Raw genomic sequence first — 143,293 nt, 5'->3', positions numbered from 1 at the left:
ATATTAACATAGTCAAATTAATTGGGGAAAATTTATATATCATTCACTTAGTTGTATTCAGTTACAACATCTTGCAAGTTGACATGTATAACAATCTGCACTTGTACATTCAAAGCTTCTGTAATACATTTTTCCCCTCATCGTTCACTATACTGAAGAAAAAGACAACTTGAAAAGCTTCAAGTCTTTTTTTTAGAATTGCATATCTAAAGCCTTTCTTTCTCAATTTTCAATACCTGAGCATTGAAAACAAAAGGAAGCAGAATATCTGAAGTGAATTTAGTTTAAGCATTCAAAATAAAGCAAGGTACACTTCTAGTCCAGAAAAAAAGAAACGATACCACACCTGAAATTGAATGTGTCCTTTATATGCTTAACTACACTTGCTATTTAAAGTCTCCCCTTAGTCAAGCCCCCTTTAGTATAACCTGTAAATTTAACACCAAGAATAAAAAATGGTTTCCATAAAAAATTCAAGTCCAAAAATAAGTTCTACAAAAAGAAAAATGTAGTTAATACAAATTGCAACCCTTTCTCACCCAAGATTTCTGTCGCAGTTGCTCTCTATTGCACTATAATGGCATCCACTCCAAATACCACGGTAACCAAATCACTCAAACCCCCTTGAATGCCCAGTTTCAGAAAATGACCTCTTTTCAATCAATCTCATACTCTGCAGAACAAAAAAAAAAGAAATTAGTAATATTAAACAATCTTGCTAACCTGAGTTTATATAACATGATAGGCAACCAACATGGAACATTAATGTGTGTAACAGAAAACATGGCAAAGAATTGAAAAACACACTTTCAAAACTAACACCAATAATTGAAGAACTACAACCAACATGGAACATTAATGTGTGTAACAGAAAACATGGCAAAGAATTGAAAAACACACTTTCAAAACTAACACCAATAATTGAAGAACTATAGTACCATTGCCTTCAAATCCAATCCTTATAGTTTTTCTGCAAAATGAACAATAAGTCCCTTTCAATCAAAGATCACTCATAGAAACTGCTTGAGCTTAACCATCATAACTTTGTTTCTAATTTACTTTCATAATAGAAATGAATCTCTGCCCCCCCCCCCCCTTTCAATCAAAGATCACTCATATAAGTCATTCATGTTAAACTCATTCATGTTAAGTCTTTGTACCCTCTAGCATAAATCTTCATAAAGGTCCTCTGCATAGTTAAAAACTCTATTGTTAACGTGGAGAACAAATGACTTATATATCTTTTCAAATATTAACATAGTCAAATTAATTGGGGAAAATTTATATATCATTCACTTAGTTGTATTCAGTTACAACATCTTGCAAGTTGACATGTATAACAACCTGCACTTGTACATTCAAAGCTTCTGTAATACATTTTTTCCCCTCATCGTTCACTATACTGAAGAAAAAGACAACTTGAAAAGCTTCAAGTCTTTTTTTTAGAATTGCATATCTAAAGCCTTTCTTTCTCAGTTTTCAATACCTGAGCATTGAAAACAAAAGGAAGCAGAATATCTGAAGTGAATTTAGTTTAAGCATTCAAAATAAAGCAAGGTACACTTCTAGTCCAGAAAAAAAGAAACGATACCACACCTGAAATTGAATGTGTCCTTTATATGCTTAACTACACTTGCTATTTAAAGTCTCCCCTTAGTCAAGCCCCCTTTAGTATAACCTGTAAATTTAACACCAAGAATAAAAAATGGTTTCCATAAAAAATTCAAGTCCAAAAATAAGTTCTACAAAAAGAAAAATGTAGTTAATACAAATTGCAACCCTTTCTCACCCAAGATTTCTGTCGCAGTTGCTCTCTATTGCACTATAATGGCATCCACTCCAAATACCACGGTAACCAAATCACTCAAACCCCCTTGAATGCCCAGTTTCAGAAAATGACCTCTTTTCAATCAATCTCATACTCTGCAGAACAAAAAAAAAGAAATTAGTAATATTAAACAATCTTGCTAACCTGAGTTTATATAACATGATAGGCAACCAACATGGAACATTAATGTGTGTAACAGAAAACATGGCAAAGAATTGAAAAACACACTTTCAAAACTAACACCAATAATTGAAGAACTACAACCAACATGGAACATTAATGTGTGTAACAGAAAACATGGCAAAGAATTGAAAAACACACTTTCAAAACTAACACCAATAATTGAAGAACTATAGTACCATTGCCTTCAAATCCAATCCTTATAGTTTTTCTGCAAAATGAACAATAAGTCCCTTTCAATCAAAGATCACTCATAGAAACTGCTTGAGCTTAACCATCATAACTTTGTTTCTAATTTACTTTCATAATAGAAATGAATCTCTGCCCCCCCCCCCTTTCAATCAAAGATCACTCATATAAGTCATTCATGTTAAACTCATTCATGTTAAGTCTTTGTACCCTCTAGCATAAATCTTCATAAAGGTCCTCTGCATAGTTAAAAACTCTATTGTTAACGTGGAGAACAAATGACTTATATATCTTTTCAAATATTAACATAGTCAAATTAATTGGGGAAAATTTATATATCATTCACTTAGTTGTATTCAGTTACAACATCTTGCAAGTTGACATGTATAACAACCTGCACTTGTACATTCAAAGCTTCTGTAATACATTTTTCCCCTCATCGTTCACTATACTGAAGAAAAAGACAACTTGAAAAGCTTCAAGTCTTTTTTTTAGAATTGCATATCTAAAGCCTTTCTTTCTCAGTTTTCAATACCTGAGCATTGAAAACAAAAGGAAGCAGAATATCTGAAGTGAATTTAGTTTAAGCATTCAAAATAAAGCAAGGTACACTTCTAGTCCAGAAAAAAAGAAACGATACCACACCTGAAATTGAATGTGTCCTTTATATGCTTAACTACACTTGCTATTTAAAGTCTCCCCTTAGTCAAGCCCCCTTTAGTATAACCTGTAAATTTAACACCAAGAATAAAAAATGGTTTCCATAAAAAATAAGTTCTACAAAAAGAAAAATGTAGTTAATACAAATTGCAACCCTTTCTCACCCAAGATTTCTGTCGCAGTTGCTCTCTATTGCACTATAATGGCATCCACTCCAAATACCACGGTAACCAAATCACTCAAACCCCCTTGAATGCCTAGTTTCAGAAAATGACCTCTTTTCAATCAATCTCATACTCTGCAGAACAAAAACAAAGAAATTAGTAATATTAAACAATCTTGCTAACCTGAGTTTATATAACATGATAGGCAACCAACATGGAACATTAATGTGTGTAACAGAAAACATGGCAAAGAATTGAAAAACACACTTTCAAAACTAACACCAATAATTGAAGAACTACAACCAACATGGAACATTAATGTGTGTAACAGAAAACATGGCAAAGAATTGAAAAACACACTTTCAAAACTAACACCAATAATTGAAGAACTATAGTACCATTGCCTTCAAATCCAATCCTTATAGTTTTTCTGCAAAATGAACAATAAGTCCCTTTCAATCAAAGATCACTCATAGAAACTGCTTGAGCTTAACCATCATAACTTTGTTTCTAATTTACTTTCATAATAGAAATGAATCTCTGCCCCCCCCCCCCCGGTGTCTCCAAGACCTCTTTCATCATAAAAACTCAGCAAAACCAACAAAAGAGCTCATTGGAGTTGATGGTCAAAGTTAGATCTTCAAATGTCAAACATGCAGTTGAATTAATATCAGGCAAGTTAAACTAATTATGATTGCAGATAATAATACTATAAAACTGACAGAAGTAATTTAAGTTGGCATCTCTAATAAAACCAAAGTGAATGCGGCGCATGCAGTATTTGGCATAAAATAAGCAAAAACGCAGAATTAAGACTATGGGGCGCATTTGTTCTCTAATGCAGTATTTGGCATGCCAATGTATTGATATTAATTAGAAGGCTATATTAGAAAAAAAAGATATAGATAGATATAAACTCATTGCACCCGTGCATGCATGTTCTCTTATTCTCCTCAATCCTCTTGCTTGTCTGCATGACTTCCACCAATCATTCAGCGCTGCTCCTAATACCCATATACTGACCTGCAAAATTTCAAAAGAAACTCCATTTAGTTACAATTTAATGCCACAATTTAATGTTACGAAGTTTATTGGCTAATTTTATCAACATGAGCAGTTACACCTTCAAAAAGTGAACATTAGCTAAGTTCATGAGAAGGGGGACACCAGTATTAGGAGGCAGTGAGATTGAATGAGAGACCAGAATGCATGAGGAAGTGACACATCAAAAAATGGTTCTCACAACCCTTGCTCTTTTAAGAAGATGAAAATGACATAAAAAAGGAACATTAGCTTTGATGGCCTTAACCTCTTTCTCTCTTCTTCTGAAGGAAAATTACAGTAATTAAAATAACCATGAAATTATCCCTCTAATTTTATTTCCCTCTATTTATAGCTAATCCCCTCCTAGTACTAACTAAATACTGTAATAATCCCTAACTAACCTAGCAGTAGCTAAGTAATTTACTCTTATGTTACATCCTAACATGTGACTTACAACTGCTTGAGCAGCAAGCATTTATCCTTATCACACCAGTATGCATATAACATCATGTAATTCCTTTTTGTTTAACATCACAAAGGACCATTAATAGATATATATTGGTCAGTTTTAGCAAATAATCTTCTAGAACCATAAGCTTGGATTTTGGTACCATAATTAAAGTTTAAAACAAAATAATGGTCCTTTCCAATTTATGACACCCATTAGAGTTTCCAAAAGCATTTCCTATGTGCTGCTCAAATGACCTTCAGAAAGTAATCAAAATGGCATGATCAAAACTACATAGAAAACTCAAATTGTGACATTTGAGCAGCAAATGAGTTGCTCAGAAAAAGAACAATAAAAGCACCAAATTGCATTAGCAACTATCTATAGGAAAGAAAGCAGATTTCTCGACCCATGTATGAGCTCACCTGGGGTATAATGCGTCTATAAACAGTAGCTGGACTCTATGACCTGTCAACACCAAAGATGAGCTTGTTAACTCAGGTTTCAACAGGATCAGCCAATAATTAGTAGAAAAACCAAAATATAAAAATCCAGATGCCATAAAACAATGAAAATTGGAACATAAGACATGAACAACATTGTATGGATAAACTCATATCAGGAAAAAGAGCCAGATGTGAAAATATAGGGTACAAAATATAGGAAATTGAGCACAAAACAGTGGATATGGGAATTAGAACAAAAAACAATACAACGTCACTGTCTCATATTTAAGATATTCTATTGCCATCAATACATGCAGCTTGGTAGCCAATGACTTGTGCAAATACCTTGAAATTTAAAGCATCTGCACCCATTAACAATTCATATCAGAAACAGAACAAAAGTTCCAAAAATCAATCAGCTGAAAGTAACGTATAGTTCTTCATGATCTGAAAGAACCTCATGTTTCTCCAGCCTAAAAAAACACCAATAAAGAACCGATTCTTCTAAAGAAGTCCCAAATGTCCAATATGACATTTATCCGAACACAAAATTGTAACAAAATCAGCAAAAAAAAAATGGTTTCTACAAAGAGGGAGGGATGAAAAGGAGAAATCAAATGAAGAAAATTAGAAAACCCTAGAAAAGATAGGAGGGAGGAGAGGGAAGAGGGGATTACTTGCGAAGAGCAGTGACCATCTTGTTCGTGGCCTGGAAATGGTGCCGAAGGGGACGGTGGCGGTGCGAATCGCAGACCTTGGAGATAAAGTACTCCTCCGCCTTCGAAACGCTGGTGGGAGAGGAAGCTGAAGGGGACGGGGCGGTGCGGATCGCAGGTTCTGGTTCGGCAGAGAAGGTGAGTCTTAGCGTGGGGAAGCTAGGCGAGGGAGGAGGTCGTGGAGGAGATGAGACCTAGAAAGCAAGTTGGGAGAGACCGGAGGGTGAATAGAGCTAGTTGAAGAAGAAATTTTGATAATAATTCATAGGAGTATGTGAATAAGCTGGATAAAGTGGTTGGGCAGATTAGAGAGCCACAAAATTTTAATTTTGAAATTCACATGTTCATGGGAGCTGTGCAGAGCCTTCCTTGGGACACGAAATCTGCAGAAGGGAAGTGGGAGTGAAGAAATTTGATTGGCCATTGATGGAAGAGATGAATTTGAATAGGGAAAAAATAATTATGAAGGCTTGCATGCTTCTGTGGTATGGTATGTGTGAAGCATTTAAAAAAGGAATTGGAAAATGCACTCTTTTGGGATGCTTCCTGTCCAAGTGATAAATGAGAAATTGTCACAGTCAGCAAAGCATGCAACGTGATTGGTGAATGAGTGCCACATGAAAGCTGACTGGAAAATAAGAAGAAATGAGAGAATGACACATAATCAAGGAAAGGAGGGAAGAAAGGAGAGAGATCCACGTAGGAAATCCACTAACCTTAAGAATGCACCAAAGAGCCGAATGCATGAGAAGCTGACAACTCAGCATTGGGTTCTCATAACCCTTGCTGTTTTAATATATATATTGATATTGATATTGATGATTGATATTGATTGATTTAGATACCATGCTATATATAGTTAGTTCAACCAACTCTTTCATAAATTTATCAATGGACAACAACTGGACAAGCATTGTGGCTCAGCTATATATGTCCAGGATTTGCTCACTTTGCTTGAAGGTATAAAAAAAACTGCATCATGAGTTACAAAAATTAGGCTGTGTGTTAATTTGCATTGAAGTTTGAAAGCACCCCAAGACTTGCTGAATACAGCTATTAACTTGTGACTAACTAATCCTTTAAGACTCGAGACCGTAGTTTCAAATCCCAGCAATGGAAATGTATATGGTAGATACTTCTATTTGACAACATTGCAAATGTTTTTTTTTTTCCATCACAATTTTTTTTTAATTTTTTTTATACATTGAAAACAAGATAAGAACAAAAGGAGTAATCATATAATCTCTCAACAAGCCAATTAGTAGCTGGATTACACTCTCTGGCCCAGTGAATGGAGACCTCCCAAGCACGCCGCGGTATTACCTTTATCTCTCAGAGATTAACCTCAAAACAACCAGAGTTTAATGTCAATCTTTCATTTACACATGCTCTTCTAAATTGATAACTCAATTATTATTTACAAGAACTTCAAAGTCTATATGCAAATTCATGAGAAATTCTTCATGTTCAAACAATATACAAGCTGTGGGAAGAACATTAACCACAAACATTTCAATACTTGATGTTGATTGCTACATATGCAAAGGATGATCTGAGCTAACTAAACTCATGATTATCAACCTCCTTAATGCCTCCATTTTCTGCACCAGATATACTGCTTGAATAATCTTCTCTGTTTCCGCTGATGTCATCTCATCTTCATCAACACCCATGCCCTCTTCTTCTTCAACATCAATGATCAATCTAAATATTAACAGAGATTGAGCGGACACAATGCATGGTTTGTCTTGCATTTTGGTACAAGGGTGGATGAGTACCTGTAACTTTAAGAATTGATTACATCCCACATCACCTCCGTTTAAGAATTAATTATAAATTTGGTACCTTGTAATTTTGTTTTACTTAATCAAATGCTCATCATAAAGGCATAGCACATATTGCTCCAAATAAGGATAAGTCTTATGTTATCAACATGTCAATTAAGCTTTGGCATAGATCGAGATGTCTTTAACATCATTTTCCATTTTGAGAAAATTGAATAAGATGTTGATTTACATGTCTAAATGTGCACAATCTTAATTTTCATGAGGCTGGGTTTGTGAGTTGAGGGTGGAAGCTTTATGAGAAGCCTCTATTAATAAGTAGTTAAAAGCTTAGTTTTCTGTTAATTACCAAGGTATATAGTTCAATTTATAAGCTCACAGTTCATTTCTTAATCTAATAAAAAGAACAGTAGTGATCTAATATGACATGACTAGGATAATGCTTATGTATTTTAGTGTTAGGAGGCAAGTTTAGAAATTAATAATAACTAGACTTAGACCCGCGCAATGCGCGGTCGGTGCGTAATATTATTTTCTTAAAAAATTCTTAGTTTTATGTCATGACAGAAGATTTTAAAAGCAGAGAACCTGAATGACAGTAAGTAGAATGAGAGTAGTTCATAGTGAGGCATTATGTTGCATAGTGACACCTCATAATATGACTGAGTTGAGAAAATTTGGAGTTGGAGTAAAAAAATGACTTAAGTTTTATTTACACTTTAAAATAAGTGGAGATGGAGTGGAAAGATGTGAGATATAAAGAAATGAAAGAGAAAATAAAAGTTGTGATGAAAATGGAAACTGAAACTGAGGGGACTCGGACGATGGCATGGGGGAAACATAGATTGTGATTGAGCTTCAATCGATGAATGTTGGGTTTAGAGGAGCTGAAAGGTGTGTGAAATGTGCATTTGGGAAAAAAAAATGAAAAGATCAGTAACGTATGAGTGATAATAGCTGATGGTAAGACATGGTAAAAGGAAGGATAACAATATATTGTGACACGTAGGATTAAAATCTGAATTGACAACTTTTGGTAATAAAAGTAATGCTTAGTTGGCAGCGTCACATTCCGCGCTTATGAATCTATATATTATAATAGATTTAACGTACATGATGGTGTTAAGAGGTTATGGTCCAACAAGATGTTAGGAATTGATTAACTTTAGTTTCATTGAAATATCATAAAATTTTCCCACCTTGATAATTTTGAGATAGCATATAAAATAAGAGTTTTCTAAATAATGCTAAGTTTCGATTAGGAAATTTCATCTCAAGTCATGTGTTAATATTATGGTAGAAAATTTTACCTCATAATTACTGGCAAAACTTAGTATGTTAGATACTTCTATCTTCACCACTGGAAATGTAATTTATACATATCTTTTTTCAAATTTGGGTGTTTAATGTCAATCTTTCATCCACGCTTGGTCTTCTCAATTGGTAAATCACTTGCATAAGATATCAACCACAATTGATGAGTAAGATTCTCCATAATATGATTCAACCACGTCCACAACATCACTTGCGAAAGTATTGTTACACCATTGATTGAATGCTTGTAAGATCACATGAAATTGACACTAATTAAGAAGCCACTCTCATATGCAAAATGCAAGCAGTACAAGTGACCCTGAAATTTTGATGTGGGGTTGGTTGCACATTAGTCCCACATCGAAGAGGTTAGAATAAGTACTGAGCTTGAGAGGTGTTAAAAAGATAGTGTTAAGGACGCACGTTGCGTCTCCCTAATATAGTTAAAAGCTTTTATTTTTGGTTCATTATTGAGATTATTAAGATTCAGGTACTATTATGAAAATTAATTTGTCACGGTACTGAGTAGTTAATACAGGATTATAAGAGTTGAGAAAATAAAAAATTATTTTTGGACTTTACCTTGAAGATAGGTAAATTGTACTCGTTTTAATTGTTTGTACTCGTTATTATTATTAGCTCTATATAAGTGTAGATTAATCAATTTTAATATGTATATGGCACACAATTAAGCTACTAAGGCATGGCTGAAAATGAACATAACTAAGCAACCATGACACTTTGAAGAGTTCTTCGTAACATTAACATGTCAACATCACATCGATTAATACTCTGCTTTACTAGTTGTACATCGATTTTTGATTTAACATGTCCCACATGATTAATTCACCATTTACTTTTGCCAGTTTTTGATGGTTTCTTTAAAATTTTCTCACTTTGCTGTTTTTACCTTTTGGTGAAGGGGTAAAATTAAACAGAGACTTGTTAAACTTTTGAAACTGATATAAAGAATTAGAATGAAATGAGATAATACGACATGGAAAATGACCAAATTATGTGTGATAAGAAACAATCTTTAAAACTCCTTTGATTTCACACCAATGGGTAGTAGTTCATATATTTCATAGTAGAGTGGAGTGTGGACACAAGTATCCAGCAAAACTCTGCATCATAAGTTACAAGAACAGATGAATCTCGGATAAGGCTGCGGGTTAATGTGGAATAATTGAAATATGAAAGCACCACAAGAATTGTTAAAATACAAGGTTGAAGAAGTGGAAGGTGGTGCTACCCAACTCAACATTTTGTATTGCAGAATGCATAGTGTATATGCAACCATATATGAGTCCCACATAGTAGAGGCTATATAAAACAATGGACATGATAGGCTATAAATAAGGAATGTGTGAATTGCTGTTTCTTTGCGATAGCAAAGTCCATTAGCTCAAATTTTACATTTGACTTTTATTTGAAGTTTAATCCTTTGGTTATCCATAAATTGTGTTGCGGTAATTATATACCCCCTAATTTGTGAATGATCAGAGATTTAACATCAAATTGGTAAAGTCATGAAGGAGACCTGTGTTCGTGTGGACCGCTTCTAACAAAGTTTAAGGTTTTCACTCTATGAATAAAATTTAAATTATTTATACTTATTTATATATTAGCGAAATCGCTCTCTAGTAATTGTGTCTGAAGATAGCCTTCTAGTGCATATAAAACATGCAAAGAGTAAATTTACACTGTGAGTGATCCATCTCGTCTTCATTTTGAGTAAATTAGAGAAATAGGCAAATTAAATAGCTATTAATTTGAGTGGAGACCACAGTTTCAATTCCTAGCAATGAATATTTCTAAGGTATAATTTTATTTGTGAACATTGTAGATGCTTTTTTTTCTCCTCTTTTAACATTATCTTTTTTATATTGGGTTGCTTAATGTTACATACTTACATTAAACATTCTTCATTAACAAATTCATAAGAAAATCTTCATGTTCAAACAATATACAAAGTGTGGGAAGGACATAACATAACCATAAACATTTCAATACTTGATGTTGATTGTTGATAAATGCTACATGCAAGAGGATGATATGCTGAGCTAATTAAGCTGACAGTGATATTTAACTTACATAAAAATGTCTTCAATTTCCATAATATAATTGACCATGCAAAAATTAAATCTAACATTCTAAAACATGAAATTAAGCATTCTGCAAGTATTCCTCTAATTATACAATGCTGGATCCATTAGGCAATAATTTTGAAGCAGTGACAGGTGCTGTGGTATATGCTAACGTAGAAAATGGCTGGTTGTAGATCCCACATCGTACAAATTAGATGAAATGCTGGAAATGCTACAAATATAAGCGGTGTGGGCCTTTTAATTGCAAGTTTAAGGGGTGTGTGGAAGAAATAGAAAATATTCTGGTGAAGAGTAGTGAAGCAACAAAAGAAGAATCGATGGAGACTTTGAATTCCCATGAGTTGAGCTGCAACAACCATCACCTGCATAATATGCTGCCAGAGAATAATATAAGACCATTTTAACAGCAGGATCCGATCCAAAGCACCTATTGCGAAGAAACACATGAAGGAAGTGAGTGATTTCTGAAATCCTGGGTCCGATCCAAAGCACCTATTTTGCATAACAGTGTAAAACACAAAATTCATGCATAATAAATCTCCTTTGGTGAGGGTGTTATAATATTACTGTTAGGGTGTGTTTGGCTGATCAAAAGAGGGGAGGGGGGAAGGAATTTTAGCACTTTTTATATTTGGTTCATAAGAGAGTAGGGGTGAGAAATAACTCTTTTTTATTTTGTTTATGAGAGGAGGGGAGGAGTTTTATAATTATATTACTTTTATACATTTTATGTGTCTACTTGTTTAAAAAAAATTATGTATATAGCCTAACATAATAACATTCATATTATAAATTTGAAACTATTATAAAGTCTGTTGACCGCAAATTGGAGAAGTGGCATTACACAGATTTCATTTTAACATGGCCTAACGATGACATGCTATTGCCAGTAGAGGCTCCAAGATCATTTTGATTTTACAAATGTGAAGTGATAAAATTTATCAACAAATAATCATGATGCAGAAGTTAATTAATTTGAATGGTAGACTGTTTTGAATACGAATTACTAAGAAGAAGAGGAAAATGCATTTTAAATTTAGATTTTAATAATGTGTAGGGATATTTTATCCAATAATTTATTCTCCTTCTGATTTCTCCCATTTTTAAAGGAACGCAAATTTAAGTTAGGAGGGGGTTTCGCTCCCCTCCCCTCTCATTCCTAAAATCATGATAAGTTATAAAAAAAACTTCTCCCCTCCGTTCCCCTCCGACCAAAAAATATATTAATACTGATTGATTTATATCACCCTTTTCACACTTCATATTCTTTGATGTAGGAGCTTTTTAAGATAATTTTAGTATTTTAGTAATTTTACTTATTTGTAATTAAGATCTTTTAGGATCTTAATTATTTTTTGTTAGGAACTTATTTATTTTCAATTAGGATCTTTTATTTTCAATTAGGATCTTTTAGGATATTATTTATTTTACTATTAGGATATTTTCTTTTCTTATTTAAGCACTTGTAAGGCATAGCCTATTGGAGTTTTGATTGATAATAAAATTTAAGAGTTTTCTCTTCTACTCTGGTGGATTCCAGTGTATTTTCTAGGGTTTTAGCGCTTGCTAATTTCCTTTCTGGTGGATTCCAGAAACCTTTTCCTTATGATTTGCGCTTGCAATCCTAGTACGACTTCCGCTGCATCATTCTTTTACATTTCATACTCACTTTTCTTTTCTTTTCATATCTCTATTTTCTTATTACATCGTCCTTTTAGATTTTTCATTTTTTTCTACCTCTTCAAAAGTGTAGTCTAGGGTGGATAAGTTTCAACAAAATATTTTCTCATACATAGTTGTGGCTTAAGGTAGAGAGTAAATTTACAATATGTGATGCATCTCTTACGATCTTTTTTTATTAATTTTGAGTAAATGAAAAGAAAATAACTATTAACTTGTGACTTATTAATACTTTAAGACTAATAATTTTGTTTTATTTTAGGGACCAAAATTACCCAGAAGTGATAAGTGAGAGACCAAAAACGCAATTAAGCATTTCTTTATATCTTAATATTTACAGTGACTGTGGATATATATAGTCCGTTGTTTTTCTTGCATTTTGGTATGTAGAAGGGTAGATCAAGATGAGTTCAAGCATACTTATCTTATTCCGCATATATAAAATATCATATTCATCTCTTGGTACAAGTTTTTAAACATAAGCAACTCTGAAATTGTAGAAGTGAACCTTATGTATGTGACACGAATTCATAAAGTGTAAACAACAGACATTAATCATGAATCCATCAAAGAGATTAGTAGCAAAAGAAAGTCCTAATATCATTAATCACTCATCATGAGGTCTGAGGATATGTTGTGGTCAGCATATGCTATAAAATCAAAGTGTGTGGAACAATGCAACATGCTTACCTGGACGGGATCTATGGGTGATCAAGAAGGCCCATGGTCTACGGTGCTACCCTAAGGTCTACCCAAATGGTGGAGCCTACGTCATAATTTGAGGTAGTGTGGGCCTGCGTTTGCGCGGCCCACTCCAATATAGTTCAAAATTTTACTCCGCTGCCATCACCCCCCATGGGGGCTTCTCCCCCTTGGGTGGCTCCTCTCCTCCATTAGGGAGGCTTTTCTCATGCTTTTCTAGGTGTTTCTATCATAGTAGGTGGTTTTCTACCCAAATGCTTTCCTAGGTATTTCTACTACAGTAGGTGGTTTTCTACCCAAATAAGTGGGTTTTTTTGGTGTGTTTGCATTTCCCCTTTCTTCTTCCTACTTCCCACCGCCGCCGCATCGGCTTCCCTCTCTACCTTTGGCCATCGTACATCTTCTTATGTCTGGTTCCCCTTCCCTTGACCTCCACTTTCCTTTGTTCACGCTGCTGCCCCAGCCTCCACTTCACAGTGTGTTGAGATGCAGATCTGGCACGCGGCGGCCTTCTCCTCGCTGTCGTGACCACCGCTACCACCCGGGCTTGAGACCCCCTTGCTTCAACGTTTCTTCTTGGCTAGGTTCTGGAAGCTTTGACGCGCCGTCGTGCCACCATCGTCGTCGTGCCTCAACTGTCTGCTCTCCACATCGGCCACCGCCATCCCCAGTTGCACTGTTGGTAGATCTGCAACTTCATTTTTCTATGGTGCCAGTTCTCTCTTGACTCATTGGTATTGTTGGTACTGCTGTTGAAGCTATGTTTGCTTCGTTAAAGCCTTTGCAACTCCGGCAGAGTCGGTTGATTTGCTAATTTACTACCAAAAGAAAGTTGAGCTGTTGTACTGGTGTTCTTAGGATTTTAATTTAGGGCATGTATGATTTTTTCTTAGTTTGTATGGTTGCTTAGATCTACATGTGAGCATGCTTTAAGCCTAAGTTCTCATATGATTATGCATTGCAGAATCACTTCTTGGATGTTTAGTCCCACTGATGTAAGTATCATTGGGCAATTTCTGAATGTTAATTTGCACTGTTGACAAAAAAAAAACATTGCATTCAATTTCGCAGTCTATATTAAAAGAAACTCTAACTAAAAAATCGCTTCTGGTCTTGAAGTAGTTACAAAATTATACATTAATTAAGCTTTCATAACATCCAAAGTTGCATGAAATTTACAGTTTTGATATACTAGTTATGCTTGAGTCCCACATCGTAAAAGCTAATATGGAACATTGGACAAGTGTGGCAATGATTAGAAAATGAATATAATTAATCATCCTTATTTATATATTTGCCAAATCTCCCACATCAACATTAAATTGAAGTAAAAATGTGAAAAATGTGTAGGCCTAAAGCGAGTGGTGTTGTAAAACTCCAAATGTTTTGACCAACCCTTAAACCCCAATGTTTTGACCAACCCTTAAACCCTAATTGATATTACGCTTGATCTTATTCTTTACCATATTATTCCTGGCGCCAGCATAACTCACTGTGAGGAGTGTTCCCTAACCCTTTGTATTAATATTTGGTTTTAGTCCCTTTGACTGATTAGGTCAACCGTCGGAGCTCCTACAAGTGGACTTTGTCGGAACTGCTTGCTGGAGCTTCGACACCTGCCACGTCATGAATCTGCGTGGCTTTCTTTTTCATATTGCTCCAAATATGGAAGTTTGAAAGAAGCACAAGACTTGTTACAACACAAGCATGAAGCAGTTGAATTGGGTTGGATATTGTGCTGCAAAAATGCAGTGGTCCGGAACAAGAGACCATGAGATTTTAATATGGTTGGTTGCACATTAGTCCCACTTTGGAGAGTACACAATTAGTTGTGAGCAGGAGAGCTTTTAAATTGACATGGATTGGCGCACCCAGCCATGGATAAGTCTTATGTTATCAACATGTCAATTTAAGCTTTTGCATGTTTGGAGATGCTTTTCACTTCATTTTCCATTTTGAGAAAATTGAATAAGATGTTGAATAACATGTTTAAATGTGCTCAATCTTAATTTTCATGAGGTTGGGTTTGTGAGTTGAGTGTGGAAGCTTCATGAGAAGCCTCCAATAAGTAGTTAAAAGTTTAATTTTCGGTTAATTACCAAGATATATAGTTGAATTTCTAAGCTCACGGTTCATTTCTTAATCTAACTAAAAGAACAGTAGAGATCTTTTTTTTTTGGTTACAAGAGGAAAATTAACGACTAAGAAAAACTAACTAATAGCATCCAAGTAAATTGAAGCTGAAACAAAGGATGGAGGCCTCTTCCAGACTTGAACCGGCGATCCAAGTCTAGCTGCTTCTCTTGCCAGATTATCTGCTGTATTGTTCTTCTCCCTCGCAACATGAGACAAAGTGATGCTATGGAAATTGCTCATTAAGTTGCATACCCTGTCAAGTGCATCACGGTCCCAGTAAGTGCTAGTATCAGTCCTGGATTGTAATACCGCAACTAAGTTTGCACAATCAGAAGAACAAATAACATTCATTTGGGCCAGCTGTTCCTGATCACCATCGCGCATCCCATTCGGCCAACATGCGGATTCCAGCTTCCATCCATATACATGTGAGCAACTGGTGGTGCTGCTTAATGAATTCCCAATATAAGGAGCTTGCTGTTGTGAACTAGGAAATAGAGTACAGCGCGAATGATTACTAGGATAATGACTAGGATAATGCTTATATTTATTATTTAATGTTAGGAGGGGGTGTTTATTTTTTTATAAGTAAATGTTAGTGATTAGTTGTTAATAAATTAGAAAATCCCTTCAAATTTCCCTTCCAGAATTCGAACCCTGGACCTTCCCCTCTCCAACCTTTATGTCTCCTATCTCTTACCACTTGAGCTAACCCTCAGGGATAGAAGAATTCAGCGGCATTACAATTAGGAGGCGGTGTTTGAATTCTTTAGCAAGTTTAGAAAGTATTAATATTTTAACATACATGGTGTTAAGTGGTTACGGTCCAAGTCCAACAAGATGTTAGGTTAAGACTTAAGAAGGTTACGGTCCAACAAGATGTTAGGAATTGTTTAACTTAGTGTCATAAAAATTTCATAAAATTTAGCTAGTAAAATTTCCCCACCTTGATATTTTTTAGATTGCATATAAAATAAGAGTTTTCTAAATAATGCTATGTTTCGATTTCGAAATTTCATCTCAAGCCACATGTTAATACCAGGCATGGTAGAATGACTTAACCTCATAATTAATTACTGGCAAAACTTAATTAGTATGGTAGATACTTCTATCTGTGACCACTGGAAATGTAATTTATACAAATCTTTTACAAACTTTGGTGTGTAATGTCAATCTTTCATCCACGCTTGGTCTTCTCAATTGGTAAATCACTTACAAAAGTTATCAACCACAATTGAGTAAAATTCTCCATAATAATAATATGATTTACATATATACCGTGTTCCATTCAATTATTCCGACAATATACAAGATAAGTGAAAGGACTAACAACAACCATTTCAATACTTTGAAAAGGCCCTCCCCATCCAGCTATCAACCTGTCCACATCGGTTAATATTACCTTTTACTTCACAGTTTGATGGTTTCTTTTTCTTTTCTCACTTTGTTGATCCCACATCGTAGAAGTTTGATGAAACGCTGGACATGCTAGGCTATAAAACTAAAGTGTACCCTTTACTCTCACCACGTTCAAAATTGAGTCTCTACTTTTATTATCCAATGTTTTGATCCGTAGATATAGTAATATATGGTCCACGGATCACATTATGGTAAACTTATGAAATGGATATCAGGAATCTAAGTTTCCCACCCAAGATTTTGACAATTTCCCATTAGTCACATACTCACATCACATACATGTTATATACTTCAAGCATATCCAAATAATCTTGTCCATTAGCTATACCATTACATAGAACCAAACTGATTTTTTTATATCAATCATAACTAAACACATCAATGATTACTATTATTAACATAACTAAATGACAGATTTATTATGAAATGTGCTGCATGAAAATCACAAGGTGGCTTGTACGTGTCAATTTTTAATTGGTCCTACTTTAGTTCACCGGATCGTAGTATGATAATATGAGTGAGTGACTTGTTATGTAGAAAGTTATGTGATGTGGGCTTGCAATTCCCAATTCTGTTTTTTTTAACCTATTGGGATTAAAAGTCCCATAAGATAGTGTTAATGGGGATTTCAAACCCGATATGTGTTATTGGTTGTATGAGGAAAAATGAACAAATTTTATCCGGTGTTGAACTTTGTGATTGCAAGTTCAGGGGCGTGAGGAAGAAGTTCAAAAGATTCTGGTGAAGAGTGAAGGAACGAAAACTTTGAATTCCCTTGAGTTGAGCTACAACAGCCATCACCTGCATAATAGGCTGCCAGAGAATAATCTATGACCATTTTAGCAGCATCTGATCCAAAACACGGGATGAAAGTCATTTCTCAAATCCTGGAACTCTGTAGCAGCAAGTGTTTGAAGATCAGTCCTGTTCAGTCACAAAATGAGCTATATTAAAATGAAAATTTTGATGAGATGAAGATCGGAGTTAAGGGTTTGGCATGCAAGATGATGATAGTCCATTCTATTGGTTGCAAGAATGAGGCACCAATTGTAGAGGATTCCCATCATTCCATACAGCAGTAAAGGAATTCCTCTGTTTGGTGGTGGCACTGTTGGATTGAATGAAAAAATGTCTCAAGTTGAGGATTTGAGCATAGAATCTCAAGATTGCAAGAGAAAGGAAATAATATTCCTTTCTTTTAATAATAATTAACTTATATTAATATTTCTTTGTGGTCAGGTACATTACTATCGTATCTCGAGCCAGATTAGTCATGTGAGACCATTTTTCCCCGTAGAGACTAGTGGTTAAAGGACAAAAAACTTATATTAATATCTAAAACAAGTCTTGTCTCAAATACCAACCTATTTTATGAAGTCTTCCCACTTTTTTTTAAACATAATCCATTAATAAAATTAAGTGGTCAAATTGGCAATTACATTAGGATTAACCGTTTATGCTACCTTTAAAAAAAAAAACAGTTTATGTTAAGTCTTCCAACTTAGAATAAAAAGATCTTCTATATTCAAAGTTTATGCGTATATATACATATTTTCTCACCAAATTTCAACCTCTATAATAATATGTTAATTAAAATAATCTTTTAAATAGGTAAGTAGTTTGTCAAAAGAAAATTCAACTCACACATTATATATAAGAAAGGAATATAAGGGTTGGGTGAGATGAGGGGTGAAGGTCCCTGGTTCGAAGCCGGAGAAGAGATTAATTTACTAACAATTCTAACAACTAACATTTGCCTATAAAAAAAATTTTCAATTACACATAATCACACTTAATTATTTAAGGAGATTAATTTCTATATATGCAACAAAAACTAAATCAATCAATCGAATATTCCAACAAAAAGTATACACATTTTCACATGCACACAATTTATTTTCAATCTTTTCTGCATTCGTTTTAACAACACAGTCATCAGTCAGATAACAGAACAATATAACTGACAGGAGATAAAAACATTAGTTTCTTTCACAGAGTCTGCAAGGTGAGACAATCAAGAATGAATTTAGATCACCTACTGTTCAATGGAGAAACACTGGAGGATCCTAGAGCAATCAAAGAAGCTGTGTTTCTTCATTTCCAAACTTTCTCTTCAGTCTTGCGAGAGCAATCGTGCCCCAGGACCGTACGACTTTAACATGGGATTTTTCAAGGAATTCTGGAGCATGGTTAAGGAAGATATCCTCAAAGTCTTTGAAGACTTTCACTCTAATGGGAGATTAGTGAGGGGGCTGAATGCGGCCTTTATAACACTGATACCGAAATCCCAAAATCCAAGTTCCATATCTGAATTTCTATAAGTCGCATTGGGAGCATCTACAAACTTATAGCAAAAGTGTTAGCCAATCGATTGCAAAATATGATGCCATTCATTCTAACACCGAACCAGTTTGCGTTTACTCAAGGCTGTCAAATTTCAGATTGCATTTTGATAGCAAATGAGTTAGTGGACTCAATGAAGAAGAGGAGAGACGGTGGACTTCTTCTCAAACTCGATTTTGCCAAAGCCTACGACAATATTGAGTGGGATTTTTTTGTTAGACTTGATGAAGGAAATGGATTTTGGAGCAAAGTGGATTTGGTGGATGCATGCTTGCATTTCTTCAGCGTCTTTGGCAGTACTTGTTAATGGCTCTCCCACTGAATTCTTCAAAATTGAAAAAGGCCTCCGCCAAGGTGATCCATTGTCACCTTTACTCTTCAATATATGTGTCAATGGACTATCTTGTATGTTAAACCAACTTTTGGAAGGAGAACACCCTGTGGGATTCAAAATAGACGAGGGGTTAATCATCAATCACCTACAATTCTCTGATGATACACTCCTCATCTGTGAAAAGGATGCAAGCCAATTGGAAAGACTTTGAGGAGTTTTGGAAATCTTTCTTGCAATTTCAGGTCTAAAGGTAAATTATTCAAAATCTCTTCTAATGGAGTGTAACACCGAGGCTTCTGAATTGAGTTAATTGGTTACCTTACTTGATGTTGATGTAGGCACTTTACCCATACAATACCTTGGGGCTCCCTTTGGGGGAAATCCGCGACGGAAAGAATTTTGGTCACCGATCATTGAAAGGATGTGAATGAAACTGAATTCGTGGGAATCCAAATTCCTTTCTTTAAGTGGTCGGCTGGTTCTTTTCAGAGCAGTGTTGCGAGCCATACCTGTTTACATGATGTCTATTTTCTTAGCGCCAGTTGGTGTGGTGGGAGAACTAGACAAATTGATGAGACGTTTTCTGTGGGCAAATTCAGAAACAGGGAGGAAAATACATTGGATAGCCTGGGAACAGGTTTGCAAGAATTCATCTTTAGGAGGCCTTGGTTTGGGCTTTCTAAGTTGGAGAAACAAAGCTCTACTTATCAAGTGGCAATGGAAGTTTGGGATTGAAAGGCATGCCCTGTGGAGTAAAGTTTTATGCTCCAAATATGGTTTATGCTGGCAGCTATTCCAAGATCGCATAGCTACGAAATCAAACCTGATGGTGCGTGGGATTGCTATTGAAAATGGAGGAATGTGTAGTCTTTGCGGCCAGAATGTAGAAACCTCCATTCATTTCATGCTCTTCTGCAAGATTCCTTGGCTCATATTTAGCGAGGTGATTCGCTGTGAAGGACTACTCTGGTGCTGCCCAAGGAACATCCAGGAACTCATGATTGAATGGCCAGAGCTACGATCAAAATCAGACCGCTTGTTATGGGAGCTTACCCCCTTCTCCATATTCTGGTCTATTTGGTTAGAGAGAAACCAGATACTTTTTAACAACCATACTGTGTCCTTTTGATTCAATCTGGAATCTCCATCTGTCGCGAATTTCTCTTTGGATTTGAAGCCGGTGGAAAGAATGTCCTTACACCGTCTATGATTTTGCCCATTTCTTTGAGGAAATTCTAGATAATCACTCCTGTCCGAGTCTTCGAATCGTTGAGTGGATAGCGCCTGATGTGGGAGTCCTGAAATTCAATGTCGACGGATCCTCAAGAGGCAATCCTTTCTTAAGTGGTGCTGGAGGGCTGGTTCGTAATCACCACAAGGAGTACGTGGGGCTCTTTTCTGAAGTTTTGGGCATTAGTGGGCATACGAAGCAGAGGTTATTGCCATCCTCAAGGCCCTTTAATTTAGTAAACAACACTCACACTATCTCATATGGTGATTGAAAGCGACTCGTCCCTCGCGGTTGGATGGATCAATAACAGGGCCAACAGACCATGGAAACTCAGAAACGAGTTGAACTCCATTGATTTATTAATTGCTGAAGTTGGTTGCATTGACATTGTCCATATCTACAGAGAGGCTAATCATCTTGCTGACTATTTAGCCAAAGCAGGGTGTGAGAGGCCTTCCCCTCTTTAGACTTTCTTTGGCTTGGGCTCTGCTTGATTTTATTTCTTTTAGCTCTAATGCTTTTATGTTATGTAGCTTCCTTTCTCTTCTGTACTTTAGTTGCTCTAGCTTGTTTCTATGTTGAGCACCTTGAGAAGGTTGGTCTAAAAGATTCTTATATCTATATATTCATTCTCTTTTCGAAAAAAAAACTAGCAAAGTAAATTTCACAACATTTTTTGTTAGAATATAATATAAAACCATTCATTTGGCCTTACCTCAATAGCTTACGCTTTTGAGATAAGTAGTTATTTGACATGGTATCAGAGCCTCTATGACTTAGCAGTCTAGGGTTCGATCATTTCTCCCCTTACTTTATATTAAAAAGTGGAATTTAAGCACATGGTAGGTGGGCCTGTGCATCTATCCACGCCTCAAGCCCAAAGAGCTATTGCGTGAGAGGGCGTGTTAGAATATAATATAAAACCATTTATTTGACCCTTACTCATAATAGCTTAAGTTTTTGGGATAAGTTGTTACTTGACACAAATCATTTTTAAAAAATGAGATAGGAGCAAAAGAGGATGAGAAAGTGAAGTTTAGTTTTTTTTTTTTTCCCATTTATAGTGGCCCATGGGCTTGCCGGCCAACTCCTAGCCGCCCTTTGGCGGGGTGGGACAAGATTTACTTCTTTAGTCCACTCTTTTCAGCAGGCCAACCCTACCTACCCCGTTTGTGACAGACTATGAATGGACTGGGTTGGGGCGGGTCAACCCATATGACCACACGCCTAGGTGCAAACCATCATTACTTTGGTTTAAAAAAACACTATCACTGTTGTAAGCTAGTGTATTATTTAATATGTATTAAGTATTTACATACTTATTTAATTTTCTATATTCAATTAAGCAAGTTGAGTTTGCAGGATGGAGCCCAGTAGCCTTCCTGCTGTTTGGTCATGACCTCCATCTGGTATATATATTCAAGATTAATTTCGATGTTGCGGTGCCACATTCTAGAGATGGTGGCTTTGGTTTTATTGCTCGTGATTGCCATGGAAAGGTGCTTGCGGCAGCATATTAGAGCTATGGACCTGTGCTCTCACGGTCTCACCTCTGGTAGCTGAGGCGCTTTGCTTGCGGTGGTCGCTTGGTTTAATTTGGCTAGGGACCTTGCTTTCGCCGGGTTGTGTTCGAGACGGACTATCTTATTTTGTTCGAAGCTGGAAGCGTGAGGGTGGATGCTCTATTTTGGATTCTCTAGTAGTGGACTGTCATTCTTTGCTTTCATATATATTTAATTTTTTTTTCGCCGATCAGAAAACTGTGTGGCTCATGGTTTAGCTAAGTTATCTTTTTGTTTGAGTGAGTCTGTATGGATTAAGAAGGTTCCCCAACAACTTATTAACTTTATCTAATCTGATGTAGTGATCTTTAGGCCGCTTGTTTCTTTTTAATTGAATCAACCATTTCAAAAATAAAAAAAATTGCAGGATGGGTTCGTGGTTTGTCTGATGGAGGATGGCTATGTCATGTTTTGGCTTTTGTCTTTTGTTCTGTTTTTGGTTTTAAAATTTCAATGTACCAAAAATTCAGCAAGTTGAACCAATAATTCAATTATTGAACTAAAACACATGTGGTATAATACTTTGGCTAACTTTTTTTTTGAAAATAACTTTAATAACATTGATCGGATCCATCCTTACTTAAGCATATACCAGTAATTAAAAATTACTATATTTTTTTTTTTTGAAAAGAACTACTATATCTTTAAGAAAATTGAAGTAGGGTGTTCACTAGATTGGATCTTGCCAATGTGCTAGATGATTTAAATTAAATTAAATTAATCATTTTGGATATTGGTTTGATTAATTTGTTCACATCATTTTAAATTCAAACTAAATCCGTTTTTTTTAACTCAACTAAATCCGTTTTTTAAAAAAGTGTTTGTGTTGAATTTATCTTATTTTTCTTTTATTAAAATAACCTGATCCCGTGATTAATTTTATTTCATGTTCAATATATGCTTTAGAATTTTATATACTTCTAAAATTTAATATGTTTGTCTCTAATTTATTTTTCTCTCTTTAGTTATAATTAATTTAGTCCCTGAGAATAAAATAAAATAATCAATTTTATAACTAAAAGCTACCTGAATAAAGTAGTGTGAGTGTGTGACCATGAGTGGTAGGGATGCTCGTAGCATGACTGAAACATAGTAGATCTATTGTCTTGGATAATTTTATTGATTAAATAAATTTTATACCTAAAAGCTACCTGTTTATACAAGAATATTTGCCAAATAATTAAGGTTGTTGTGACGATCAATGGTGGGGATGATTAAAATAAAGTAGATCAATTTGGCTTGGATATTTTTATTATTAATTAAACATGTGCGTGTAAGCCAATAATAATAGAGATTTAACACTTAATATAAATTCCATTGTAGGTGGAGAATATGTTATACTTATATATACTCCAAAGGAGCTAACACAACAATCGAACAAAACATTCGAAAACCCAATTCCCAATTTTCAATCAATTAATAAATTATGGGGATGGGTGGTGAGCTAAGTGAAATGAAGGATTTTGAAGGGTGAAAGATTAGGGGTACAAACCCTGGTGAATAAATAAATTTATTAACAATTAACAACTATACGAGGATGTCAAGCTAGCTGAAGCCATGACTTTTAGATGGGCTATGCGTCTAGCTCTTGATTTGGGATTCAAGGAGGTTATTTTTGAGACGGATAATTTGTCTGTTATTAAAGCTTGGTCTAGTTTTTCTTCTCAGTTGTCGTACTTAGCTTCTATTGTGTCAGATAGTGTTGTTTTATCGTCTAGTTTTAATTCATGTAGTTTGAGTCATGTCTGTCGCAGTGGTAATATGGTTGCTGGGTTTATGGCAAAATTTACCTTATCTAGTCAATGTTTTGTTTGGATATCGAATGCTCCTCCGAGTATCGAAAGGATCATATCCAATGATGTACTTTCTGCTTCTATTTGATTAATAAAATTTGGTTTATGTAAAAAAAAACCTAATATATATTTGCTTATAAAAAAATCAATTAAAAAATTAAAAATAAATTTATGAATTCCAATCTTAATATAACCTACTGTGTATCCAATGGCTATCTACGGAGAGGCGGTGGTAGCTAGGGGCCACAGCCCAAAATTTTTGAAATTTTCATTGACTATAGGTATTTTTATATAGATTTTTTGTGGTCATAGTCCGCCCTCTCCACCCCAAAAAAAGATTTGTTTTTGTTGTTATTATACTTAGTTCAGCTTTAGGTCTTAAGGAATATTTTAAATCATTTAATAATGAGAAAATTTGTAAGCTCTTGTTGATAAATTTTTTGCAGATGATTTTTCCGAGCTGGAAAATAGGAATTTTCCGTTTCAAATAAGACATTATCATTTTATCATTCAGATGTTTCCCGAGATCCTAAATTAGAATTTTTTTTAGTTTATCCGAGTTTTACCAGAAGTTAGTTGAAACTGGAAAACAACAATATTTCCACTTATTGATAAATTGATACGTCTTGTTTTGACACTCCCGATTCTTCAAAGCGATCTTTTTCTGCAATGAAAGTTGTTAAGACTCGGCTTCGCAACAAAATTAAAGATCATTTTCTCATAAATGTATTAGTTGTATATATCGAGAAAAATATTGCTGAAAAAATCTACATTGATACAATAAATTTTTTTTTTTACAGTGAGGGGCGAAGCCCCATGTAATAATTTTTTACTATGAAAGAATGAAAAATTGTATTTAAATAAATTTTTATTATTTAAAGTTTATATAATATTCAGTGATAATTTTTATAATCTTATATTTAGGCCCCCTAACAAGAAAATCCTGGATACGTCCCTATCTCCTTATCCATGTATGGATAATTTAATTGGATCTAAACCATAACTTAAAACACCAATAGAATTAGGATAAATTGCATACCTAATGAAGACACATCTTTCTAATTATTTTTTATTCACAGAAGCACGCACACAATTGTATGCAACAGAACAAGGCCTTCCACTTGATCTCTCATGTCTTATAAGTTGACCCTTCGATGGAGCATTGAGCAAATAAAGAAGATAAGGAGAGATTCTACCCTCCTATCAATATAAGCTCAAATTTATAATAAAATTCTCACATTTTCTACTTCGGTGGAAGCATAGACAGATCGATACTCATAAATCTGATCCTTCTTGGAAAGCAAAAGGCTACCTGTTTATAAAGGAATATTTGCCAAATAATTAAGGTTGTTGTGACCATGAATGGAGGGGATGATTGAATTGAAATAAAGTAGATCAATTGGCTTGACTATTTATTATTATTTAAACACGTGCTTGTAATACCCGCACGCCAATGGTTGATGTTTTTTCCACTACAAATAGTCAAATACTGTTTGGTGGAAGCATAGATTCATAAATCTTATCCTCCCCGCAAAGCTTTTCTGTTTGTCATTTTGATCCATTGTGGCAAATATGGTCTCTTTAATGCCATGCCTTTTCGTTCTCAGCTTCATTCTGATAATTACTCACACATATTGTACCAATGATCGCAAGGTAATATTTACATCTTCAGTTATTGTTACTTAGACTGTACAATGTACAAATTTTATGGCTAATTCTTGTGTAATACACTTGTTTATATTCCTTACTCAGTTTTATCGTTTTTCAATAAGCGATAATTTGTGCACCATCATTTAATTTTCTAGTAGACAGATACACATAGACCCCTGTAATTTGTAGAATTTTTTTTTTCATAAATAAACTTTGTAATATATCGACATTAAAAACCGCCATTAATTTTAGATGTACGAGTGTTTGCCAAAAAAATAGCGGTCTACGAATTATATTGATTTTCAATCTAATCAAAAGAAGATCTATGTTTCAGTTTCTTTTCAAAATCTGGTTCTTACGTTAAAAATACTTTTTTAAAAATTAATTTGAGCACGTAAATGACATATTATGAATAAAATATACTAAATGTTAGTAGTAAAAATATAGTTCAGAAATTGACGAGTTTTTAACATACTACTACACCAGAGAATTGGACATACGATGTTGCTCAAAATTTACTCTCATGAATTTAATCATTGATAATTTCTTAATGCAGACTTACATTGTGTATATGGGTGATCATCCTAAGGGCATGGACCCTGCATCTTCACCTTCTCTTCACATGGCCATGGCTCAAAAAGTTCTTGGCAGGTTGTGCATTACTGTGTCTTTTGTCTATTTCTTCCATGTTTCATTTATATCCTGATATGATTTTCATTTTTTTTTTGAGGGAAAGATTATCATTTGTTAATTGTGAGTCATGTGAGAAAAAGATTCCAGCTGCACTATAGCAATGCATTTCAATATTTGGCTACTTTATATATATAGCATTAGTGGAATTATACAGCCAGACACATTCTTTTGTTCCTTCCAAGAATTATAGTATTGTAAAATTGACCTTCTAAATGTGCATCCATCCAGCAATTCTGAACCAGGAGCTATACTTCACAGCTACAAGAGCTTTAATGGATTCGTCATGAAGTTAACAGAAGAGGAGAAAGAAAGAATGGCAGGTATATAATGCTCACATGTTTTGAGTTGAAATTCAATTTTGAATCAGATGAGTAATAAAGATTGAATTCAAGACCATTTGCTTATATATAAAAACTATGAAGTCATAACCGATTATTCCAAAAATTTAAACGATTGAATGAAGACACATGAATTATTTTATATTACACTTTATTTGTTTCTTAATATTTGAGGTTGTTTAAAATAACGTATGAGGGTCACTTAACCTCACCCTAATGAACCAATAAAATTATTTATAAATAAATTAATAAATAAAATATGAAATTTCTAATCCACTTATTTTAAATGTGATTTGTCCGTCAATAACTATGAGTTATTTAACCCAAACTTTATCTAGGTCATTTAGAGTTAATATTTATCCCACGTGACATACAATAATTGGATGATCATGTAAAACTTCTTTACACCGACAGTTCACATCAATTAAACTCTATTTTTATTTCTATCAAAATACTACCTAACTTCCTAATAAATATTTATGCTTATGTCTCTTCCATTTTCAAATCACCTTAAGTTAAATGTAAAATTTGTAAAATATAATTAATGCTTTATTGAAATTGTAAAAATATCTATAAACTAGATATCATACCTGTGCGATGCACGAGCTTACTTAAAATATTGTTTAACATTATATAAAAATTATTATAGTTAAATAATTAGAATTAAAATATTTTTCACTATAAATATAAAAAAATTAATGTAAAAAAATTTATGTGAAGACATTTTAATAAATATTATTATAGTTCATTTTGTATAAAAAATTATTATTACTCAAATTTAATTATTAGCATAAAATAATTTTAAAAATTAATATATTTATTTATTTAATAATATGAAAAATTTTAAGTTAATTTGAAATATTTAAATTACTAAAAAACTGTTAAGTAGTAAGTGTTTAATGTCTTGAAATAAGTTTTAATATCATTTTTTATATTTTTTTACTTGGAAAAACCATTTGATGTGACATGTCAAGACCAAGAAGAATAAATTAATTTTAACTTTTTGAATTATAATAAGTAATAACTTAAATAACCTTTTTACAAAATAAAAACCCAAAATATTATCTTGTGAATTTAATTTTTTTCAACTTATTTGGTTTGGGAGTATTTTCTCACCGCCATAGCCATGAGACTAATTCCTTGAGGCTCTATGATCACATTAAGTGGATAGACCAGGCCTCTCACAGCAAACATTTATTCAACTTTGATCATTATTATTTTCTCTATTATGGTTCCTTGAGTAATTTTATTAATATATCATAGATAAAAAAACATATTTTTTATTCAATAATGCACATATATGTTATAGTTAATATTAAATACCTTGTAGCAGCATTTTTCAATTTTAAAATAATTTTAATTTTTAATATTTGTAAATTGCAAAACTTAAATAATTTTAAATAAATATTTAATATTTGTCAAATGCAAATAAATATTTATTTTATTATAGTTTAATGTATTTAATGTAAAACTCAAGTCTCCTTCACATTTTTTTTTGGTACATCGGAAAGATAAATTGCACTCGCCAGGAATCGATTCCTGGACCTCCCCCTATCTAACCCATATGTCCCCAGCTCTTACAACTTGAGCTATTCTACGGGGACCAAGTCTCCTTTACATATAAACTCAAATGCACATATTTGTTTTTAAATGTATTTTTTGATTGTAAGATCTTTATAAATTATAATTTCTTATAAATATAAGAAATATATTAAATAGAAGAAGAGTCACTATTTCCTTCACTATTGTCTTATAAATTTGTTTTTTAATTAGTTAATGGCTTTAAACATTGCAATTTTATGAAGTTTTTAGAGTTGTGGTATGCCACACGATTTCAGATTATAATCTCATTATTTTCTAATAACTGATACTTAAATTTTTTTTAGTCGATTACATCTCCATGGATATGCATGTAGTATAATTTTTTGCGAGTTCATTTCATTGACCTTTCATTAAAAGAAAAATGAAAATACATCAGAAAACACAAATACATTCTAGGAGTACATTATTCATTGTATGTTGATTATACATATTCATATATTTATTTATTTAACCATTATTGAAGACTTTTCATTTCTGTCAGTTTCTTAATCCTTACTCCCTCATATGCCAACTTACTAATGTGGATTATTATGCTTATAAAAAAAACTAATGTAGATTATTATTTTAATTCAATCTTTGTATTTAATACAATGATGAAGTCTCTTGTACATATACACATTTAATGCTTAAAAAAACACAAGTGTGCTTTACATATATACTAGATATTATACCCGTGCGTTGCACGGGTTTATTTATAATATTTTTTAATATTATATGAAAACTACTACAGAGTAATTATATAAATATAATAGAAAAAATTTAGACTTTAGACATCTAAATAGAGTGTATCATAGTTTGTTTGATGCATTAAATTGCTTGTATTATAGTTCTCTTTAAGTAAAAAATTGTATTACTGAAATTTAACAAAATTTTTGGGCGAGTTTGATTTTAATCCCTCTAAGGAAAAATTACGTTTAGTGGCATTCATTCTTACAATCACTGGCAGTTTTTGACTGTCACTAAACGTCATTTAGACATTTATCCTCAGAAGGACTAAAATGAAACTCGCTTACAAACTCAGGGATTAATTTGACCTTTACCCTAAAAATATTTGAAAAGAAAAATATTATTAATAACTTAAGAAAACTTGAGGAAATATTTTTACTACTATATAATAGACCAAAAACACATTTGAAAGTATTTTTTCAAATAATACACACATAATTAATTTTATCTAGACTATTATTGTTTTCGCCCACAACAAATTATAATTATTTTAGACTATTAATGAATTTAAATAATTAATATTTTCTACATATAAATATATTTATTAATTTTTCCCTCAATTTATGATTGATAGTTAATATTCTAACTATTTTTAAAAAATTCTTTAATAAATTATTCTTTTGTATAAGAAACTGAAAAGTTGACAATTCATACTTAATAAAGTTAATAACATAAAATATTCATCAATAATTTATAAATATCATTATTCAGACAAATCACAAGTAAATTTAAAATTATTTTTTAAAATAACACGCAACTACATTATAGTTAATTTAAACAACATACAAAATTTTTCATATTCTAAAGTAAATTTTAAAATACATATTTACAAAAAGCATTCAACCATTAACTAATTTCCATATCTAACATGTTTATTTTACTTAAAAGATATTAGTTTGTTGCTATTTTTGTATCTTTTATTTTTTTCAACTTTATGTTGATAATTAATTGAAATGAAAATAAAAATAAAAATTTAATTAATCTTGCCAGTAATGTATAACTCAAGTCAAATATTCTGTTATATATATATATATATATATATATATATATAAAGTCGAGATATTAATCATTTCGACAAAGGAATAATTACAACGACCGAAAACGAAGATCGCAAACAAAAACTTCAAACACAAACAACGACCGATGTATATAAAACTTATTAACATGATATCTAAATTTAGTATTTAATTTTTATTTATACATAAAAAGCAGTAATAAGATTTATTGGTTAATTTTTAAAATTCATCAACTTATGAATAATAATTAAAATTAAAATAATAATTTTAATTTTAGCATATAATAATTTGAATTTTTTAGAATTAGTTATAAATGTAAAATTTATTTTTACTATATATTTTTATTAATGTAAAGGTAGTCAACTTAAATTATTATTATTATTAAAAATTTGTCCTCAAGTTATAATTAATAATTAAAATTTAATCATTATCAAAAATTATTTTATAATATGGGAAATTGAGAATTTTAATAATTATTAATTAATATAATGAATAATAAATTAAATGTAGTTTGTTTTATTTTTATATTTAATTATTAAATGTATTTAATACAAAGGTAAAGTAATCAATGCAAAAGTTCAAGTGTGATTTATTTATTTATTTATATATAGATAGATAGATAGATAGATAGATAGATAGATAGATAGATAGATAGATAGATAGATAGATAGATAGATATATAGAAGATAGATAAATATAAAAGTATTTTATATAAATTATTTATTATTAATTTTAATTTTTAATATTTGTCAAATGCAAAGCTCAAGTCAATTTTAAGTTTATGGATGTTGTTATTTAATATAAGTAGTTGAATATTTTTTTATTATATAATTTTTTTTTCAGTTTTTAATATATTTAATATTTTTTTTATTTTTTAATATATTTAATATAAATGTATAGGAGCTTTATGATTTAATGCATTTAATACATGCAAAACCTCAAGTCTCCTTTACATATATATATATAAATATATATATATAGATAGATAGGAAACCAATTAAAATAATGACTGATATGTAGAAATAAAGAGAGAATTTCTACCCACATCGTGTTAACTCAATTAGTAGTTCATTATAGGCTTAATTGCACATTTGGTCCCCCACTTTTATATTTCCCATGATTTTAGTCCCTTACAAAATTTAATTGCATTTTTAGATCCCAATTTTGTTCTCCGTTAGCAAATTTAATATTATGTCCAATTTCTAACAGAAAATGCTGACGTGGCATTTGTAAATAATATGTTAAAGAATGAAAACGAGAGGATGATCAGATGCTATTACTCCTCCTAAGCTATATAGAGCTGGTTTCTTCCTTCTTGCATGGTCAATAAGGTATATGCCAAGAATTGTTCCCGTGGCATTCATGTCGGCAACTATGAGATATAAAGGAGAAGAAGAAGGGAGAGAGAAAGATAAAGGTTTAATTAAACAAAAGAATTTAATTAAAATAAAAAGATTTTTTTAATTAAAATATTATTTACAAATGCCACGTCAGCATTTTCTGTTAGAAATTGAACGGAAGACTAAATTTGCTAACGGAGAACAAAGTTGGGGTCCTAAAATGCAATTAAATTTTGTTAGGGACTAAAATCGTGGGAAATGTAAAAGTGGGAGACCAAATGTGCAATTAAGCCATCATTATATGTTCATTGAAGAAATGGTTTTCCACTCAATTACTTCGTTATTGCAACAGAAATTGACGATGTTATCTCCGTTATACCAAATAGCAAGTACATTCTTCACACAACAAAATCTTGGGACTTCATAGGATTTCCCCAGCAAGTTACAAGAGCAAGTATGGAGAGTGACATAATAGTTGGAGTAGTTGACACTGGAATTTGGCCGGAATCAAAGAGCTTTAGTGACGAAGGATTTGGCCCCCCTCCTAAAAAATGGAAGGGATCCTGCCATAACTTTACCTGCAACAAGTAATCTATCATCTTTCTCATATATATATATTATGCAAGTGTTTCTTGATACCGTAAGAATAGTCCTTATAAATGCTAAAACAATTCTCCTACTGAATTAGTTTTTGGAGTAGAATTAAGCCTAATTCGAATTTTTAAGATAATATCATACTCTGTCCTCCAACATGCAGATGTTCAGTTATGCAAACTTTTGGCCCATGTGCTAGCTCAGCTAACCCGATATTTAAAGAAAATGGATTTTTTTCACCATATATGTGTGCAGCAAACTAATTGGAGCAAAATACTTCAACATCGAAAGTTTATATTTTAAAAATGACATCAAATCTCCTAGAGATACAAATGGCCACGGGTCACATTGCACCTCCACCGTTGCCGGAAACCTAGTCACTACAAGCCTGCTCGGCTACGCCTCTGGGACAGCCCGCGGAGGAGTGCCGTCAGCGCGCGTCGCGATGTACAAAGTATGCTGGGAAAGCGGTTGTCGCCAGGCAGACATCCTTGCTGCTTTGGATGCAGCAATTGATGATGGTGTTGATGTGCTCTCTCTTTCACTCGGAGATACTGGAACTGCACCTGACTATTTTGAAAATGGACTTAACATTGGAAGCTTCCATGCAATTCAAAGAGGCATATTTGTTGCAAATGCTGCCGGTAATTCTGGCCCTTTTCTATACTCTATGACAAATTTTCCACCATGGATGCTTTCAGTAGCTGCTAGCACTTTTGACAGAAAGTTTGTTACCAAGGTGCAGTTGGGCAATGGTGTTGTTTATGAGGTACTACCATTTTGTGCCTAAATGCTAGCTAGCGGTAACATTTTATAGTATATGTTATTTACAATATGTTTTTTATATGCTAAAATTAATTTAAACTATTGGCTTAATTGCAACTTTGGTTCCTGACATTTACAAAAGCCACGATTTTGGTCCCTCACCTAATTTAATTACAAAAATCGTCCCTCACCTAACACTTCGTGAACAACGTTGGTCCAACCGTCAATTTTTTAACGGAAGAAGCTTACGTGGCGTCTGAAAGCTTATGTGGAAGTGCCACTGGCGTCAGAATCGATTTTTCCTCTCCTCTCGGCTGTTTTTTTTATCTCATAGTGAAGCTTTGCTGTTGGGAGGCCTAGTTGTTGGAACGCTGGGATTGAGGTTGTGTCCTATTCCTCTGAGTTTTTTTGTTGTTTTTTCCTCTGAGATGTAGAGGCATGTGCCTCCCTCTCTCCGGTGGCACTTCCACCTAAGTTTTCAAACACCACATAAGCTTCTTCCGTTAAAAAATTGACGGTGGGACCAACTTTGTTCACAGAGTGTTAGGTGAGGGATGATTTTTGTAATTAAATTAGGTGAGGGACCAAAATCGTGGCTTTTATAAATGTCAGGGACCAAAGATGCAATTAAGCCTAAACTATTTTACTTTCTAAACAGAAAGTTGTAAACTATATAATAAAAATATGTACTAAATGTTGTGTATGACACTCTGCCATATCATGTACAGGGCTCTACAATCAACACATTTGATCTCAAAAAGAAAAAGTTTCCACTGATTTTTGCTGGGGATATACCCAACATTGCTGGTGGATTTAATAGTTCGAAATCCAGGTATCATCAGCAACATGTAAATTCTTATGATTTTTCTTTGTTGAAAATATTTGATTTCAGTTTTATATATGATAGGTACTAGAGGTTTTAGGAAGAAGAAACTGAATTACTGATATATTGATAGGGAATTTCTGATGAGAACACCAGAAATTCTTAGGAAATACAGAAGTAATGGAAGCAAAATACAGAAAGCAATAAAGCTAGGAACAATTCGAGAGTGTTCCATTCTCTCCCAATTCTAACAGAAATGATGCCTACCTTTCTCTCTCCCCCCTCAGGTGTTTATACACACCTTCTGGCCTGATCCTCTGCAAAGAGGATCTGCCAGCTCATCAATTAGTTATTTTCCCTCGTGTGTGGTAGTGGAATCGATGGCTATTCCCACTTTGCCCCTGCGTGTGTACACCTTAGAGTAGTCTTTCTTTAGCTTGTGGATTAAGTCCCTATCATCACTTCCCCCTTTGAAAAACACCTTGTCCTCAAGGTGGAAGGTTGGGAATTGCTGCTGGAATTGATGCAGGGATTCCCAAGAATTCTCAAACTCAGTGAGATTCCTCCATTGGACTAGTAGCTCTATCTCCCCAGTTGAACTGACCCTGGAATCTAGTACAGTAGCTGGCTCCACTTGGAGTTCCCATGCTTCAGATAGTCCCTGAGGTAATGGTTGGACTGGAACTGAAGGAGTTAGAGATTTCTTCAGTAAGGATATATGGAATACAGGGTGCACTAAGCATCCTGCTGGAAGTTGTAACTTATAGGCCACTGCACTGATCTTCTCAATAATCTTGAAGGGACCATAAAACCTTGGACTGAGTTTTTGGTTGGTCCTTTTGGCTAGGGATTGAAGTTTGTAAGGTTGGATCTTAAGGTAAACAACATCTCCCACATTAAATTGAATGTCCCTTCTGTGCTTATTGGCTTGTTGCTTCATCTGATTTTGAGCTTGAGCCAAATTAGCTTTTAGTTCTTCTAGCATAAGGTTTCTTTCAGCAGTTAGCCTAGAAACCTCTTCTACTGCTGTTTGTGTCACATCTCCCCTGATGATTGCTGGAGGGTCTTGGCCATATAGAGCTTTGTAAGAGGTAGATCTGAGGGATGCATGGTAGTTAGTGTTGTACCAGTATTCTGCCCATGCTAACCACTTGGGCCATAGCTTGGGTTTGGTCCCTGTTAAGCATCTCATATAGGTCTCCACACATCTGTTTACCACCTCAGTTTGACCATCTGTCTGAGGGTGGTAAGCTGTACTATATTTCAGCTTAGTGCCAGCTAACTTGAATAGTTCTGACCAGAAGGAACTCATAAATACACTGTCCCTGTCAGAAACAATGGTCTTAGGAAAACCATGTAACCTGACTACTTCTTGAATGAAAGTTTCAGCTACAGTTTTTGCAGAATAGGGGTGAGATAGTGCTATAAAATGAGCAAATTTGGTGAGCCTATCCACCACTACTAGTATAGTATCTTTCCCCATAGTCCTGGGTAGCCCTCCTATGAAATCCATACTGATATCAGTCCAAATTTGAGAAGGAATGGGCAAAGGTTGAAGGAAACTAGCAGGGCTCAAGGCCTGATACTTGTTCCTCTGGCACACTTCACAACTTTGGACATAATGTTGGATATCTGTCCTCATGTTTTCCCAGTAAAAGAGGGAGGAAATCCTCTTCATAGTTCTGAAGTGACCAGCATGTCCTCCCACTGCAGAGTTATGGAATTCCTCCAATATTCTGGGAATCCTAGGTGATGATTTAGGTATTACTACCCTGCCCTTGAAGTAGAGCAACCCCTTTCTGAACTCAAATTCCTGATTAGAGTTTGGATCAGTCATGAGAGCTTTGATCATTCGACCATACTTGGCATCCTGAATCAATTCTTCATCTAATCCCTTCCACTCTTGGCATTGAGCTACAGAGATAGCAGAGAAATTAAACTTCCTTGAGAGAGCATCTGCAGCTTTATTCTCAATTCCAGGCTTGTATTTAATTGTGAAATTGTATCCCATTAGCTTAGTAATCCATTTCTGCTGATCTTCACCTATAATTCTCTGTTCAGTCAAGTATTTGAGGCTCTTTTGATCTGTTTGGATCACAAAACTTCTTCCTTGCAAGTAGGGTCTCCACTTTTGGACAGCTAGTACAATAGCCATGAGTTCCCTTTCATAGACAGACTTGTTTTGGTTTCTGTCTGACAGAACCTTGCTCATGTAAGCCACGGGTCTTCCTTCCTGCATAAGGACAGCCCCGATCCCTTTGCCAGAAGCATCAGCCTCAACCACAAATTGCTTGTCAAAGTTGGGAGCCACTAGAACTGGTAGGGTAGTCATAGCAATCTTCAATTTCTCAAATGCTTCTGTGGCTGTTTGATCCCAACAGAAGTTGTCCTTCCTCAATAGTTGAGTTAAAGGAAAAGCTATTTTGCTGTATCCCTTGACAAACTTTCTGTAGTAACCAGTCAATCCTAAGAAACCCCTCAAGCTCTTCAAATCCTTGGGGATAGGCCAGTCTATCATGTCATGAATCTTGCTAGGGTCAGCAGCCACTCCTTGTCCAGATATGATATGTCCTAAGTATCCCAATTGCTTCTTCCCAAGTGAACACTTCTTCTGATTGGCCACCAACTGGTTTTCCTTGAGAGTGTGCAGAACTTGTCTCAAGTGCTCCTTATGAGTCTCATCATCCTGGCTGTAAATAAGGATGTCATCAAAGAAGACGAGGGCAAATTTTCTGAGATAAGGCTTGAGAACTTGATTCATTAAGGCTTGGAATGTGGATGGAGCATTGGTGAGCGCGGGTATTTACCATACAAAGCTCCCTTTAGATCAGGAGCTCTGATACCAATGATAGGTACCAGAGGTTTTAGGAAGAAGAAACTGAATTACTGATATATTGATAGGGAATTTCTGATGAGAACACCAGAAATTCTTAGGAAATACAGAAGTAATGGAAGCAAAATACAGAAAGCAATAAAGCTAGGAACAATTCGAGAGTGTTCCCTTCTCTCCCAATTCTAACAGAAATGATGCCTACCTTTCTCTCTCCCCCCCTCAGGTGTTTATACACACCTTCTGGCCTGATCCTCTGCAAAGAGGATCTGCCAGCTCATCAATTAGTTATTTTCCCCCGTGTGTGGTAGTGGAATCGATGGCTGTTCCCACTTTGCCCCTGCGTGTGTACACCTTAGAGTAGTCTTTCTTTAGCTTGTGGATTAAGTCCCTATCAATATATTTTTGTTGTTCAGGATTTGCTCAGAGAACTCTGTGGATAAAAGTGCAGTGAAGGGGAAGATCGTTGTGTGTGAGGAAATTGAGGAACCAAAGACAATTGGGTTTTTCTCTGGTGCGGCTGGTGTTATATTTGGTGGTGTTTCCCCAAAAGATCTTCCAACCAGTTTTGCCCTGCCTGCAACGTTCCTTAGTCGAGGGAACATTAGAAATGTACTATTGTACATGGAAGCAACAAGGTATAGATACAAAACTTTTATTTTTGTTTGAGTTAAAAGTAAATTTTGTTCTGATTAAATATCAGAAGCTAAGTTAAGTTATACACAAATAAGGAAAAACTTAAGTTCAAACTCTATTGCCACTTCCACCTTGAGATGAAAGAAAGGAATGAAAAATCACTAAATCAGAGAGAAATGAAAAATGAGAGATATGATAAGTGAAGTGATGAGAAAAAAAAAAAAGAGATAAGAAGAATGAGTTCATTAATTTTAATCTATAGTAATAGAATTTTCAACCTTTTTCATGAATCATTAATTCATTATACCAATTACCAGTAATCCAACAGCCACAATATTGAAGAGTGATGAAGTCAACAATACATTATCCCCTTATGTGGCTGCGTTCTCATCAAGAGGTCCAAATCCAATCACACCAAACATTCTCAAGGTAACTTCAAAGAGATAATCCATACATATTTGTTGTCTTCTTAAAAATGTCAAATATTGCTCATTGCAATTAATTATTTCTTGATGTGGCATATATGCAGCCTGATATAGCAGCACCAGGGGTGACAGTGTTAGCTGCATGGTCTCCACTTAACCCCATTTCAGAAGTTGAAGGTGACAAAAGAAAAGTGCCATACAATGCAATCTCCGGCACTTCAATGGCTTGTCCTCATGCTGCTGCCGCAGCCGCATATGTCAAATCATTTCACCCCAATTGGTCTCCTGCCATGATCAAGTCTGCATTAATGACCACCGGTAATTCACGACTCAGTCTACTGCTTCCCTGCTATTTATCATAATATCTTTTCATAATTAGAATAGTGAATTTTGAAATATGATTATTATTATGACCATTTATGTTGCAAATAACAGCTACTCCAATGAGTTCTGCTCTTAATCCTGAAGCTGAATTCGCGTATGGCGCGGGGCAAATTAATCCTGTTAAGGCAGTAAATCCTGGTTTAGTATATGATATTACTGAACAAGATTATGTCCAGTTCCTATGCGGAGAGGGGTATACAGATACTTTGCTACAAAATCTTACTCAACACAAGCGTAGTTGCTTTGGAAATCCTCAAAAGAGAGCTGCATATAACTTGAACCTCCCATCATTTGCCGTTTATCATGGTGATGTTGGGGTTTTCCCTCGCGTTTTTCGCAGAACAGTTACAAATGTTGGCTCAGCAAATTCTACTTATAAAGCGACGGTTATAACTCCATCCTTGTTGGAAATTCAAGTGAAACCTGATGTTCTGTCCTTCACATCTATAGGCCAGAAAAAATCATTCTCGGTTGTGGTTGAAGGGTTCCTCACTGTAAATGTAATCTCTGCTACTTTGGTTTGGGATGATGGAAATTTTCAAGTTAGAAGCCCAATTGTGGTGTACAAATAGGGGTGACAAAAATACCCTGACCTGCAGGTACCCGTGGGTAAATACCTGCACAGGTAATAGGATCTGCGAGTCCGGGTACCGGCGGTAGACTAAAGTTTCAGTGACCTCCATGTGTGTGACTCAAGAAAAAAAAATATAGCAATTAAGGGAAGCATGCTAATGTTGTTAGCTTAGTTTGTAATAAGAGGCATGAACCAGTAAGCTTGGATGTTTCTACATCATGCTATTTTATGGTTTATTTGCAGGTGGATAAATGATATTCATCTTCATTTTTGTTGAAGTTGATCATTACATGAAAATTGGAGAAATTGTTCAATTAATGTCATTGGAATAAATGGTATCATAAGAAATTATATACTTCTGATGTTTCATTTCTTGATTGGTGTTGTTGATTTGAATTTTTTTTTCTCTTATATCATCTAACATCAAAAAAGTTTGCGAAGAATTTAACATACATGCAATTCAACTTCCCTTCTTGTGTGTTTAATTAGTGACCATTTCAAGACGAACCTCTCAAAGAAATTACCTGAAGCATGAAATGAAGATTGTTTCTCATTTAACACTTAGCTTAGTTTCCTTTCTCCTCTACAAGTCTTTTGTGAATTCACCTTCCTCTTTTTGTTTTTTCATGTCTCCCTTCTCTTCCTCCCCCCTTTGTAAGCTATTTGTGCCATTGAGGCATTGACGATAAGCTCTGCAGATTTCTTTAATGCGACTCGCGACCTACTGTACATGTTGCTCACTTGAGGGAGTCACCTCTTGGTTCCTCACTCCGTCTTTGCCTTCACAGCTAGTCGCTAGAACCTTATTCTTTGCACAGGCATGCCACTGATCATCTCTCCTAAAACTCTTCAAATACCTACGATGTCGGCACCTCGCCATTGTACTCTGATGCATGGGTACGCCCCTTTGGGCCGCGTACCCGTACCGGGTACGTACCCGGTACGAATACGCTACGGGTACGCGTACGGTACGTACCCGTTTCACAAAAAAAAAATGTTTCCAGGCCAAAACGACGTCGTTTTGGCCATTAAAAAAAAAAAAGAAAAGAAAACCTAAAACGCGTGAAAACGCAGAAAAAGAAACAGAACCGCAGAGAACTGAGAAGAGGTTCAAGGGTTCACGAACCAGAGAAGGAAACCAGCGCCGCCCGTCCTCTCCAGCGTGCGCCGCCTCTCCACCGCCGGCCACCACCGCAGGTACCCGCGCTCCTCCACATCATTTTTATGTTGCTTTTTTCCTTTCATTTGTTCTTCCTCTGCTTTGTTGAATTTGGTTGAATGGTTGATGCCATGGTCAATTTTGATTCTGTATATTGCTTGCATAGTGGTTGAAGCTTGTCTATTTTTTGGTGGGTCTTGCATACAAGCATTTTTCTGTTTAGAAAGTTCCATTTTGTGCAAGTTTTTAAAGCTTGATTGGATAAATTGGATTCCCTTGTTCTTTGTTAGGTTGATAATTTGATAAATGTCTTTATATTTAAATATTATGTATAAAAAAATATACATATATCTAACGTACCCGTACCCCTATTTTTTCAAAAATCGCGTACCGCGTACCTAATACCGTACCCGTACCCGTGCAACACAACATTGTAGCCACCAAAAGAAGAAGGTTGGGTTGGTGTTGGTTGGTCTCTTTGAAGAAGAAAATGAAAAAGAAGAAAAGCTAGTGAGTGTGTAGGGCTAATTGGTCGTAGGTCTCGTCAGAGAACCCTAAAATTGTTATTTCATTTCACATTAGTTTGAGTTTTGCCAACGTTTAAGTTTGACGTTAATGTAACATTACACTTAGTGTGACAGTGTCGTTCGTTTAAAGAGTTTGAGTGGGCTTAGCCAACGCTAATGAGCGTGGGCTAGAAGGTTAACAAAAAATCTTATTATTGGCACTTTGTGTTGAAGTGGGGCGGGCGCTAATATTTTACGTTAGGGGACATATCAGTTGGATACGAAAGGTCCATTATCAATTGATGGAGGTTGCAATTTATCTAAAAAAAAATATTGAATATTAATTCCATGTAGTGTAAAAATGTGAAATAAGATTGATGGAAATAAGACAAGTCATTCATATGGGCTTAGGTAGCGTTTGACCCAGCTTTTTTACAGCTTTTAAGTTACTTTTAAGTTTAAGCTCAAAATAAGAGCTTTAAAAAAAAGGCAGAAGTTGTTTGTCAGTTTTCATTTTTTAATAGCTTAAAAGCTACTTTCAAGTTAAAAGTTGTTTGGTAAAATATTTTTAAAAGTTTCAAATTTATTTTAAACTTATAAATTGATATATATATATATATATATATATATATATATATATATATATATATATTGTGCATTGGTATGTTTCTCTTTCTTTTTTTTTCCTCTCCTCATTGCTTTCCAATCTACCAAAGAATCCACTTAAACAATGAAACAATTTTCAAAAAAAAAAAACAGAAAACAACCCCAATCACAATGAAACTTTAAATTGTTCATGGTACGTGACGAATCTCAAAAAACTTTTGATCTAAGAATCTTTCAAATCAAAAACTAATATGAAACACGTACCATCAAAAAATTTCCTAGAACTAGGCAAACACCTACCACCAACACGAAAAATCAAAAACAAAGAAAAACAACCCCACTCACAAGAAAAACAAGGATGAACACAGCCCGTACACAGCAGAAAATAAAGAAAGCAACGATGAGAGGAAAAAAAAGAAATAAGAGAAACATATCAGAGGAAGGTGTTGCAACTTGCAACCGAGAATAAGGGTTACTCTCAACAGCTTATTAGAAAAAAGCTCAATTTTTTAACTTTTTCCTTAAAAGTTACTTTTTTATATTTCTTTGTAAAAAAATAAGTAACTTAATTTTTAAGATCTTATTAAAAATTGTGTTTGGCCCAACTTTTGCTTAAAAGTAACTTCAAAGTTAAAAAGAAGCTGGGTCAAACACTACCTTAGTCTAGACTACACTAAATTTAACCCAGACAATGCTAAATTAATAAATGAGGGCAAAACTTTTTAAAAATCTATTTAGTTAAAAATATCAAGGTCATTCAAAAAGCATAAAGCTTAACAAATTGATCTATTTTAATAAGTATAATTAATATAAATTCATTTTGTTAGTGTTTATAATAAGCCAAATTGATTAGGGGGACTACAAATGGTGCTTCAACTCATTACAAAAGAAAGTAAGTAGAAATAATGTGATTATCTTTAATACAAAATTATGTTTCTTATTCATGAGTTAAGGACTTCCTCCTTAACTTTACGAGGATATTTTTCTTAATTTAACTTATAAGCAGATAGAATAATGTTTTGAGTTCTAATTATAGTTAATCACCTAATAATACTAACGGGTGAAGTGGAGGCTTAATAAGATTTAGCGTCTGGTTCTCATGTTGTGTTATATAAGCTCATTCTCTAACCTAACTTATTTCCACATGTTATAATTAGAAATGGATATGATATGCTATAAAAAAGAAATGTGCGGCATTTATGTTACATAATGATAATGGATCCATTAGCTCGAACTTAACATTTTACTCTATTTGAAGTTAAGTAATTCCTCTTCCTCAACAAATTGTGTTGTGGTAATCAAATACCCCTAATTTATTGATGAGGAGGGACTTTTAACATCAAATTGGTAAAGTCATGTTGGACCTGTGTTCGTGCGGTCTGCTTCTAACAAAGTTTAAGGGTTTGACTCTATGAATAGAATTTGAATTAATTAAGCATATTTATATGAGAAAAAGAATGATGCACCGATGGTGTAAAGTTTTTTTACACCGTTAACCAATCAGATTTTAAGGATGTGTCACGTCAATTAATGAAATTAAATAAAAAGAGAGATTTTCTCACATCCTTGTAATCTGATTTGTTGATGATGTAAAAAAACTTTACACCGTCAGTGCATAGAAATTAAACTCTATTTATATATTTGCAAAATCCCTTTCTTTAGTAATTGTGTCTAAAGATAAAATAGATAGACTTATAGTTAGGGTTGGCTACGGGCATGTTGGTGCGGGTTTGACCATTTCCACACCTGAACCCGAGCTTAACACCTAAACTCAAACCTAATATAGGTGCAAAAGTTGAATCCAAACCCTTGAGTTTTTGGTTACCCAACCCCTAAACCCGTTGTGAGCACCGAACCCGAAAAAGAGCAAAAAATTGACCCGGAAACAACATAAACATAAGGTGATTAAACCTCATCATCTTTCCAATACAAAGGAAACAATATAGTTCATAAACATAAGCTGATAAACAACATAATTCATAGATTTTTTACGTTAAAGAAAATCTTATTTAGTAACTTTAATATATATATATAATGGTTGGTAATTACACGCATAACACTTCGAGTTTGAGTTTGAGTGCGGGTTTAATCAATTCCATACCCGAACGGAAACAGGTTTTAAAATTCGGGTGTAACCCAAACCCAAATAAATCGAGTTTCAACCGATATTTCGGGTCGGGTTCGGATCGGGCCCACGGGTGTGGGTTTTCTTGCATTTCTACTTATAGTGGAGCATTTAAAAATATGCAGAGTAAATTTACAGTATGTGATACATCTCTTATTCATTTTGAGTAAATTAGTGAAATAGTTATTAATTTGAGTGGAGACCACAGTTTCAATTAGAATATTTCTAAGGTCGTGAACATTGCAGATGTTTTTTTCTCCAATTGCCATAATATAATTTATCATGCAAAAATTAAATCTAACATTTAAACAAATGAAATTAAGCATTCTGCAAACATTCTTCAATTATACAATGATGGATTCATTAGGCAATAATTTTGAAGCAGTGAAAAGTGCTGTATAGTGTGTACACTACACAACACTATGTGTCCCAAAATGCATTGTTACTTCAGGGGGAGTGAGGGAAGAAGTAGAAAATATTCTGGTGAAGAGTGAAGTAACAAAAGAAGAATCAGTGGAAATTTGGAATTCCCTGGAGTTGAGCTGCAACACCCATCACCTGCATAATAGGCTGCCAGAGAATAATCTAAGATCCTTTTAACAGCATCTGATCCCAGGCACCATTGTGAAGAAACACAGGAAGGAAGTGATTTCTGAAATCCTGGACTTCTGTAGCAACAAGTGCTCAAAGATCAGTCATGTACTCATGTTCAGTCACAAAATGAGCCATATAAAAATGAAAATTTTGATGAGATGAAGATCAGGCTTAAGGGTTTGGAATGCAAGATGAGAATCCACTCTATTGGTTGCAAGAATGAGACACTAATTTTAGAGGATTCCAATCATTCCATGCAGCGGGGAATTCCTCCGTTTGGTGGTGGCCCTGTTGGATTGGATTGAATAAAAGAATCTCAAGTTGAGGATTTGAGCATCAATACTCATAATATGTTTGGTGGTGGCCCTGTAAAATCTCGCTACGTGGATTTAGTTCCGGGCAGGGTAGGAAGCTGTGTGATTTTTCTCAACAACTCCAGAAAATGGGTGAAGAAGTTAGTTGAAGTGAGTTGTGATCGTAGTTTCTTAAGTCCTGATTATGATTTGTCTTTTCATAGTTGAAAAGTCCCACACCGGTTGGATTTTTTGTTTCCGGGTATATTGAAACCACCACACTGCAATTTCATGAGAAATTCTTTATGTCAAAACAATATACAAGGTGTGGGAAGGTATATACAAAGGATGATGCTGAGCTAATTAAACTTCACATAAAAGTGTATTGTATTTGATTGGCTCAAGGATTGTGTTGTATTGAGTGCACATGAAAATGTTTCCAATTGCCAATCATATGACCATGCAAAAAATAAATTAATATTTTGGAAAAATGAATTGATGTATATAGAGTGAGCTTGTTCATATATCACTGTATTCTGCAAATATTATCCTATTATTCTAATTACACACTGATGAGACCAATAGGCCAAAAAAAGGGGTCTAATACTCTAATACATGCAACAAAGTATGAAGGAAAACAGGTAAAAGAATATTAAATAAAAAACAAACCATGTTTCATAGAAAGCTATCATAACTTGCAGATTGTGACAGAAGATGAAGCCCATGTTTTGGTGGGGATTCTATAGGCCATGTTTTGGTGGGGATTCTGTAGGCCATGTTATGATAATGAAACTGTTATGTAGCACAAACTATAAAGATAAGGATAGAAACTATCTCCATAGAACAAGCTATTGTTCAACTGCTATGCTAGAATTCTCTGTATGAGAGGGCCTCCATTTTTTATGAAAGATATTATTTCTTTCAACCACCTGTGCGCCCTTCAACTTCTTATCCTGGGCACTTAGTTTCTCATCTATTAGTTCCAGCAACTCTTGCAAACCAACTCCCATAACGGCAGACGTTTTCACATGTGGAGCCGGCGGTCCCATGGAGCTATATTTTTCCACAACATTGTCCTTAGAGGATTCATTTTGAGGGTCAGCTGCAGATGAAGGTGAACAAAAATCATCTTCATTAACCAAAGTGTCCTCATACAACCAACCGTCAGAATAGTCTTCTTTTTCTTCCACGGCCTCCAAATCACCCAATGAGCGCTCACAAACATATTCGGGTTCTTCAGTGCCTTCATTTTCTGCTGTAATCATAGAAGTCTCATCATCCTCTCCACTGAAGCTGCTAGCTTCATCAGCCTCTTCATCTTCATCAACACCCATGCCCTCTTCTTCAATATCAATCTAAATAATAACCGAGATTGAGTGGATATATACAGAAACTTGTTTTTCCTTGCATTTTGGTAGAAGACAGATGAGTTGTATACTTGTCTTACCTTATTCCAAACTTCAATCATATTCTGAAGCTTCTCTTCTGACACCCCTATTTGTTGAAGAACTTGAAACACTGTTGAGCGATGCTCATCAAGATTGGGAGCACTTGAATCCACCACATGCTTCAGGGAAAGATAGATTCATCATTGAGTCGTCTTTCTCTTATTTCACATAAAGGATCAAGTACATTTTTGAAGTTTTTAACACAAGCAACCATGAAATGGCGAAATGAACCTAATATGCACATTATTTCATACAGTATAATCTTCTGCTATGTGTGATGAAGAGAAACCAGATGTAACATGGCCGATACTCTATGTATTAGGCATTAATCATCCATACATCAAGGATACTAGTAGCAAAACCTAATATCATTAATCTCTCACACGTCAAGGATATTTGAAGCAAAAGAAAGCCTTGATATGGATATTTCAATGGCAATGATAACCTTTATATCACCCTTTACTTTAACAGTTTGATAATTTCTTTTGCTTTTCTCTCCTTGTTTTTTTCTTTTCAAAAGGGGTAAAAGAAGGGATTAGTGAACTTTTGGAACTGGTCTAAGAATTAGAATGTACTGAGATGCTTCCACCAACTTAAAAAATTCAAAAGTTTTGATGGCATATCATACCACAAGCAGGTCAGCTTCCACGACTTCTTCTAAAGTTGCATGAAATGCTTCCACCAACTTAAAAGTTAGAAGAGAAATAGAACAATTAGGTCATTGTTAAACAAGAGTTTTGATGAATAACATTGACAAGAATCAATAAATAAATAGACATGGCAATTCGCTAATGTCTTCAACATACCTGTACAGGCAAATCAGATATAAATCCCACTGTGTCGCTTAAAAGCACTTTCCTCCTATAAATAAAATAAAGAAAAGTGAAGCATACATATAACATACTCAATGCCATCAACCAATAAACAGAACAGAGTACTGCAACAGCGATTTGAATAAACTGAAGTTACTGGTCAGTGGTCACATTACCCTGAAGGAAGAACAGCACTTCTTACTCTAGGATCAACTGTTGCAAACAGTCTGCAATGGATTATTAGAAGCAATATAAATATATTAGAATTTGAGAATGTAAATGCATAAAGGTAAACTGTAAAGGACACTTTACCGAGAATCACTATACAGATCGCTGTCTGATAGCTCGCTAACTAATGTAGATTTTCCCTGATAAAAATATGAAGAAAGGGATTAGTAATGAGTCTAATTACAATATGTAGTGAACCAATATATACTTAGAAAACTTACAGCATTTGTATATCCAACAACTGCTACGGTGGCTAAGCCTTGTCCAAGTGAACCTCCATGCCGCTTCCGACCAGCACGTTGCAAAGCCCGAGTACGGCGGACCTCCTCAATTTGTGTCAATAGATAATTTCTCCTATCTAAGATTCTGAGAGTGGTTCACAGTTTAGTGATCAATTATGTGTGAAAATAAATAATCATAAAAAGTGCTGTGATTGCCCAACAATGAGCAGTTCATATTCATAGTCTGGACAGGTTAATTTCAAATAAGGCCGTGTTCTGGTGTGTTGAAGTTTGAAAGCACCACAAAATAAATGCTTGAGTTAATATATCTTATGACACTCAATCAGGACCACTGTTCCGTGGAAAGCTATATAGCCTAAAACACAATTTTTCTTCACATTCCCACCTTGCACAAATACTATTGCATCAAGCCTAATTACAGTGAATATTTGCATTGCTTGATGCAGTGAGGAAGTAAAAAACCAGCTTTTAAAGTAACACAAGTTTATATGGAAATCATAAGATATATGCCAGGAAAAGCATGAATATCACTTGAGAAGAAATGTATGTATCTTAAAGATTTAGAATCAAAGTTATACCTTCGCCGCTGAAGCTGAAGTTCAGTTTCTCCAGCACCACTCATAAAACCTTGGCCCCCACTTCCTCTCCTGAAAGTGACAAGTATAGAGGTAAGATGTTGTTACTCTAATTAAAAAATCTACTACTACAATAGATCAGACATGCCGGTTCACAGAACCATTCATGTGAGCAAGCATATTTTCTTAATAGAAAGAGAGTGTGAAGAGAAGTATAACAGTTACATTCAGTTTCAACCATGTTTGTAATTCATTATAACCATGTAAGCTGAAAATCGATAGGTATGACAGGTAACATTTGGTGATCCAAATGCGAGCAAAAAGGTCATAGATTCCCACGCTTAGTTTATATTAAAGAAGAGTTTAGCCGTACAAATTGGACATGGAGTATGCAAAATCATGTTTTGTTTCACTTAAATACTATGTTCGTGCCTGGTTATTCTTGTCAGCTGACCCACTGAAGGAATCACAAACAGATTCACAGAATTTTAGGTAGTGTCAGTAATTAACATCATAATTGTCATATATGTCCAAAATTTTGTCTGAGACCAAATCTCCCAGAATGTAATTTAAACCAATCAGCAATTAACAAGATTTCATGTAAAAAAATATCTGTCCAATTTAAAAATGGTATATAACACCAGGAAATTAGGTCATAAACCCACCCTCGGGCACTAACAACTTCAGTTTCTCCATGAGCACCAAATGTTAGGCGACCATCCAGGCCACGAACACGAACAAGCCTGGTTTTCTTGAATGATAGAGCTGCAAGTTCAGCCTACACAGATGGAAAAGCTTACTGGCAGTTACAATGCAACATGAGACTCACTTCTAGAGACAACTGCATCAACCATCAAACAGCTTAACTAGGCGACGTAATATACCTGTAGTTTTGCTTCCTTCGTGAATGCATGAGCATTGAAAATCTCTATTATAAGACCCACGCGATCCAGCACAGGTTTATCCCAAGCCCTCTGTGAAAAACACAGCATTCGAAAAACATCAATTTGCCATTCCAAAAAAAGAAGGGAGAAAATTAACACAAGCAGAACTTGCCTCCAGGTTTCGTTGCTGAACCCCTGACAATATAGTATTGACAAAAACAGCATCCACACCATCCTGTTACAATTGTTACACACTTAACACAATCAAAATCTAAAGCCCAAACTGCTACTAACTGCATGTTTGGAAGTCTTCTATTCTAGCATATTTGAATCAACTCCTCTTACATCAGAATCAATTCTGAAACCCGGAAGCTACTCACACAAGCTTCTCCTCAAAATCAATTCTAGAAGGCTTTCCAAACATTATTCTGAAGTCAAAATCAATTATGCAGAGAAGCTTGTGAGTAGCTTCTGCTTACTAGAATTGTTTCTGAGGGATTATCCAAACATGCTATAAACTGACAAAATTGATTGAAAACAAATGCTAATCCCCAGACAATATAGTATTGACAAAAACAGCATCCACACCACCCTGTTACAATTGTTACAAACTTAACACAATCAAAATCCAAAGTCTAAACTGCTACTAAGTGCATGTTTGAATCAACTTCTCTTACATCATAATCAATTCTGAAACCCAGAAGCTGCTCAAACAAGCCTCTCCCCAAAATCACTTCTAGAAGGTTAATCCAAACATTCACTGATTCTGAAGTCAAAATCAATTATGCAGAGAAGCTTGTGAGTAGCTTCTGCTTACCAAAATTGATTCTGAGGGATTGTCCAAACATGCTATAAACTGAAACCAAACCAATACCCCACATAACCAATCACATGAAAAACCAACAAAAGCTTCTCTTATTCTAACCTTATCTTCAGCAGCTCTCAGATTGCATTTGATGTTATCAACTGTTCCAGGCCCAAAATATGTGTCTGAAAAACACAATCACACAAAGCACATCATCATCATCATCATCATCATCATATCATACAAAATATCATACATGGCAGAAAGTGAAACCGATTGAATGAGAAATGAAACCTGCACGAGGCTTATGGCCTTTGACAGAAGGATTCTGAACAAGGAGGTGAGGGGGCAAAGGCTTATCAAAGAAATCAGTATGGAAATACCCATCACGCTGTTCTTCAAGGGAATTGGCGAGGCAGAGAGCTTCATTGAGCTTGGCCTGAAAGAGCTTTTCGGGGCGGAGACGGGGTTGAACGACGAGAAGCTTCGGCGGTGTTGCAGGGTCGCCGTTGGCGTTGGAGGTGATGGCGGTGGCGGTGGTGGAGTAGGGAGAAGGTGCCCACCATTTGGAATGAGGTGAAGAGAGTGAAGTTTGAATCTTTTTGGTGGAACATTCGAGATTCGCATAAAAAGTTCTCAACATTGTGTTTTATGCTTCTGCAATTCTTCTTCTTCTTCTTCGAGTTTGGAAGAATCATGAATGGGGTTGAGGGTTTTCTTCCAGTGCTGTGAAAATACTGAAATGCCCTCGATTGTAAGATCATATGTTATTAACAATATTTTTTTTGGTGCTGATAATTTTATTAGCAATCTAATTTCGTGTAAGTGGTTCATAATCATAAGTGTTGTAACAAAGAAAAAAGTGGTTAATAAGTGTACACCATTTTCTCGATGCTTTTTAAGTTTTTGATGCATTGGTTGAGTTTGAGACTGATTGTCTTCAGCTATATCAGGCGCTTGAATTACTCTTATTTATTTTCAGTCATTAGTGATTGTAATGCTTTAGTTTCGTTATTTGACTTTGTTGATGTTTCTTTTTGTGCGATGAGGAGGTAATTCTATAGCCGACTATTTGGCCAAAAATGCATCCTCCTTTCGAGCCTTTGAGTTTGCTTCATTTTATAGACTTTGATGTTGACTTCTATGGCTGTTTGATTTATTGCATGGCTATGTTTCATTCAAAAAGTTTTTGATGCATGTAAAGGGTGTTTGATGGTTTAAATGATTGAAAACTAAATAAATAATTGAAGTTTAATTAATATTTTTCTAGTAGTGAAGCTCAAATGATTTCACATGAGAGTGCAAAAGAAAATATATTGAAAACATGATTTAGTATTTTTAAATAAGGAAAGGAAGTTTCAAGAAAAAAAAGGAAAGGAAGAAAATTATAAAAAAGGAACCGACGAAATGAATGGTGATAAGATGACAAAAAGAAAGGAAAGGAAAGGTGAGAAAGATGAGAAAGGAAGAACATGTGAAAAAAAAACTTCAGAACATTTGAAATCTCCAATGCCATTGTAGATTTCATGAAAAAAAAATTGAAATCTTCAATAATAGTGGCGATACCAGTAGTAAAAAAATGAAATAAAATAAAATCTCCAATGTTAATGGCAACACTAGTTAAAAAAAATAAAAAATTTATGTGTAACCAATGACAGTGGCGATTTCATAAGAATCAACTTTTTTTTAAGAAAATCGCCAACGCCAGTGACGATTTATACTAGATCCGTAAATAATTCAAAACTTGCACTAGATTGGTAAATAAGTTTGAAAACAACACTAATGATGTAAAAAAGTCAAATGTTATACCCTCCAACAAATATTCATAAAAATATTTATGCTTGGTAGAAAGATCCAAAAAAGCTTTCAACAGTAAATCAACCCTAATTTCTACTTTCTCAATGTAATGAAATTATACAAACACTTCGAAAACAGGGAGCATGACAGAACAATGGGGAATAATATTCATTGAAAAATGCTTTGGACAATTTGAATGAAAAAAATAACAGAGCCTAGAATTTTTTTTCTAAATAATGCAAAAAAGTTTTTTAATTAGCAAAAAGGGGCACGAAAAAATTTATTTAGCAAGATGGGGTACTTTTAGTGGGATTCGCGAGTTTTGTTGCGTTTCCATCTATTATTCTGAAAAAGGTCTGACTGCGTTGGGAGGTGCAGGGTGATTGGGGAAATCATTGCTTTATGATGGTGGGATTCGCAAGTTTTCTTGCGTTTTCCATGTCAGGGTGGCAGGTTGCACGTTATTGGATTCGCAAGTTTTCTTGCGTTTTCCATGTAGTTGGAATGATGGTCAATGATGGTGGCAGGGTGGCAGGGTGGCAGGTTGCACGTTATTGGTGTCGCGACTTTACCTGCGAATTCAAGTGCTTTTCAGGTGCTTTTCAGGTGGCAGTACTGACATGGAGGGAAAGGAATGGCTAAGATTGAATGCTCAATTTTTTTTGCGAATCCAGGATATACAAAATGACAAAATAAGCGAGATTGACTGGATTCTCAATTATTTTTGCGAATTCAAAACACTATAAGTTAACTCCTGAGCCTCATAACTTTCTTCTACGAAAAATACACTTCAATATTTTCAAAACTTCAATCTCCTGCATTTCAGAACGTTTCTGTAACGAAAAAAACCTTTGCAATGGATCAAGTTATTACTTTTGTGTATTACGATGGCAGGGTTGTCCATGGCGACCAAGGTGCCATATTCGAAGGTCGGAGAAGGTCCATGCATCTGAAGCGAAACATTACCTTCGACCGTTTGAAGAAGAAAATCCACGAAAGGTTGAAGCTGCAAAGGAACCAGATGATTTCTAGAGTCAGCTCTAGATTTATGACGACACCGAATCCCATTTTTTTTACGCATTTTGAGATAGTTGATAATGTTGATGTTCAAGTCATGATGGATGCATTTAGTCAGCAGTCATATATGGTTCAGCTGGAGCTGTATGTTGAAGTTACTGAAGCTGGAAGTTCATCAATGTCAGTGCCGACGTATCTGTCGTCTACTCAACCGAGACCCACTGAAGACGGTGGTAGACATGTTGTTGATGAGGAGCTTCTTGCAGAACCATATACTGTGCCTTTTAGCGTTATGAGTATTGAAGAGACCAATATCGTCGTTCCTTCGGATGTCGCAGTTAATTTGGGCGATGATTATGACTACCGCCTTGACAATGATAATGTGGACGGTGAAGTCATTCCTTCAGACGATGACCACAATGAAGATGAAAGAATGCAAGAAGGAGGTGACGAGTCTGACACAGACGATGAGGGAGACCGACACGCTAATCCTCAGCCTCGGATGGCACCTCATCCTGCTGATCAACCTGCGGCACCAGTGAATGTCAATGTTGAAACTCAAGGTATGTACAATCAACATATCTCATCAAGCGTTGTTTTTTATAAATATATGGTACTTGATATATTTCTATAATTTTATAGGCCACCCAAACACGGCCCCATTCTGGAGTGCTTCTTCGCATTATACATATATTAACTGGGATCACCCAGATGAAGAAACTGATTTTTATTCTGAAACGGATGTGAATGGATCATGGAAGCTAGGTGATGACTTATGTAAAGGGTTGATTTTTGAAAACAAGCGTGCTGTACAGGATGCCTTGTTACACTATTGTTTTAGACTAAATCAAACTTATAAGATGAGTGAATCCAAGCCAGAGTACTTTACTGCAAAGTGTCAGAAATCCGTAGATGGCTGCCCGTGGAGGATAAGGGCACATCTATCCAAGAAAATTGGTAAATGGATCATATCCAAATGGGGGGGTTCGCATACGTGCTTAAATGCGATGACTTCTCAAGACCACAAGAAGATGACGTCCACCTTCATGTGACGATTGCCCAGTCTCACATTGTGCGGACGTATAGCATAGATAGGTCCAGGTTCGAAGTAGAGGAGGGATTCAACCAGCAGAACCATCGCAGTGGTTATACGTGGAGACTGAACTTAGATGAAAGAACTTGCGAATGTGGGCGCTTCCAGACGTTCAAATATCCTTGTTCACATGTGATCGCCGCGTGCGCCAACCAGAGTTTAGACTATCTTCAATATGTGGACCCTGTTTATACGATTCAGAACATTGTGGATGCGTATTCAGGGCAGTGGTACCCCATTGGGAATGATCTGAACATGCCGCCCAGAGCTGGGCCTAGAATTGCTCCAGATCCTGCCAAAATACGGAAGAAGGGTCGTCCAAGGTCTACCCGTATAAGAAATGAGATGGACTTAAGGGAGAATCAATCTTAGCCGAGTCGGAGATCAGTGTCACTACAAAGATAATTATGATGCTTTAATTGTGCAAGCTCTTAAATTAATCACTGTGTGTAAGCTTGAAGTGTAGTCCAAATGCATGTGAGAAATAATTATGTTAGAGCTTAAACATTGGCTCATTACTATTGTTTCTAACTTAATATGAATTGGATGCTAGTACATATCAAAACAAGAAAGAAAGAATTTAATAGTATAGTATTATTATATACTCGTATACTATATACATATATATATATATATAAACTAAAAGTTTAATGTATAAACTAATTTTTTATTATAAGGACGGTCTCTTGCATTCCGGTATGGCCTATCTGGGTCTAAAATATATTACACACCAACTTTAAATTCACTAATTATAAGTAAATGATACAACAAATTAACAATTTCGACAATTAGGATAAGGACGGTCTCTTGCATCCCGGTATGGCCTATCTGGGTCTCCCCCTGCAGCTGCACGGTTCAAGTCCAGTTGGAAGTTAGCCTGTGTCTGCTGGAGCTGCGAAGGGTCTATATCTTGCCAGAATTGCGGTCGAGGAGGATCCAGCAATTCACGAATTGCAACACCATCCCAGTCACCCATTGGATTCCAAGTATCTGGACTAACGTCCTGCATATGCACTGGCGGTGTCTGAAAGTTGTCATAGCCATGTTGTGACCCGGCAAATGACTGTTCACCAACAAAATTTGTTGATGACACAAATTGTTGAGAGTGTGATCCATCAAAAGGCGGTGCCGGCACATATGGCTGAGATTGTGAACTGTCAAAATGCGGTGTTGGTATATATGGCTGAGACATGGATCCATCAAATTGTGCCGAGGGAGTATATGGCTGAGATCCATACATTGTTTGAGTCTCGGGCATCTGCATCGGTGTCTCTTCCTGATCATCATGAACCCCAGATGACCCCGCCCCATAATAGTATGGTCGGTATGTCTCATTCAGATCAAGGGGGTACAATGAGTACTGTCCATGTGGAGGTGGTAGTGTTCCCCCCTGAATAATAACATGTTCGGGAATCTGAGATTCTCGCCGTCTTCCAAGACCTTCCCCTTCTTCTTTTCCAGTCGGCGGTATGTCATTTGTGGTTGCGTGTGTAAACTCCATAGGAAAGCTAGGAACCGATGCAGCGGGATGAGATATCCTGTCACTTGCATGGCAAAGTGTAAGGCAACGAGCAGCTTGGTTCTGAAGGTCATGATCCGTGTATAGTGGGCGACCTTCAGGTGTCAGTCCATACCATACATGCTGAACGCGCATAGCCTACATTATTAATAACAGAGTGAGGATGTTACGCACATATATGAATACAGAAGTAAAAATAACGCAACAATTTAAAAATAATAACCATTTGCCACCTTGTTGCAGCCGCACGCGTCAACCAACGAACGGAATACTTGTCGTACCAAATCATGTACTCATCATTTGGCCCAACAAGAGTATTAGTCTCGGGTTGGTTAGCCAACCTCTGGTGCCTCTCCGACCACAGCTGTATAAAACCACGCATGTTATGTACCCAATCCTGCTTTTCCTTCCCTTTTAGAGAAATATCATGCATTTCATTAAGTTGAGACGGTGCATCCGGTACAGGTTGAAACATCCCGAATTGTTGCATAACTCGATCCGGTTGATGCCACTCTGAAATGTGATAGAGTACCATTGGCACCACAGTTCTCCATAAATGCATGTTTTCTCGACAACGTTCCGGAAGCCCATTGAGAACACGATCAGAGTACGGCTTCCACACAAACTACATACACAAGAAGGATAAGAATTTAAATGAAAATAAAGATAAGCAAAGTCCGACAAGCTACTCACGTCATTAGAACTCAAATCGTCTAGTTTGGTGCGCCACCACTCGATTTGCTTCTTTGCCCACTTTATTGGTTTTTCCGGATCCGGGTCCCTCCATCTGTTTAATATATAAAAAATGAATGAACCGTAATGTTTGAATTTAAGGACATGAAATTAACAACGAAATTTATTATTTAAATTATGTGCATACCTTGCCGCGAGTGGGAGGCCACGGTGCAACCTCGGTGGATCCGGGCCGATTCCTGGAATCCTTAGCCATGCCCACACTTGTATCAAATAAGCACAGCCGCCAATCTCTGTACGTGAAGCACCAGTTGCATAACACAACTCATGATAGAGAAGTGCTAGTACGGCTGAACCCCAACTATACTTTGCGGTCTCCTCAAAGTCTCGTAAGAGAATGAGATATCTAAGAGGGACATGTGAACCGGTGTGGTCACAAAGTAAGAAAGTACCAATTAGTCGCAAGATGAATGCTCTTGCAGCATACATAAGTTGTATCGGGTCGGCACCGGCTAGATTATGAAAATTAAATTGCTCAGCCAGCCAAACCAACTTCAAGCCACCTCCTTTGATAGCACTGGCGGGTGGCACCACTCCGAGCAAGTCCTCTACAAGCTCAGACCAATCACACCAAGTAACTCCGGTGACAGGATTCCCATCAATGGGTAAGCCAAGATGAACAACAACATCTTGCAGAGTGATAGTACACTCTCCGAACGGCATATGAAACGTGTGTGTCTCAGGCCTCCATCGCTCCACCATAGCTGATATTAAAACTTTGTCAAGTTTCAGAGACCCAGCTAAGGCAGCTTCGTAAAATCCGGCTTGACGAAGGTGGCCTACAATTTCAGCGGGAATAAAATCTCGAAAATTCCGATATTTTCTCACTTTCAGAATTCTATTTATTTGGTTCCACGCACCAACAGACACGTGTTTGCCATCTTTTTGCAAATACAACACACTATCATTCCTCGGACCCAATTTGACCACTTCTTGGTCGGCCATTTACAATACCTATTGAACATAATGAATAAAAGATGATAGTTAATAAAATTTAATGATAATAATTCTAAAATAATTTAATATAACTTAATGATAATAATTCTAAAATAATTTAAGTAACAAAACTTAATGATAATAATTCTAAAATAATTTAAGTAACAAAACTTAATGCTAATAATTAATAAAAGTTATACAATATAGTTAGTAATAATAATCAAGTCACATATGAAAACTAGTCATTTACTTATATCATTATTAACAAAACCATTAAAAAAATATTTCAAAGTAAAGGTTGAAAGAGTAGGGAAAATACCTTTATTTTGAGGGGGGAGAGTTCAAAGAAATTAACACTTTGAGAGTTGAGAGAAAATTGGTCGAGAGTTGGGAGAAAGTTGTGAGAGTTAAGAGATTTGGGAGTTGGAGTTGAGGGAGTTGGGAGAGTGGCGGTCTATTTGTAGGGGTTGGAGACCGCCACAAAACACTACAATTCGCAACATTTATTGCGGTTCCATGGTCAAATCAGAGCTGCCACGTTCCTTCCCCATGCAGCCAGACTCACGGGTCCTGTCTTGTTCCCCTGCCACCCTGCCACCCTGCCCCATATCACCTGAATCATTGTGCCATCATTCACCCTGAAAAGTTGGTCTCGCAATAAAACATGCGGCTCCCACTCCCCATCAATGTGTCCTCCTCGAGTCAATCAGTCAGCACGTGGCCCTTCCTCCTCGAGTCAGTCAGTCAGCACGTGGCCCTTCCCCATGCATCTCAAGTTGGACTCGCAAGAAAACATGCGGCTCCCACACACGGCCAAAATCATAAGGCAATTATTTTCCAATCACCCTGCAACCCATCATTCACCCATCATTTCCCAATCAGCTTTTACTTTTTCAGACTTGCAATTCGCAACATTAATTGCGGAACCCAACAAAGTACCCCATCTTGCTAAATATTGTTTTTAGTACCCTTTTTGCTAATTAAAAATATTTTTTGCATTATTTAGAAAAAAAATTCAAAAAAATTTACTAAGAATAAATTCATATTATCTAAATGGGGTCAGGGATCTTGGATGAACCAGCCTTCTAGGACAAAGTGTATAAGTAATTTCAGTCACTTTTCTTTTTCTGATTTTTATGACATTATGCTCTCCATAAATATCATTGGTTCAGAGATAGATGCACGCTTTAAATGAAAAATAACTAGTCCGGAGTTGGACACTTAAAATTTGAGGGGTGATAAGTGAACAATCATATACTGATATACAAAACCTGTTGTTTTCGCTTTCTTATAGTTGAAGGGTGAGACTTTCTAATCCAGCTGTTGTATACATGATCAGGAGTTTCAGTGTGCTTATCAATTATAGTTGGAACTGATTTTCTTTTCTGTTTGTGTATAGCTTTCATGTCATGGTGTTCTTGATCTTGCTCCTTATTAATATCATCTACAAAAGTAGTTATATGTCAGCATGCATGTAAATATTTGGAATTTATGGCTTAAATAAGTTTTTGGTCCCTAACCTTTACTAAATGCTTGGTTTTAATCCCTCGCCGGAACAAAGGTGGGTTTTAGTCCCTAATCTTTGCCACAAAATTTGGTTTTCATCCCTCCGGAGCTCTTGGTCAACGCCGGAGCTCCGGTGGCCCATGTGGCCTTGCCATGTGGGATTAATGAGGCCAGGTGTTAATTAATTTTTTTTAAATTAACTCAATTACCTAAACTAATCCCTCACCTAATTAATTAAAACACTCATTTAATTAGTTCCCCATCCCCCAATCATCAATCAAACCCATAAAACAAAATCCCAAACACAGAAAAATTCCCAACCCTAGAAACACATTTAGCTTGCAAATCACAGTGGCATAAACCCAGAAAATGTTCAAGCAGATTAAAATAGTACAAATTGTTTGAGCAATATTGTCATACTAGAAACAAAAATAGAAATCTGAAATAGTTTGATATGGTAGCAAGAACAAAAGTGTAAAACGGGTAACAGGAACAAGAGTATGAACTGGCAACAGGAAGTTGCAGCATGTTATCCATCTTCATCAAAATCACATATCATGTTGCTCGTACTCTCCCTCTTGCTCTTCATACTCATCTTCATCAGCAGTTCTCATCCATTCCTTACCCAGAAGCGAACTCAAGCAGAAAAAAATTACCCATAAAATGTTCTCTGTCACATTGAGAATAGACCAGAAATTAACATGACAATGATAACAGTTAAGATAACAAAAATTCCGAAAATTACCTATTTTCCCTTATTCACCATAAACCCAGAAAACAACAACCCCACACCCAAACCTAGCCACTCCAAACCAGGTGCATACACAGATCGAGACCCCCAAACCCAACCACATCCAGATCGAGCCGCAGAACTTGCTGTAGATGAGGATCTTGTATGCTTCTTTGTTTGCTTCTGACGGAGATTGAGACATGGTGCTGGATGTTACAAATGGTGAAATCAACATGATGTGCTTGTGGATTGCACAAATCAAATTGTTCACTATGAAAATTCAACAGATGATCAATCTGATATGCCGGTGTTGATGGAAAATAATCAAGGTATGATGAATATTACTACTCAAGCTGATTTTGTTTTTGTGGATGGTACAAATGCAACTAATCAACTTGATGAGACAATAGATTGGAGTACTTTAATTGACGAGGTTGTGGATGGGGCTGGTCTAAGTGATGAGGATTGGGCTAGTTTTTCAATCAAAGATAAACTTGCTTTGATTTTTTTTATATATCTAGGCTGCTTATTTAGTTCATACTAATCTGTCACACTGCATTTTAGGCAAAACCAAATGGTAACCAAACAATATTAGCATCTATGGCTCTTTAATTTTAATATATTACCCATTTTCAAAAAAAAAAAAACTTCCGCAGTAAATGGAAGCTAATTTTTACTAGGCTTATTGAAGTACATTTGGGCCCAAAAGTCATGTTGATTTACTTGAGCTTATTAAAATACACTTTGGGGATTTTCTTTTCTCACCATCCGACACCTAAAATACTCCTGAGGCTACACACTAAAATGCCCCTTTGTTGTTTTTACACCAAGCAAGCATTTACAGTTATTTACTACAAACATTTTAATTGTTTGATACATATAGATTTTTATCATATGCCACAAAACTTTATCTCAAAAACATAGTTACTTTACGTATTGGTAAAATCCTCTTCTCAAAATCTTTGCGGTCAACTAGGATCAGAGCACTTCCTCAGCATACTTTATTTTGTTGGATTTTACTCATCTTGAGTGAGTCATAAACCCAATTATTACTATGGTTAAATGAAAAATCATCACTTATGATTATGATCACATACTTGCACATGTATAACATATTATAATGTTGAGTTCAAAAAAAAAATTATAATGTTCTTTAAATCTAAATAACTTATTTTATATTTTAGAGTGAATCTCCTATTTTAGATGAGTTGAGTTGAGTAAATGTTTTCTTTTGGTTTTTAACAACGGATTTTGTAGTCTAACTTACTCATATACATTCCAACTAACAAAAACTTCTCATATACATGAATTTTTTAAACCTTTTTATTTTTCAGGTAAATCACCGGTCACCACCCTTTCCATATTCATAGTTTCAGTTACATGTATACAAATTTCTTTCATAGTAAACAACTACATTTCTTTATTGGGTTATGCGTCACATTTGAGTTTGAAATGGATTGCTTCTATGTACCAAATTTGAAACCAAACCAACCTAACTTGTGAACTAATGTGAAGGGCAGTTGTAAAGACATAAGAAAAACATTGCTAGTAATTTGCTGCTCTGTGCTATTCTATAGTTGGTCGTTAACTAAGTCTCATAACTGAAAACTTTAGAATAAGGCCTTTAATAGTTATTTTGAGGTTATGGGCTTAATGTGGTAGCTTCACGTTAGATATATTTGTATTGGGAAGTAACCAAGAGTCCCATACCTTACATATGATTAGTTTTTTCATCCACAAATCACATTACGGCAAGGTTTGGGATCATAGCTATTTCATTTGCTTCAATTTTCACCCATTAATAGCATGCAAATCACATTCTCATATTGCCACAACATGCTTTCTTTCCCATTTTCAGAAACTCCTCTGTTTCAAATGATTAAGTCTCTAGCTTTATAGTTAAGATTCTTATGTATATATATTATTGATTACATCTATAAGGAGTCATAGACCCGCAACTAATGAATAAGGAGGTTGTTGTTCCTTATAAGGGAAAGTATTTAAGTTAATGCATCTTTGGATACATAGTAAAAAATCACGGCAAAGCCATAATTACGATGGACAGAAGCAACTACTCTTAACTTTTTGTGACAATTTGCCATGATTTAGATCTCACCGTGATGATTTTCCACCCTGTAAATATGCACTTACTCTTATTAGTGGACAACTACCAGTTCCATATATTTTCTAAATTTATCTTAAAATCAATTCTTATACACAAAAGTTACTGATATAAATTTCTCTTATAATCAATTTCTGTTTACAATAAGTAATCAATTTCTCTTGACAAATACTCAATTAATCCGTGTACAACATAAGTTTACATCTAGTTAATTACATGTATTTACTTAAACTCTTTCAAAACCATGTCATTGGCATGCGGGTGTTGGCAGGATAAATGATGGGAGAAAATGACTGCAATTAATTGACCGTGATTACTAGATTCTAGAAGTGTGGCACCTAATGCATGTGATCTATAGTTATACTACATAGTTATTTTTAGCAAGAGGTTGATTCCAAGGGTCGGTCTCTTGAATAGGAAAAGTAATGTGATCTGATACTAAAAGAAAGATAATTAAAGTGAACAATTAGGAGAAGGATGATGGAGGTACTGTTTGGATAATCTAGAAATCAAAGATGTATACAGTATTTACACAGCAGGAACTTCATCCAATATTTCCCTTATAGTAATGTTAAGTTAACTTAATTCGGATAGAGAGAAAAAAGTGTCTCAAGATGTATGCACTATTTGAGATGATGTATCATTAGTGTATTCCAAATGAGTTAAACAACTATGTACATAGGAGTGTCCATGCATTGTAGCTACTAGACTCGTTGAAAAGAAAGATAATTCTGAAGTACATTTTGCCTCTAACTCACAGTTATTATTCCCTCTCTAGAAAAGCAGCTCTACGGTTTTCTATAAGTACATAGCATTACCACTTCATTTGGCACATTACCACAAATCTCTTCGACTACCCTCCATTCATTTATTTCTTTTCAGTTTTCTCACAATGTGAAACATCAAAATGTCTCCACAAACACCAATTATCTCATTTCTCATCATCCTCACCTCATTACTCTTATGTAACGGTTATTACATAGAGGAACCACTTCATGAAACAAAATATGAACAATTTGGTCACTACTACAACCCTGTGCATGAGGAGAGGTTGATCAAAAGAGAAAATGGACATAATTTGGATCACTACTACACCCTTTGATCAGAGAAAAGCATGAACATTTTGGTCATGTAACAAGGGCCAATAATAGAGCTACCCCTCTTTTTTCAAGGCCTGGTGGAACAGTTAGTGTTGATGATTTTGGAGCCAAAGCAGATGGAAGAGATGATACCCAGGTAAATATATCTTATCAACAAAAGGATGAAACTTTTTTTCCATGTGAATTTAATCCATTTTTAAAGCCTATCAATTATCTTTTCTTTTAACTTTTTCTCATGCACTTCAGGCATTTAAGAAGGCATGGAATGAAGCATGTTCTACTGGGGCTGTCCTTGTGGTACCTGAAAAAAGGGTCTATCATCTTAAGCCAATCACTTTTTCAGGCCCATACCAACCAAACACTGCCTTTATGGTGAGATACATATTCACAAGTAAATTTCCGTACATGTTTGGATATACTTCTATAATTGATTAATCAATTTTTGAGAGAAGCTTATGTGAATAGCTTTTGTGTGCCAGAATTGATTCTGGACAAAGAGAAGTTGTTCCAAACATGCTATTAATGAAAAGTAGCTAATTTTATCTTATTTTTTTAACTTTCATGTTCATGAGAAATTCATTGTAATTGTTTCTGTTTTCCTAATCCATCATATTAGCTCCATGGGACAATGGAGGCATGGACTCAAATGTCTGCATATGAAGGAGATAGACAACACTGGATAGTGTTTGACAGTGTCACAAATTTCAAAGTTGATGGTGGTGGCACTTTCAATGGAAATGGGAAAAACTGGTGGCAAAAATCCTGCAAAACCAATAACAACCTTGTAAGTGGATGTTTAGTTTCACAATTTGCACAGAATCCGATGCAAATTTACTCAGAAGCTGAGACACTTAGCTTTTAATGAGAAGTGATTCCAAACTATTTCATCGTAGAGCTTGTTTCTCTTCCAATTTTATTTATTTTAAGCTTTGTTCTTGTGATTCTGAATATTGACCTTCATTCCATTCCTTTTCTTTCATTGATTCACAGCCATGCAATAATGAACCAAGACCAACGGTAAGCTAACATTCTTCAAACCATGAAGTTTTACTTACCTAATAGTAATATGTTACAAGGAGCTGATGCAGAGTGTTCTGTTTTTTTAACTGACTTTTTCTTGCTTTTATGGTAAACTTGTTATATAGGCTGTGACTTTCTATCATTGCAACAACTTGAGAGTGAAGAATGTGAGGTTCAAAGATGCACAACAAATGCATGTAACCTTTCAGGAATGCTTCGATGTTGATGTTTCCAATCTTGTCATCAAAGCACCAGGGGATAGCCCTAACACTGATGGAATCCATGTCGCAAAAACACAAAATATTGTCATAAGAAACAGTGTAATTGGGACAGGTAAAATCCAAGAATATCAAAGAAAAAATAGTCAATTGGGTTTAGATTTTGTTTTCTTAATTTTTTTGTCATGTTGATTTGAAGGTGATGATTGTATTTCAATAGTCAGTGGGTCAAGAAATGTTAGAGCCACAGATATCACATGTGGACCTGGACATGGAATCAGGTTTATATTCTAAGTTAAGAAATTTGTTTAGATACATTTGAAATAAATTGGTTAAAATGCTGATATAATAATGTTTTGCAGCATTGGAAGCTTAGGAGCTGATAACTCAGAAGCTGAAGTTTCCAATGTGATGGTGAATGGAGCCACCCTAAGAGGAACAACTAATGGGGTGAGAATAAAGACTTGGCAGGTAAGAGTTGGTCTTGAGGTTTTGAAATTTGGTCTGTTAGGCACTCTACAACTTTGACACAGTTAAAAGAATGAAATGGACTAGTGGAGGTTAAGAATAAAACTTGCGAAAAGAAGAATTTCAACTTATCCACTCAATTTGTCCTTTTGGCTTTGTTTAGAATAACCTGGTTAAACTATTGCCCATGAACACCAATTGCCAAATTTTAGGTGCAACACTGATTATACAAACATTGAGAAGTTGACAAATGAAATTGGAATGTGAGGAAAATAGTGCACTCAAGTTTGACAAATTTCCACTTTGTTGGTTGATGTTTTCTTAACCACCCTTTGGGTTAACAAGCCCTATTAAAAGCTTTATCTAATTATAGCGTGTAAGTTTATGCAGCAGAAAGTCAGGTAATCAATTTTAGGGAGAAGTTACAAAAAGAGTGTAGCATCTAGGATTATCATGCTTTCATTTGTGTGTCCATCAGAAATCCAAACGTGCTAGTAGTAAAATAAGGGAAAATCTAGTGCTAGCTCCCGCCATGCACAAGGTCTAGAGAGAGGGTAGACTCACTTTGTGTATCTAATGTAGCAGTCTTATTTTACATTTTTGCAAGAGGCCGATTCTACAGCGCTTGAACTTGTGACTGCAAAATCACATGACAGTAACCTTACCATTAAGTCGAGGCTCGCCCTCCCAAACATGCTATTGGTATTGCTTTTAATTGGCTCAGAGCTAACCACTAAAAGCTACAAGATTCTTCATATAACTACTATATTATTATTTGTGAAAAAGTGTATCCCCAAAGAAAGTTGTGATTGTTATTATGATATCTCATGTACTTTGACAACACAGGGAGGTTCTGGCTATGCAAAAAACATCAAATTCTTGAACATAAAAATGCAAAATGTAACAAATCCCATAATCATAGATCAGAACTACTGTGATCAAGCAGAGCCATGCCAAGAGCAGGTAACAACCAATTTCTCAATCTCCAATCATGAAGAGAACAACCTTTTCATTAAATGTGTGATAATCATAAATAACCATCTTTGATCAAAATTGCAGGACTCATCAGTGAAATTAAGCAATGTGTTGTATCAAAACATCATAGGAACAAGTGCTTCAGAAGTGGCTATCAAATTTGACTGCAGCAGAACTGTTCCTTGCAGAGGAATCTACCTGCAGGACGTGATTTTGGAACCAGAAGGAAGGGGTGACACCACTGCTTCTTGTGAGAATGTTAGATATGTGAATAGAGGAAAGTTTTTTCCTCGATGCTCTCCTTGAAGAAATTAAGAAAAGGAAGAGTTTAAGTTACTACCCTTAAAAAAAGGTTACAACAAAAGGTGGCTGTTAGGGTGCAATTGAGGACTGGGTCTTGCACACCTTAGACAACACCACAACAAAATATAAGTTACTTAGAATTTTCCATAAAGATATGTTTCATTTTCAACAAATAAAAAAGCTATGTTCTTAGTCTTTTGCACACTTGAAGATTATTCTATTTATAGGTCGGTAACTGAGAAATAGTTGAGCAGACTTTTGTGGATGCTGCCATTCCTAACGACAGTTTTGCAATGAATGAAGGCAAAATGGGTGAACCAACCGGTCCGGGTCGAACCGGCGAAGTCCGGTTCACTTAAAAGGGGAAAAACTGTTTGGCTTAGGACCCGTATCTGGGCGGGTCGGGCACGCGGGTCTTCTGTAGATCTGGGTTGGGGAGCGCCGGAAAGAAGAGGATTAGCGCCGGAGAGGGAGCGTCGTGAAGGAGGAAGGCAAGGCGGCGTCAGCGGAGCGCTAGCGGGACGGTAGGAAGGCAGCTTGGTGCGCAGGGGCGCGTGGTGAGTCGCGGGCAGGGAGGCTCACGCGAGGTAGCAACGATGCTGGCGGCGAGTGGGTTCTGCAACAGATGTTAGATTTATTTATAATTAACTCTCTTTTTTGTTATGTGGATTAACATTATCAATTAATTAGAATATATTTTGTTTGGTCATTAATATCAATTATGTGAATTATTAATTTAATTCAATTACATGTATTATGATGGATCGTAGATTGAGCTTTTTTTATTAATTGTCCTATGATGGGTTAGGTCAGTTAACTTTGCCTAATGAGGGGACCCTGGTCTCAACTGGTAATATATAAACTGCTGCCCCATTAGACAGTTTATCCTCATAACGTATTACCAGGTGCTGAGAGCAGTTTCATCCTCCTCTAGTGTCTTTTCACTATCATTCTCTGGTCAAACAAAAAACTCATGGATTCTTTAATCCTTAAAGGTGCACAATTCCTTTTACACTATTGAATCACAAACTACGCCCACGATAGGTGAGATCGCAATTACACAAAGTATAATAAATTAAGCGCATGTAATCAAATCAAAGTATTATGAATAACTACCCTCACGATAGGTGAGATCACAGTCACACAAAATATAATAGAGCGCTTATAATAATACCAGAATTTGTATAAACCATACGATATGATTTATATAAAAATATTATAGGCTTTAATTATATAAAGACCTGCAAAATTAGTTCCATATACAAAGGAACTAGCAAATAGATTATACTAAAAATATTGCTAGCAAATTAAGGAACTTTCTCCATAATTTTAAGGTCTATAAGCCTATAGCATAGTAATAAAAAAAATTACTATTCAATATTTGGTTTATACAAATAAGAGCGCACAAATGAATTTTAAATTTTCAACATGAAACTCATATGGCAAAATTTATTATAGAGTTCCAAAAATATATATGCCATCATGCCCTAAATGTCACACTAATATAATTGCATAGCCAAAGGAAACATAAAAATCAATCGGAGAATGAATATTATTAACTAAATTCTCCAAATCTGCAATTATATTATCAATCCGTGCATAAAGATTTTTATAATCAAATTTAGGGACTGTGATGTTTATCCTTGTGAGTAGCGCCAAATTCATAATTTAATGAGATAATGAAACTCAATAGCAGAGGGAGAGAACACGGTGGTGGACGCACGCGCGGGGAGGTGCGGTCGGCGACGTAGGTCGCGACGGCGGTGCGGCGGTTGGATGGTGAGCGGCGACAACACTATGAAGGAAGTGGAGCGCGAGGCTGCTGGGTGTGAATTTTTTTTTTATATGTTTGAATGAAGAAGAAGAAGAGAAGAAGAAGGTGAGGGAGAGAGGAAGAAGAAGAAAAGGTGCGGCGGCGGCTGTCTAGGATTAGAGGGCAGCGGCTCAAACACGGCGAGGATCGCACGTGAGAGCGACTCAATCACGGCAAAGATCGCACGTGAGAGCGACGTCAGCACTCAAAGAGGAGAATGCAGCGGCTGGGGCTCAATCACGGCGAGAGTCGCGCACGTGAGAGCGGCAGCGGCGGCAGCACGTTCAGGAGAAGGTGCGACGGTGGCAGCCAAAAGAAAAAAATAACAATAAAAATTAAATTAAATTAAAACTAGGTCATAAGATTGTCTGGTACCATATGAGGAGACCTAACTCAACCCAGAAATTAGCTCAAGAGTTGAGGTTTGCACTACCATTTATAAGTGCTTGATTGGCCACATCTCTAGCCAATGTGAGACTCTAACAAACCCTTCTTTATATACTCTTGCCCCTAATGTTTGCATGAAGCATCATACTCAACCTCAGTGGCGGAGCTTCAAAGAAATAGTTGGGGGAGCGGTAATAAATTGTAGGCTTGGTTTTTTTTTTGGAAAGCCAATTAATATTATATATAGCAGCACCAGATGTGCTAAAAGAAGTGCTCATACAAAACAAAAACAAAAAGAAACAAGAACCAGAAAGTGAAAAAGAAAGAGCAACAGAGCAAGAGCAAAAACAGAGGTGCTCAAAAGAAAAACCCAATATTCCCCAAAAGATTTGAGAAATGTTAGGGGAGCCAGGGCTCCTCTATGTCATAAGGAAGCTCCGCCACTGCTCAACCTTCTCCAAATTTGGTGTGTAATAGAAATCTCTCTTTTTTTTATACATTCCGCAAATTTAGATAAATAGTAGGCAAAACAAAATTTAAAAAAATTTGATCCCCAAGACCATAGTACTTAAAAGGTTTCATCTACAAATAAAATGTAGAAATTTTTTGAACCATGAAGCAAAAATAATCAATGAAAGAAATTTGTGGTCCGTTAAATACTACTCCTACACCATATAACCGCCAATTACAAAAGCGTGCAACTTTTCCCCCTTTCTTCTTCTTCTTCTTCTTCTTCTTCGTTTACACTGCAACAAAACCCTAAGATTTACAGAGACCAATCCAAACCAAGTTTCACTTTTTATTCCACTCAACGCTGCTCCGGTCCATTTCCGTTGTCAATCAACACGCAGCGTTTCGTTAGAGTGGGCATTGCATCTGGTAACCCTATTCACAATGAACTAGTTCAGTCCTTGATTTCTATGATCTTTTCGTGTTCATGAATTTCTTTCAAACATGATTTGGTTTCTTTCAACTGTTATTAGTAGAATCTATAGCAAAAATCATGGTGGGTCATTCATTTCTTGAAAAAAAAAATTAGGGTTTTTTTTTCTCTCTCTTCATCAGGGACATAGCTTGAAATTCAAGAAGCCATTTTTATTTTTTTTATGTAATTTGTGTTGCAGAGTTCAAGTCTTTGCTCTCTGAAGGAAGTGAAATGGCGAAACTTGTTGCTCCTGGTCGCCTGATGATAAAAGATGACAACTTGGACATTCACCCCAAAAGTAAGCCCTATGGTTTTTGCTTGCATAATAACAATTTCCAGTACCTTGAGTAGATTTTGCATGTGTTTGGATATCAATTGAATCCAATGTGAACTTTCATTCAGTGTTGTCAAATCGCGATCGCGGACCATAGCGGTGAGCCAAAAATCCGCTATTTTGGCCGTTATTTAGCGGCGAATTGCGGGAATAGTTCGCTATAGTGGGCAATAGCGGCGTCGCGATTAGCCAAAAAGTTTCATTTCAACCCATAAAAAAGTTTCCTTCACTTTTGGCTTTGAGGTGCGTTTCATTTGCAGTGTCAACAAGTATCTGAACATAATCACTGCCTGTTAAGTATGACAATCATCATTCATCACCTAAGTAGTAATAAAAAATTTTGATTTTGTAATGTTTTCATAGAACAATCAACCATTTCAGAAATGGACTTTGCATCCTGTAACATTATTCATCAAGTACTGCAGTCCTCTCATTAAATATATTTATTCTGTATTCTTTTGTCTTCTGGATAGAGGCTGGTTTTAATGTCAAGTCGAAGAATTCTAAGCTGGATGGAAAGAAAGGTGGTCTGGGAAAATCAGGTCGAAAAGCACTAAATGATATATCAAACAAAACATCGCGTCAAACTGAAACCTCAGTTCAGAAGAAGAATTTACCCAAGGAGGATGTTAACATAAAGGAGGAAATGTTCTTGCATGATCACAAGAAGTGCATTGAGGCCCAGAAAGCTGCAATGAACAATTTCAATCTAGAGACTGTTCTTCCACAAGATGGTAACCCTACCTGGCTTTTGCTTCAGCATTGTGATATGTCTTTCAGAAGTTTATTTATTAACCCCTACTGATTTTACGTGAACTAAATCAATGCCTTAGTTCTTAGCCTTTCAATTACATTAACCCCTACTGATTTTTACATGAACCAAGTCTATGCCTTAGTTCTTAGCCTTTCAATTATATGAAAAAATGTGGCCTTGAATCTAATGATGTGATTATATATATAGTGGCATGTGAGTATGTTAATTATGGGAATTAAACTATTCCTAGCAGTGTTGTAATATTGGAAGACTATGAAGAAAGAGTTGGCATTTGGCTTTTAAGTTTGCATTAGAAATTGTAGGCAAAAAATACTAATGAAAAAATAAATTCGTGTGCAACGAGTTGATTTGAAACACATCAGACTATTCTTTTCTCTCTTTTGGTGAATTAAATTTGGATATCCCTGACTCTCATTCTTCATTACTGCAATATGTTGATAAAATTCCTGACTACATTGTGCCTCTGCAGATTCCTTCTCTATTCTGGAGCAGATAAAGGTAATGTTATCTATCTGTGAGACTTTATTTTTCTTACATCTTTTAGTTTTGTTTCGGTTACAAGTCTTTAAAGTTTGAAGTTGAAGAATGCTTTGAGAACATATCCTATTTTGTTTTGTAATATACAATTCTAATAACTACTTTTATTCGTGGGTTTAAATCTTTTAAAGCATTTAGTTATCCATTGTAAGTCAATATGAACTTAGTAACGCCTTCCTTTGACTTGATACTAATTTGCTGAGTGCTTCCTCTGTCCAAATTAACTCTATCTTTTGTTTTCCTAACTTTTTGCTTGGTTTTAGGTTCCTCATTCCACTCGATGCTACCCGGAACCAGAAGAATTGCCAATGTCTGAATTTTCTGATTGGTTGGACTATTCGATGCAATGGAGCTCTCCTCCATCTTCTCCATTACCATGGGAGACTCTATCATCCCCCTTTGCATGGCAACATGAAGACGTTGAATTTGTTCTGAAGGGAGAAATTGATCCCCATGTCTAACCTATTCTATCATGTAATGGAACAAGTGGATTCCGCCATTTGGAACTACTGAGCGTCTGAGACTCACTTTCTTTTTTTGTTTCTTTCTCACTACCGCTGCATAATCACTTGAGTGAATTTCAAGCTACTTTCCCAATTAACCTTTACATCTAGTGTATGAAACATGTTATGTACATATAGAGTGAGAAGTTTCCTTGCTTATGATTTTTTAGTGAGTAGTTTCCTTCAAAAGCGTGGTTTATAAAACGCACCAAATTCCATTTTCAAAGGCGAGCAATTTTAAATCATCACGTTAAATTATATTAAGTGGATAGAAATTGACACAAGGTTAAATTATTCCACAAATGTTTGATGTGGAGACCATCCATTATGCTTCATGTGAATCTATTCAACTAAAACAATATGTGGTTGTCAATGTTGCTCGAGGAAGATTCCTGGTTGAGTTGCATTCCTTTTTTCACCAATGTAGACAGAGGCATACATGGTGTGAGATGCCAAATTGTTGTATATGTTGTATTGTATCGTTTGGTATGATCATGCAACTGAATATAAGTGTAATTTAAGATTTCAACCCTCACGTCAATGTCTTAATTTTATTTATCGTTCAACCCTCACGTCAATAAGTGAAATCTACATCAATGTAGGTAATTGGTAAGCCAGGTTAGATAACACATCTCAAAGAAATTCAATGTAGGTAATTGGTTTTCAATATTGCTTTATATGAAATATGGGGGAAAATTGACAGACAAAAACATAGTAGATTATACAAGAAAAATATAGAAATAACTTCTATATATTACTGTTCACAGTTCACACCCTCCTTCAAATACAAGCAGTAAGATACAGCAAAATCCCAGTATCATATGTGAGCCTCTTACATATTAGCTGCTATCATAAAGGTTTTTTTTTAACAGAAAGGATTCTGTCACCTTCTTCGAGACACGGCAGCCGCAATCCCACCTGCTATCAGTCCTGCAGCAGTCGCAGCAATTCCAAGGCCGATGACACCATCTACAATGGAGGAAAAGAAACAAAGTCAGTGCTTTGCTAGATAGAGCTAAACCCCCCTTTCCTTTTGCTTTCAACAAGATAAGAGGTAGAAAATGTTTTGGGGAATCAACAATAACTGAAGAGAACCTTTTGTGATCTTATCCTCAATTGTCTTCTTAAGTGTCACTGCCTGCCTCCAGTCGGGTGCAATCTACAGAAGAGAACATGTAAATGCAATGATATCACATCAAACTATAAATGTTGTATTGGTGTTGATGAAAAGGGTTGAAATAAAAAATTCAATGGCGTATTCCGCCTTGCAGGTTGTTGTTGGAATTGGAGAGAGGCATCACAAAACACCCAAAACTTTTTAGTAATGTAAATTCTTCCTCTATAAATTTCAAAAAAACAGTGCACAAAGACTTGTATATGAAAAGGAGAAAATGAGTAACATGATGCACATAATTCTTGTGATAAGCCACCCTATCTTATTCATTTTGAAATGTTCAAGCCTTCAAGGTGGTTTACGTAATTTTAAATTATGTACAGTTACCAGGTAATAACAAAAGCCCCAACAGGACAACAAAGTTTACTAAACCATGAGCCCGTTTGGATACAGACTTATTAGAGCTTATCTACCAGCAAAACTACTAAATAAGCTCCAACTAGTGCTATTTGGTTGGCATCCAAACGGGCTCTATATCTTATTCCTTTCTGTTGACAAAAATCACAGTAAAATGTAAAGAGAATGCATTTATAGAAGTCAGATTCTTCTCCAAGATATAATGTTGTTATTATGCTTTGAAGACTAATGTAAGATACAGATGGCAACTAGTAATGCACTGAAATGTAGGTTAAAGTATTCACAGCTATAATTAAGACTGATGCTAACACAACCTCCTTCACCTACAAAGTAATACACCTCAGTTTCTTAGCCACTGATTAGGGAAATAAAGCCTCGATCAATGGCATAAAACACACACAATTGTGATTTTTCCAACAAAAAGAACAGGTAAAATCAGTATGATACAATTGCTGGGGTAAAAGTCAAGAGGTTAAAAAATTAAAGGGTTTCAAGGATCTATTCAGATCTTTCCATAGAAAAGCAAGTATCAGTAAGAACAGAGAAGACAATACCATTAGGCACCTCTCCACGAGATCCCTACTCCTTGAATAATCCCCGCTTCTATAATGACCAATAGCTAAAAGATATAGCTTCTCCCTTTGCTGAACCGGGTCATCTGTACCAGGTAAAGATCCTGCCATAATTTGTCATTTTACCATCAATTTAATTGCAAGTGCACAGAGATATAGATAACAATAACATAACTCCGCAGAATATAACTTGCATGTTATTAAGTCAAAGAGAGAGAGAGAGAAAGGGAGGATCTGTATTATCAACTACCTTCAAGCATGGCAATCCCACGTTGCACATCTTGAGGTCGTTTAGAGTGAACAAGAGCCCATGATAAACGCAAGAGACACTCTTTCAGCAACTCATCAGAGGATTGCTTCCCAGCCTCAGCAACCTCTCTTTCACATCCCTACATATAATAGACCAAATCAGCAAAGAAACACACCAAAAAGAAAGATACAGCACATGCTCAGAGCAAGATACATTAAAAAAATCAGTGAATTTCACAACCAATCAAGTTAGGTCCTGTCTTTCTTCTCCCAATATTATCACAATACAAGGTTCCAAATCCATAAGAAATCAGGTCTCAAATTTCAATCCTGCCCAACAATTCTAAGCAACATGAAATGGTCCAAGTTTAATTTTTTTTAGCAAATCACAGTGAAACTTGGTCCTGGCTTATAGGGTTGAGGCTGCAATTGCTGGTACAGCCAAACTAGAAGAGAGTGACCAGTGCAGGTGCAGCATCCACAGAATTCTCAAGAGAATTGCAAAATTGGATGAAACAGTTAAGCAATTGATACTTATATGAAACTGAATTGAAGCAAAATTGAGATTCTGAGCATGAAAATAGCAAAACAGTAAACCCTAATTAACAAGTTCATCATCATCGTTGAAGAGGGAAAGAACATACAGCGATGATGTCAGAGTCGCACCAAGGTAATTGGTCTTTGCCGGAGAAGAATTGACCCACCGAGTCCACGATCATCCCAAGCTTCGCTTCCAGTTTCGCCATGCTACTACCACCGAGTTGAACTGAGTTGAGGTGAGTTGAGGTGAGTTGAATTCACTATCCTTCTTTGTTCTTCTGATAAATTAAGGAGCAGACTTCGAGTTCACGTTTTAAGGATTTTGTCATGTCACGCCGACACGGACACACGGTACCTTAGTCCTTAAGTTCAATAAATGATACAGCGGAAGTCGTACTAGGATTGCAAGCGCAAATCCTAAGGAAAAGGTTTCTGGAATCCACCAGAAAGGAAATTAGCAAGCGCTAAAACCCTAGAAAATACACTGGAATCCACCAGAGAAGAAGAGAAAACTCTTAAATTTTATTATCAATCAAAACTCAATAGGCTATGCCTTACAATTGCTTAAATAGGAAAAGAAAGAAAATCCTAACCAAAAAGAAATAAGATCTTGAAAGATCCTAATTGAAAATAAAAGATCCTAATTGAAATAAATAAGTTTCTAACAAAAAATAAATAATATCCTAAAAGATCTTAATTGAAAATTAAAGATCCTAATAAATAAAATCCTAATAAAATACTTAGATTTTGTTTTGCGGGCCCGAGACTGATTAGATGGGCTAAAATCCGATCGGGCTCATTCGACGAGCGACATCATCGTCGAAGCGCGCAGCCAGCCGCGCTACATCAGTCTCCTCCACCCCTGAGGAACTCGACCCCGAGTTCTCATCGTGATAAAGGGCCGCATCTTCCTGATACTCATAGATGTCAGCTACGTTGAAAGTATTTGAGATATTCATGTCATCTGGGAGAGCCACCACATAAGCATTGTCATTGACCTTTCGAATCACCTTGAATGGACCATACTTGCGTGGCTTCAACTTGTTGTAAGTACCAACTGGGAACCTCTCCTTCCGTAAGAACACCATCACATCGTCTCCCACATTGAAAACTTTAGCTCTCCTGCGTTTGTCGACGGCAGCCTTGTTCTTCATTCCAGTAGCCTCCAACCGGGCCTTTACAGCTTCTTTAACAGTCACAATCTCCTTAGCCATTGTCTCAGCCGCTGCACTAACCCCAGGTGCTTTAGGCAATTGTAACAAATCCACCACATGTCTGGGCACAGAAGTGTAAACGAGAGAAAAAGGTGACTTTCCGGTAGCTGAGTGCACAGCACTGTTATAAGCAAATTCCACCTGTGGAAGAGCTAGATCCCACTGCTTCGGTTTATCCCTGCAAATACTCCGAATCATATTTCCCAAAGTCCTATTGGTTACCTCAGTTTGTCCATCAGTCTGTGGATGTGCCGTAGAACTTCGGTTCAGCGCTGTTCCAAATAACCTCCAAAGAGTAACCCAGAAATGACTGAGAAATTTGGTGTCCCTGTCTAAAGTAATCGACGTAGGAACCCCGTGAAGGCGCACCACCTCCCTGAAGAACAGTTTGGCTATGTTGGACGCATCAGCAGTCTTCTTACAGGCAATGAAGTGCGTCATCTTGGAGAATCTGTCTACAACAACAAACACAGAATCCACACCTCGTTGTGTACGAGGCAAGCCCAACACGAAATCCATAGCCAAATCTTGCCAGATATCATCAGGAATAGGCAAAGGCATATAAAGACCAGTGTTTTGTGACTGACCTTTAGAAACCTGACAAGTGTAACACCTCTTGACTATAGTACCAACGTCCCTCCTTAAGTGTGGCCAATAATACCTCTCTTCCAGGCTAGCAATGGTCTTGTCTCTGCCCAAGTGACCGCTGAGTCCGCCACCATGTAAATCTCGGATCAACTTTTCCCTTAAAGAGGAGCAAGGGATGCACAGCTGATCCCCTTTAAAAAGATAGCCAACACGGATATGATAATCTGCCGAAGGATGCTTACCACTACACTTGGCCCATAATTCCTTGAAGTCAACATCACCTTCATACAGCTCTTTAAGGCACTCAAAGCCTACGATCTCCTGCGCTAAAGTAATTAGCAAGGAAGCTCTCCTACTCAACGCATCTGCTACCTTGTTAAGAGCTCCCGATTTATGCTGAATAATAAAAGGAAACTTCTGTAAGAAACTCACCCACCGAGCATGCATCTTGTTTATCACTTTCTGGCTGTGAAGAAACTTCAAAGCTTGGTGGTCAGTAAACAGAATGAACTCTCTCTGAATTAGGTAATGTTCCCACTGGCGTAGAGCTCTAAAGACTGCATAGAACTCCTGGTCATAAGTGCTCCACTTCTGGCGAGCATCACTCAACTTCTCGCTGAAAAAGGCCACCGGTCTCTTCTCTTGAGACAACACCGCTCCTATGCCAACTCCACTAGCATCACATTCAACTTGGAACACTTTATCAAAATCAGGGAGTGCTAGCACCGGTGCAGAGCATAATTTCTCCTTAATCAGGCCAAAACTTTGCTCCTGTTCAAATCCCCATTTGAACTTTCCTTTCTTTAGACATTCAGTGATAGGTGCAGTGATAGTGCTGAAATCTCTGATAAACCTCCTATAAAAAGTAGCCAAACCATGAAAACTGCGTACTTCAGTTACTGACTTTGGTGTGGGCCAATCCCGGATTGCACTCACCTTCTCTTCATCAACATGAATCCCTTCTTCTCCAACAATAAAACCTAGGAAGAGTAATTTGTTGGTGCTAAATGTACACTTTTTCATATTAATGTATAACTGGTTCTCCTGTAAAACTTGCAACACCTGCTTCACATGCTCCAGGTGTTCTTTCTTGTTCTTACTATAAATCAGAATATCATCAAAGTAAACAACCACAAAAGAACCAATAAATGGACGCAGAACCTGATTCATCAACCTCATGAAGGTGCTGGGGGCATTTGATAACCCGAAAGGCATCACCAACCACTCATACAATCCATCCTTGCTCTTGAAAGCTGTCTTCCACTCATCTCCAGGCCTGATTCTGATCTGGTGATAGCCACTACGCAAGTCTATCTTTGAAAACACCTTAGAACCAGCTAATTCATCAAGCATATCTTCCAAACGGGGAATTGGGAATCGATACTTGATAGTTATCTTATTGATGGCTCTACTATCAACACACATTCGCCACTGACCTCCTTTCTTAGGGACAAGGAGGACTGGTACATCACATGGGCTCATGCTCTCACGAATGAATCCTTTCTTCAGCAAGTCTTCAATCTGCTCCCTTAAGATTTCATTCTCTTTCGGGCTCATCCTGTAGTGAGGAAGATTTGGCAAGCTAGACCCCGGAATCAGATCAATGTGGTGCTGAATATCTCGCATCGGAGGCAACTCGTTGGGTAGCTCATCTGCAGTCAGCTCTTTAAAGTCCTCTAGAATCTCTAGGACCTCTTCTGGAATTATCGGTTCCTCTTTGACAACGCTCATCAATCCTTTAATTACCACTGGACAGAAGCATTTAGTTTCTTTTACATCCTCATCAAGCTCCTTTTCATTCTGTGTCATCACCAAGAAACTGGACTTCTTTTCTACTGGACCCTTGTCAAAGTGCAAAACAGGAGCCATAGCAATTTTGTGTGTTCCCCATGTAAACAACATCACATTATCCCTTCCTTTGTATGTAGTATCAGTATCATACATCCAAGGCCGCCCAAGTAAAATATGACAAACATCCATACTCAAAACGTCACACAATACCTCCTCTCTGTAGTGCTTCCCAATGGAAATAGGTACCTTGCAAGTCTGTGAAACTTTCACATGTGGCCCTTTACTCACCCACCCCAAGGTGTACGGTTTCTCATGAGGCTCTGTTGTCAGCTTCAAGTACTCTACTAGCTTTTGGGAAACCAAATTCTCAGTGCTTCCGTTGTCCACGATCAAGTTACACACCTTGTTCTTAACAGAACAGTGTGATCGAAACAAATTCTTCCTTTGACTTTCTTCTTTGGATGATAGCAGGATCCTCAAGAGCACAAAGTTTACTCTTTCCTCAGACTCCTCTTCAGCAAACTCAACCCCTTCATAGTCATTGTTCTCCTCTTCCTCCTCAGTCTCCTCATTCAGAATGGCGGCGGTTCTCCTAGAAGGACAAACATTGGATCGATGACCTTGCCCACCACAACGAAAACACTTATCAATTGCCGGTCTCGCATAAGGATTAGTTGGTTTCTGGTTGGGTGTCTTGCTCTGTTGCACACCGCTAGAACTGTTGGCTCCTTTGTTTCCTGAATTGGGATCCTTGGTTGTTGGGCTCTTTTCCTTATCGCATGCTGACTCGATGTTGTTTTGGGGAGAGTATCTTCGGAAAGATGGGAAATTTCGAGGGGACTTCTCTATCAATTCAGCCTTCAAAGCTAGACTGGATGCTTCAGCCACAGTCCACACAGTTTGCAAACCCATCTTCTCCTGCAAAGAACCCTTTAAGCCACTGATGTATCGAGCCACCTTCTGATTTTCAGATTCTCCCAGTTCGTTACGCTCAGAAAGACGTAAGAACTCAGTTGTATACTCCGTCACAGACTTCTTTCCTTGCTCACAATCGATATACATCTTATAAAGAATCTGCTCGTAATCTTCTGGTAGAAATCGCTCCATCATCAATTGTTTCATTCTTCGCCAAGTTCTGACTGACCCTTTTCTCTGTCTCTGCCTCTGGATAACAAGCTTATCCCACCACACAGCAGCAGTACTCTTCAGCCTGATTGCCACCATCTTGACTTGCTTATTCTCGGGGACGCCCATGACGTCGAAAAATCTGTCAACATCAATCTGCCAGTCTAGAAACTCCTCCACTCCCATAGTTCCGTAGAACAATGGAATATCAGCTTTCACTCGGTAGTCCCGGTTATGATTCTGATTCCCTTGGTCAACTATTTCTTCTTCATCAGCTTCATCTCCTTCAGAACTTGAATTTTCCGTAATAATGGCATGACCGTTGTTGCCACCGTGCGGAACCCTACGCGGTACTCTTCCCCCGTCTCTTCGCTGGTTCATGTTGTTGATGCTGTCAGTTAAAGGCGTCATTAACGTCGCCATCTGTTGTGTCATCTGTTCTGTCATCTGTTGTGTCATAGCAGTTAGGGCCGCGGTAAGAGCCGCGGTAACATCCTTCAGGTCTGCTTTGGTCAATGGTTGATCTTCCATGGTTGATCAAGCAAAGAAAGGAGACAGGAGAAAGCCTGCTCTGATGCCACTTGATACAGCGGAAGTCGTACTAGGATTGCAAGCGCAAATCCTAAGGAAAAGGTTTCTGGAATCCACCAGAAAGGAAATTAGCAAGCGCTAAAACCCTAGAAAATACACTGGAATCCACCAGAGAAGAAGAGAAAACTCTTAAATTTTATTATCAATCAAAACTCAATAGGCTATGCCTTACAATTGCTTAAATAGGAAAAGAAAGAAAATCCTAACCAAAAAGAAATAAGATCTTGAAAGATCCTAATTGAAAATAAAAGATCCTAATTGAAATAAATAAGTTTCTAACAAAAAATAAATAATATCCTAAAAGATCTTAATTGAAAATTAAAGATCCTAATAAATAAAATCCTAATAAAATACTTAGATTTTGTTTTGCGGGCCCGAGACTGATTAGATGGGCTAAAATCCGATCGGGCTCATTCGACGAGCGACATCATCGTCGAAGCGCGCAGCCAGCCGCGCTACATCAATAAATAATTAAATATAATACATACAATGCCATTTTTTCTGATATTTTGTGAAAGCAGTTTCTCGATTTAGCTCTTACCTCCAAAGCTTGAGGGTTCGAATCTCCTCTAGGGTTAGTAAAATTTCAATTGGTGGGCAATCCTCCTCGAGGAGATCCCACGACGCTCCTTCTACGAGTGAGCCTTTGTTGGCCTTCTCAACATGCAACTAGTGCCATGTCCGATGATTTGGAGGTGTTTTTTCTTCACTTAAAAACAAAAAATCTGAAAGCAAAATAAATTGCTATTCTATTCTATACATTAAGGCTTGAAAATAATAAAATTTAGCTCTATTTCATACAAGAATTAACAATATGGAAAGAAACTACTAGACATATAACTACCTCTTATACTCATGTTGTGGTTAAACAAGAGCAAACTTAACCTTGTGTTTTTTGTCTTTATATTTGTCTTTTCTCAAGACAAAAGTATTGTCAAGGTAAAAGAGACAGCTTAGGAAGAGGCATGGAAATTGCGATATAGGAGTATGTCTTACCACCCTTTTGATGAGGGGAGGTTCCCTTCTTGGAATCTTCAAACAAGTTCAACCTTTAATTTCAAGGCCACCCTAGTCCTAATCACATGGCAGAATGCAAATGTTGGCCACACTTAGTGGTAAAAGAGTTTTGGATTCCAGTGATGGTGGTCGTAGCTGGGAAAATGGGGTAAGGGGAAGAGGGAGAAGGACAAAACGATTGAAGAGAAATTTGAATGATTAAAATTAATGTGAAATTAGATATGAACTCCTATATTTGACTAAAATTGTCACATGAATTGATAATCTTACACTTATATTTGTGTTCAATTTAGCATTTTATTTATTGTCTAAAAATAAAATAACTGAATCAAATACTTAGACATATAATTAGTCATCCACTTGAGTTTTTTATATTTCATTTAGGCTTATCAATTCCCTTCTTCTGAAAAATGGCTTATCCTCAAAGTCATGTGGATGGCTAGATGTTTTATGTTGATTTTAGTTTTTTGCTAATTAAAACTATAAAGCTAGAAGTTTTATGTCAGCTTTGGCCTTCAAAAATAATAGTTTTCTTCTAAGTCCATAAAGCTAATGATTTTAATAATAATCATAAAGCTAAAATTTATTATCAATAAAATAAAAAACATAACAGTTAAAAATTCAATTAAATTGAAACTAAAAGAAATGATTAAAATACTATTTAATCATGAAGCTAATGTTTACTGTATTAAAATTATTAACGGTAGAAATTTAGTTTAAATGAAACGGAAAGAAATAATTTAAATATCATTTAATCGTTTTATATTTTGATTGCGTAACTAAAATAATCAATCAAGGTTGAAGTAATAATACTTAAGTGACATTAATCTTTCAATTTCCCACAAATGAAAAAATTTATGAGCTAATTCCTCATTATCTTTATAATAAATTTATTCTAAGATTGAGTTTGGAAAAACTTAATTGAAAATCATCTCTTTGTGCTTTTCATTGAGTTGGGAAACAGGTGGTCTAAGATATCCCTTGAAGAGGCTTTAGGTGAAATATTTATTTTTATTTTACATGGAACTCTATTTGACTTTGCTTTGACATCTATCACACTAGGATAATAGCCCGTTACCGTGCGATGCACGGACAAACGATTCTATGTTTTATGATTTTTAATTCTATAATTTTATAAAATGAATTAATTAATTTACAATACTAGTAGTAATTTGTAATCTACGCAATCATTATTAACTTTTCCAATAGACAGGTGACAATAAACCGATTATTAACTTTAGTGTAACTGAAACACATGTACTTAATTAGTTTTTACAATTTTATTATAATTATTATACAATTATAATTTTACAAAATAAATCCTCAGGTTTGCTTATCACCGTTACGAACAATCACTTTCATTGATTTGGGCTGACAACGAAAATAATCCTAGAGAGCTTTAGCATGAACATGCCGCAAAAAATGCACAATAGTTTAATATCTACAAAAATAAAACATTAAATTAATGTAATATACACTTTTTACCAATGCCTGCTTCTGCTACACTGGGCGGCGGTGAGATTTAAAGAAAAACCAACTTCCTCATACTCTGTCCATGGTTCTTGCTCTGGCTCAGCATAGATTATCTCACGTTCATCCTCGTTGAAGATACGAATATTGAAGTCAATGTGTCTGAACCTCATTGGCCCTGAGTGGATGCTTTTTCCGTTGTCCGTGAGATGCACGAAGAAGTGATTCTAAACTTGATTCTACAATTTATTAAAATGAATTAAGTAATTTACACATCAGCTATCTACTCGAGGTTCCAAATTCAATTCGTTTTAATTATTATCTTTACCATTACATGAGTGTAGATTAATCACTTTAATGTGTATATATATATATATATATATATAATTTTTACGGTGTTATTATAATTATAAAAAAATTGCATTAATAAAATTTATTTTATTGAATGAAAATAAAAATAATACTATTTATCACAAATAACAACATCAATATTGCATAGGTCCTTCTAAGTATTGAAGATGTCAGCTAGAGCCAGCTAGAGCTGTCAATATGGGTTTCAACCCGCAGGTCAGCTCGACGGGTTGGTTAAATGAGCCGGGTTGGGTTGATTAAATTCCAGCTCGAAAAGAACTTAGGTTAGTGCAACCCGGCTCGTTTAACCCGCGGGTCAAGCGAGCCAACCTGCGGGTTCAAGTTATTTTTTATTAAAAAATTTATTTTATTTTTTCTTAATTCAAGGTTATTTTTATGGATTATTTTTAGATAGAAAAATGAAAATTTTCATTTCTTTAAATTTGAGACGATTTTTTTTGTTTTATTTATTGTTATTCTATTATTTATCTCATTTTAAATGTGACAGTAAAACAATTGTGTTCTTAAATCCTGTAAATTAATTTTTGTTACTATATTTCAAATGTGACAAAAAATAGTTGCGTTGATAAATCTCTTTCTTATGAGTTGAAACAAATTTCTTTAAGTATTTTTTTGAAATTATTATTTTTATAACATTTTCTAATCCAATTTCTTTATTTTTTATACTTATTTCACTCAACCCGCGAGCCAGCCTGCCAACCCGCGAGCTCGTAGCGAACCGGTTAGGTTCATATTTTCCTGGCTCGTTAAGACCCCGGGTTGACACAACCCAACCCGTTTTCAACTCAATCCATACGAGCTGACCCATATGGGTCGAGCTGGTCCATATTGACAGCTCTAATGTCAGCCATAGTGGTAGTGCCATTTGCATTGGCAACACCATTACCGTTAAGCAGCTGAGCCCCAGCATCCTACAATAATTAACATTTGTTAACCACAGCAAGTGACCATGTTCAGGTGCAAAAAAATGATCCGATAAGTTAAGATTTGAAACTCATCTTAACGCATCCAATGAACACCAATCCCAAGTTTGAGGCTTAACCAACAACACACCTAACAATTTGTCTTAAGATCATTAATATATAACCTAGCTATTCCCTACCAAGAGAGTGGTTAAGCACTATAACAAACTTGATAAGAAAAAAAGTGGGAAAATCTACAAGTGTAAAAAAACGATGTTGATGTAAGAAGCAAGCTCCTAAAAATCCAAAATTGTAAATTTCTCCTTTACAACTAAGACTTGAACCATCTAAATAAGCTTCTTATTGAAATATTACTTGCCAAATTCGTAAAACTTGAACAACAGTATAAATAGCTAAGGACATAATACAAAACCATGCACCTCTGGCATTTGTTGTTTCACTCACAACACTCATCTCTGCTTCCCTAAGTGAATTTTCAAAACAGAATGATATATCAAAAGAACTAAAACATTTGCAATTATAGTTAATTTTGGAAAGTGTTGGCATGAGAAAACTAACTTGCCCTTTAGATATAACAAATTCCCGTTCCTTCTAGCTTACTCAGCTCAAATTCTACTCCTTAAGCATAAATCATATTCAATTTTCTTGCAAATAATACATGGTAGTTTTCGTGCATATTGTGCCAAGGAACCAAAATTAATTCAAGAATAGCACAAAATTACAAATCTTGAAAGTCTTAAAACTCTTACAAACAAACTATAGACCCACTCTTTGAATTGATATCGCGTAAATCTCAACTCTTGAGAGATAGAACTCGAGTTCTAAGTGAGGCTCACATGCACATATGGATAAGTATAAATATCATTGACATTTTCGCCTCATACTTCTAGTTTTTAGCCACTGAATCACAATTCTCGTATGTTAAAACTAATCAACTAACTCTAAGATACTGTCTCCACCTAAAGCAATACCTCTATTATCATCTTAAATGCATATATTCAGATTGAAAGAGAGGCTTGGAATTTCATCGGGGAACGTGAATAGGGAAAGAATTCTGGAGTGAGATTTTAGAAGACACTGCCTCTTTCTACATTGTATCGCCAAAATCACAGGTAACCTTCGTCATCTTTTGTACCCAATCACCTCTGCTAATAAAAAAAAGCAACCCTTAGCATAGATAGTCAATTGCGCATACCACAAATCAGTAAAGAAAGGAACATAAAGTCAGATAAGCATTAACAGAACAAAAACTGTTGAAAGAATCACACAAATAATGAGAGACTCATAAATAGAGTTACCACTAAAATATTTTCCTCTTGAAAACAAAAAAGAGTTCCCACTAAAATAAAAAAATAAGAGACTCACTAACATCGTAAAGACCCACTTCAGTATTTCAACATATCGAACCAACCCCAGAAGCCAAATTTCAACCCGCAATGTTAAGGCCAAGGGAAGATTTTTACTTGGACAATATAAAATTCAAAAACCCCAAATGAACCACAAAATTAAATGGACTACTATGTATCAGGAATCCCCTTTTTATATGGTTCCTACCACTTATACACGTGCACACACACATAATTAAATATGGTGGTTGGTGAGGCAACCATGTAGCATACCATACCGATAAATAGATGAATAAACCATAAGACAATGATGATCTTCTCTCATCTAACAACTGCAAAAGAAACATGACAGAGAACCAATGCAAAGAGAGATAAATACATCTTAAAGAAATATCATATTTTTATAAGGCAGTATTAGAGACGAAACTAAATTAGGTTAGAACAGACTTTCTGCAAGGTTGAAATATATTTGATTATGGAACTTTAGTACTACTATAAACTTCTTGGTAAAGCTGATCAAAAAGTCATTGAGTAAGAAAGACAAAAAATAAAAGGGCCAAGAACCTCAAATCAGTACTGAGTATTAATGGAGCAAACACTCCTTCAGCAACCCACCTGACTTTTGTCCAGCTCGAGAACACGTGGGCTCTTATGCACCTACATCCAAAATTGCATCTTGAAGATGGTAAGGTAGTGACAATTCCTTGATTATTCCAATACCTCATTTTTCTTCACCATCAACCGTTTTGATTTTCAAACTTTAGTACATTTTCTCTTCCATTTCTCTTACGACACATTCCTTTGAGATGTCTCTAGAAAGAGTGAAAACAAATATAGATAAATAAGATGGAATATGATTTGAGGGTCTTCTCTGTTGCTAAGAGAGCATCTAATTCTTTCTAGCATAGAAAGATTAACAAAACATTGAGTTGTTCTTCTGGAAATTGAAAACCATCGTTGCCTCATTCTTTCCTCTTTGTGGTTGATTTGACTCTAGTATCAGGGTTTAGGGTTTAATGTTCACAGGAAAAGCTTCAGTTCAGCAAACTGTTTGTTAAGATAATGCATAGTGGAGAAAAAAATCCGAGGAAGAAATTATGCTTCTTAGTTCAAAATTGAGCTCGATACTAAAATACATGGCCAACCATTCTATAAGAAAATTCAAAATTTGAGATTATAAACAGCGCTCACTAAAATATTTTCATTTTCAATCTACTTAAATTAGCAAACAGTCAACATTACCCACTTGATCAGAAAACATTAAAACTGAAACAATAAAAATGAAGATCATAAATTTCCATCTGGACTCTTTGAAGGGGGCTTTCCTTTCCTAGCCTTGTCCAAATCCGTTCTTAGCTCCTCTAGAATAGCCTACAAATAAAAGATTAAGCCACCTCCAATATTATGTTCATAGGTAACAAAAACCAAATCAACTCTAAATTCAAGCATATATCTCGACCAACAAATATCATTCAACCCGAGGTTAACAATTTTCAGATATTCTCGTCTATTGCAAATATCATCCAACCCGAGGTTAACAATTTTCAAGCATATTTTCATGTATGCCGGATGAGGGGGGCGTATTTTCAGATGTTCATAGTTCATCAATCAGACGAAATCAAAAAAGATAAAGGAGGGGTGTGTTGAGCTTAGATACTACTACCAAAGGAACAAACACAGAAACAAGATGGGTAAAACAGATAAACCATGCCAGTATTTATAGAGAACTTGAATAGATGACCTTGAGTACAAAAAGGATAATTGATATTATATACATGTAGAAACTATAAGATGACTAACAAAAAAGAAATAACAGCACTGGTATATAACTTCTCCATCAATAAGCACAAGATGCACAACATATGGTTTTGAGGGTTCACCAACTGGAAACATCTACCAAATACGAAGAATGCGAACCTTGACTCTCCAAGTATCTCTTGCAGGATCTCTCCCAATGCATATGGAGCGCAGGGGATTCAATGATCCAGCCATAACAAACAGCAAAAACATGATAACAATGGCAGTATTTATAGAGAGCTTGGGATGAAAACCTTAATATTAAAAAATGAAAACCCATACCCATACCTCTACAAGTAGAAGGTCATTCGCAAAGCCGGCATAGGGGTAGGTTAACTATTCATCTGACGAAATTGAACCTTCTCCCATGATTTGTGCTTCTGCTTCCTGTACTCCTGCAAAGAGAGCAAGTTGTCTCCTTCTTCATTCAAGAAACCCCTTTTCTATCGTACAAGCCTCACCCATTCCATTTGGTACGAAGCCGCGTGAATGAACAGAGAGTGAACAGTAACCACGCAGAAGGACAAACCTAGTTGATGAATGAATAGTTCTGATGGGCCAAGATTAGCTGGAACACAAAAAAAAATAGCCAGAAACCTAATAAAATAATAATAGCATAAAGGGCAATGAATAAAAAACAATAAAAGCTCTTATAAATAGTACTTCACAAACAGCCCGTTAAGTATATGTAGATGTAGATTGGTGGCTTAGTTAGGTTTGAGTGACAGGTGTGTGTGGTGTTTTTTCGTGTAATAATATTTATTTTCTTTTGATACGGTAAAACTTACCAATTATTTTATATTGTCTCTTGGAATTATGAAATGGTGAGATATTAACCATTGGATATTTGGATTTACGGGTTTCATTAATTGATGAACTGCCTGAAAGAGTAAGGAGTCATATTAGACAGGCTCAATATCTTTCATTAGCTCAAATATGTTACTTCCATTCAATGCAATAAACTATTAAAAGGTTTTATAAAAAAATAAATTAAATAACGCAAAATTTAGATAAAAAAAAATACAAGCAAATAAAATTTTTACGCTTCTACAAAATAAAATCAGACACATTCATAAAAAAAATCCAAATTTATATTTTCTACGTCTAAAGTAAGTTTATTCTTTTAATTCATAAACCTTTTTTATATACACAACAAACATTACATATATTTTAAACGGTTTTACGTGAAGATGGGGAAGGTTGAGCTACGTGAGGAAGTCCACAACGCATGGGAATGAAGTGAGGGAGGAGGGCACAGTTGAATTGTGTACAGATGGGAGTATGTTTCCAGCATCCAACGTCATTGGCGGGGGAGGAGTGTTACACGACAAGGATGGGAGGTGGATTACCAGTTTTGCAGCGTCCTGGGGCTGTGGAGGAGATGCGTTTGCAGCAGAGTTACAAGCTTTGTGCGCTGGTCTCTGCCATGTATGGGACTGAGGATTCCGGAAAGTGACGTGCTTCTCATATTGTGCTAACATGGTGGAATTAGTGACGGGTACGTAGGAGGTGGATTGTATATATTGCCAACGGGATGCCATTCAACAAGTCCGGAAGTTGCTCCGTCGCGATTGGCAAGTGACTGTTAGATATATTGCACAAGAGCGGAATATGGTGGTAGATGCATTAGCAAAATATGCGACTAGAATGAGGTGTGGGTGGCAAGTTTGGAGGCTCCCTCCAACGAATATTGTTCCCCTGCTTTGCAGGAATGTTCTTGTTTAGCTGCTTTGTTTAGTTGTTTATCTTCCGTTGTAAAAAAAAAACGGTTTTACGTTATAAATACAAAATAAATATCCCCATGCTAGTACGTTTATATTGCACGAGATCAAGAAATAAAAGTATACTAATTAAATTGCGTATGTTTCTACATATACTATACAAGTTATATACTACATAAGTTTATATTTGACCAGCTTTGTTGGCAGCATGATTTATTTTGCAGCATCACAAAAATTCTTGGTTTTCGGTTTCTGGTAATATTTTTCTGCACTTTCTCTCTCTTTAATTATCTTATTCTTTTTTTATACTCTTATAATTCAACAATATACCTAACAATCTTTTCAACTTTTAATAAAAAATTCTCCTTGGTGGTGGATAGAACTCACAAAATCAACTTGGTGGTGGATAATGGCCTTGAGAAAGGTGTTAGTTGTGCAGCTATCATGTCATCTAATACAATAATTATATGTCCACACCTCTAAATTGAGGTGGAAAGAGGTGGAGGAGGAGAGAGATAAGAAGAAAAGAAAAAAGTAAGAGAGAGAAAGTATAAGATGTGATAGATGATAAGAGGAGAGAGATATAAATAAAAATAGGTGAAAATAAAGTGTATAAATAAGGAGGTGTGTATATATCATTACTCCATATTTCTTCAATTCTTCTCGATTTTAGGACCAATGCTCACCTTAGGGGTGTACAAGGGACGGGTTGGGACGAGTTTTGGTTAACCCTAACCCGGCCCTAAATATTTAACTGGTCAATTCATAGACCCTAACCCGTCCCTAGACCCGAAGCAACCCGACATTATGCGGATCCAATTTAGGACGAGTCTATGTAGGACGGGACCGGGTTGGCCCGATGGACAATAAGTCTAAGATTATTTGATACTAATTGTAAAATTTAAAGATAATAACATATTAGAAGAGTTATAAGTTGGAACTATTTTTCGGAAGAAAGAACTTAAAAGGATCAAATTCTTTCATAATCTATTGCACTTGTGAGGTTTACATTTTGTTTGATCTATATACACGTGCACTCATTTTGTTTGATCATTCTTCACTTGTTTCACATGTGCATAATACACAAATGATTTTCTCTTGTTAGAGCATGAAAGTATCCATAGTTTGATCAATGAATTCATAAGGTAGATGTTACATGATAAGATAAATTTGAGCACCATGTATCACATTTTAATCATTATAACAAATTAAAATTTTATAAAATATATATGTGGGATGGGCCGGGTGACCCGAGTGTCAACCCGAACCCGACCCTACCCGAAGTCGGGTAACTCAAAGATCAACCCAAACCCGGTCTCTTTTAGTGATTGGGTCGGGTTCAACCCGGCCCTATAGGCTTGGGCCGGGACGGGTTGGCGGGTAGGGCCGGGTCTTGTACACCCTTAACTCACCTACAAACAGAACACGAAACAAAAACAAATCATTTGAACTAAAACAATTAAAATGCATGCTAAAATTAATAGGAATGCATGATAACACTTCAAAAAAGATGCAAAATACTAAGGAAATAGTATTCAAGATGCACACACATTTATTCTCTATATGACATCGATGGAATCTAGAGAAAGAAAATTTAAGTATGTCTCACTACAACAAGTTAGCTTCTACAGACGTTCCAATGGCTATTAGAATTTTGCTCTCTAACAGAATACAAACTACCTGAATATTCTCTCCACAACTATCTCCCCACTGTAAGACCTTGGAATCATTAAATAAGTATTTCAACATAAGAATATTATTATGATAATATATAGATTGTTTGATCTTGGTTGTTGACTGTTTTCCGTAAATTAACTTTTGCTGATTCATTTCTTGCTATTGTCAATATGAGAACATGTGTATTTCATGCTTACATGGTGGAGTCTCTTAGGACAACACTCTTGTTTTTTATGTTGTGTTGTTGTCGTGATCATTATTGGATTGTCGTAGGAAAACAGCACAAAGTATCATTTCTGTAACTAGTTGACTGTGAATGACAGAAATGAATAATAATTAGAATAGAATTAGTTTAATTATTTTAATTAATCTTAGGAGCCTTGAAAAAAAAAGTAAATCAATAATTATTAAAGTCGTGATTTTCGTGTTGGGTGACTAGGAGAGAAAAAAATAGGATAAAAGCTTAATTTAGAATTGTTTGAGGGCTTTTGTAGAAAAGTAGGATACATCTTTTGAAAATAGAAAAGTTGATACAAAATTCAAATAAAATTATGATGGGTCTGAAGTGACTCAAAAAAAATTATTTTATATAAAAAAATTATTTTCCTAAAGAAATTCGTAATTTGCTATTTTTGAGATTTTAAGGTAATTTGAAGTTTATATCTTTAGCATGTCATGGAAAATTTGAAACTTGAGTTAGTAAAATTTATAAATAATTTTTAGGGGTAACTAAAATCCATTGGGAGTAGGGAATAGGTTGAAATTCGGATTTGTGGTTTTTAGCAATTAAAATGAGCATTTAATCATATTTTAGGCTTTAAAATTCAAGAAAATAGGAGATATGATTTTTTAAAATTGTGGGAAGACTTCTAGAAGCTTAGGAAAGGTTGGTGAATTTATGTTAACTTTTTTTTTTACTTAAAGGAATTTAATTTCATATTTTTCCAATTTATTTTGATTATTTAGCATTTTTTTGGGGTTTTGTTACTTGGGGTGCAAGTAACTAACCTACCTTGATTCTAGGACTATGGAGGGACTTCTAGAAGAGTGATAGAGTTTAGGAAAACTGAATGGAATCAGTTTTTCCAGAGTTTCTTCTAATCAATTAATTTTGTGGTTTTTAAAGGTAATTTGATATAGTTATCAAGTAAATTCATAGGGAAATAGGGTGGAGTTTGAACCTAGACCCAAGAATGGACTAAGGGGAGTTTAAACAAAGGATAACAACCCCCCATGGTTTTTTTGGTCGTGCCTTTCAAGTAGGGGAAGGTTGGTTAAATCTCTTCTATAAATAGAGCATTAATTGAAGGCAAAAGTCACATAACCACAGTAGCTGATTCCTTCACCCAAAAACAAAAACACTTGATACTTCTGAGACCTTAGAGCTCTCCCCCTTTGGCCGAAACTCCCCTCTCACATTGGTAGACTCATATCAACTTCATCCTCACTCCAAGGTTAGAGGTTTTGTCTCTTGGGCTTAAACCTTTTTGCATTTTTCGTAAGATTTCGTTTAAGCATGCCTCTTATGAACTTTTACAAAAAAAAAAAAAAACCTAGAGAGGAGCAATCTTTCTGTTTTTTGGCTCAAGTTGTTAAAAGATCCAAACTTTTATTGAAAAAAGACGTTTTGAGTCATAAAGGGGCTAGGGTTTTGAAATCGGGGTTGCAAACAAAAGAGAAAATTATTTTCCTCCTTCCTTGTAGTGGCTGCGGGTTTGGGGTCTTAGGGAGGGGGTAGTTTGATGACCCTATTTTAGTAGTGTTTTTAGGGTCATTTCTTTGAGAGTTTTGAGTCTTTTTCTTTGTCTCATGTAGTGTTTCATGCATTCTCATGCATTTTTATCTTTATTTGAGTTTTGGTTTCGTTTTAGTAATTTTGTAGTTTTATAAGGGTCTTTCTTGCATTTTTATAGAGTTTAGGACTTGCATTTGTTTTCCATTGAATTGTGAGAACTTTGGTGATTAAAAACCCTTTGAATTTCTTGATATTTTTCCTTGTCTTGGTCCTTAAGTGCTTCAGCAGGTAACTCATGAAGAGGGAAGGCCAAAAAGCTTGAAGAATTGATGGAAACAATCAAAGGGGGGTTACAAGAAGCCAAAAAGCCACCAGAAACGTGTGTCTGGCGCCCAAGCGCCCATGCCTGGCGCTAGCTTGCCATATGGGTTTTCCCAGCTTTTGTTTCATGGGCGCTCAAGCGCCCCAGGGCAGTGCTTGAGCGCCCCTGCTCGACCAGAATGAATATAAATAAGGCCTTAGGCCATTTTGTTCAGAACTTATGACTTTTTCTTATAATTTTACCAAGTATTGAAGCTTAGGAAGTGCTTTTGGGGCTTGTGGGAAGCTTCCACCTTGTATTTTCTAGGTTTTCTTTACATTTTTTGTATGGATTTCCTAGCCATGAGTGGCTAGTTCTCTTTATGCTTTGGGTTTAAGTGATTTCATGAATCTCTAGTTGTTAATTCCTATCCCTATGTTTATGTTCTTGAATCTACGTTGAATTTCAATTCTTTATTGCATGATTAGTTTGGGTGCACCCTTGCTAAAGGCTAAACTATAATCATATCGGAAGATTGTTGTGGTTTAGAGACTTGAGTTGAAATTGATCCTTCTATGCTTGCTTCTAGGAATAGAGTAAGGGTTGAGTTTTGTTGGCCTGAATTTACATGATATAAAACCTCATATAAATGACTGAGTACACAAGGAATTTGACTTAACTTTTAGTATGTGAGAATTGCTTATGTGAGGAATCAATAAGTGAGTACTTAGGCTAGAACAACAAGGGATTGAATCAAGATTTCATTTGCATAGGGTAGGTTGACTAGAGAGGATTGGATGATTGATAACCCACGACATTTTTATCAATTGATATTTACAACTCTTTACTTTTGTTCATTTTGCAAACTCTTTGCTACAATCAATCAAATCAAATTATGAGATTTTATTGCTTTCAAAACTCACAAGCTTCAAGTTTAAACCATAATTCTCACTCACGGTCCCTGTGGATTCAATATTAAGACCCGGAGATATATGTGCACTTGCAGATTGTCCAACATAGTTTCTTGAATAAAAATCTTTATTAATGACGTTTATATTTGAAATTCTAGTTCCCGTATGGCAGATGTCCTACGCGATGCTTATGCAACTTTTTAACAATCGTATAACAGTAAAGAGTGAAATCATAAAATAACAAGACACAACACCAAAGTTGTTAACCCAGTTCAGTGAAACTTCACCTACGTCTGGAGGGTTCGCACCCAAAGAAAGGAAATCCACTATCTCAAGATTCAGGAACTACAGACACTCATGAACCCACAGTTCATAGTTCTATTCCTAATCTACCCAGTGTATTTCTACTTAGTATATCGACCTAAGTATGAGAGCCCCTCTCACTTTCACTCAATCACTGCCACATGATTGGTAAGAACAACAACAAGTAGAATAATAACACTCAAGAACACATAACACAACCTTGACTTATAGAATCAATGAGCAAGGTTTGTTCACAATGAAAACAAGGACTAGCACAAACAACAACCCTAAAACACTTGATCTATTTCTCTCAATAGCTTCAGTAGTCTTCACGTTTTAGGTCTTCACATATATATACTTCAGCAGCCGCACTAGGGTTTTCCAAGAGCTGAAGCAGTAGTCCAACGACAACAAATCATGACGCAATCTTCCATAAATGTTGATTGCGTTCACATGTCAATCACAATTAACACAATAGGAATCAATCCTCAATCAGAGATTATTCCAACAATTAAACCAGCCCACAATAAACAACCATAATACAACTACTTAAACCGTAAGTAACCACTATAAAATCTTTACCAGATTTTCAGGGTACACATAAGGACTCCAAGTCATGGACTGATGTCATGTGCTACACAAAGGCAGATGTCACAACATCTGCTTCGACATCAGGTTGTTTTTGGACAAAATGCAAGACAACCAAAAGTAACAACAATCTCCCCCTTTGTAAAATTTTGTCTAAAACAACTTGAGTACTGAGAAGATACACATACCTGATCGAGGCCGTACCCGATACAAATAATTAAATTAGAAAACTGTAGTAAACTAGGAAGTGACTCCTAGGTCGTTTCCCAAGGATTATCGTTTCAACAAAGACTCAATATTAATACTAACAAACGCACACACACTGGGGGGGGGGGGGGTTTGTGATTCAGTTTAAAAATACTAACAGAAAGTAAAAGCAGATTAATATGATAAGTAAAGACGGACGAATCCCTTCGTTCAGTATATCGCTGCTCAATCACGGGTATCTAAAGATCAATTCTTGTTATTAGTTTCCTAGTTCGTGAGAATTAATTAACTAAGCGATAACTAATTCACAGATTCCTAAACTAAGCGATTAAGAATCCTTTACGCCCTAATATGAACTAAGCGAACATACATCATCTTCTAATTCGTGAACCTAAGGAATTAAGCAAACCTAAGCCAGAATTAGAGATGAAGAAAACTAATCATGCGAATTCTATTAAGCACTATACCTCAAGAGCGCGATATACTTTGCAAAGGAATTCGTTCGAAGGAAATTAGCCTTCCATGGATGGGGCGAATTCAACAATTATATTGGAGAAGAGACTAGGGATTAAAAGCATAAACCCTAGCAGAACTCTAATAATTACTGAAATTCGAAATTGCATATAATAATAATGTAGAAGGTAAAAGGTTCTTGTTTCTCTCAGCACAAACCCTTAAATAGGAGCTGAGATCACAAATCCTAATCAAAATCAAATCCTAAAAGATATCAATAAATCCTAATAAATCCTAACAAATCTAAGGATAGAGTTTTAAAATAACAACCTAAATAAGTTTGAATCTGAAAGATATCAAACTTAATTTATTCCGAAATTAAATCCTAATATTTCCTAAAATACAATCTTCACTCCAGCACAATCAAATCTTCATTCCGCAAATCTCCAAAATGCCCTTGATGTCAAATAAAACCTGAAAATAAGAATAAACGTAATTACACCAAATAATAGCAATCTCTGTCAAGCAAGGTCAATTAATTACGAATAATCATTAATAATGACAAATTAAGGCTATATAAAATGGGTAAAATATTGCTCATCAAATACCCCCACACTTAGCCTTTTGCACTCCTGGGCAAAATAAAGAATTAAGAACATGAAAACCAATTTGTAACTGGAAGTGAATCATGCAATAACCTAAAAGATCACATACTTAACAATGAATCCTAGGAAATGTAGAGAAATGGGCAAAATCAATTGAAGAATCAAAGAGACAAGAAATCCATGAATATCATCCAAACATCCAAGCATGTAAAGTAGGGGGGGTGTACAAGGGACGGGTTGGGACGAGTTTTGGTTAACCCTAACCCGGCCCTAAATATTTAACGGGTCAATTCATAGACCCTAACCCGTCCCTAGACCCGAAGCAACCCGACATTATGCGGGTCCAATTTAGGACGGGTCTATGTAGGACGGGACCGGGTTGGCCCGATGGACAATAAGTCTAAGATTATTTGATACTAATTGTAAAATTTAAAGATAATAACATATTAGAAGAGTTATAAGTTGGAACTATTTTTCGGAAGAAAGAACTTAAAAGGATCAAATTCTTTCATAATCTATTGCACTTGTGAGGTTTACATTTTGTTTGATCTATATACACGTGTCACTCATTTTGTTTGATCATTCTTCACTTGTTTCACATGTGCATAATACACAAATGATTTTCTCTTGTTAGAGCATGAAAGTATCCATAGTTTGATCAATGAATTCATAAGGTAGATGTTACATGATAAGATAAATTTGAGCACCATGTATCACATTTTAATCATTATAAAAAATTAAAATTTTATAAAATATATATGTGGGATGGGCCGGGTGACCCGAGTGTCAACCCGAACCCGACCCTACCCGAAGTCGGGTAACTCAAAGATCAACCCGAACCCGGTCTCTTTTAGTGATTGGGTCGGGTTCAACCCGACCCTATAGGCTTGGGCCGGGACGGGTTGGCGGGTAGGGCCGGGTCTTGTACACCCTTAATGTAAAGTAACCAATCAAACCAAGAGGTGAGAACAAAGATGATAGAACCTCACAAGTTATGCTCTCAAAGTGTTTACACTCAAGTGTTTAAGATTTGTGTTTACGCTCAAGGCACTTCATGAGAACAAACACTACCATAGGCTTGACAAGACGCTAACATCAACAATCAAAAACACATGCACATAAAGATCAAAAAGGACTTTTAAAGGTTGTAATGGGGCCAAGGACAAGGTAGGATAAAATATGGGATAAGTAGCTAGAACCTTAGGAAATAGAGGAGCAATGGGGAATAAGTAAAAAGTAAGTCAACATCAACCCAATTTAATAGCATAAGATTTGCAATTCTTCCTCCAATTCCACACTTCAACTTTTCATCCTTTATCCTTTCATTCATTTTTTTCTCTTGGCCTTCTCTTTTTTTTCCTTTTCTGTTTTTTTCTTTTTTTTTTTCCTTTTTTTTTTTGAATAACAAAACTAGTAAGAAAAACAGCACCACCACACTATTTACAACAACCAACTAAGCATAACCGAGAATTGGAAGAATTAAAGAACAATGCACCCTTACCCACTTAGTACTTACTCCCAAAACAATTCCAAAGCTCCAAAATTCCCTAAGATTAGGTCAATCATGGTTTTTCACTTATAAGCTTGTAATGAGCTAAAGAAAAGAAGGGTAAAAAGGCTCAAAGTGGCTATCAAAGGATAAATCATTTAAGGTAGGCTTATATGGCTAGTGGCTTATTAATTAAAAGAAGAAAATGCCTAAAATCACTTCAATATGTGCATGTGAATATCAAGTAGAAACAAGCGTCAAGTCAAGTTCTAGAGTGCAAGTAATCAAGAGTGCAATCACACAAGAAAAAGATTAGAGATGGCATACAGTTGACCACCTACAGTTAAGGCTCAAAAACTCTCACAGGGGAATTAAGTCTATCATAATTATTTCAACCCCTCAATTTTCAAAAGTAACTTGACAACAAGAACGCATGGATTCACATCACAAGATATCATGACTCAGTTCAAAGAAAGAAAATGCCCATAATCTAAACAAGACCTAAGAATTCAAAGAAAGCATGGATCAACCTAATTTATTCAAAAACTAAATATTCTACCTACGGTAATCTCCCCCCCCCACACTTAAACTACACATTGTCCCAATGAAGCATAACAAATATGGAATGGAACAAGTGCAATAAAAGTAAAGAAGGAGAAAGAGAACTCACTGATTCATGGCGGGCGGAGGGTGGAAACAACCAAGGAAACATCGTCCATGGTAGCATTCACAAGAGAAGGATTAGTGAGGAAATGCTTGAGACGATGACCATTAACTTTGAAGCTCTTATCTGTGGATTCACTTTTGATCTCTACAGTACCATAAGGAAACACATTAGTAACAACAAAAGGACCAATCCACTTAGAACGAAGCTTACCGCTCATTAGGCCAAGCCTAGAGTTATACAACAACACTTGTTGTCCAACCAAAAAGTCTTTTCTGGAAATCAAGCTATCATGGAATATTTTGGTCTTCTCTTTGTAGAACTTAGAGTTCTCATAGGCTTCCAAGCGGATCTCATCTAACTCACTCAATTGAAGCTTTCTTTCACCACCAGCTTGATCAAGAGCCAAGTTGCAAGTCTTCACATCCCAATAAGCACGATGCTCTATCTCAACAGGGAGATGACATGCCTTACCAAAAACAACGCGATAAGGAGACATTCCGATGGGTGCTTTGTAAGCAGTACGATGGGCCCAAAGAGCATCCTCAAGTCTATTGCTCCAATCCTTCCTGTTAGGCTGGACAGTCTTCTCCAAGATCCTCTTTATCTCTCTGTTGGAATTCTCAGCTTGCCCATTTGTTTGAGGATGGTATGGTGTGGAAATTCTATGGACAACCCCATATTTCTTGAGAAGAGCTTGCATGGACCTATTGCAGAAGTGGGTGCCTTGATCACTAATGATTGCTCTAGGAATGCCAAACCTGCAAAAGATGTTAGACCTAACAAAATCCACAACAACTCGAGAATCATTAGTCCGGGTGGCCTTAGCTTCCACCCATTTAGAAACATAATCAACAGCAAGCAAAATATAGTAAAAACCAAAAGAAACAGGAAAAGGACCCATAAAATCGATACCCCATACATCAAAGACCTCACAAAACAACATGGGTTGTTGAGGCATCTCTTTTCTCCAAGAAATGGTACCGCCTGCTCTCTGACATGGCTCACAAGTGCTGCAAATCCTTGACGCATCTTTGAAGATGGTGGGCCAGTAAAATCCAGAATCAAGCACCTTGAGTGCTGTCCTTTGGGGTCCAAAGTGACCACCCACTGCAGAAGCATGGCAAAACTGAAGGACTGACTCAATCTCATGATCTGGAATGCACCTCCTAATAACCTGGTCAGTACAAAACTTCCACAAATAGGGGTCATCCCAACAATAATATTTAGCATCACTCTTAAGTTTAGAAATCTGAGCTCGAGATGCAAATGGGGGAAAAACAGAAGCAACTAAATAATTAACAATATTAGCAAACCAGGGTGCTGGAAATGAAACTGAAATATTAAAGAGCCGCTCATCCGGAAAGTCATCTCTAATGGGAAGAGTATCAGCATCCCTCTCTATCCGACTTAAGTGATCGGCCACCAAATTCTGTGCTCCACTTCTATCTCGAATCTCCAAGTCAAACTCTTGGAGTAAGAGCATCCATCGGATCAACCTGGGTTTTGATTCAGCCTTCTTCAACAGGAACTTTAGAGCTGCATGGTCAGTATACACAATAATTCTAGAACCTAGCAAATATGATCTAAATTTATCTAGAGCAAACACAATAGCTAGAAGTTCTTTTTCAGTGGTTGTGTAATTCGCTTGTGCAGAATCTAAAGTCCTAGATGCATAATATATTACCCTAGGCAACTTATCTACTTTTTGAGCAAGGACAGCACCCAATGCGTAATTAGAGGCATCACACATGAGCTCAAAAGGGGCTGTCCAATCCGGTGCCTGAATGATAGGAGTGGTGGTCAAGGCTTTCTTGAGGCAATCGAACGCCTCTCTGCATTTCTCATCAAAATCAAACGCCACTTCCTTTTGCAGCAAGTTAGAAAGAGGAAGGGCTCTCTTGCTGAAATCCTGAATGAACCTGCGATAAAAACCTGCATGGCCAAGAAAAGAACGCACCTCTCGCACGCAAGAGGGGTAAGGCAAATGTGAAATAACATCTATCTTGGCAGGATCCACCTCTATGCCTTTGTTAGAAATCACATGACCTAGAACTATGCCCTGCTCTACCATAAAATGACACTTCTCATAATTCAAAACAAGGTTAGTTTCAATGCACCTATGCAAAACTTTATCCAGATTATCTAAACATGTATCAAATGAAGATCCGTAAACAGTGAAATCATCCATAAATACCTCGATGCAACTCTCTAAGAAATCACTGAAAATACTTACCATGCACCGCTGGAATGTACCAGGGGCATTGCATAGGCCAAAGGGCATCCTCCTATAGGCAAAAGTGCCAAAGGGACAAGTGAATGTGGTCTTTTCTTGGTCCTCAGGAGCAATGTGAATTTGAAAGTACCCAGAAAAACCATCAAGAAAACAGTAGTGACTTTTACCTGCTAAGCGCTCAAGCATTTGATCAATGAAGGGCAAAGGAAAGTGATCCTTTCTAGTTGCTTGATTGAGCCTCCTATAATCAATGCAGACTCTCCAACTGTTTTGCACTCGAGTAGGGATAAGCTCGTTCCTTTCATTCTTCACAACGGTAAGTCCTGTCTTCTTAGGGACCACTTGAACTGGGCTCACCCAAGGGCTGTCAGAGATCGGATATATAATTCCAGCTTGTAGCAGCTTGGTGATCTCCTTCTTCACAACATCAAGTATCACTGGGTTGAGTCTCCTTTGTGGTTGTCTCACTGGCTTCGCTCCTTCTTCCAAGAGTATTCTATGCATGCACATGGATGGACTAATACCAGGAATGTCAGCTAAGGTCCAACCAATAGCTTTCTTGTGCTTCTTCAGTACTTGCAGCAACTTTTCCTCTTGATTTTCATGAAGGGTTGAGGAAACAATGACAGGGAGCTTCTTATCATCCTCCAAGTAAGCATACTTGAGGTTATCTGGTAAGGGCTTAAGCTCCAATACGGGTGCCTGCAAAACAGATGGAACCAAACTGGCAGATACAGTTTCTGCAGCCTGCACTTCAACAACTGGGTTAGTGCAATCAGATTTCTTAACATCTGAGTCAACAACAACAGTGTCCAAAAATTGATCAATGCAAGCTTCACACATTTCAGTAGCAGTACATGTATGACAAGTGTATGACTCAGTTAGGGAAGGATAATCAGAATCATGTAGGAAATCAGATTCATGTTCATCAAGCATATCATCAAGCAGTTCATCAAGCAAATCAATATGAAACACAGAATAATCTTCAGGTGGATGTTTCATAGCATAAAAAATGTTTATCCTAACCACAATATCACCGAATTCCATAGTCAATGTACCAGCATAAACATCTATCTTGGTTCGGGCTGTCTTTAAAAATGGTCTCCCCAAAATGATAGGAACTGTATTACGGGGAGATCCTTTTTCCATTTCAAGCACATAAAAATCAGCAGGGAAGACAAGTTCACCAACCCTAACCAAAACATCCTCTACCCATCCAGCAGGGTGTGCCGTGCTCCTATTTGCTAATTGGATGACAACACCCGTAGGTTTCAAAGGTCCAAGTGAAAGTGATTTAAAAATAGACATAGGCATCACATTAATTGAAGCTCCTAGATCTAGCATGGCATTTTCAAATTTAGTATCACCTATGACACAAGGAACAGAAAACGTACCTGGATCCTCACACTTTTCAGGAACATCAGAAACAGGAGCAGGTTTACCAGCTTTACCTATGATTGCAGAAACGTTTCTCCCCATGCGAACTCTTTCATTTCCTTTCAGCTTCCTTTTCTGAGTGCATAATTCTTTCAGAAACTTTGCATATCTTGGAATTTGCTTGAGTGCATCAAGTAGAGGTATGTGAATATCTCCAAGATTCCCTTATCTACCTCTTCCTTCTTCTTGCTGGGCATAGCTTTCGGAGGGAATGGAAGAGGAATGGAAGGTGGTTGTACTTGGAAGGTTCTTGTGGCAGTGGTCTCTGTCTCCTTTTCAGGTTCAGGCTCTGGCTCTGGTCCATGATCTGCATCAATTTGCTTCCCCGACCGTAAGGTGATGGCACTCACATTTCTTGGATTCACAACCGTCTGAGAGGGCAGCTTATCAGAATTCTGGGACTGTAGCTGGTTTATTGAAGTAGCCATCTGTCCTATCTGGGTGGTCAGATTCTGAATGGAGGATCTGGTGTCTTGTTGGAACTGTATGTTTTGGGCTGTCATCTGCTTCAACATATCCTCCAATGAAGATTCTTTAGATTGCGGTGCAGCAGGTGCAGCAGGGTTGTTAGCCTGTTGTTGCATTGGAGGAGGAACATATGGTCTAGCATTATTCTGAAACGGTGCTTGGGCAGGTTGTGACTGATCAGACCATCTAAGATTTGGATGATTTCTCCAGCCAGGATTATATCTGTTAGATGACAGATCATAATTTTGCTGAGGTCGATTATTGAAAATGTTGGCAGCATATGCTTCAGGATTCTCATCCGTAGGTTCCTGCAGAGAAGGACAAACATCAGTATTATGGTCTTTAGTGCAAATGCCACAAACCTTTGCCTGTTGTGAAGGTTTATTCTGGTTCATGGCCAATTGAGTAACCAAGCTGGCAATGGTTTCCATCCTCTTCTCAAGCTTGTCCATCCTTGGATCTGTCCCAATCTCATTAACAGTTTTAACAGCATCATTACTCCTTGTGTGAAACTGCTGAGAATTAGCAGCCATCTTCTCAAACAACTGCCTGGCTTCAGTAGGAGTCATGTCATTCAATGGACCTCCACAAGAAGCATCAATGAGATGTCTTTCCATGTTGAGCAAACCCTCATAGAAATACTGAACTAGGAGCTGCTCGGAAATCTGGTGATGGGGGCAGCTCACACATAGTGTCTTGAATCTTTCCCAGTATTCATGTAGAGTCTCTCCATGTAGCTGCCTGATTCCTGAGATGTCTTTTCTGATTGAAGTTGTCCTAGAGGCAGGGAAGAACTTCTCAAGAAACTTTCTTTTCAGGTCGTCCCAGCTTGCAATGGACGAAGGAGGCAGGTTATACAGCCAAGTCTTTGCAGTTCCCTGAAGAGAATGAGGAAAAGCCTTCAAACAGATATGATCTTTGTCAACTTCAGGAGGCTTCATGGTGGATATGAAAGTACGGAACTCCTTGATATGCATATGAGGATCTTCACCTGCAAGACCACCAAACTTAGGCAATAAATGGATTAGTCCAGTTTTGAGTACACATGGTACATCCTCAGGATACTGGATACACAAGCTTTCGTAGGTAAAATCAGGTGCAGCCAGCTCCCTTAATGTTCTTTCTCGCGGTCCTTCTTCAGCCATGTTATCAAAAACTGCAACAAATTCAGAATCAAAATCAAGGTCAGAATCAGAATCACTTGAATGAGGATCAATTACAAAAGCTCTACGTGCTCTAATTAACCTATGAAACTCTCTATCTATTTCAGAAATAAATGGATGCAAAAACCCAGGATTTGCCCTAGTCATGCAACACTAAGTATCCCAAGTAGAATAAGAATGAAAGTAAATCTTTTTTTTTTTTCAAAATCCTAAAAAAAACTTTTGGCGGAAGGCCTTTTTTTTTGCGTTTTTAAGAATCGATCTCACGGCGTAGCTGTCACAGATGGATTGGAAGATAATATGTTGAATTCCGAGTTCTGGAGCAAAAGATATGGCTGTTTGAAGTTACAGCCTAATTATCCTTCAAAAATCACTAATCCTTACCTTCACAGTACCTGCGTCAGAGATCGAACTTGTTAATACTACTAATAATAATACTAATAATACTAATAATACTAATACTACTAATAATAACTCTATTAAACCTTTGGTAAAGACGATAATCCCCGGCAACGGCGCCAAATTTGATCGAGGCCGTACCCGATACAAATAATTAAATTAGAAAACTGTAGTAAACTAGGAAGTGACTCCTAGGTTGTTTCCCAAGGATTATCGTTTCAACAAAGACTCAATATTAATACTAACAAACGCACACACACTGGGGGGGGGGGGTTTGTGATTCAGTTTAAAAATACTAACAGAAAGTAAAAGCAGATTAATATGATAAGTAAAGACGGACGAATCCCTTCGTTCAGTATATCGCTGCTCAATCACGGGTATCTAAAGATCAATTCTTGTTATTAGTTTCCTAGTTCGTGAGAATTAATTAACTAAGCGATAACTAATTCACAGATTCCTAAACTAAGCGATTAAGAATCCTTTACGCCCTAATATGAACTAAGCGAACATACATCATCTTCTAATTCGTGAACCTAAGGAATTAAGCAAACCTAAGCCAGAATTAGAGATGAAGAAAACTAATCATGCGAATTCTATTAAGCACTATACCTCAAGAGCGCGATATACTTTGCAAAGGAATTCGTTCGAAGGAAATTAGCCTTCCATGGATGGGGCGAATTCAACAATTATATTGGAGAAGAGACTAGGGATTAAAAGCATAAACCCTAGCAGAACTCTAATAATTACTGAAATTCGAAATTGCATATAATAATAATGTAGAAGGTAAAAGGTTCTTGTTTCTCTCAGCACAAACCCTTAAATAGGAGCTGAGATCACAAATCCTAATCAAAATCAAATCCTAAAAGATATCAATAAATCCTAATAAATCCTAACAAATCTAAGGATAGAGTTTTAAAATAACAACCTAAATAAGTTTGAATCTGAAAGATATCAAACTTAATTTATTCCGAAATTAAATCCTAATATTTCCTAAAATACAATCTTCACTCCAGCACAATCAAATCTTCATTCCGCAAATCTCCAAAATGCCCTTGATGTCAAATAAAACCTGAAAATAAGAATAAACGTAATTACACCAAATAATAGCAATCTCTGTCAAGCAAGGTCAATTAATTACGAATAATCATTAATAATGACAAATTAAGGCTATATAAAATGGGTAAAATATTGCTCATCAATACCTCCCCCTTAGCTGCGGAACTCCCCCTCAAATAGTGCAGCCCACAACACACAAACAAATAGCACATCCTTGACATCTTCCTGATGCACACATCACAGTAAAGTAACCAGCAAGTAACTAGTAACAAGCTATCTAACAGTAGCAACAACTTGGAGTAACAACACGAACACACTTTTCTTCCACAGAAACAACAAGTACACAACTTAGTCTTGAATTCTTGAGTGTAGGCTTCATATTATTACATACCAAATCATACTAGTAGCTACTCCCCCTTTTTAACACAAATTTGGCAAAGGATGCTCAAATACAGTCAAACAGAAAAAAAATAGCAGGAAAATGCAACAATGCTTAATCATCAGAACTGGATTCCTCCCCAGTTTCTTCTCCATTCTCATCAGATCCTTCCTCTTCATCAGTGCTTGCATCTGCAGCAGCAGCAAGGGCAACACTTGGCTCACCCTCTTGGTCCTCTTCCTCTTGAAGCTTAAGCAACAACTCATCCACCTTGACCTTCCTTGCAGTGCTTGTAGTGATAGTCTCCTGAAGAGCCTTAGACACAACCTGCAATTCATCAATAACATCCATTCTTCTAGCCTTGCTCACAGGAGCAGATGCAAATGTCCTGCCGGATGGCACAACAATGTCTGGGACATGAGGCCTAGAAAACAAACGATGGTCCAAAGTGATAGGAGCACCTTTGGGCATAGCCGCCTCATCATCCCTGACAATCTTGGGATGTTGTTGCAGAATGATCTCTGTGATCAGAGATGGAAAAGAGATAGGAAACTTCACAGCACATGTCTCTGCGTGCTTCAAGGTCTGCTCAAACACAAAAGTACCAAAATCAACAGGAATCATATTACCAATCTTGTAAATTAACTTGACAAGAGTGGAAGAGATGGCAGAGGTATGTTGAGTAGGGACCCAATTCACAGCACCAATCCTGTTAAGATTGCATACTTCACACTGAGATTCTCAGTGGACAAAAGCTTCTTCTTGGGCCATTTATGAACCTTCTCAGCAGTGAGTTCCTTGGCAACTACATCCAAGGATGGCTCTTCATCAGCAACTGCAACAAAACTTCTTCCAAGTGCCTTGTTGATCACATCAGGAGAAAACTTCACACGTTTTCCCCTGACATACACCTTCTTGTATTCATCACTCTCAGGAAGTCCCACTTTCACAGACAAATTCACCACAAATTCTCTGACAAGCTTCTCAAAACAACTTCCAACCTGTAGAACAGTCTTCATTAGCCCAGCCTTCTCAATGAGTGCCATAACTTCCTTGCACTCAAGCACATCAGATCCAACCTACCTTTCAATGGCAAGTCTCCTTTGATAGACATACTTCCACTTGAGAACATTTTCTTCATAATGGAAGGAGACATTGTCAAGAGGGGCAGCAGGAACATTCTTTGGAATACGCCTTCCAACAAACTTCTTTGTCTCAGCAGGCACGATGTCTGGGACATCTGCTTCAACATCTGAGTCAGACTCAGAGACAATAACATGGGCCTTCTTCTTCTTCTCACTCTTGCTTTTCTCAGCCTTTGTTTTTCATTTCCCTTTCACATCCTTCTTTTGGGACTTAGGAGTAGCAGGAGAAGATTTTGTCCTCTTCTGAGAGACAGAGGGGACTTCACTAGTAGAGGTCCTTCTTTTTCTTTTCAAGTGGGCAACAACACTTTTTGAAAAAGTTTCAGACAAAGGAACTTTAGCATCATCAGAATCATCGCCTTCAGAGATGTTCCGAATAGGAACCTGGATTGGTTCATCAGAGTGGGTTTCTTCAGAGGAAACATGCTCACACGACTATTGCGGTGTAACAACTCTCTCTTTAGACTGTGGCAGTTTGACAGATACCATAATTGAGTTCTCTACTTTCTCTTGAGTTACCCGTGACTGGAAAAAAATTAAAAACAACATAAATCAACATATACATGCCTAATTTTTAATGCAATTATTATTGGCAGAAGAAAATTAGTTTTAATGTCACCCTTGCCTCACTTGCCTTTGGAACTTTAGGGTCCATAAATGTGAACTACAAACACCCCAATGGTGCTGTTCCTGAACTGTAAATAAAAAAAATGAGGTACTAGAAACATGCCTTCAGAGTGGGCTACTTACAGGGGGTCACAGAAATATCTACAGTTGGTGGTTTTGCAACCGATGATTTTCCAATTAACATTCGGTCCTTGTATGAGGAGGTATTCCACCCATCTGATTCTAACTCACAATTAGATATTCATAGGGGATCAATTCTTGGGAATGGATGACCGTCATTTAATCGTACCTTTAATAGAGGAAAACACAATAGAGGTTAGAGCAGTATAACATCAAAACACCATATGGATTAGAGCAGTATGAATTAATACCCGCATCAATGATCTTTGTTGATATGTTCAAGTACTATACAATGGTGTTGAATGGGTGGTGCTCCAGCTATAGGTAATAATTTCCAACAACCATCATTCGACAACGTGATTAGGACAAGTTAAACGTTGTAGCAACAATGACTCCCATTTGTGGTATTGCAAACCATTTTTCTTTTGTTGCCTTGTTTCCTGGTCTGGCTCTTATCACATTTGAAAAATCATTTTCCCCAAGCATATACTGGTACTTTGGAGCTCTAGTTTGCATCTCCTCAATCATTGACTTCTGAATCTCATGTCACGCGTCATCTCCCTTTCCCAAAAAGTTTGGACAACTCTGAATCCACAATTCCCATCTGGTTTGACATTTCTGATGTTACATATATGAGGCTGGAGATTGGTGGACAGCTTGTCCAATAAACTCATGTTATTTCATTCCTCAAGAGATGTCCATTTAGGAACCAATGGAGTAGGAACTGTGGAATCAGGAAATGCAAGCTCTTCAAGTTTTTCTAGGATTCCCTTCTTTGTTGGGGCTTGTTCAAATTTCAAGGACAAGGCTGCTTTCCATCCCTCAGGAAATGTCAATTTAGGAACGAATGGAGTAGGAACTGAGGAATCAGGAAATGCAAGCTCTTCAAGTTTTTCTAGGATTCCCTTCTTTGTTTCGGACGTCGGCTTGTTCAAATTTCAAGGACAAGACTTCTGATGCTAACTTTGATTTCAGCTCAAGTAATTGTTCCTCTTCTAAAGGAGCCCTCTTTGTTGGCTTAACCTTGTCTTCAACTAACCCTTTTTGGCTGAGGGAAGATTTTGATCTTGCATGGTTATGAAGACCACATTTAACATGCAGAAACCAATAATTCCCTTCAGTTTTCCTTGGTCTTCCTCTTAGCGTAAACGGACAATCACATTTTTTTCTTCTACGACTCCTAGCAGTCGACTTGCCCTTGTATGGTTAGTATTTACCCCTCCGCTCACACCCTAATGTCAAAAATTCCTTCTTTCCATAGGAAGACTTTGTCGTAGTAACAACAAATCTATTCTTCTCCCCCACGAATCGGGCCCAATCAAAGAGTTCATGCTGATTTTGGAATTTCTGCAAACAACAAACACAATTAGCTTATTCTTTAATAAACTCAATCAATGTATTTATCATATTAAGCACAATGTGAACCTTATTAGTTGTAAATTCTTCTGTACAATATATTATGTCATCTGTTTTAGCGTGAAACAAATGGAAATTGAAAAGAGTAAGAATCAAAACTTACTTAGGGTGGCATCAAAACTTATATGGTAGTAATTTTAAATTATTTTGTGATTCTTCCATTTCCAATTGTTTCACGCTAAAACAGATGAAATAGATGACATGATAGATTTTACATAAGCATTTACAACTAATAAGGTTCACATTGCACTTAATATGATAAATACAATTGATTGAGTTTATTAAAGAATAAGCTAATTGTGTTTGTTGTTTGCAGAAATTCCAAAATCAGCATGAACTCTTTGATTGGGCCCGATTGGTGGGGTAGAAGAATGGATTTGTTGTTACTACGGCAAAGTCTTCCTATGGAAAGACGGAATTTTTGACATTAGGGTGTGAGCGGGGGGTAAATACAAATCATACAAAGGCAAGTCGACTGCTAGGAGCCCTAGAAGCAAAATTGTGATTGTCTGTTTACGCTAAGAGGAAGACTAAGCAAAGTTTAAGAGAATTATTGGTTTCTGCTTGTTAAATGTGGTCTTCATAACCATGCAAGATCAAAATCTTCCCTCAGCCAAAAAGGGTTAGCTGAAGACAAGGTTAAGCCAACAAAGAAGGCTTCTTTAAAAGAGAAACAATTACTTGAGCTGAAATTAAAGTCAGCATCGGAAGCCTTGTCCTTGAAATTTGAACAAGCTGACGTCCCAACAAAGAAGAGAATCCTAGAAAAACTTGAAGAGCTTGCATTTCCTGATTCCACATTTCCTACTCCATTTGTTCCTAAATGGACATCTCTTGAGGGATGGAAAACAGCCTTGTCCTCGAAATTTGAACAAGCCCCAACAAAGAAGGGAATCCTAGAAAAACTTGAAGAGCTTGCATTTCCTAATTCCATAGTTCCTACTTCATTGGTTCCTAAATGGACATCTCTTGATGAATGGAATGACATGAGTTTATTGGACAAGCTGCCCACCAATTTTCAGCCTCATATATGTAACATCAGAAATGTCAAACCAGATGAGAATTGTGGATTCAGAGTTGTACAAACTTTTTGGGAAAGGGCGATGACGCGTGACATGAGATTCAGAAGTCAATGATTGAGGAGATGCAAACCAGAGCTCCAAAGTACCCGTATATGCTTGGGGAAAATTATTTTTCAAATGTGATAAGAGTCAGACTAGGAAACAAGGCAACAAAAGAAAAATGGATTGCAATACCATTTTTCTGATTTGGTCTAAATTTCACTAACTTATTTCAAGAAGCTAGCGGCAATTTTTTTCTTACATATTTCTTCAATTCTACCCGATTTTAGGACCAATGCTCACCTACAAACACAACACGAAACAAAAACAAATCATTTGAACTAAAACAAGTAAAATGCATGCTAAAATTAACAGGAATGCATGATAACACTTCAAAAAAAATGCAAAAGACTAAGGAAATAATATGCAAGGTGCACACTTATATATTCTCTATATGACATCGATGGAATCAAGAGAAAGAAAATTTAAGTAATTTCTCACAACAACAAGTAAATCATCAAATAGAAACCCACTAGAGCCTAGGACTTGGCTTCTCCAGACGTTCCAATGGCTACTGGAATTCTGCTCTCTAACTGAATACATAACTGAATCTCCCCAACAACCCCTCACATTCATAACCTCCCCCTCATCACTGACTCATGCATTTAATTAAGGTGTATAATTAAGCATTCAAGTCCAAACATAAAACACCAACAAACAAAAGTTTGTGAACATGAGTCTAGTCTGTGTTACACACTAACAAAGATAAAAATATCCAAGAATGCAAGTTGTTTCCTTTCATCGGAAAACAAACCTGAAGGGATTCTATCTCATGCCCACGGTGGTGGTTGCGGCCGTCTGAAGAGAGAGTGGCGTGCAGACTGCAGCGCAGAGGCGACTACGTACGTACAGACACAGCGGCGATGATCTTCACTCTTTCAAACCCTCTTCTGCTTCTATAATGGGAAAAAAAAAGTTTCCGTTATAACAAAATGTTACCGTTTTATTTTTATTGATATCAATTGATTCAGTTTCATTTAATTACAAACAACATCTTAAAAGATACGTTACTAAAAGAAAATACCGTCTACAAAATTCATATCCATTGATTCAGTTTCATTTAATAGAATGTACAACTGTAGAATTAAATTACAAACAAGATCTTTAAAGATTTTTACTTATTTTATATTTTCAAATAATATTATAAAACTTTTATTTACTTTATTTATTTATTACAACAAAATGTTATCATTCTTAATTATGTTATGTGTTTAGAATTTTACGTCAAAAATAACAACATTTTAAAAGATACTTTACTTATTTATTATTTACAATTTTTATTTAATTTATTTATTTCTATGGTGTGTGATATATATTTCATTTTTTTTTAAATTAGACTCATGCAAAATAAATTTAAGCAAGCAATGTCTATCTATCTATCTATCTATCTTCTATAATCTTTATAAAAAAAAAATTGAAAACATCTTCCCCAATCGTGATAAATGAGGGACAAAAAATGAGATTAAGCTTTTAATTTATCCATCTCTTCTCTTCTCAAATTTTCAAATACATTTCTTAGTTGGTTCTCTTCTTTCATTTTCTATGGTAGATCTCTACCCACTCTCTTGCTCATAGATACATACAACACAGTTCAATATTCTTGTTTTTAGAATCTGCTTACTGCTTCTCTCACAAACCATACAATATTTTGTTTTAATGTAAATATAGTGCTTTGTTTCATGTCTAATGCTTGTCACGTAGCAGAACACACACTTTTTGCTTGTTTACTGAACAGATAAAGAACTGAAAAAGAGAGCCAATCGTTCTAGAACATATTTAAACATTTTTAACATTTGTAAAAATTTTATTTGGTTAATTTAAGCGGGCCATTGAATTTTTTCCAGCTTCCAGAACATATATATACCTTCGCAATTGTTCCAGATTTTGAACTTTACATTATCCTCTCCATTCTCTCACTCACTCACTCACTCTTCAGGTTCATATGCACTACACAAATTCTTTAATACTTCCAATTCCGAACTTTCAACCATAGCATCCATTTCTTCAATTGTTGGCGGGACAGTTATCAACTTTATCAAATTTTCTAGCTGCTTAGGCTTAAGCTTTCCTTATCTTTCTGAACTTTCTTCAAATCATTTACACTTCACTTATATTTGTATTTTATTTTTTCAACAGATTTTTATTGCTATGTAGATTATAATCCAAACTTTTATTGTATTCGACAAACTTTTGCAATTCAGAAGCTGTAGTCTTTGCTTCATTCATTACATTAATAAACATATTCATAAAATCATATTACAACTCAGGCATTTTTGTGATTATGATTGTTAATGTTAATGAAGCAAGTACTATGACTTTTAAAGTGTAGAAATTTGTTGAAGAAAATAAGATTTGGGTTATGCATCTAGATAGTCAAGAAAAATTGTTGGAAAAAGAGAATTATAAGTATAAGAGAAGCAGGAATGTTTTAAAGAAAGCTTTGAATGTTAAAAAAGCTTTAGCTGTTAAAGGATTTGATGAGATTGGTGAATGCTAGCGTTACCTCCCAAATTGCTCTGATGACAATTGAAGAGAAGATACTATGATTGAAAAAGTATGGAGAAGCAAGTGGAAGTCCATAGTGCAATATGAGACTAGGGTGAAAGATTATGAGAGTAGTAGTGGTACTATTGAGAAGAGAAAACTTCTCATCTTACAATTAAAGATTTCTCATTTCATAAGTATTCATTTAATTTTTACTTGAAGTTCTAGAAAGCTCAAGTATCCTTGTAAGTGTTATTGCAATGTGTGTAAATGTGTATTCTTGTCTTCAATAATTCATATTACAATATATCCACTTGTGCAAAACTCAAAATCATACAAATAATATTTAGAGCTTCAACACCATAATATGTTTGATGAGCACATAACTTATTCATATGAAACTACAATTTTGAACAGAATTTGCTTAGTGCCCTGTACATCTCACTAATTACAAACCACTAATGAATCTTGTATGCTAAACCCAATTGTTAGAGCCCAGAAGCATGAAGTAAATGAAAATTGATAAAACAAATCACCATGCAGAGATGGTTTTGACAAACTAACTATCCTCACTCACTTCTTTGTTCATTTAAAGAGAGCCTCACACATAGAAATAATCTCAATACAATAAGCTACCTTGAGGAAACCATTAATTTGACACAAACAACTGTGGATGTAATGTACATAATGCACCCTGCAGGGAATTAGCTCTAGAAAACCATCTTGCAAACTCCAAACTACGAAAACCATGTGGATAATATCCTAAGATGGTCATAATAAAAGAATGGCTTCACAAATCTCCCCATTTGTTTCATTAGCACCTGCAACTGCATGATATCATCTGATGGGACATCTGACTCAGATTCAATCTAGTAATCAATAGCACCAGAATAAGGGTACGTTTGGGTAAACAACTTAATTAAGCACTTATCACACAAGACCATTTTCATAAGCTAATTTAGGAATTTTATTGAAATAAGCTCAAAATAACTTATTGGTAGATATAAACGTTTATCCATAAGCTAATATGAGCAGCTTATAAAAATAAGCTCAAAGCAACTTATAAGTAGGTCATAAACTATTTTCATAAGCTTACACAAATACTTGCATAAACGTTTATGCTATAAGATAAGCTCAAATAAAACATTCCAAACGCAGCCTAAGTAGTATGATCAAATTGATCATACCTCGAAAAGAAGGGCTTCTCTCAAAGTCCTTTGTTGCATGTAACATGATAGTGCCAGAGAGCACAACAATAAAGCCACATATTTCTGACACAATACTTCTAGTATCTATAAGTACTGTATTTGTAATCTCTCTCTGTTAGGTTGAATAATACACAGTTATCATTTCTCTAAAACTCTCTCTCACTTGCTCTTCACATTCTAAACACATAACCTGCCCTTCTAACATACACATGCATACAATCCCTCTTTTGCCGATCTTGATCCACAGCCCCATTAGACATCTGTGTCTTTTTATGTTGTGCTATTTAAATCTAGATTACGGTTTTAAATTGATATGTCAATCGTAAAATAATAGCTTAATAATAATTTTGCATGTAATTAATTTAATTTAAACAAACAAATTAGGTCCCTCAAAATATTAACACTAAAAATTCCTAAAGAGATTAGCCTAAGACAGATAAATCATGAGAATGAATATGATAAATATAACATTCTATAATGAAAACATAATGAAAAATATGTGCATGCAAACAAATGACACTAAAAGTAAAACATACTAATGCAACTCAATCTCCCCATGCTTAAATGTTAAAGGGGAGAAAAAGGATAGAACTAACAAACTCAACTTGGTGGTGGATAATGGCCTTGAGAAAGGTGTTTGTTAGAAATCCTAAGTTAGAACCACTTGTTATCTCTATTACTCCCCCTCAATTGGCTTGAGCTCAGCGGAACGTCATTAGGTGTTAGACTTCTGTTCTTGAGTCTCCAGAGGCATTGTACTGTATATACATCTTTCTTTCTTTTTCTTTTTTTTTCCGTTTTTTTTTTTCGTTTTTATTTTATTTTATTTTGGAAGCGGAAGTCATAGCTTGGATTAGACCTGCTCTGATACCATGTTAGAAATCCTATAGAACCACACAACACCACAAAACCTTAGACAATGGGTGTGTGTGGTTCTTTATTATATATACACTTGTAGACTTCTTTGAGTCAACCACTTGTTATCTCTATTAGTGTTAGTTCTGCAGCTATCATGTCATCTAATATGGCATTTTCTGATTTGGTCTAAATTTCGCTGACTTATTTCAAAAAGCTAGCAGCAATTTTTTCTAACATATTTCTTCAATTCTTCCCGATTTTAGGACCAATGCTCACCTACAAACACAACACGAAACAAAAACAAATCAGTTGAACTAAAACAACTAAAATGCATGCTAAAATTAACAGGAATGCATGATAGCACTTCAAAAAAGATGCAAAATACTAAAGCCTATTTATTTGATGCAAAAAAATATGCAAGGTGCACACTTATTTATTCTCTATATGACATCGATGGAATCAATAGAAAGAAAATTTAAGCATTTCTCACTACAACAAGTAAATCATCAAATAGAAACCCACTAGAGCCTAGGGCTTAGCTTCTACAGATGTTCCAATGGCTACTGGATACATGACTGAATCTCCGCAACAATCCCCCATATTCATAACCTCCCCATCGTAACTGACTAATGCATTTAATTTCTCTTTTTTCCTTTTGTTCTTTCTCTTTCTCACAAATACCCTCCACACCCCATCAAGCATCTGGACAATTTTATGTTGAGCTATCTAATGCTTATACTGTGGTTTTAAATTGTTAGTTCAATGGTAAAAAGAATTAGCTTTAAAACAAGTTTGCATGTAATTAAGTTAAAGTAAACAAACAAATTGGGTCCCGAAAGTATCATCACTAAAATATCCTAAAGAGAGTAAGCTAAGATAAATTAATTGGAGAAAGGATATGATGAGTGCGACATGCTTTAATTCAAAAACATATGCATGCAAACATATAACATTAAAAATAAAAAATGTTGATGCAACTCAATCTCGTTATGCTTAAATTTTACATTGTCCCCAATATGAAAAACAAATTTAACGAGGAGAAAAAGAAAAAAACCCAAAAATCAATGAGGTGGGGTATAAATGGCCTCGAGAAAGGTGTTAGTTGTGCATAACTAACATAATCAATGACATTTCTTCTTGTGCAGCTCTCATGTCATCTAATATAATGCACTGTTGAGGTTGCTCTGTTTCTAGGTTGTCCTCTTTTATGATTTGTCTAAATTTCACTCACTTGCTCCCAACCAGCTCTTTTTTCTAACAACCTTCTTTAATTCTTCCCAATTCTAGGACCAAGACTCACCGACAAACATAACACAAAACAAAAAAAAAACCATTTGAACTAAAACAAGTAAAATGCTTATTAAAATTAACAGGGGTCCATGATAACACTATAGAAGAGATTCACCATACTATGAAAATATTATGCAAGATGCACACACATCAACTCTAAATAGGACATTTACAGAATCTAGAGAAAAAAAAATTGAACTATTTCTCACCATAACAAGCAAAACAGCATTTAGAAACCAACAAGAGTCAGGGGCTTCTACAGAAGTTCCAATGGCTACTAGAATTTTGCTCTCTAACAGAATACAGACTACCTGAATGATTCTCCACAACTATCTCCCCACTCTTATAACATCATTCTCCACAACGATTTACCCACACTCGGATCCAACTTACTCATGCATTCAATTCCTCTGTTTCCCCTGTGTTTTTACTCTTCCTCACATTTACCCTAAACATCTTGGGCCTATCAATTGGTTCCAATAACTGATCATGATCCACAGCCCCCAGTCTATCTGGAATTCTTATGTTGCAGTTTTAAGTTGGTAGTTCAATGGTAAAAAAATTAGCTTTAGAAAAAGTTTGCATGTAATTAAGATAAATCAAGCAAACAAATTAGGTCTCTGAAGTATCAACACTAAAATTTCCTAAAGAGAGTGGGCTAAAATAGATAAATCATGGGAAAGAATATGATTAGTACCACTTCTGCAACCATAATTTAAAAATATGTGCATGCAAACAAATAACTCTAAAAAGGTTAATGCAACTCAAATCTCCCCATGCTTAAATGTTACATTGTCCCTAATGTTAAAGTAAAGTTAAAGAGGAGAAAAAGGAAAAAACTCACAAAATCAACTAGGTGGTGGATAATGGCGTTGTTAGTGATGCATAGCTCGCATAATGGATGACATTTCTTGTTGTGCAGCTCAAACGTCATCAAATATAGTTCATTGTTGAGCTTGCTCTGTTTCTAGGTTATCGTCAATTCTGATAATCGCTCGCTTGCTCCCAAAAACTATTGGCAATCTTTTCAAACAAATTTCTTCAATTCTTCCCAATGCTAGGACCAAACGTCACAACACGAAAACAAACAAAAAATCATTTGAACTAAAACAAGTAAAAAGCATACTGAAATTAACAGGAATGCATGATATAACAGTAAAGGAAATGTGCAAAATACTATAGAAGTAGTATGCAAGATGCAAACACATCAATTCTCAATAGGACACCAACGTAATCTAGAGAAAGAAAATTTAAGTATTACTCACTATATCAAGAAAAACAACAAATATAATTACTAGAGCCCAAGACTTCTACAGAAGTTCCAATGGTTGCTAGAATTCTGCTCTCTAATCGAATATACACTACCTAAATAATTCTTCACTACGATCCCTCCACACTCATAACTTTCCCCTCCTAAATTACTTATGCATCTGATTCCTCTTTTGTCTTTTGTTCTTTCTCTTTCTCACACATACCACCCACACCTTGGGTTTTTCAATAGGGTCCAATAGCTGATTTTGACCGGGGCCATTTTATGTTGAGCTATCTAAAGGTTTATATTGCAGTTTTAAATTGATAGGTCTATGGTAACATAATAGCTTTAGAACAAGTTTACATTTAATTAAGTAAAATTAAACAAACAAGTACCTAAATTATAAGATAGACAAATCAAAAGAAAGGATATGATGAATAAGACATGCTAGAATGCAACCATAATGCATATGTGCATGCAAACAAATAAGACTAAAAATAAAAAATGCTAATGCAACTCAATCTCCCCATGCTTATATATTATGTTATCTCCAGTGTTACAGCAGAGTTAAAAAGAAGAAAAAAGAAAGAACTCACAAAATCAACTAGGAGGTGGCCTGGACAAAAGTGTTAGTGGTGCATAGATCGCATAGTGGATGACATTTCTTGTTGTGCAGCTCTCGTGTCATCTAATATAATGCATTGCTGAGCTTTCTCTGTTCTTAGGTTGTCATCTTTTCTGATTTGTCTAAATTTCGCTCACCTGCTCCCAAAATCTACCGGGTCCTTTTTTCTAACAAATTTCTTTAATTCTTCGCAATCCTAGGTCCAAAACCCACCTACAAACACAACCCAAAACAAAAACAAATCATTTGAACTAAAACAAGTAAAATACTGATAATAATTAACACCAATCCATGATAACAATAAAGAAAAGATTCAACAATTATGGAAATACTATGCAAGATGCGCACACATCAACTCTAAATTGCACATTGTTGGAATCTTGAAAAAGAAAAGTGAAGTGTTTCTCACTATAACAAGCAAAACAACATTTAGAAACCATCCAGAGCCAGGGGCTTCTACAGAAGTTCCAAGGGTACTGGAATTCTGCTTACTTACAAAAAACAGGACTACTTGAATTATTCTCCACAACGAGCCCCCCACACTCCTAACATTCTCCACAAATATCCAACCTACTCATGCATACAACTAAAGAAAATATGCAAAATACAATAAAAATAGTATGCAAGATGCACACATAAATTTTCAATAAGAAATATATGGAATCCCAAAAAAAAAAAATAAGTATTATTCACTATAACAAGCAAAACAGAAATAGAAATCAACCACTGCCTATGGCTTCTACAGAGGTTCGAAAGGCTATTGAAATTCTCGCTCTAACCGTATGTAAACTACCTGAGTGATTCTCCCATACACTCATAATCTTCCCTCCTAACAAACTCATGTGTTCAAATCCTCTTTTTCCCCTTTGTTCGTTCTCTTTCCACATATACCCTCCACAGTCCAAACCTAGGCTCAAATGACTTATCTTGATCCTCAGCCCCATCAGACATCTGGGCCATTTTATGTTGTGCTATCTAAAGCTATATTGTAGTTTTAAATTGATAGGTCATTGGTAAAATAGTAGCTTTAGAACAAATTTGCAGGTAATTAAGTTAAATTAAAAAAAAATTGGGTCCCTAAAGAATCAATACTAAAATTTACTAAAGAAAATGGGTTACATAGATAAATTATGAAAAAGGGTATAATGAGTAGGACAACATGCTACAATGAAAACATAATACATAACTATGTACATGCAAGCAAATAAATCTAAAAATAAAAAATGCTAATGCAACTCAATCTCCCCATGCATATAAATTAAATTGTCCTCAATGTTTAGACAAAGTTTAAGAGAAGAAAAAGGAAAATCCTCACAAAATCTACTAGCTGGTGGATTATGGCCTTGAGAAAGGGGTTAGTGGTGCATAGGTCACAAACTGGATGAAATTTCTTGTTTTCAAAGCTCTCTTGTCATGTAATATAGAGCATTGTTGAGGTTGCTCAGTTTCTACGATGTGGTGATTTCTGATCTGGTCTAAATTTTGCTCGCTTGTTCCCATAAACTATCGGAAATCTTTTCTAACAATCTTTTTCAATTCTTCCAAATTAAAGGACAAAATTTCACCTACAAACACAACATAAAACAAAAAAAAATCATTTGAACTAAAACAACTAGAATGCATACTAAATTAACAAGCATGGATGATAACAATAAAGGAAAAGATGCAAAATACTATGGAAATAGTATGCAAGATGCACACACATAAATTCTTAATCGAAAATCTATGGAATCTTGAGAAAGAAAATTTAAGTATGATCACTGTAACAACCAAAACAGAAAATAGAAACCAACCAGAGGATATGGCTTCTATAGAGGTTCCAATTCCTTTTGGAATTCTCTCTCTAATCGTGTATAACCCAGTATGATTCTACACTATGATCCCCCCACACTCATAACTTGCCCTCCTAACTTACTCATGCATTTAATCCCTATTTTTCCGCTTTGTACTTTCTCTTTCTCACATCTCTGTATGATTCTACACTATGATCCCCCAACACTCATAACTTGCCCTCCTAATATTTAGTCCCTCTTTTTCCGCTTTGTACTTTCTCTTTCTCACATACCTCCACACCTTGGGTCCTATAACTCTTCATGATCCACAACCCCATCTGGGCCATTTTATGTTGTGCTATCTAAAGCTATATTACGGTTTTAAATTGATAGATCAATGGTAAAATAATAGCTTTATAATTGTGTATGGCGTGTATAACCCAGAATGATTCTCCAGGATGACCCCTCTACACTCATAACCTGCCCTCCTAACTTACTCAGGCATTCAATCCCGGTTTTTTTTCCGCTTTGTACTTTCTCCTTTTCACATATACTCTTCCACACCCAATAACTGTTCATGAACCAAAACCCCATCTGGGCCATTTTATGTTGTGCTATCTAAAGCTATATTGTGGTTATAAATTGAGAGGTCAATGGTAAAATAATAGTTTTATAATAAGTTTGCAAAATTAGGTCCCTGGAGTATTAACACTAAAATTTCCGAAAGAGGTTAGGCTAAGATAGAGAAATGCAAAAATACACGAAAGAATATGATGAGTACTACATGCTGTAATGCAAACAACTTAATGACAAAATATGTGCATGCAAACAAATAACACTAAAAATAAAAAATGCTAATGAAACTCAATCTCCCCATACTTAATGTTACATATCCACAATGTTGAAGCAAAACTAAAGAGGAGAAAGGAAAGAACTCATAAAATCAACTAGGTGGAGGATAATGGCCTTGAGAAAGGTGTTAGTTGTGCATTACTCACAAATGGATGACATTTGTTGTTGTGCAGCTCCCATGTAATCTAATATTGTGTGTTGTTTGAGCTTGCTCTATTTCTAGGTTTGGGTATTTTCTAATTTGGTCTAAATTTCGATAACTTACTACCAAAAGATACCGGCAATTTTTTCTAACAAATCATTAGAACTAAAACAAGTAAAATCCAACCTAAAATTAACAAGAATGCATGATAACACTTCAGAAAAGATGCAAAGTACTATGGAAATAGTATGGAAGATGCACACACATCAATTCTCTATAGGACACCAATGTAATCTAGAGAAAGAAAATTTAAGTATTACGCACTATAACAAGAAAAACAACAAATATAAACTTACTAGACCCTAAGACTTCTACAGAAGTTCCAATGGCTACTGGAATTCTGCTCTCTAACCGAATATACACTACCTGGAAGATTCTTCACTACGATCTCTCCACACTCCTAACATTCTCTACAAATATCAACCCTACTCATGCAGTCAATTCCTCTTTTGCCCCTTTGTTCTTTCCCTTCCTCACATATACTATTAGAGTATACTACTCGTGATAAGTAAAGCTACTGATTGTAGCTGAGTTAGTGTGTTAGTTATGCTTGCTTAGCTGTCAAGCTTAGCTGGCATAACAGAATTAAGAGTTAGTTGTTAGAGTTTGTTAGAATTGTTAGCTTGTTCATCAAGCTTTATATTCTTCTATAAGTACTGAACTATGGTCTATTGTATCATTACCTTTGAAATGAATGAGAATTAGATTTACAGAGTTCTGAGTTTTCAACATGGTATCAGAGCAGGTCACGATCCTTGAGATCTCTCTCGATTTTCTTTTCTTCTCCTTCTTCTTCGTCATGGCTGACGAAATTCCAGAGATTCCGATCCCGATTCCAGTTCCAGTGGCTCAACCGCAGTTGAGTTCATCCACGCTTGTTCACAAGCTTACGTTGAAGCTTGATGATACAAATTTTCTTTCATGGAAGCAGCATGTGGAAGGGATCGTTCGCACTCACAGGTTGCAGAGTTTCCTTTCTCCTCCTGAGATTCCACCACGATTTCTCACTGAAGAAGATCGTGTGAATGCAGTGGAGAATCCTGCATATCAAGTCTGGGAGCAGCAAGATTCTGCTCTGTTTACGTGGTTACTTTCTTCGCTTTCACCATCAGTGCTTCCTACTGTGGTGAATTGCTCTCAGTCCTGGCAAGTCTGGGAAGCAGTGCTCGAATTCTTCCACGCACACGCTCTCGCGCAGTCCACACAACTGAGATCTGAGATTCGATCCATCTCCAAGGGATCGAAGTCGTGTTCTGAGTATCTCAAGCGTATTAAGTCGATTGTTAATGCGCTAATCACGATTGGAGATCCAATCTCCTATCGTGAACACTTGGAAGCAGTGTTTGATGGCTTGCCTGAGGAATACAGTCATCTTCAAACGATTGTGTACAATCGTGAATCACCGAGTTCGATTTCGCAGGTTGAAGCGATGATTATCGCACATGAAGCGCGTCTTGATCGCGCTCGTACTCGCCAGATCTCGACAAATCCTCCATCGGCGCTCCTTACTCAGGCTTCACCGCCACCAGCGACTCAACCTCCGCTGTCGACACCGTCGCCGGTGGCCTCTGAAGCAAATTATGCTTCTGGATCTGTCGATTCTTCCTATAAGGATCGTTCTTATGATGATCGCAGTGATGATCGCACTGGATCCTATGAATCGCGTGGACGTGGTGGCTACACTAGCAACAATGGTGGAAACAACTCTCGTGGTGGCTACAATGGCCGTGGAGGAGGTAGAGGTAATAATCGCAGCGTTCAGTGTCAGATTTGTAAGAAGTATGGACATGATGCTACTGTTTGTTACTATCGTGGTTCTTCATCTTCATCCACTCCTTCTTCTGGCATTTCTGGAATGAACTCATGCTATGGAATGCAATTTTCTAATTTTCCTATGATGCCTATGCCTCAGTTTGGCTTCTCACCTTACTGTGGATCTCCTCAGTTTGGTTTTCCCACTCAGTTTGGTCAGCAACAACAGTTTGGTCATGGACATTCATTCTCTGGTTTTCCTTTTGGTCCTCAACAGTTTGGATTTTGTTCCTTTGCTGGTACTCCATGGAGTAATTTTCCTTCTCAGTTCAACAATGGAGGACAGAGGCCTGGAAATTCCATTGCAAGGCCTCCACAAGCTATGCTTACTGGCACATCACAGGCTGGAGGATCTGCTTCAGCAAACCTGAGCACTTGGTTCCCTGATTCTGGTGCTACTCACCATGTGACAAATGACTCCTCAGTCATCTCAGATAGTGTCTCCCTCACTGGTAATGATCACATCTTCATGGGGAATGGACAAGGTTTGCCAATCCTCTCTATAGGATCTGCTTCTTTTCCTTCTCCTTATCATAATACAACCACACTCACTCTTAAAAATCTGCTTCTAGTTCCCAATATCACCAAGAATTTGGTTAGTGTAAGTAAGTTTGCAAGGGACAATCATGTTTATTTTGAATTTCACCCTTCTTTCTGTGTTGTTAAATGTCAGGTCACATCTAGAGTTCTTCTTCAAGGTCATGTTGGACCAGATGGCTTGTATGTCTTTGAAGGCATGCATACTCCTTCCCTTTCCAAGACATCTCCTATTCCAGCTTCTGCTTCTTTGTCTCCAGTGGCTGTTTCAGACTCAGTTTCTGCTTTGTCAGCTGCATTATCTAGCTCTACTACACCTAGTCTTAGTCCTAAGTCTATAGTTTCATCTTCTGCTCTTGTAAGCCCAACCTCTTATGGTTTGTGGCATTCTAGATTAGGTCATCCTCATCATGAGGCTTTGCATTTAGCTTTAACCTCTTGTAATATTCAAGTTCCTAATAAAACAAAGTTCAATGTTTGTTCAGCTTGTTGTCTTTCTAAGTCTCATCGCTTGCCATCTCATTCTTCTACTACTGTTTACTCCTCTCCTCTAGAGCTAATTTTTGCTGATTTATGGGGGCCCTCCTCTATTGAGTCTTCTTGTGGTTTTTCTTATTTTCTTACTTGTGTGGATGCCTTTTCTCGTTTCACATGGATCTTTCCTATGAGAAAGAAATCTGATACTTGTTCCACATTTCTACAGTTTCAAGCTATGGTAGAATTGAAATTTAGCAAGAAACTTAAGTCTATTCAAACTGACAATGGCACAGAGTTTAAACCCCTTACTTCCTATTTTACAAAGTCAGGGATTGTTCATAGGTTGACATGTCCCTATACACATCACCAAAATGGTAGTGTGGAGAGGAAACATCGCCATATTGTTGAAACTGGCCTTTCCTTGCTAGCACATGCTCATTTGCCATATCAATTTTGGGATCAAGCTTTTCTTGCAGCTGTGTTTCTCATTAACAGATTGCCTACCTCTGTTTTAGGCAATGCAAGTCCTTACCTTAAGCTTTTTAATACACAACCTGATTACAAGCTACTTAGAGTTTTTGGCTGTGCTTGTTACCCACATGTGAGGCCTTACACACAATCCAAGTTGTCTCTGAGGTCTAAGCTTTGTGTGTTCATGGGCTATTCATCACAACATCAAGGTTATAAGTGTATGGACAATGAAGGCAAAATTTATATCTCAAGGGATGTGGTTTTTGATGAATTCAACTTTCCCTATCCACACATGTTCACTTCCTCAGAGGTTCCTCACCCAGATCAAGGGCTTTCTTCTATTATTTCTCTGGTACCAGCTGCTGTTCATGGTCCACCTCAAGCTGTTAATGCTCCTCCACTTTCACCTCCCTCTTCAGGGGACACTCATCCCAGTGGTTTTTCAGTTCAGCAGCAGCCTAGTCACTCACCTAGTCATGGATCATCTTCTGGATCAGCACAGCCAGGTCATAATAATTCTGCAACTTCTTCTTCTACTGGTGCAATTGCTCAGCCCATTGGGAATGTTCATCCCATGCAAACAAGGGCAAAATCTGGTATTGTCATGCCCAGATTATTTCCCACACTTCTCCTAACCCAAGCAGAACCTACAAACTCTACTCAAGCATTAAAGGATCCTAAGTGGAAGGCTGCTATGCAAGCTGAATATGATGCCTTGATGGCCAATGGAACCTGGACTTTGGTTCCACTCCCTAAGGATCGAAAGCCTATTGGCTGCAAATGGGTATTTAGGGTTAAAGAGAATGCTGATGGGACAATTAATAGATACAAAGCAAGGTTGGTGGCCAAAGGATATCACCAAGTGAAAGGGTTTGACTACTCAGAAACTTTTTCTCCAGTGGTAAAGCCAATTACTATTCGCATAATCCTCAGCTTGGCTATCACTAAGAAGTGGCACATTCATCAACTTGATGTGAATAATGCTTTTCTTAATGGGGCACTTCAAGAGGAGGTCTACATGACACAACCCTCTGGTTTTCTTTGTAAAGACAAGTCTTTTGTGTGCAGACTGCACAAGGCTCTCTATGGCCTCAAACAAGCCCCAAGAGCTTGGTTTGAAAGGTTAAGGGCAGCTCTAGTTAAGTATGGTTTCACTCCTAGCAAATGTGATCCTTCCTTGTTCACTTTCTCCACCAAAGGTTGTGTTATCTACATTCTTGTTTATGTAGATGACATTATTATTACTGGGAATTCACTGCCATTAGTTCAACAAGTGGTGAAGAATCTTGATTCAGAATTTTCCTTGAAGCAGTTGGGGCAGCTAGACTATTTCCTAGGTGTTCAAGTTCATCATTTGAAGGACAGATCCTTACTTCTTACACAAACAAAATACATCAATGATTTGCTTGAGAGAGCAGAAATGGGGGAGGCCAAAGGCATATCTACTCCCATGATTGGAGGTGCTAAGTTGAGCAAATATGGCTCAGATTATTTTGCAGATCCAACATTGTACAGGTCTATTGTTGGTGCTCTGCAGTATGCTACTTTGACAAGACCAGAGATTAGCTTTGCAGTGAATAAGGTTTGCCAATTCCTCAGCCAGCCCTTGGAGGATCATTGGAAGGCTGTCAAAAGAATACTTAGGTATCTTAAAGGCACCATACATCATGGTCTTCACCTTAGGCCTTGTTCCTTACACACTTCTGTCCCTCTTGTGGCCTTTTGTGATGCTGACTGGGGATCTGACCCTGATGACAGACGATCAACCTCGGGCACTTGTGTCTTTTTTGGTCCAAATTTAGTCTCTTGGAGCTCCAAGAAACAGACCTTGGTTGCTAGATCTAGCACAGAGGCAGAATATCGCAGCCTGGCCAATACATCAGCAGAATTACTTTGGGTTCAGTCATTATTGCAAGAGCTTCAGGTTCCCTTTTCTCCACCTCGAGTATTTTGTGATAATATGGGTGCAGTTGCTCTCACTCATAATCCTGTTCTTCATACTCGCACCAAACATATGGAGCTTGATATCTTCTTTGTGAGGGAAAAGGTTCTTGACAAGACTCTTTTTGTTCATCACATTCCTTCTGAAGACCAGATTGCTGACATATTCACCAAAGCTCTTTCCCCTACTAGGTTTGAGTATCTTCGTTCCAAACTCAAGGTGCTTGAGCGGGTTCCTTCTCCCCCACCTTGAGTTTGCAAGGGTGTATTAGAGTATACTACTCGTGATAAGTAAAGCTACTGATTGTAGCTGAGTTAGTGTGTTAGTTATGCGTTAGTTGTTAGAGTTTGTTAGAATTGTTAGCTTGTTCATCAAGCTTTATATTCTTCTATAAGTACTGAACTATGGTCTATTGTATCATTACCTTTGAAATGAATGAGAATTAGATTTACAGAGTTCTGAGTTTTCAACGTATACCCTACAGACCTTAAGCCTATCAATTGGTGCCAATAACTAATCTAGATCCAAAGCCCCATAAGACTCTACCTGAACGATTCTTCACTACGATCCCTCCACACTCCAAACATTCTCTACAAATATCCAACCTACTCATGCATTCAATTCCTCTTTTGCCCCTTTGTTCTATCTCTTTCTCACATATACCCTACAGACCTTAAGCCTATCAATTGGTGTCAATAACTAATCTAGATCCAAAGCCCCATAAGACATCTAGATCATTTTGAGTAGCCTTACCTAAATTTTATGTTACTGTTTAAAATTGTTAGTTCAGTGGTAGTAAAATCATTAGGTTTAGAAAATGTTTGCATGAAAATAACTTAAAGTAAAAAACAGCGATGAGAAATTAAGAATGGCGACGATGATCTTAACTCTTCACTCTTCACTTATTTCTCGGCTCTTTTCTTTTGTTCACATCAAATAGAGAAGAAGCGTGAATAAGTTCATACCTGATAGTTGTTTGTTTCACCGACTCAATTCCCTCCTAATCCTAGAAACTTCCCAAGTCTGCATCATGAAAGAACTATTTTGCAGCATAAGTTAAGAGACTGTGGGATAGAAACAAAAAGACACTACTCACGCTTAAAATTAAGAAATATAGTGGTGAGCTGCACCTTTGTTGTCTTTGTGATCTGGTCAATGTCTCCTAAGAACTTCATCACATGTCCCTCAAAATAGTACATCCAAGTAGATTCGATCAAAAATGGAAGGTCTCTCTGTCTTGTTGGCATCTCATATTATGTATGAATGAATATCAAACACATAAAGAAATATAACCGCAGAGGGCTACATGAATGACAGCCACAAATAAAACACAACAACGAGAATAAAAAAATTCCAGTGTTTTAATAGATAATTAAAGAATTTTGCATGTAAGTTGCGCCTAGGTTCACAAGTTACGTACAAAATGCTTTAATTACTCAGAAATATTAACTAAACCTATTGACATAGAAATATACCAGAATAAACTACTGTAAGGCCCTAGACTTGTCTTAGTGCCATTTATGCAAAACTTTGATGAACAGCGGTCGCCTAGGTTCGTCACTTGCTTGATGTTACTAGAACATTACTTGTTGAGGCCTCTGTTCCACCTCAATTTTGGGTTGAAGCTTTGTCTACTGCGGTCTATTTGATCAATCGTCTTCCATCTCAGGTTTTAGATCTTGATTCCCCTTTCTTTCGTCTCTTTAATGTTCATCCTAGTTATGATGTCCTTCATCCTTTTGGGTGTGTATGTTTTGTTCACTTACCACCAACTGAACGACACAAGCTTTGTGCACAATCTGTACAATGTGCTTTTATGGGATATAGTAACACTCAAAAAGGGTTCCTATGTTATGATCTTTCTGCTAATCGCATTCGGACTTCTCGGAATGTGGTTTTCTTTGATCATCAATATTTTTTCCCTTGTTTTCCTTCTTGTTCTAACAGGTTTGTCCATCTTCCTAGCTTTGATCATGTTCCTCTCTCTATAGTACGTTTTAAACCTGGACAGGTATATGTTAGACGCCCGACTGCTCAGCCACCCCCTGATGCTGATCCACCACTTTCCGATGCTGATCCACCTCCCGATGTTGATCCATCACCTCCTGATGATGAACCTCCTGATAATGATCCATCAACGTCGATTGTCATACGTAGATCCTCTCGTATGCATCGTGCACCCGATAGGTATGGATGGGGGCCTACTTCTCTTACTGCTACTTTATCTTGCACATCTATTCCTACATGTTATTCACAGGCTACTAAGGACATGCGTTGGGTGAAAGCCATGCAAGAGGAGCTCCAGGCACTTCAGGAGAATTTCACTTGGGACATTGTTCCTTGTCCGCCGGGTGCTAAACCCATTGGTTGCAAATGGGTATACTCTGTGAAGCTAAACTCTGATGGTTCCCTCAACCGTTACAAAGCTCGGTTGGTGGCTTTGGGAAATAAACAAGAGTATGGGGTCGACTATGATGAGACATTTGCACCTGTGGCCAAGATGACTACTGTTCGCATCATCCTTTCCATTGCTGCCTCCAAAGCATGGTCACTCCATCAAATGGATGTGAAAAATGCTTTTCTTCATGGTGACTTGGCCGAGGACATCTATATGACCCCTCCTCAAGGTCTGTTTTCTTCCTCCACAGGTGTGTGCAAACTCAAGCGTTCTCTCTATGGTCTCAAACAAGCTCCCCGAGCATGGTTTGAGAAATTTCGGTCTACTCTTCTTGGTTTCTCCTTCAGACAGAGTCATTATGACTCCTCTTTATTTATTCATCAAACGACCGCTGGCATTGTTCTTCTCCTCATTTATGTTGATGACATAGTTATCACAGGCTCTGATCAGGCATCTATCCATCAGCTTAAACAGCAACTTCAAACCTCTTTTCATATGAAAGATCTTGGCTGTCTTCACTACTTCTTGGGTCTTGAGGTTCATTCAAATCCCCAAGGCATCTTTCTTCATCAGCATAAGTATACCGAGGATTTAATTTCTATGGCTGGACTTCAGTCTGCAATTCCTGTGGATACTCCTTTGGAAGTTAATGTCAAATATCATCGTGATGATGGTGATCTTATGCCTGATCCTTTGGTATATCGTCAGTTAGTGGGAAGTCTTAATTACTTGACCATTACACGTCCTGACATTTCCTTTGCAGTACAACAAGTTAGTCAGTTCATGCATGCTCCTCGTCATCATCATATGGCTGCCGTCCGTCGCATAATTCGTTACTTGCGGGGAACCTCATGTCGGGGTTTGTTCTTTCCTGCTCGTACATCGCTCCAACTGCTTGCATATAGTGATGCAGATTGGGCTGGTTGTCCTGACTCTCGGCGATCTGTCTCCGGTTGGTGTATGTTTCTTGGTCCTGCCCTGATTTCTTGGAAGAGTAAAAAGCAAGTACGAGTTTCCAAGTCATCCACAGAGTCTGAATATCGTGCTATGTCTGCTGCTTGTTCAGAGATCATTTGGCTTCGTGGCTTGTTGGCTGAACTTGGCTTCCCTCAGCATGATGCAACCCCTCTTTATGCTGATAACACTAGTGCTATTCAAATTGCTGCCAATCCAGTTTTTCATGAGCGTACTAAGCATATTGAGGTGGACTGTCATTCTATTCGTGAGGCTTTTGATGATCGTGTTATCTCTCTTCCTCATGTCACCTCCCAGCTCCAGCTTGCTGATATCTTCACGAAAGCTGTTCCTCGACCTCGTCATCAGTTTCTGCTTAGCAAATTGATGCTTCTTGACCAACCGCATCAATTTGAGGGGGGATGTTAAGGCAGATATAATCTGCTATTAGTTGTGTTTCCTATTATACATTGTATTATTTAGAATAGAATCAATAGGTTTACTGTAGGATATTTATATTCCTATTTTAGATTACACAAATTAGGAAGTACAATTATATGTCATTAACAATTGTAAATCTGCTGGATTATATATTAGTGTGGAATAAGATGAGAAAGGCATCAAGCCAGAAAACGTTTTGACAAAGATCCCATGCAATACTTGCTAAGTTTGACATGAAACTTAATTGTCCAACATGATGTTTGAGATGTGTTAGGTTCTGAAATCTTTTCTATGGATGATTCCACATGATTATAAAATGTTTTAGTTGCTGGAAAATGGCTTTGAAACCGTGTACTTGCATCTCCAAAATTTTAACTTAGGGCAGAAGTGACCCTGCCAGTTTTCTGCACTGGACAGCGCACTTCATGGCCCGATATCACTTATTTCCGGTCTTCAGATGAAAAAGTGGTAAACTAGAAAGTTGTGGGATTTTGAATTAGCTTTCCAGACATGTGTATTGCGAAAATTTTGGTTGAGAAACGAGCTCTGTAGGTCGATTTTAGTGAGCGCTGTTCCTGCTGTCTTTTAAAAAAAAAAATGGCCGAGACTCTTTTAAGGGTTTTGGGTGAAATTCTTTCTTCCGATTTATGAACAAGTTCACATGATGCTATGATTAATGGAATTGCTACGAATTATGTGTTGAGATGCATGATATTTATATTCATGATATTTCTTAAGTAAATTATCGTGTTTATTAATTAATTGAATAAGGGGTCGCTCACCTAGCCGTAATTCCCTTTATTCATTGTGAATGTGATATTGTGCTAACATAGTTGAGACAAGATTTATTAAGACTCTAGGATAACCATAGAGCCAAACTTAAAAGAGAATGAGACATAACTCGCATGCAAGTGTAATTTTAATGATGAGATTTGAGATGGACATAGGTCTAGAGTGGACTATGGACCATGAGAACGATGGTACCTTGCACGCGAGGGAGATTTTCTTGAGAACTGTGCCTCTGCGGACGCACGTGATGTGTTTCGTGGATACTGTAGATCCACGTGATTGAGGTCTTGGACGGTGAGTCCCCCTCTGAGAATGGGGCCTCTGCGGACGCACGTGATTGGCCAATGAGTTTTGGTGGGTTGTGTGAAGTGAGGAATCCGTTAGCATTGACTAATTAACTTGAAACTTTCCATAAGAGATATGTTATATATATAAATATAATGTTCCTTACTGTGATTTGTTATTGTTTTTCTGTTTGACCTGACCCTTTCTTGTTTGCTATGTGTTTATTTGAGGGGGTAGATGACGAGAACGACGACGATGGCACATGTCCATCGGTGGACCATGAAACTTGAGGACCAGTACGATGACGAAGCCTGGGGGACCGACACCTCGGGGATTCGGAAGATCTATGTCGGAGATGTGTGCATCATTGGGGAGGACGAGGACGGCAACATAGTGGAGAGTCAGATGATTCGGGGAGGGATCTATGACATGCCATACCCGCCAGCGAGGTTCCTTCAACCCAAGGATGAAGAATCACGAGTGTCACCGGTTAAGCACGAGGATAGTGAAGAGTCCGTCGCTTCAGTGAACGCGGATGCTGGAACGAAGCGACGTCCTTATGGTGGTGGTGCCCGTTGGATATTCAACACGAAGGTTGGTCCAAGGCCGAGGAAGAAAGCACAGGATGGCGAGGTCGAGGTTCCGAAGAAGGACTCTGCGGGGCAAGAGGGGCAGTGAGTGCATGGGGGTCCCAGTGAGAGCGCATATCTGTCCTTGGAACTTCATTTATTTATTTATTTTCTTATTTTGCTAAACTTGAGGAGGCAATTGGCTATTTTATGTAACCGGATTACTTTCACAGTGGGTTTTTCCACACATGGGTGTGGCCACGACATTATTTTCTACGGTTGTTTTATGATGATGTCATTTATTGCGCAACGTTGATTATGACTTTATTTCAAGTTATCATTATTATTCCGCTGTTCCCCGTGCTTTCTTCCTCGGCCTTGGACCAACCTTCGTGTTGAATATCCAACGGGCACCACCACCATAAGGACGTCGCTTCGTTCCAGCATCCGCGTTCACTGAAGCGACGGACTCTTCACTATCCTCGTGCTCAACCGGTGACACTCGTGATTCTTCATCCTTGGGTTGAAGGAACCTCGCTGGCGGGTATGGCATGTCATAGATCCCTCACCGAATCATCTGACTCTCCACTATGTTGCCGTCCTCGTCCTCCCCAATGATGCACACATCTCCGACATAGATCTTCCGAATCTCCGAGGTGTCGGTCCCCCAGGCTTCGTCATCATACTGGTCCTCAAGTTTCATGGTCCACCGATGGACATGTGTCATCGTCGTCGTTCTCGTCATCTACCCCCCAAATAAACACATAGCAAACAAGAAAGGGTCAGGTCAAACAGAAAAACAATAACAAATCACAGTAAGGAACAGTATATTTATATATATAACATATCTCTTATGGAAAGTTTCAAGTTAATTAGTCAATGCTAACGGATTCCTCACTTCACACAACCCACCAAAACTCCTTGGCCAATCTCGTGCGTCCGCAGAGGCACCATTCTCAGAGGGGGACTCACTGTCCAAGACCTCAATCACGTGGATCCACATTATCCACGAAACACATCACGTGCGTCCGCAGAGGCACAGTTCTCAAGAAAATCTCCCTCGCGTGCAAGGTACCATCGTTCTCATGGTCCATAGTCCACTCTAGACCTATGTCCATCTCAAATCTCATCATTAAAATTACACTTGCATGCGAGTTATGTCTCATTCTCTTTTAAGTTTGGCTCTATGGTTATCCTAGAGTCTTATTAAATCTTGTCTCAACTATGTTAGCACAATATCACATTCACAATGAATAAAGGGAATTACGGCTAGGTGAGCGACCCCTTATTCAATTAATTAATAAACACGATAATTTACTTAAGAAATATCATGAATATAAATCTCATGCATCTCAACACATAATTCATAGCAATTCCATTAATCATAGCATCATGTGAACTTGTTCATAAATCGGAAGAAAGAATTTCACCCAAAACCCTTAAAAGAGTCTCGGCCATTTTTTTTTTTAAAAGACAGCAGGAACAGCGCTCACTAAAATCGACCTACAGAGCTCGTTTCTCAACCAAAATTTTCGCAATACACATGTCTGGAAAGCTAATTCAAAATCCCACAACTTTCTAGTTTACCACTTTTTCATCTGAAGACCGAAAATAAGTGATATCGGGCCATGAAGTGCGCTGTCCAGTGCAGAAAACTGGCAGGGTCACTTCTGCCCTAAGTTAAAATTTTAAAGATGCAAGTACACGGTTTCAAAGCCATTTTCCAGCAACTAAAACATTTTATAATCATGTGGAATCATCCATAGAAAAGATTTCAGAACCTAACACATCTCAAACATCATGTTGGACAATTAAGTTTCATGTGAAACTTAGCAAGTATTGAATGGGATCTTGACAAAGCATCAAGAACTAAAGCAAGAATAGCATATGGAATAACACATGGCTCATGGCAAATCCAGTAAGAACATGATCATAAGAAGAATCCAGCAAGTTAATCCCAATATCCAACCCTCATGCAAAACCCTCCAACACAAACTTTTCATATCAAGTCATGGCAAACAATTTCCTAATGAAGCTACCCATCCTAGACCAGCCCTTACCTTGAGGGTGATCTGAATATAGAGGAAGTAAGGTTCAGAAAGTCGACTCCCCTTGCTGTCCAATGTTCTCTCCACGCGTTCCTCTTCCTTTCCCTCTCCCGCTCGCGTCGCACTCTCTCTCGCAGTCGCTCCCTCCTCCTCTCTTGCTGGCGGCGGCCGGCGGTGGTTGGGTGGGTGCTGGGGTGGCAGCCGGTGATGGTGAGGAGATGGTGATGATGGCTCTCTGTAGTGTTTGGTGTTTCACGTGTTTTGTTTTCTGTTTTGCACAGTAGGAAAAAAAAAAAGAAATAGGATTTCCCCTCTTTTGTTAGTGTGGCTAGGGTTTTCATAACCATAGCTCCCTCTTTTGCAATCCAAACACACTTGGCCCACTAAGCTTCCTCTTAATCTTCTGATTATGATCTCCTGAGCCCACTAATCAGCCCAATGAACACATTAAAAAAGGCTTTAACCCAAAGTTTTAAATTAGAGTTCGCAAGGTCTGGACAGTTGGACCTTTGTCCATTGAATCACGAATATCTGGAGCTACAGACATCGGATTAACGCGAAACCACTTGGATTACAACTCTCATGAAGGAAGTTTTCCTAAATGAGGTCGTTAAAACCCTCTAAAAATTCACACAAGTTGACAGGAGGAATCTGTCAACCTTCAAACTTAACTTAAAAATTCATTTTATTCAAAGTTTTGCATAAATGGCACTAAGACAAGTCTGGGGCCTTACAACTACTGTGACTGCTAAAAAAACCATAACTAACACAACCTGCCACCTGGTAGAAGCATACTTCCAACTGCTTCAGTTGCGAAAGCTGGAGGAATGTAGTAGCAACTCTACGATACACAAGAAAAAGATTCTAAATTAAAATTCAAACAATGTATGATATGGACTCATGAAGAAAAAGTAAACAAAAGAACTCGTACTAGATAAATGACTAACACATCGTGAAGAAACCATGATCAAGGGCCTCAAAAACTGGTTGTCTTTTGCATGAATCGTAGAAGCAAGGTGACTGCACAAATAGCATAGAAGAGAATTAGAAAATGCATTGCACATAATTAGTTGATAAATAGTAAGGGATAGGACACATAAAATTTGCTTTCCTCAACTTCCTTAGCTTCCTCCTTGACCATCAAATATCTATTGTCTGAAACCTGAGAAAAAGACATTTCAACAAACCTAAGTTAAAAAGAGACAAGAGAAGGGACGGATAAAATTTTGAAGATGACTAATGCTTTAAAAACTTGAGAAGAGAGTAGTGCGAAACACCTCTGTCACCATTCTAACCTAGTCATGGTTCTTAATATACTTTATCACATATGCTACAAAAAAAAGATGATTCTCAATCAAAATCACTACAAAATAAAAGCTTGATATGAGCATTATAAATTAAAAGGAGAGAAAACAACCCAAATTATTTAAAAGACCACCGCACCTAGAAGAAACCATGGTAAAGGGCTTCTGAAGTTGTTGGTCTCTTGGAGTGATCATAGCAGCAAAGTTACTGCACTAACAGCATAAAGGATAACGTGAAAATGCAGTAAACGTAATTAGTAGATAAATGGTACATGGCTAGGATACATACCGATAAAACCTTCTGTGATAAGGCGGATTATATCATTAGTTCCAACTTGCAAATGGGATCTATGCGAAAAATGTAAACCAGTGAGCGGTAGATAGTGAAAGGCGTATAATGGCAAAGGCTAACTATAAAGTAAATGCTGCCTAAGTTTATCATCCTTAGCGTATAGGGCACTCATTTCTCTGCTCTTTTCTTTTGTTCACGTCAAATAGAGAAGAAGCGTGAATAAGTTCATACCTGATAGTTGTTTGTTTCACCGACTCAATTCCCTCCTAATCCTAGAAACTTCCAATGTCTGCATCATGAAAGAACTATTTTTCAGCAAAAAATTAAGAGATTGTGGGATAGAAACAAAAAGACACTACTAACGATTAAAATTAAGAAATATAGTGGCGAGCTGCACCTTTGTTGTCTTTGTGATCTGGTCAATGACTCCTAAGAACTTCGTTGCATGCCCCTCAAAATAGTACATCAAAGTAGATTCGATCAAAAATGGAAGGTCTCTCTGTCTTGTTGGCATCTCATATTATAAATGAATGAATATCAAACACATAAAGAAATATAACCGCAGCGGGCTACATGAATGAAAGCCACAATTAAAACACAACAACGAGAACAAAAAAATTCCAGTGTTTTAATAGATAATTAAAGAATTTTGCATGTAAGTTGCGCCTAGGTTCACAAGTTACGTACAAAATCCTTTAATTACTCAGAAATATTAACTAAACCTATTGACATAGCAATATACCAGAATAAATTACTGTGACTGCTAAAAAAACCATAACTAACACAACCTGCCACCTGGTAGAAGCATACTTCCAACTGCTTCAGTTGCGAAAGCTGGAGGAATGTAGTAGCAACTCTACGATACACAAGAAAAAGATTCTAAATTCAAATTCAAACAATGTATGATATGGACTCATGAAGAAAAAGTAAACAAAAGAACTCGTATTAGATAAATGACTAACAAATCGGGAAGAAACCATGATCAAGGGCCTCAAAAACTGGTTGTCTTTTGCATGAATCCTAGAAGCAAAGTGACTGCACAAATAGGCATAGAAGAGAATTAGAAAATGCATTGCACATAATTAGTTGATAAATAGTAAGGGATAGGACAAATAGAATTTAATTCCCTTTATTGCTTTCCTCAACTTCCTTAGCTTCCTCCTTGACCATCAAATATCCATTGTCTGAAACCTGAGAAAAAGACATTTCAACAAACCTTAAGTTAAAAAGAGACAAGAGAAGGGAGGGATAGAAGTTTGAAGATGACTAATGCATTAAATACTTGAGAAGAGAGTAGTGCGAAACACCTCCGCCGCCATCCTAACCTAGTCATGGCTCTTAATATACTTTAACACATATGCTACAAAAAAAGATGATTCTCAATCAAAATCACTACAAACAATGTATGATATGGACTCATGAAGAAAAACTAAACAAAAGAACTCGTATTAGATAAATGACTAACACATCGGGAAGAAACCATGATCAAGGGCCTCAAAAACCGGCTGTATTTTGCATGAATCATATAAGCAAGGTGACTGCACAAATAGCATTGAAGAGAATTAGGAAATTCATTGCACATAATTAGTTGATAAATAGTAAGGGATAGGACACATAGAATTTAATTCCCTATATTGCTTTCCTCAACTTCCTTAGCTTCCTCCTTGACCATCAAGTATCCATTGTCTGAAACCTGAGAAAAAGACATTTCAACAAACCTTAAGTTAAAAAGAGACAAGAGAAGGGAGGGATAGAATTTTGAAGATGACTAATGCTTTAAACACTTGAGACGAGAGTAGTGCGAAACACCTCCGTCGCCACCCTAATCTAGTCATGGTTCTTAATATACTTTATCACATATGCTACAAAAAACGATGATTCTCAATCAAAATGCCTACAAAATAAAAGCTTGATTTGAGCATTATAAATTAAAAGGAGAGAAAACAACCCAAACTACTTAAAAGACCACCGCACCTAGAAGAACTATGGTAAAGGGCCTCTGAAGGGTTTGGTCTCTTGCAGTGATCTTAGCAGCAAAGTTACTGCACTAAAAGCAGATAGGATAATGTGAAAATGCACTAAACGTAATTAGTAGATAAATGTACATGGCTAGGATACATACCGATAAAACCTTCTGTGGTAAGGCGGATTACATCATTAGTTGCAACTTGCAAATGGGATCTGTGGAAAAATGTAAACCAGTGAGCGGTAGATAGTGAAAGGCGTATAATGGAAAGGGCTAACTATAAAGTAAATGCTGCCTTAGTTTATCATCCTTAGCGTATAGGGCACTCATTTCTCAGCTCTTTTCTTTTGTTCACATCAAATAGAGAAGAAGCGTGAATATGTTAATACCTGATAGTTATTTGTTTCACCGACTCAATTCCCTCCTAATCTTAGAAACTTCCAATGTCTGCATCATGTAAGAACTATTTTTCGGCAAAAATTAAGGGACTGCGGGATACAAACAAAAAGACACTACTAACGCTTAAAATTAAGAAATATAGTGGCGAGCTGCACCTTTGTTGTCTTTGTGATCTGGTCAATGTCTCCTGATAACTTCATCGCATGCCCCTCAAAATAGTACATCAAAGATGATTCGATCAAAAAGGGAAGGTCTCTGTCTTGTTGGCATCTCATATTATGTATGAATGAATATCAAACACATAAAGAAATATAACCGCAGAGGGCGACATGAATGACAGCCATTAATAAAACACAACAACAAGATTAAAAAAACTCCACTGTTTTAATAGATAATTAAAGCATTTTGCATGTAAGTTGCGCCTAGGATCACAAGTTACATACAAAAAACTTTCTCGGTTCATTCTATGAAGATGAATCGTCACTGTGTGAAACCTGAGAGCGATATTTCAATAAACCTCAAGACCAAGCAAGACAGACAAGAAAGAGAGGGAATAACAAAACAATGAAGATTATTTGATGAACACCTTCTTCATTTTCTCGAACTAGTCAAGGTAGTAGAAAAGTAAATCACACGTACCTCGGAATTAGGGAAAACAACAGAAAAATCTCTGGTGCCTCCTTTCTGGTCAAGTTCCCCAACTAGTTCTAGCATAAAAAACTACAATTGTTATTTTCTTATAATTATGAAGGAAAAGTGTTCACTGCTAAAAAAACCAAAATTAACACAACCTGCCACCTGGGAGAAGAGTACTTCCTACTGCTTTGACTGCAAAAGCTGGAGGAATGTAGTAGCAACTCTACGATACACAAAAAAAAGATTCTAAATTAAAATGCAAACAACATATGATATGGACTCATGAAGAAAAAGTAAACAAAAGAACTCGTATTAGGTAGCTGACTACCACATCGGGAAGAAACCATGGTGAAGGGCCTCAAAAACTGGTTGTCTTTTGCATGGATCATATGTTAGGTACCAGAGAAAAACAATTGGAAGAATAACTGAAATTTACTAGAACACTGAATCCTCTGGGATTAACAACCAGAAGCAGTGAATTAGGGAAATTACAGCAGAAGAAAGAAAATGCAGTAGTAGAATAAGAGCAATTCGAGAGTGCTCTGCTCTCCTAGTCCTAGTCCAATCTCTGCCTACCTATCCTTCTCTCCATAACTAACATATATTCCCTATGATGATTGAGTGGTCCCCATCTCCCCATCAGGTGACAGGTGCCTCACCTCACCTAGTGGTCCTAACTTCTAGAAGGATTCCTTTACAGGCCTTTTGACAGATCATTGGGCCTTCTGCCATATACCTTGCCAAACCTGGCCTTAGTTGAAGTGAGGTTTGCATCATCTCTCCCCCCTTGAAAACTCACCTTGTCCCCAAGGTGAAATTCTGGGAACTGTTCCTTCAAAACAGTGAGTTCTTCCCAAGAATTTTCAAACTCTGGCAGCTCCTTCCATTTCACTAATACCTCAGTGTTCCCATCTGCTGTTTCTCTGAAGTTCTCAATTGTTTCAGGCTCCACTTTCAATTCCCAGTCCTCAGCCAAAACCTTAGGAAGAGGTTGGCTAATCACTGCTCCACTCATTGCCTTCTTCAAGAGGGATATGTGAAAAACAGGATGAACTTGGCTCCCCTCAGGAAGCTTCAACTTGTATGCAACAGGGTTAATCTTGGCAATAGGATAAGGCCCATAATATCTAGGACTCAGTTTCTGATTTGTCCTTTTAGCCAAGCTCCTCAGTTTGTATGGTTGAATTTTGAGGTATACAATGTCTCCAACCTCATACTGTACATCTCTTCTATGTTTATTGGCTTGTTGCTTCATCCTGTTCTGTGCTCTCTCCAAGTTCCCCTTGAGTTCATCCAATATCAGGTTCCTTTCAGTGGTCATCCTACTAACTTCATCCACTGGAGTTCGAGCCATATCCCCTCTAACAATAGTTGGGGGATCCCTGCCATATAAAGCCTTGAAGGGTGTAGTCTTAATTGCAGAATGGTAATTTGTATTGTACCAGTATTCTGCCCAATTCAACCACTTAGGCCATTGCCTTGGTTTAGTTCCTGTCATGCATCTCAAATAGGTTTCCACACACCTATTAACAACTTCTGTCTGACCATCAGTTTGGGGATGGTATGCAGAACTGAATTTCAGCTTAGTACCAGCCAATTTGAACAATTCAGACCAAAAGTGACTCAAAAAGACCCTGTCTCTATCAGATATTATAGTAGCTGGAAAACCATGCAATTTCACCACCTCCTTGGTGAATACCTCAGCCACTTCCTTGGCAGTATAGGGATGAGTGAGGGCAATAAAGTGTGCATACTTGGTGAACCTATCTACTACCACCAAAATGGTGTCTTTCCCCATAGCCTTAGGAAGACCCCCTATAAAATCCATGGAGATATCAGACCATACCTGAGATGGTATTGGCAGAGGTTGAAGGAACCCCGCAGGGTTGAGAGCTTCATATTTGTTTCTTTGACACACCTCACACTTTTGCACGAATTCCTGGATGTCTAATTTCATTCCTTCCCAATAGAAAAGTGCAGAGATCCTCTTGTATGTCCTAAAAACCCCAGCATGGCCACCTAGGACAGATTCATGGAACTCCTTAAGGATGATTGAAACCTTCTCAGAACCTTTGGGGATCACAATTCTGTCCTTATACATCAGCTTTCCCTTCTTCATTTGATACCCCATAGGATAATGACCTTGAGTTGCTATCTCCTGCATAATCTCTCTATACTTGTCAACAGCCAACAACTCAGCTTCTAGATCTTGCCATTCTTCACACTGGACAGAAGAAATAGCTGTAAATTGCATCTTTCTGGATAGAGCATCAGCTGCTATATTTTCAACCCCCGGTTTGTACTTGATTTCAAAGTCAAACCCCATTAATTTTGACATCCACCTTTGCTGCTCTTCTCCCATTACCCTTTGCTCAGCAAGGAATCTTAGGCTTTTCTGATCTGTATGGATGACAAAGTGGTGTCCTAACAAATAATGCCTCCACTTCTGTACTGCTAAGACCACAGCCATCAATTCCCTCTCATAGACAGACTTAGCTTGAGCTCTAGCTGAAAGTGTCTTGCTCATGAAGGCAATGGGCCTCCCCTCTTGCATGAGCACTGCTCCCAATCCCTTGCCCGAGGCATCTGTTTCCAGAATGAAAGAGTTGTTGAAATTAGGGACTGCCAATACAGGTACAGTTGTCATAATTTCCTTCAGTTTTTCAAAAGCCAGATTGGCTTCATTGCTCCAAATGAAATTGTTCTTCTTCAATAACTGATTTAAAGGGTATGCAAGCTTGCTGTAATTTCTCACAAACCTCCTATAATACCCTGTTAAACCCAGGAACCCTCTCAAAGCCTTTACTTCCTTAGGAGCAGGCCAGTTCAGCATATCTTTGATTTTGTCAGGATCAGCAGCCACACCTTTCTGGGAAATCACATGTCCCAAGTAAATTATCTCTTCTTGCCCAAAAGAACACTTCTTTTGGTTTACCACCAAGGAATTGACTTGAAGTGTGTGTAAGACTTCCCTCACATGATCAAAATGCTCCTTTTCACTCGCACTGTAGATGAGAATATCATCAAAAAAAACTAGCACAAATTTCCTTAAATAAGGCCTCAAAACTTGGTTCATCAAGGCTTGGAAAGTGGAGGGGGCATTGGATAACCCAAAGGGCATCACAAGATACTCATAATGGCCTTCATGAGTCCTGAATGCAGTTTTTGGAATGTCTTCCTCATTCATTCTGATCTGGTGATAACCAGATTTCAAATCCAACTTGGAGAAAATCACTGCTGCTCCAATTTCATCTAGCAGTTCATCAATTATGGGAATTGGAAACTTGTCAGGCACAGTAACCTTGTTAAGGGCTCTATAGTCAACACATAATCTCCATGTCCCTTCCTTCTTCTTAACCAAGATTGCTGGACTGCTGAATGGACTTGTGCTTTCTCTGATTATGCCAGAATTCAGCATCTCCTTGACCTGCCTTTCAATCTCATTCTTTTGATAAAATGGGTATCTATAGGGCCTGCTATGTGGAATGGCTGCTCCTTCCTTCAACCTGATAACATGATCACATTTCCTCTTAGGAGGTAAACCTTCTGGAGTCTTGAAAACCTCAGGGAATTCTACTAACACTTCCTTAAGTTGTTGAGGAATCATCTCTTCCTTTTTGTTGGTTGCACACATACTATCATAAGCAAGGAATTCCTCTTTTGTTGCCCTCCTCTGAAGTTTCTTGCTACTCCTCATGGATTGCTTGTTTTCTCTCTTGAAGTGGTCTCCTTGCAGCCTCATCTTCCTACCATGCACCTCCCATTGAAGGGTAAGGTTCTTGAAATTGGCCTTAATGTTGCCTAAACTTGCCAGCCAATCCATACCCAGAACCAGTTCAGTACCTCCAAGACTCAGTAGGAAAAAATGTTGAACAATAGGGATCCCTTGTGCTTCTATTTTGAGGTTCTTACAGACCCCTGAATTCCTCTCCTTGGCTCCATTTCCCACCTCTACAACATATTCTGTGGTAGCAATCACTTGCAGCCCCAATTCAGCAACTAGTTCCTGAGAAATGAAATTACTAGTAGCCCCACAATCCACCAAAATCAACACCTCCCTTCCTCCTATTCTTCCCCTGATTTTGAAAGACTGATTAGAGGTTAACCCTTCCTTGCTGTTGAGGGACAGCTGTAGCACCTTGCCCTCCAAGATAAACTCCCCATCCTCAGCTTCTTCAAAGATTTCCTCCTCTTCCTCATCCTCCTCCCCTTCAATTAGGATGAATTGGTAATGCTTCTTAGTGCACACATGCTCCTTTCCCCATTTTTCCCCACATTTAAAACACAATCCCTTCCTACTTCGCTCTTGCAATTCACTTTGTGATAGTCTTTGCCCTCCATTCCACTTCCTCTCCGGAACCTTAGCTTCATTCCCACTTCCCTCATTACTCTCTTTGGATTGAGTGGTCTTGCCCTCCTGTCCTTGCCCCCCAGCAGTGTTCTTCCCAACATAGCTTGAACTAGAATTTGTATGTTTTTCCCCATTACTGGAAAATTTGACACCAATCCCTCCTTTATCCTTCCATCCTCTCTTGTCTTCTTCCTTGGTCTTTCCTCCCCTGAGAGCAGAGTTCTTTTCTTCTATTAACAAGGCCCTATCCATCAGTCCAGCTAAATCAGCAGCAGGATACAACTTCATCTCTGCTCTAATCTCCTCTTGTAACCCATTCAGAAACACCCCTTTCAGAATCTCCCTATCAGCACCTCTCATCGGAGCTGCAGCTTCTTCAAAGCTCTCTCTATAGGCCATGACACTACCCTTCTGCTTAATGCTAAGCAAAGGGCCAAATGGGTTCTGAACCAAGGTGGGTTGAAACCTTCGAATCAAGGCATGCTTGAAAGGTTCCCAAGCTCGCTCCGGAGCTTGCTCTTCCCACCACTGGAACCATCCCAGAGCCTTTCCTTCCATGGCGATCATCACCATTTCCAACCTTTCCTCTTCTCCGACTCGACTGAGTTGGAAGAAGCGCTCTACCCGATTGATCCACCCATAAGGGTCGCTCCCATCGAACATCGGGATATCCACCCTCCTTCCCGTTACTGCTCGCAAATGGACACGATGAGGATGATCAAATCGCTCTCTGCTGTGGTCAGAAAATCGCGACCCGGTTCGCGACCCGGAATGCGAAGAAGCTTCGCGATCTCTCTCACGCGATGCTTGCCGGAATCTGGGTGTGTTGGAACGTCCTCGAGTTCGCCTCCGCTCGCGATTCATGATGAGCCTTCGGAGTTCTTCAAATTGCTCCGTCGCCATCTCCTTCATCGACGTCACGGATCGCTCGAGCTCATCTACTCTGGATTCCATCGCAGCTCTCGTCACCACCATACAAGCTCCCTCAGGATCGGGAGCTCTGATACCAATGTTAGGTACCAGAGAAAAACAATTGGAAGAATAACTGAAATTTACTAGAACACTGAATCCTCTGGGATTAACAACCAGAAGCAGTGAATTAGGGAAATTACAGCAGAAGAAAGAAAATGCAGTAGTAGAATAAGAGCAATTCGAGAGTGCTCTGCTCTCCTAGTCCTAGTCCAATCTCTGCCTACCTATCCTTCTCTCCATAACTAACATATATTCCCTATGATGATTGAGTGGTCCCCATCTCCCCATCAGGTGACAGGTGCCTCACCTCACCTAGTGGTCCTAACTTCTAGAAGGATTCCTTTACAGGCCTTTTGACAGATCATTGGGCCTTCTGCCATATACCTTGCCAAACCTGGCCTTAGTTGAAGTGAGGTTTGCATCATCATAGAAGCAAGGTGACTGCACAAATAGCATAAAAGAGAATTAGAAAATGCATTGCACATAATTAGTTGATAAATAGTAAGGGATAGGACACATAGAATTTAATTCCCTTTATTGTTTTCCTCAACTTCCTTAGCTTCCTCCTTGACCATCAAATATCCACTGTCTGAAACCTGAGAAAAAGACATTTCAACAAACCTTAAGTTAAAAAGAGACAAGAGAAGGGAGGGATAAAATTTTGAAGATGACTAATGCTTTAAACACTTGAGAAGAGAGTGGTGCGAAACACCTACGTCGCCATCCTAACCTAGTCATGGTTCTTAATATACTTTATCGTATATGCTACAAAATTTGGAAAACCACCAGAAAATATCTTGTCCCATTTCTGATATAGTGCCTTCTCTACTTCAAGTAGGGGAAAAAACACAATTACAATTTCTTTACAATTATACAAAAAGCAGGTGAACAGCTAAAAAAAGCTATAAAAGAACGCATTATGGAGTTATGTAATAGAAACACTACTGTAAAAAAAAAGATGATTCTGAATCAAAATGCCTACAAAATAAAAGCTTGATATGAGCATTATAAATTAAAAGGAGACAAAACAACCCGAACTACTTAAAAGACCACCGCACCTGGAAGAAACCATGGTAAGGGGCTCTGAAGTTGTTGGTCTCTTGCAGTGATCTTAGAAGCAAAGTTACTGCACTAAGAGCATAAAGGATAAAGTGAAAATGCACCAAACGTAATTAGTACATACATGGTACATGGCTAGGATGCATACCGATAAAACCTTCTGTGATAAGGCGGATTACATCATCAGTTGCAAATGGGATCTATGTGGAAAAATGAAAACCAGTGAGCAGTAGATGGTGAAAGGCGTATAATGGCAAGGGCTAACTATAAAGTAAATGCTGCCTAAGTTTCTCATCCTTAGCTTATAGGGTCCTAATTTCTCTGCTCTTTTCTTTTGTTCACATCAAATAGAGAAGAAGCGTGAATTAGTTCATACCTGATGGTTGTTTGTCTCACCGACTCAATTCCCTCCTAATCCAAGAAACTTCCAATGTCTGCATCATGAAAGAAATATTTTTCAGCGAAAATTAAGAGAGATTGGGATAGAAACAAAAAGACACTAACGATTAAAATTAAGAAAGATAGGTGGGAGCTGCAGCTTTGTTGTCTTTGTGAACTGGTCAATGTCTCCTAAGAACTTGATCATGTGCGCCTCAAATAGATGCATCATAGTAGATTCAACCAAAAATAGAAGGTCTATCTGTCTCGTTGGCATCTTATATTATGTATGAATGAATATCAAACACATAATGAAATATAACCACAGAGGGAGACATGTATGACAAACCATAAATATAATAGAATGTTGAGAGTAAAAGCTCCAATGTATAAATATATAATAATAGCATTTTGCATGTAAGTTGCGCCTAGGTTCACAAGTTACATACAAAATGCTTTAATTACTAAAAAAAAATTAACCAAAATACCATACCTATTGACCAAAGTAATATACTAAAATAACTTACTGTGACAAGGCCGATTGCATCACCTATTGAAAATCCAATTACTGTTGAAAGATGCGCACCAGCAAGCTATAGAAAGTAAAAGAAAAATAGTGTCAAGTGCTAAGTAGAATGTCAATAACGTGTTACTTGCTCATAACAAGCATAAAGAATACTAACTTCTATGTTTTACTCTTTTGTTCAAGGTCAATGACATGAGCATTATAAATGAATTCAGACTCCATCATTGCTACCAACTTCCTCGGTTCCCTCCATGACCACGAATCGTTGCTGTGTGAAACCTGAGAGCGATATTTCAACTAAACTCAAGACCAAAGACATTCAAGAGAGAGAGGGAAGGATATAATAATGTGTTAAGTAGAATGTCAACAAGGTGTTACTTGGTCATAACAAGCATAAAGAATACTCACTTCTATGTTTTACTCTTTTGTTCAAGGTACATGAGCACTATTAATGAATTCATACCTCATCATTGCTATCAACTTCTACGGTTCCCTCCATGACCATGAATTGTCGCTGTGTGAAACCTGCAAGAGATATTTCAACAAAACTCAAGACCAAAGACATACAAGAGAGAGAGGGAAGGATATAATAATGAAGATGACTAATGCTTAAAAACAAAGAGAAGATTGTGGTGAGGAACACCTTCGTCGTTTTCCCAAACTAGTCAAGGTAAGAAGTAAATCACATGTTCCTCGGAGTTAGGTAAAACACCAGAAAAATTACTTGTGGTCTAGTGCCCCTACTAGTTCTAGTTTAAAAAAGTACAATTACTATTTAAACAAGTTAAAGCAAAGGACTCATCATGAGCCTGAAGCAGAACTTCAAGAGAACGATACCTAATCAAAAACCATACCATGTAATTAATCCAATACCTAACAAACAAAACCATTATATATCTATATCTAGTCAATAGCACATACTATTGAGTGGAGACATACTCAGTGTAGTGTGATTGTGAACTGATCTCTCAGACTAGGCCAAAATCAACAAATTTGATAGTTGCTTGGGAACCAGCAAGTTTCCTCCACAAAGCATCAAATCTTGGGTCAAACAGTGTAAATATTTATGCAATTACATAATAAAGACAGAAACAACAGACCAGGTCCACAGTCATGTTTTTGCGCAAAACATGCAGTTCAATTAAATAACAAGCCAGAACTAGAAATTGCACAAAAATCCCTTTACAGATAAAAATAGAGAATCAGTAGAGA

General features: G+C 36.8%; 8 protein-coding genes, 2 long non-coding RNA genes and 1 pseudogene across 11 annotated transcripts; 5 read left to right on the top strand and 6 right to left on the bottom strand.

The window, feature by feature from the left end:
• The first annotated feature begins 13,243 nt into the window (after positions 1 to 13,243).
• Positions 13,244 to 13,375, top strand: LOC130734725 (U1 spliceosomal RNA; annotated as a pseudogene).
• Positions 13,376 to 25,598: 12,223 nt separating this feature from the next.
• On the top strand, positions 25,599 to 38,791 carry LOC130733299 (cucumisin-like). Its single transcript, XM_057585430.1, has 10 exons — positions 25,599 to 25,734; positions 26,288 to 26,382; positions 26,653 to 26,744; positions 31,799 to 32,033; positions 32,296 to 32,809; positions 33,534 to 33,637; positions 36,875 to 37,096; positions 37,412 to 37,523; positions 37,624 to 37,837; positions 37,955 to 38,791. The coding sequence occupies exons 1-10, from the start codon at positions 25,654 to 25,656 to the stop codon at positions 38,473 to 38,475; spliced, it is 2,190 nt and encodes a 729-aa protein (XP_057441413.1). The 5' UTR covers positions 25,599 to 25,653; the 3' UTR covers positions 38,476 to 38,791.
• Positions 38,792 to 44,230: 5,439 nt separating this feature from the next.
• On the bottom strand, positions 44,231 to 49,482 carry LOC130733298 (GTP-binding protein At3g49725, chloroplastic). Its single transcript, XM_057585429.1, has 13 exons — positions 49,049 to 49,482; positions 48,875 to 48,939; positions 48,122 to 48,184; positions 47,950 to 48,039; positions 47,731 to 47,843; positions 47,069 to 47,137; positions 46,470 to 46,614; positions 46,333 to 46,388; positions 46,197 to 46,247; positions 46,015 to 46,069; positions 45,837 to 45,893; positions 45,208 to 45,327; positions 44,231 to 45,115 (listed from the first exon to the last, which is right to left on the bottom strand). Exons 1-13 carry the CDS (start codon positions 49,395 to 49,397, stop codon positions 44,609 to 44,611), a joined length of 1,740 nt encoding a protein of 579 aa, XP_057441412.1. The 5' UTR covers positions 49,398 to 49,482; the 3' UTR covers positions 44,231 to 44,608.
• Positions 49,483 to 50,777: 1,295 nt separating this feature from the next.
• On the top strand, positions 50,778 to 53,048 carry LOC130733297 (uncharacterized). The gene is made up of 2 exons (XM_057585428.1): positions 50,778 to 52,131; positions 52,211 to 53,048. Exons 1-2 carry the CDS (start codon positions 51,408 to 51,410, stop codon positions 52,618 to 52,620), a joined length of 1,134 nt encoding a protein of 377 aa, XP_057441411.1. The 5' UTR covers positions 50,778 to 51,407; the 3' UTR covers positions 52,621 to 53,048.
• Positions 53,049 to 57,708: 4,660 nt separating this feature from the next.
• On the bottom strand, positions 57,709 to 58,674 carry LOC130731552 (uncharacterized). The gene is made up of 2 exons (XR_009016730.1): positions 58,121 to 58,674; positions 57,709 to 58,045 (listed from the first exon to the last, which is right to left on the bottom strand). It is a non-coding gene; the product is annotated as an uncharacterized LOC130731552 (long non-coding RNA).
• A 2,328-nt stretch (positions 58,675 to 61,002) lies between these two features.
• LOC130733296 (polygalacturonase-like) lies at positions 61,003 to 65,080 on the top strand. The gene is made up of 10 exons (XM_057585425.1): positions 61,003 to 61,286; positions 61,334 to 61,463; positions 61,574 to 61,699; positions 61,944 to 62,111; positions 62,318 to 62,344; positions 62,473 to 62,680; positions 62,765 to 62,846; positions 62,928 to 63,036; positions 63,880 to 63,996; positions 64,093 to 65,080. The coding sequence occupies exons 1-10, from the start codon at positions 61,135 to 61,137 to the stop codon at positions 64,312 to 64,314; spliced, it is 1,341 nt and encodes a 446-aa protein (XP_057441408.1). The 5' UTR covers positions 61,003 to 61,134; the 3' UTR covers positions 64,315 to 65,080.
• A 2,081-nt stretch (positions 65,081 to 67,161) lies between these two features.
• Positions 67,162 to 69,744, top strand: LOC130733293 (protein PATRONUS 2-like). Of its 2 annotated transcripts, none has more exons than XM_057585423.1 (5): positions 67,162 to 67,413; positions 67,636 to 67,734; positions 68,244 to 68,504; positions 69,015 to 69,043; positions 69,346 to 69,744. In XM_057585423.1, the coding sequence occupies exons 2-5, from the start codon at positions 67,668 to 67,670 to the stop codon at positions 69,541 to 69,543; spliced, it is 555 nt and encodes a 184-aa protein (XP_057441406.1). In that variant the 5' UTR covers positions 67,162 to 67,413; positions 67,636 to 67,667; the 3' UTR covers positions 69,544 to 69,744. The 2 variants fall into 2 exon arrangements, with proteins under 2 accessions (XP_057441406.1, XP_057441405.1); XM_057585422.1 differs by having other exon boundaries at positions 67,168 to 67,390.
• Positions 69,745 to 70,232: 488 nt separating this feature from the next.
• On the bottom strand, positions 70,233 to 72,815 carry LOC130733295 (mitochondrial fission 1 protein A-like). Its single transcript, XM_057585424.1, has 5 exons — positions 72,582 to 72,815; positions 71,939 to 72,077; positions 71,671 to 71,792; positions 70,681 to 70,744; positions 70,233 to 70,554 (listed from the first exon to the last, which is right to left on the bottom strand). Exons 1-5 carry the CDS (start codon positions 72,681 to 72,683, stop codon positions 70,469 to 70,471), a joined length of 513 nt encoding a protein of 170 aa, XP_057441407.1. The 5' UTR covers positions 72,684 to 72,815; the 3' UTR covers positions 70,233 to 70,468.
• Positions 72,816 to 82,636: 9,821 nt separating this feature from the next.
• On the bottom strand, positions 82,637 to 85,312 carry LOC130733292 (uncharacterized). The gene is made up of 3 exons (XR_009017444.1): positions 83,530 to 85,312; positions 83,193 to 83,246; positions 82,637 to 82,713 (listed from the first exon to the last, which is right to left on the bottom strand). It is a non-coding gene; the product is annotated as an uncharacterized LOC130733292 (long non-coding RNA).
• Positions 85,313 to 95,375: 10,063 nt separating this feature from the next.
• On the bottom strand, positions 95,376 to 99,080 carry LOC130711664 (uncharacterized). The gene is made up of 2 exons (XM_057561408.1): positions 96,515 to 99,080; positions 95,376 to 96,007 (listed from the first exon to the last, which is right to left on the bottom strand). The coding sequence occupies exons 1-2, from the start codon at positions 99,078 to 99,080 to the stop codon at positions 95,376 to 95,378; spliced, it is 3,198 nt and encodes a 1,065-aa protein (XP_057417391.1).
• Positions 99,081 to 99,130: 50 nt separating this feature from the next.
• Positions 99,131 to 100,816, bottom strand: LOC130711522 (uncharacterized). The gene has a single exon (XM_057561223.1). It carries the CDS (start codon positions 100,814 to 100,816, stop codon positions 99,131 to 99,133), a length of 1,686 nt encoding a protein of 561 aa, XP_057417206.1.
• Positions 100,817 to 143,293: the final 42,477 nt, after the last annotated feature.

The sequence above is a fragment of the Lotus japonicus genome, chromosome 1, assembly GCF_012489685.1.
Source record: "Lotus japonicus ecotype B-129 chromosome 1, LjGifu_v1.2".
NCBI classification, from domain to species: domain Eukaryota; kingdom Viridiplantae; phylum Streptophyta; class Magnoliopsida; order Fabales; family Fabaceae; genus Lotus; species Lotus japonicus.
This window is presented reverse-complemented; position numbering and strand designations above follow the sequence as displayed.

Bases quoted from the DNA above. Each gene is read 5' to 3' on its own strand.
- LOC130711522 (XM_057561223.1), bottom strand. From the start codon at position 100,816: ATGACTAGGGCAAATCCTGGGTTTTTGCATCCATTTATTTCTGAAATA.
- LOC130733296 (XM_057585425.1), top strand. From the start codon at position 61,135: ATGTCTCCACAAACACCAATTATCTCATTTCTCATCATCCTCACCTCA. The intron at 61,464-61,573 runs GTAAATATATCT...CATGCACTTCAG, and splicing joins ATGGAAGAGATGATACCCAG to GCATTTAAGAAGGCATGGAA. The intron at 62,112-62,317 runs GTAAGTGGATGT...ATTGATTCACAG, and splicing joins GCAAAACCAATAACAACCTT to CCATGCAATAATGAACCAAG.
- LOC130733298 (XM_057585429.1), bottom strand. From the start codon at position 49,397: ATGTTGAGAACTTTTTATGCGAATCTCGAATGTTCCACCAAAAAGATT. The intron at 48,185-48,874 runs GTTAGAATAAGA...CAATTGTAACAG, and splicing joins TGAGAGCTGCTGAAGATAAG to GATGGTGTGGATGCTGTTTT. The intron at 46,070-46,196 runs GTAATGTGACCA...TTTTATTTATAG, and splicing joins AGTGCTGTTCTTCCTTCAGG to GAGGAAAGTGCTTTTAAGCG.
- LOC130733297 (XM_057585428.1), top strand. From the start codon at position 51,408: ATGGATCAAGTTATTACTTTTGTGTATTACGATGGCAGGGTTGTCCAT. The intron at 52,132-52,210 runs GTATGTACAATC...ATAATTTTATAG, and splicing joins TGTCAATGTTGAAACTCAAG to GCCACCCAAACACGGCCCCA.
- LOC130733293 (XM_057585423.1), top strand. From the start codon at position 67,668: ATGGCGAAACTTGTTGCTCCTGGTCGCCTGATGATAAAAGATGACAAC. The intron at 67,735-68,243 runs GTAAGCCCTATG...TCTTCTGGATAG, and splicing joins CTTGGACATTCACCCCAAAA to AGGCTGGTTTTAATGTCAAG. The intron at 69,044-69,345 runs GTAATGTTATCT...GCTTGGTTTTAG, and splicing joins CTATTCTGGAGCAGATAAAG to GTTCCTCATTCCACTCGATG.
- LOC130733295 (XM_057585424.1), bottom strand. From the start codon at position 72,683: ATGGCGAAACTGGAAGCGAAGCTTGGGATGATCGTGGACTCGGTGGGT. The intron at 70,745-71,670 runs GTATTGTCTTCT...TCTCTTCTGTAG, and splicing joins TCGTGGAGAGGTGCCTAATG to ATTGCACCCGACTGGAGGCA. The intron at 70,555-70,680 runs GTTCTCTTCAGT...CCTCCATTGTAG, and splicing joins TGAGGATAAGATCACAAAAG to ATGGTGTCATCGGCCTTGGA.
- LOC130733299 (XM_057585430.1), top strand. From the start codon at position 25,654: ATGGTCTCTTTAATGCCATGCCTTTTCGTTCTCAGCTTCATTCTGATA. The intron at 26,383-26,652 runs GTTGTGCATTAC...GCATCCATCCAG, and splicing joins GCTCAAAAAGTTCTTGGCAG to CAATTCTGAACCAGGAGCTA. The intron at 32,810-33,533 runs GTACTACCATTT...TATCATGTACAG, and splicing joins GCAATGGTGTTGTTTATGAG to GGCTCTACAATCAACACATT.
- LOC130711664 (XM_057561408.1), bottom strand. From the start codon at position 99,080: ATGGGGAGAAACGTTTCTGCAATCATAGGTAAAGCTGGTAAACCTGCT. The intron at 96,008-96,514 runs AGATTGAGTCAG...CATACCATCCTC, and splicing joins GAGGTGCATTCCAGATCATG to AAACAAATGGGCAAGCTGAG.